At 46.0% G+C, this 141036-nt stretch overlaps 4 protein-coding genes across 7 annotated transcripts in view; 3 read left to right on the forward strand and 1 right to left on the reverse strand.

Annotated features, from left to right (window-relative positions):
* The first annotated feature begins 7817 nt into the window (after nt 1-7817).
* ITCH (itchy E3 ubiquitin protein ligase) lies at nt 7818-70307 on the forward strand. Of its 3 annotated transcripts, XM_064729778.1 has the most exons (25): nt 7818-7940; nt 36024-36114; nt 38609-38747; nt 40856-40980; nt 42148-42285; nt 44340-44382; nt 46363-46532; nt 47691-47925; nt 49138-49233; nt 50470-50644; nt 52142-52208; nt 53685-53769; nt 55234-55362; nt 56011-56083; nt 57456-57527; nt 58159-58247; nt 58880-59039; nt 59323-59456; nt 61616-61756; nt 63463-63583; nt 64519-64623; nt 64843-64939; nt 65312-65384; nt 66024-66162; nt 70289-70307. In XM_064729778.1, the coding sequence occupies exons 2-24, from the start codon at nt 36045-36047 to the stop codon at nt 66121-66123; spliced, it is 2637 nt and encodes an 878-aa protein (XP_064585848.1). In that variant the 5' UTR covers nt 7818-7940; nt 36024-36044; the 3' UTR covers nt 66124-66162; nt 70289-70307. The 3 variants fall into 3 exon arrangements, with proteins under 3 accessions (XP_064585848.1, XP_064585847.1, XP_064585849.1); XM_064729777.1 differs by lacking the exon at nt 70289-70307 and having other exon boundaries at nt 66024-69411; XM_064729779.1 differs by lacking the exons at nt 7818-7940; nt 70289-70307 and adding an exon at nt 23540-23561 and having other exon boundaries at nt 66024-69411.
* Nucleotides 70308-72224: 1917 nt separating this feature from the next.
* On the forward strand, nt 72225-77722 carry DYNLRB1 (dynein light chain roadblock-type 1). Its single transcript, XM_064730055.1, has 4 exons — nt 72225-72318; nt 74696-74771; nt 76020-76187; nt 77220-77722. The coding sequence occupies exons 1-4, from the start codon at nt 72316-72318 to the stop codon at nt 77261-77263; spliced, it is 291 nt and encodes a 96-aa protein (XP_064586125.1). The 5' UTR covers nt 72225-72315; the 3' UTR covers nt 77264-77722.
* Nucleotides 77723-83099: 5377 nt separating this feature from the next.
* MAP1LC3A (microtubule associated protein 1 light chain 3 alpha) lies at nt 83100-101358 on the forward strand. The gene is made up of 4 exons (XM_064729751.1): nt 83100-83219; nt 92914-92969; nt 99553-99659; nt 100155-101358. Exons 1-4 carry the CDS (start codon nt 83180-83182, stop codon nt 100315-100317), a joined length of 366 nt encoding a protein of 121 aa, XP_064585821.1. The 5' UTR covers nt 83100-83179; the 3' UTR covers nt 100318-101358.
* Nucleotides 101359-118756: 17398 nt separating this feature from the next.
* CEP250 (centrosomal protein 250) overlaps nt 118757-141036 on the reverse strand; it is a 29101-nt gene continuing 6821 nt past the window's right edge. Inside the window, exons 9-31 of one of the 2 annotated variants that reach the window (XM_064729803.1) lie at nt 140143-140301; nt 139664-139842; nt 139032-139214; nt 138761-138905; nt 138334-138480; nt 137930-138160; nt 136429-136622; nt 135942-136069; nt 135594-135763; nt 134674-134853; nt 133930-134064; nt 133510-133653; nt 132765-133045; nt 129598-129757; nt 128709-129021; nt 128191-128318; nt 127811-127931; nt 127043-127197; nt 123577-126093; nt 121769-121921; nt 121264-121377; nt 121052-121102; nt 118757-120043 (exon numbers count right to left, since the gene is read on the reverse strand). In XM_064729803.1, coding sequence (XP_064585873.1) covers nt 119753-120043; nt 121052-121102; nt 121264-121377; nt 121769-121921; nt 123577-126093; nt 127043-127197; nt 127811-127931; nt 128191-128318; nt 128709-129021; nt 129598-129757; nt 132765-133045; nt 133510-133653; nt 133930-134064; nt 134674-134853; nt 135594-135763; nt 135942-136069; nt 136429-136622; nt 137930-138160; nt 138334-138480; nt 138761-138905; nt 139032-139214; nt 139664-139842; nt 140143-140301 — 6279 coding nt within the window. In that variant the 3' untranslated portion in view covers nt 118757-119752. Of the gene's footprint in view, nt 120044-121051; nt 121103-121263; nt 121378-121768; nt 121925-123576; nt 126094-127042; nt 127198-127810; nt 127932-128190; nt 128319-128708; nt 129022-129597; nt 129758-132764; nt 133046-133509; nt 133654-133929; nt 134065-134673; nt 134854-135593; nt 135764-135941; nt 136070-136428; nt 136623-137929; nt 138161-138333; nt 138481-138760; nt 138906-139031; nt 139215-139663; nt 139843-140142; nt 140302-141036 lie in introns of both variants that reach the window. The other variant, XM_064729801.1, reaches the window with a different exon arrangement.

Here is a 141036-nt window from a genome sequence, read left to right on the forward strand (position 1 = left end):
GTGAAGAAGAATCCCCATGGTGAATGATGCAGATGAAAGAGGAGGTGTCTAACTGCTGTTCCAGCCAGCACAGCTGTCCTGTGCAGAGGGACACATGGAATGTTTGATGATCCAGTTAGATCACACCAGAGCAAATGTCACAAAGTGCCTAGTGAAGACACCAGTGATGTCTTCTCAGCAAAGTCTGTAGCCTCACACTTGTGAGGGCCCCAGCCAGCAGTACAGAATGGCTGGGATCCAGTTCAGGTCATACAGTCTCCATCCACAGAAATGTTTCTATTACAGTAGCACACATTTGCATCATGATGATTATACCACTTGGCCCAGTGATATTAATTTTTACACATTCCAGTTTTACTGTGGCAGACTTTCTCCCACCCTGTGCTCAGTAAAGGCTTCTGCACCAAGCCAGGTCCTAATGCTGTAATGGTACCATCCCCTCCTACCATGAACTGCCCAACAGAGGGCAGAGAGAGACTTCATTTTGCTTCCCTGGGAATGAGGATGAGCAACATTCAAAAGCTGGGTATGATTGAGCTGATGCCTTTTGGGAGGAGCATAGTTAGTCCCAGGGTTAAAAGGTGGCTGTGTTTTTGTTTCAAGAACACAGTTTACTCCTGAACATGCTGCATGTACACCAGTACAGGCAGAAACTGAAGCAAGACCCAGAAGACAACAAATGCACTGATGTGAAGGGAAGCTTTGACTAATGTTATTACCTCTTGCCTCTTATTTTCCTTATGCTGTCAACAAGAGGAAAACCAGAACATTTTGTTCCTTATGAGAATCCAGGGACCAGCCTATTACACAGAGGCTGGTTCAGTCCTTGAGAGCCCCAGGCTGTGGGTTGGTGGTAAGTCAAGTGCACCATCTTCTCGTCCCTTTCCAGTTGTAGCAAGCATGCGCAGGAACACCTGCCTGGGACCAAACCCTGGGCCTTGCAGAGCAAGTTTAACCGAGTAAATTCTCCCCTAATCCAGTCTGGAAAATCATGAGCACTGCACCTGGTATGTTAATGGCATGTGATGGGACTGGTAAAGCAACCTTCCTGCCCCTGCTGTTACTCACCCTCAGATTGCAATTCAGTGCCCAGTAACTCACTGCACACTGAGCAAAAGAAAGGCTAGATAAAAGAAATCGAGTGAATGAGAAAGATTTCTGCTCAGCCAGGGATCTCTTGAACCTGAACTGTCAGTCCAAGACCAGAGGCTTTGTTCAGAGCTCACAAGTGTAATGCCTCAGCTGCAAGGGACAGAGGGATGTAGTGAGATACATAACTCCACCTCTAACTCATCACAATTGATAGCTTGTGTGAGGATTCAATTTTTAGCAAAGGACATTCAGGTATCCTGTTACAAGGTGCTACATAAGGTAAGGAAGGTACAGACCCCTAAAGCTGATAAGGACTATTAAAGAGTTATTAATGGAAACCTGTTCATTAGCTTTATTTGGCTTTGGATCAAGCTCCAGGTATTTAAATCATACCTCCTCCCTTTGTATTTGTTTTGATGTTACCTGACTTTTTTTCAGCACCTGGTCTTCTCTGAAATACAAGCTGATTTATGCCAGAGCAATTTGCAAGGAGGCAAACCACTCAGGGGATGAGTCAGCCTTTCAGACGTAGATAAGTCACAATTGTATAACTGAGGGAGGTGATCAGGGTGGAACAAAATAAACCTGGGTCTAAACAAAAAGTTCTACAAACATCTGCATGTCAAAAACTCTTCTCAAAGAGCCTGGCAGAAGCAGGCATCCAACTCACACTGACACTGAGCATCTGCATCCTCAATGCACCATCCAGAGGGCAAAGCTGTAACTGGGATCCAAGTGGTGCCTGTGGACACCCTGCAGATCTGCTGTGGTGCCTCCCACGGGCCCAGCTGACCCTGCTTGCAAGGCCCCTGTGGAGACAAGAGCTGGACAGAGCAACCAGTTAAGCACTGCCTGGTGTATTTTACCTTTCCCAGCACCAACATCTCATGTTTGCTTCTGAAAACCCCACAGCACATTTACAGTGTCATGTTCTTCGCTCCCAGGGAAAAATAATCTTCAGTCTTTTGCGTGGGTAAGAGAGGTTCAATTTTCCCAGTGGCTTCTCCTTCCTTTAATACATCTACATCTCTTGGTTGTGTCATTTCCGTTCTCAAGACACCTAATCACTCCCTCCCACTTCTCTGATTATGCACTGTAGAGCAATTGAGTAATAAAACAATTAAATAGCCGCATGTCTTTTTTATACCCTTTAATTAGATTGCTTGGGAATAATAATAGTTTCTCACCAACCTGAAGGGTTCATTAATTCCCTCTGCAGATAACAGGAAGTAATCTGTCTTTTCCTACTGGTATTTTTTCTAAATCCTAAATCAAATTAATCAATTCTGATTTTAAAGTCAATTAGAAATAGATACACTCTGACACTACACCATTATCTTCCTGAGTGAAATGAATTCAGACTCTCCTTACAAGGCAGCTCAACAAAGTTTCTCCTTCTAGGGATGACAATTTCAAGACAAGAAGTCAGATTTTAAAATATAAATCACTTCCTGGAATAATTACCCAACTAACAAAATGCTCCAGAAGAATAAGATTGACGTTGCAGTACTTACAAAGTGCTTTAACAACAGTACAGAAAGAGGATGTGAAAACAAAGTACTCCTGCACTTATAAATCACCAACTTTACACAGCCTTAAGTCAGACAGCAGCATTAAGCCATAGTTAAGGACTGACAATTGCTTAGGCACTAATTGGCGCTGATGACACCCGATGACGGTTCCACAGTCATTGTGTGATACTTGCTCGGGGCTGTGTCTATCCCAAAACAGGTAAACATCCACACTGCCAAAACTGCCTCCATGGAGACATGGTCACCGTGGTCTCCCCAGCACCAGCTTCATGGTGTCAAGTTAATCAGCAATAGGGACTGAGTTCCTACAGGAAGGTGAAAAAAACCCTCAGGAAACTCAGCAAAGACAAATGCAGGTGGTCAAAGATTGTTCTGGGTCTGGGAGGGAGTAACTCAAATTCAACAAGACATGGGATGCTGCCTTGAAAGCAATTTGGTGGAAGAGGTGCTGTGGTCCCAATAAGTTGAGTAGGACCCCAACTGAGCGCCCTGTGACAAAGAAGTCCATTCAGGGCTGTGTCACCAAGAGTGCAGCCAGCGGGGTGAGGAACCTCACCTTTTACTCTGCAGTGATAAGAACTCACTGTGAGTGCTGGCACCAACCCAAGCTCCCTGGGGCCTGTCCTGTCTAGGCACTGATGAACCAGAGTCCAGAGGAGGCCACCAAGCTGTCAGGGACAGAGCACAGGACACGTGAGCAGCTGCTGAGAGAGCTGACCCTGTTCAGCCTGGAGGAGAGAAGGCGAAGGGGCACCTTGCTGCTGCCTGAAACTGCTTGCTGGGAAGGTGTGAGGAGGATGAGCTATATTCTTTGCAGAGCTGTGAAATCACAAATAAACATAAGGAAATAAAATGTACCAAGGGGCAGCAAACACTGGACTAGGGCAAGAAGGGGCTGTGCAATCTCCAGCCTTGAAGGTATTTATCTCTTACCTGTGCTGCATTATCTAAGCTGGCTCTGGTTCAAGCGTGGGGTGGACCTAGAGACTTCCAGAGGTTCCTTCCTACCTGAATTATTTTGTATTTAAGTGATTCTGTCAGGATTTTGTGTGCTTCACACAAAAACCAAACCAAAATAAATGCAAAATCAACAACAACAAAAATCCCAACACCACTAAACTAAAAAATCATTAAACTTGTCAAGGAGCTAAGAAATCCAGTCCTGATTCCAAGTTTGATAAGATATTTGGTGTGCAACCTTTAAGAAATTATGTAATGTTGGAAGGAAGAGGTTTGTCTTGTGTGAGGTCAAGGGAGCTGGTTGAGAGTGGGAAAACTGAGGGAATGAAGGCAGGGTCTATTTCAGGAGAGGGAATCCTGTACTCTAGGGATAGGAGAATAATAAGAGTGTTCAGTGCTTCTGTTACACAGTCTTGTCCCAGCCCTTTAGCTGGGGGAACCCAGAGCCCAGAGGTATCAGAGAGCAACGTCCATTTGCAGACTTATGCTCAAAAATCAAACAGAATCCCAATATTTTAATGATCTTGCAGGATTATTTTTATTAGCACATAAAAGGTTCAAATATGGGAGTCACTTACACCACTCTGCCACACAGACCCTTATCCTCAGTGGCTTCCCAGTCAGCTCTCAGCACCAACAGCACTCACTGTGTGTGGCAGTTCTGTTACAACAGGATAAGTTTCCATTAGGGATGTAAATATTGTTACTTACAATAGCCCAACCAAGAATAAATGCTACACCTATTTTGACACAAGCACAAATCCCACTGACCAGTCTGGACTGGACTGAGAAATAAAAGCAAAATGTTATGAAAATTATTAAATATTAATTCTCAGAAATTATCTCCCAGAAGAACAGCTTCACCCAGCAAATGTGGAAAGCTACTAAGCATTCAGTTTTCCTGAAAAGCCTTTGCACAAGATCATCCTGCACTGTTGAGGGAAGGTTTCCTATCTATTGGGGTTTGTACTTGTCAAAAGAAAGCTATGACAAGGAATAGCAAGAAAATTCCATCCTGCCTAAGTATCTTGTAGTTATAAAAAGCATAGGGGGAAAAAAAGACAATAATCAAGTATTCTACTCCTCTCCCCAAAGGTACAATCTTGGATACATAATTCTTCTGCCACTCAATTATATTCATCTTCACTCACCACATATTCTGTGTTAATTATTTATTTGTTTTTCCAGTTCACTGACAGGCCATGATTTTTACCAGGGCAAATGATATCTGAACGAGTGTGAATGTGAGGATTGCTCTGCATTCCTCTTGTCCTGGCAAGCACAAGCTGATCAGTAGTCTGCACCTGGAATCCATTCTTTTTCTCATGAGTTTTACAGAGCAGATGGAACAAATGGAACTAGACCGGAGGCATCAGAAGCTGGAAAACAAAGAGATTAGGGCTGCTGAGGTTGAAAAAAAGCACTTTGTCTGAAATGCCAGTTGGAAAAAGGAGGGGGAAGACATTAACTCAGAGGACACCTGATGTAATGTTCTTAAAAAGAGACACTGAGTGTTATTCACATCTGCTTTAGCAACCTTTACTTACCAAAACCCAGTACCACAAAAAGAGACTGCAAATGGCCACACTGCCCTAGGGATGGGTACATGCAAACCTACTGGATTCCACAGGGGCTACAGGGATGTGTCCTTGGGGCAGCATTCAGCTTCTTCCAGCAAACACCCAACTCTGCTAGAGGTAAAATGAACCCAGCTGGCTGGGGAGAAGGGTACAGTGCAATTTTCCCACCGTTGGGAATCAAACCACAGACAACACCAGTCTGCAAAACCAAACAGTTTTATGTTGTAGGAACAATGGGGGTAGGACGGTCAGGATGGACAGAGACGAGAGATCTCTGCAGCCAGGGCTGGAACTTGGGGTTCATTGCAAAGGGCCTGGGGGCAGGGCCCTGCTGGGAGCTGCCAGACACAGCCCAGAGCAGGCTGAGAGAGGAGCCCCAAAGAGGAGCCCGAAAGAGAGAGAGAGTGAAGAATGAAAGCAAGAGGGAAAGAGAGCGAAGTTCCCGTTACAATACCATAAATCTTCTTCTGTGCTGAATATTCTAATTTTCACTAGCCAATCTAGTACAAAATACAAATCCTAGAGCATTCACATACAGCCTATAAGAATCATTACATTACCATACTGTGTTACATTTTAAACCCTAAAAACTCCTCTTTGGGCCCCTTCTGCCAAGCTGTAGGGTCTGCTCTGACCCTTGGGCCTGTCTGCAAGCAGAGGGTGTTGTTCCATCAAAAGGGAATCACCTTCAGCTGGCCACACCATTGTTTTCCAGTTGTTCTGGAAAACAGAACAAAGGTTTGGTATCTCAAAGCTTGCTTTCATTTCAATCTCGCTTATAGTTTCCATATTCTCAAAATCTTTTGCCAGGCAATCATATTGATAAAGCTTTCCTGTTTCATCTTCCCCAACATTATGTGCCAGCTGGGAGACAACAAACCCACTGCAAAGGATGCCCAGCTGGGCAGATGTGGAACTCCAGGTGCAGTCAGCCAGAGCGTCACTGGCCAGGACAGGAACTGGACAAGAGACCACTGCTTATGCAGGTGATGCACGAGACAGGAATCTCTGTTAAGCAAGGCTTGTAGAACTCACTTTTATCATTATTAATTGGAATAGAACATTAACTATGGAAATATATGTACATGGTAAAATATCTCTAAAGGAACATAAAAACTTAAAGATGCATAGAAAATGTTTAGAGAAAATAAAAAACCCTCCAGACCTTATATCATCTGATCAATTTGCTTGTCCTTACACTGGGCTGTAACCTTGGCTCCAAATTTGCTTCCCATGAATTCCCACCTCTCTGACAAAGCCTCATGCTCCTGGTTTTTCCATACTCAGCCTCTAGCTGAGCAACACATGTTGTCCTGTGCTGGAATTAAAGTGATTTCTGTGCCTGAAGTGATGTGCACATGTACCTTGGTGAGTTGGAACCATAGATGGCAGATTGCCATCGAAATGTGTGTGTTGGTCTGTCAGGGAAACAGCAGGAGCTGTTTTCTTGCTTAGGCCTTGTCAACAGAAACAGTCACTTAATTGTGGCTGTGAGATCTTATTGGAGTTTATGTGTGGAAGACAAGAGGGATTTTCACATCCCTGCCAGTTGTAAGAAAATGCTAAACTTTGCACTTGTAAAGTATGTAATTTTTCTGAAGAATTATTGAGGATATTCTCCTACTCTCTGAATATTGAGTATTCTTTCCTCTGATTTCAGAGCCTAGACTGTCCCATTCCTCACTGTCAAAAGAAGTGTATTGTAATTTCTATGCATTCACTTATGCAATAGTGCATTCAGGTTAAGAAAAAATACACTTGAAACAAGAAAGATTTATGTAAAGGTTAAATATCAGTGGCTTAAGCACCTGCAACAGATAGGTTAAAATCACAAAAGTTATTTTATTTTCAAATTTTATTTTGTGTCCCAAAGCCCACAGTGACAGCAGTGATGTCCCAGCTCCTGTTAGCCAGGATTCCCTCTCTGCTCTCAGAGATTTTCCATTGCTGCTGTCACTGCAGTAACGTGGGCCAGGGGTGGTCGTGGCGTCCTCAAGGTGCTCTTGTACCAGCTGAGCCCTCAGGGCTGCTTTGATGATCCAAGATTTTTACTGTAGTGTATGTGTACACACACACACACATAGATATTCTCTGTTCACAGAATCATAGGGTTGATGATTTGGATGATGGAATGATTTGGGCTGGAAGGGACCTTAAAGATCTCATTCCACCCCTTGCCATGGGCAGGGACACTTTCCACTGTCCCAGACTGCTCCAAGCCCTGTCCAATCTTGTCTTGGACATTTCCAGGGATCCAGGGGCAGCCACAGTTTCTCTGGGCACCTATGCCAGGGCCTCAGCACCCTTATAGGGAAGAATTTCTTCTCAATATTCCATCTAATCCTGCCCTCTGGCAGCGGGAAGCCATTACCCCTTGTCCTGTCACTCCACGCCCTTGTTCAAAGTCCCTCTCCAGCTCCCTCGGAGCCCCTTTAGGCATTGCAAGGCGCTTTAAGTTGTCCCTGGAGCCTTCTCTTCCCCGGATGAGCACTCCCAGCCCCCAGGCTGGCTCCAGAGGATATACCCGTCACGCTGCACCTCACGCTCCCTCACGGCCCCTCACGGTCCCACCCCTCCCCGCCCTGCCTCTCCACCCCATGGCCCCGGCCGAGCATGCGCAGTGTTGGCGCGGTGCACGCTGGGAGCTGTGGTCCTTGCGCTGCAGCCGGGGGACTCGGCGCCTGCGCACGTCGCGCCCGACTTTGCTAAGTCGCTGCCGGAGGCCGGGCGGGCCGCGCTGCCATCTTGGACCTGAGGGACGGGGGAGCCGCGGCCGGTGAGCGGAGCGGGGCCGGGGGGTGGAGAGGGGGCACGGGGGTAGCGCTGGGGACGGGACCCTGCGGGGGGGCGCGGGAGCCCCGCGGTCGGGCCCGGATCCGGAGGGGCTCGCTGAGGGCGGACCCGCCGCTCTGTACCCCCGGGCCCCGCGGGGCAGCTCTAGGAGCGGGGCAGCACCGCTCCCTCCCCGGGACGCGGGCGGCGATCCCGGGACCCCCGCGCTGTCCGGCCCCGGCCCCTCCGCGGCTGCCGGGGGCGCCTGCCCGCACCCCGGTGCCTCCGGTTCCGAGTGTTTCCTCAGCCGTCCCCGGCAGTGTTGCGTCCCTGCCCGGCCGGACCCCGCCAACCTCTCCCTGTTCCTGGTCGCCAGGATCTGCCCCTAAACCTTCGCCCTCTCGCAGGCTCGCTCCCTTCAGGGCTGTGCTTTCCGCAGCCCTTCCAGCACAGCCTCCTTCCCCCGTGGGTGTCCCCCCTGTCCCGGGGCTCCTTCCAGGTGTGCGGGGCTTCGGTGTCTTTATCTCGGCCGGGTACAGCCGGACATTGAAGGAATGTGTCCTAGCGATAAAGCGTGACCGCGGCCAGAGGTTTATCCCGAACTGTTCCCTCTTGTAAACACGGCAGAATGGCATCGTTGGTGGCACCGCTCTATTTTGGAAACATGGACAAGTTCTGGCTGTTAACTCCTCCGCTCCCACGCCGGTTTTCTTTGACCTTGTGTGCCAGTGCTGTCGAGATAAAAGCAGACAAAGGTGTTCGAGGATGGGTTTCTCTAATTTGCTCTAATAATCGAGGATTCAGCTTGTTTTAATTGCCGTAATTTGTGATGTTAAATTGTCAGAAGACCTTCTGATCTGTGTGTGATGCATAGAAAGGATAAGGTGTAGCGTTTGGGATACCTGTGCTGTGGCAGCCTTTACCCTTTGTGCTTAAGGAAATACCCCCAGCAAAACTTACCTTTATAACTTAATTAGACTTGAAGAAGTCAGAAACCAGCCTATTTCAGACTGTCTTTACCCAATATATTGCTGCTTATTGTCGTGAGTTTCTCATTGTTTTGCTCAGTCTCTGCTATCCTGCCTGTCAACCTTTTTGAGGAGAAGTGGAGAGAAATCTGGACTGGTATTTGAAGGAAGGCATTCTGTGCTGAGGGAGTGCCAGTAGATCCAGCAGTTGCTTGTATTTACCTGAGAAAAGGCACAGGCGTTTAAGAATGAAACATGAATCACAGGCCATCTTTGGTTCTGGGGATTTAATGCTTAAAAATGTATTGTTTGGAAAAACAGTAAAATTCTTTTCTGTTTTTATGAAGTGAAAGTCCAAAGCAGTTGTAATTTAATTACAATTACCCTGCTATTCACTACAGCTGTTTAAATGTGGACTGTGCATTCTTAGTTGTGATTTAGCTGACATTCAATCACTGCACTGAATGCATTCACCTCCAAATGATCTTTGGAATAACATGTAGCATTCAGACCCAAAGTGAGTTTTCTTGTCTTTGAAACAACAACAGTAGATGTGAGAGATAATTTGAGAGTGGAAAATAACTGAGACTTCTGAGTGCTAACTTTGAAAGCTTCTTACAGATTAAAGTTATTTTAGGGCTTAAGAGAGATTGAGAGAAGATTATTTATATGAATTTATTAGTTAAGCAGCATCACCTCTTTTTCTTCCTTCAATTTTCTCTCCCTTCTTGAAGTGCTGTTTCTTCTGTTGCGAAACCGACCTGAAACATGAGTTATCTTATTTCTTGGTTTTTAATTTTCAAAATGGTTTGGGGAAAACTACAGCATAAGGTAATAGGAAGAAAGGCAGTAAAGTAGCATGGTGTTTGTCTTGAGGAGATTAAATTTATAATTTTTTTAAGAGAGCTTGTCATAGACTGCTTGAAAAATGTTTCATGAGAGATTTACAAAGTAATTTTATTCTATTTACAGCATGTGAAAGAGATAAGATGTTTGTCAGCAGCATTGTCAGTATCAGTCAATGATAGCATCTAAATAAACATCTTTTGTGAGTTTAAGCTGTTTAAACAAAGTGATAAATATATTCAGCCATAGTGAAGTACTTATCAAGCAATAAAACCAATTTGGTTTCTTCTTAAAAGCAAGGAAAAGAGTCTGCAGGGTGAGAGTAGAAGAAAAACCCCTTGCACATGGTAATGATGACACTTCTGGGAGTTTATTTTTAAGCTTTTCTGTTTGGGTGTCCAGTTATGCTCATGTAATGTTCTAGTTTTTGTCATTCTGCTGCACTCACATGTAATTGCAGGAATTTCTTTGTCCCCTCACAGCTGAGGAGAGTGAAGGTGTGTGCATCACCCTGAGGACTGCTGGCCACAGTTCCCTGCTGTGGCTGTACTTTGCCCAGCTGCAGAAGCATTTTGGAGTGAGCCCTTGCCTCAAAGGGGAAGTAGACAAGCCATGATTATAGTCTGGCTTGGGAGTATTCTAGATATTTCGTTTTACTGTCTTGTAACTTGAGTATTTTTAAAGACTGTAGGCAGTCCTTCTTGGGCCTGCTTGGACTGTTAGCTGAGCTAATTCTGTGTGCACATTTTGGTGAGAGAAAGGTTCTGCATCCTTCCCTTAGAAGACTAAAGCAATAGAGACTTGGTTGGTTTCTCTAAGTGACTGGCACTCAGGTTTTACTGTAGTGCAGAGTTGCTGGAGCTGAAAGATTGATATTTTTCTTCATAAGAATTGCAAATTACACATAATGGGAATGAAAGTATTGCAACAAACTGGGAAAGAGCGTTTTGAAGAAGCCAGGGCCCTGTTTCTTATGACCAGCTCTCAAGTTATGCCTGGAATTTCTGCTTTTACTATACCAAAGCACAGCAGGTTTTTTTCTCCACTCAGAGGAAACACGATACCACATCTTGTTGTGCTGGTTATTCCAATAGTTTTTCAAACTTGGCAGTATGTTGCTGTTCTTTCTTTTTTTTTTTTTTTTTAATAAAAAGTTTTATTTTAGTCCTCCTGTTTAGGAACCAATAATTCCTGCCTTCCACCCACCTGCCTGAGCAATTCTCAACTCTGCTGCTGGGAGAGGCCGATTGTTCCAGTCAGGCACAGAACTCCTGGCATGTTTGCATTTTTACACCATTGGTTCTGAAGCTGCAGCTCAGACTCAAATGGTGCTGTGGCTCAGCAGGAAAAGGCTCTTCAGGTGGATTGTTCCAATTTGATTGTGTGAAACCTTTCTAATCAGCACATGAAAGTTAGGTGACTTACCTTTCTTTACCTGAAATGTGCAGCTCTCACGTTCTGGATTTGTTAGCCCATGATATGGAAGCTGGAGCTTTCAAGAGGAGTGTTGCTATCAGCCTGTATGAAATCTTCATGTTCTCAGTTTTCTATTCTTTATAGGTCTAATTTTCTTTCAATGGTAGCCTTTACACATATTTTTTCTTTCCTAAGTATTAACTGGATACCTAGTAATCTTTTTGAAGTTTATTACTAAGGAAAAGAAAGATCAAGTGAAAGATTAAGGTGATCTTGAAACAGAAAAAGACATGGTAAGACAGGCCTGCAATCTGCTTCTGATTTATTCATTAATTCATCAAATAAATAGCCATTTACAGTGAAATATCCATTAGGAATATAAAATTTGTGACTGGAAGCATATTAATTTTCAGAAAAATAAAATAGGCTCTTTGATCCCTTCAGTATCATGTGATTGGGATGGAACTTTTGCCTGGGCAAGTCATTCATAACTTACTACCCTTTTTAGCTTTGCCTCATTCAGTGGAAAAAGTGAAGGAAAGCTCAGTGCTGAGCAAGCTGAAGAGATGGACTGAGACAGAAGAGTGGGTTGTGTGAATTTTTAACATGATTTTGGTCAGTATCCATGCTGGGTGCCTTCCCAGTCCCCAGTGCTAGCTAACTTTTAATTGTGTATTAACAATCACTAGTCTTGCTTAACAGTTAGAAAGCTCAGATATCCAGATTTTTATTTTATTCACTGCTGGCTTCATAAACACTTGAATGTATTAAGACTTGTTGCTCTGAATATTCCTCTTCTGCTTTTCTGACACCCTGAGCTTTTTGCTCTGTCAGTGTTGCTCTTTTCATCTATTTGTAAAGCAGATAGATGGAGCAAGTTTGTTCTGTATAAGGATTCCTCATCTTTAAAGTTTTTTCTTTTACTTTGGCTTATCAGAGCCTGAATTAAGTGATCTGTGGATCACTGTGATTAATTTCTCTCAAGGCTTGTCTCTACAAGTGTATGTGCCTTGTATATGTCCATGTGTATTTTGTGCTGCTGTAAGTGTATAATTTCAGAGGCTAGATAAGAAATGTACTGACCAATATATTAAAATGTTCATAAAATGGTAATGTATTTGGCCTAATCTTTAACCAGGCTTGCTCACTTCTGTGAAAGTGGTGAGCTGCACATTTTCACCAGATTTTACCTCAACACCCTTTCCTTTCTATTCAGATTAAAACTTCCTGGGCAATCCTGCATGTGAAGGGCACTTTTTATAAAGGAAATAAGAGAAAAGAGAATTTGTGAGCTTAGAAGATAAAAAATGAAACTTGTGTGACACTGACTTGCTTTTTGTATCAGGATCACAGCATGGTTTGGGTTGGAAGGAACATTAAAGACACCAGTTCAAAGATCACAAAGCTGCTTTGGTTCTTAAATGTCTGTGATTGACCCAGTGCCTGTGACATCTTCAATGATGAAGCTTCAGAGCAGTTTCTTTTTCCAGCTGTCTGAAGGGAAATAATGTGTATAATGGTAATGGTAAAGGGGAGGGAAATGCTGAAGGAAGACCCTTTGATCACCTCACTCTACCTGAAAGAAGTTTCCACACTGAACAGCTCTCACCTGTGTTTTCAGGTGGAATACTCACCACCTGTAACATTTCTAATTCCATTTGAGTGCTCATCACCTAAAGATACAGAGGAAAACTTGGGATCCCCAGGCAGTAATCCTGCATGTAATTGCCATGTTCCACTTTGTACACGTTAAATTGAGTTTACCAGGAAGATTTTAAAATGCCTTTTTTTTGCCTTATACCAATGAGGCATTTTGTGAATATTAAAAAGACCAATTTCCAGAGCAATGCTGCATTTATTCAACATGTGCCTGAACCAGATTGAGTTCAGGTCAATGAAAAAGCTGTTGTGAGGCAGTGGTGTTCTCATTGTTCTCCTGTGCACCCACTGAATCAGGGTGTTTAACTCCTGTGCTGAAATCTGGTTTGGGCAGGTGGGTTTGCTCTATGTGGAGACCTGTTGACATTGCTGGTGGTTTGTTTGATATTCTCCACGGTTTAAAGGTTTTAAACAGCCCTGGGAGGTGTGGCATGGCATATCATGACTTTTTTCTGCTTTCCCTTCCTTTCCACTCATCATGAGTCTCTCTGAACTACAAGATGTAAGGCACTGGTGAGAGTTTGCATTATTAAAGTAAAAAATAACATTTAAGCAACATCTTGCTTTCACATCTGCGATGTGAACAAAATAATACTGTCCTAGGGGTATTGCAATGTGAATAAAATAACACTGTCCTGAGGGGGATATTAGAGGTGGAAATATTTTCAGACTAATGCCTGTTTGTGTCAAGGCTGGAAGCTGCCCAGTGCACTTTGTGTTTGAGTGGAGAAGACACCAACAAAGTGAAATTCATAGTCAGGGGTGGCTGATGTGGGAGGTGACAGAGGAGGGGACTTAGACACAGTAATAATAGGGGTGAGATTTATTCTAAGAGTCTGTGTCACAGCTGGGATTTCTTTGCTGTTTGGAATTTCACTTCCTGTTTTAAAAATAGCAAACTCTATACTTCATATTCTATATTTCTGCCTTCATGACTTCTAATCTCACACACAGTAATGCAAACTACATAAAGTGCCTGAACAGAATTTAGAATAAAATTGTCAGTACTCCTCACATGGTTCAGCCTCAAGGTTTGTATCTGTAAGGATGTTTTGCTGATTAGTCACTGCACAGTGTTATAACCCTGTGAGCCTGTTCTTTTGCTCCAATGTGTTCCACATGATGTATGGCCAGGGCAGCCATGGAGGGGTGGATGGATGGTATAGTGTGTTCACAATAAATTATTCTCTTTGCATAGAATATTTTGCCAGGGCATGCAAAGCATGCCTATTTTGTTTTAAAAAAATACACAGTTTCAGTGAAGATTTCCTGGATGAAACAGGTCCTTGAATGTCAGTTTATGACTAGAATTGGCACGAAGATGGGGAAGGACTGTGAGACAGGGGAGGGTCAGGGGGAAGGGGGCCTTCCTTGGTGTCCTGGTTTAGGGCAAATTTGTTAAAGAGTCTGCAAAGGAGGGCCCCTCCAGAAAGCAAAACCCACACAGCCCCTCCCCCCAACCGGTTTGGGAAAAAATTCCTCGGAGAGAGGTGGAAAGAACCTGTTTATTTGACTGGCCCAGCACCCCCCAGCACAGAGAATGAACAATACCCGATGACACCGCTCTGAGAAAGATGACAAAATCAGAGAGTCTCTTTCGGGGGTGGTTGCTCTGTTCTCAGTCCCTCCGGCGCTGGGGCAGCTGCTGCAGCCAAACGGTGCAAACCCTCGGTGTTCCCAGGTCCCAGTCCGGAGCAGGTTCGAGATGGTCCCAGAAACAGGAGAGGAGAAACAGTCCAGGAAGGGATGTGGACTGTTTAGCTAGAATGTGCTAATAAGCAGAGGCCAAAGCAGAGCAGAAAAAGAGAGCAAGCAAAGCAGCAAGCTGAAGCTGGAAGTGAAAAAACAGCCCTATGTACTGCTCATCTCGGTGTCCCTGATAAGAGAAACCCAAACAAAACTTCCACTCTTCAGAGCCGGTCTTAAAGGCACAGAACAGATGAATGGGGATATACAAGCATCATAACGTCACCCCAGGACACCTGGGCAGCTCCAGCTGCAGGAGGAGAATTCCCCATCTTCCCTGCTCAGGAGCTCACTGCTGACATGTGGGTGGTGCAGTTACCTCTGGTTTACCTGCAGGTTTTGGTTTAGGTTTGGTTTAGTCCTGCGCTTCTTCACCAACCTGTGGGCTTCCAGCTGTATCCCAGCAGTAAGGCAAGTCCCTGGGAATTGAAGGATACAGTCAATGTTTGTTGTTAGAAGATGATCTTGTTTTTTGCTTTTATTTAATGTGCAATTGTCAGTTTTTCACATAGAAGATCTAGGACGCAAAGACTGAAACTTTTGTTTAAGGAACTTACTTATTACTTTAGTTGAATTAAGGTTTCTGACATCTGCTTTATCTTTTCATAAAGGTTAAAGGAGTCTTAGGGCAGCCTCAGAAAATTCAAGTTTAATGGAAGTGTTGAGAATATTGGAACAGTGGTACAATTCTAGGCCACCTCTCTCCTATAGTTTCTGTTCTGTTTTACAGAGAGGCATGAGCTGGAATTTAGCAAGCAGCCAGATTTTGGGATGGCTTTGTTGTCCACCCATGTCTGTACTTTGATGTTGCCATCTGGTCACTTGTAAAAAATTCCTAGGAGCAGGTATTGGACTTCTGTTGAAATTAGAAAACACGAAGATGACTCCTGGAATGAAGGGTTTTGCTTGCGGCAGTTTGCGGTTTTGGGAAAGACAATGACCCGTAGCAGACTTTCAGATACCTCAGGGCTGACTTAAATAATCTCAATACTTTCTCCCCTCCCTGAAATTGTAATTTCCATTGCATTTTTTTGGATTAACTTTAGTAATAAATAATTTAACTTGGAAAAATGCAACATTTCTTTTCAGCTGACACTGAATTTTGCACACAGCAATATTACTGCATTTTGTTCCAAGTACTGACTTTCCACTTCTGGTTTCTTTGATTCTACTGTTTAAGAATACTCAGAGAAGCAGCTTATTTTTCTTTGGGGGCAGTGCATGTGTAGTCATACCTTACCTGTCAGAATTTCAGTGAGTTGTCTACAGCAGTTCTTGTTCCCACAGCTGAGTCAATCAACAGGAACTGTCTCACACCATCTACTTTGCTGAAGCAGGTACAAGCAGCAAGCGACAAAGAGCTTTCTTTTTCAAGAGATTCGAAGTCATCAGCACATTTCAGATATGTGCTTGTTGCTGGTAGTAGGGAATGATTCATCATTTCTTTGATGAGCCTTTGCAGAGCTGTGCAGTCTGTTTCGATTTCGTTTATTGCTCAGGTACCTACAGTGATGATCTGTTTAGCAAGTTTTTATGGGCAATATCTCATGAAAGCTCCACAGGCCTTCTTATCTGTGTTCTTGGGAGCAGAGGAGGGGAGGTGTGTCTGGGGCTCTCTTCATTGCTATACCCACAGAGAGAGGTAATTTTGTGCTCATTAAACCTTCACTGGTGCTGTTGAACACTTCGAACAAGGTGCATTGTGTACTGGACAGTCCTGCACAGAACATCCTGAAAAATTGTGATAAGGTTCATGTAGACACCAGCACTGCACTTCTGGAAATTGCATCTGCTCCATTTGAGGCTTCCAGGTGAGATGGTCAGGGTTGGCATTTTGCTGCTAGACAACAGTCTTTCCAGAAGCTACTTTTAAAAACATGACAGCTGTCCAATTTTACAACCATATAAACATGTACAACAACTGTAGTGGCTGCTGAAGTTGTCATTCTTAGTAATGACTACAGGTAATTGGGTAATTGAATGGTCATGCTTTGGGATTTTTTTCATTCCCCAGAGTTAAAAGCTTTTTGCAGGTTTGTTTAGGTGTGTGTACAAGCCATTGATAATGAAATGTAGCTCTGAGAAAGGAATGGGGAAATAATGTGAAGCAAGCACTGAGCTGTAAATAAGAGGTAAAACTAATGGCCAGAGATTATGAAATCCTCTGTAGGTGCTGCCCTCTATTAATAACTGAATGTGTAACTGCTTCTGAAGGGACTTGTTCAAGAGCTGCAAGGTGGATGGTGAAACAGAAGGTGGTGGCCTCATATTTTGTTTTACTGTGTTATTTTACAGCAGAGAAAATGTTTCTTATTGACACTTTGATGTGCTTAGGCCTGAGCAGCAGCCTCAGCCAGAGTTGACTTAAAAGATGAACCCTGGGCATTATGTGACTAACACCATCAGTGTTATTTAGCTAAAAATAAATGACACAGATGCTTATGCTGGCTCTCTATAACCTTGTGAAGTTATCTGCAAGAAATGTATCATTTTAAGAAACTTTCCCAAGTGCCATGAATAGAGGTTTGTTTGTAGGGTATTTTAGGGGAAAACCCTCCCAGCCAAGGCCTGGGCTCTGGCCAAGCTCTGGCCCCTGCTGGTTGGGAATTGTGCCATCAGATCCAGGAGTTGCTGTGCTAAAAATATCATCAGGTCACTTGGACTTGCTGATTTGGGCTTATAAAAACTGGACCCATTTTCAGGGAATTTGGAGACCTCACTTGTGAGTGGATGCCACACATGGGATTTTTCCAGTTGCCAGGAAGAATTCTCCAGGTGCTTCCTGCAAAATGGGGCTCCCCAGTGACTGTGGGCTCTGGGTGATGCTGGAGTATTTAGGCAGTTGGTGATGTATCCTTCTCAATCATTATCCTGTCTCTCATGCAGCAATTATTAGCTGCATTACCTTGCTTCTTTTTGCTTCTTGCTGAAGCCAAGAGTGTAGTTTTATTGAATGTATTCTTTTACTTTTGTGTTGCCTTAATATTCATAGTCAAACAAGACTGTTGAAGTGAAGGGAGACGACCCTCCTTTGTTGGGTCAGCATCGACTCCGATTTATTGATCAACCAGGCACCTTTTATAACAGTGTTAATTCTCTTCATGCATATTGCAAATCTGAGCTCCTGACAGGCTGTAGAGAAAACTTCAGCTCCTCCTTTTGTTTACAATACCTGAAGTTTGTTTATTGAAACCAAGATCAGTGTTCCCACCATGATATGAAAGGTTCTCAAAACCTTCATATCTAATCCCAGCCTGGCCGTCTGTTCCCAGAGCAGCCAAGGACAGAATATTGCCTGTTTTTGAGGAAACGGTCTGAGAATCTTGTTGTTTATATGAAAGGTGGCTGAGAACCTAATTATTTACAGGATCAAGCCTGGGAACTGCTGCTTTACAGCGGCCTTTTATTTTTCCCTTAGCTGAATACCTTCATGGCCTCTTTCTTTAAGCCATGCTTGAACCAGGCTCTCCACACAAGACCACTCTTTCCATTGGTGTCTGTCCTTTAAATTGCCCCCATCAACTGGCAGAACACACTTCAAAAGTAATGCCTTTGAAGTACTTTTAAAAATAGCTGTAATACAAAAACCATGGATTTTTTTTTTTCTGATGACAAGTCACAAAATAATGTGTCAAATAAGTTAAAGTTCAAGTGGTTCTCTTAACATATCCAGTGATACCAGTCTTTTATCTCTTCCCATAAGCATCAAATTAAGTTCTGCAGTTTCTGAAATTTGCTCATGAAGGTTGACTATTTCCACCTTTTTAATTGGAAAATAACTTAAAGCAGTAGTGTAAGCTGTGATGCTGAGAGGGTGTGTCTGTACTAATGAGATAGGGAAGATAAATGTAGGCACTGGGAAATGAGGGAAATTCAGTGGATATGTGCAAATCATCCAGCTAAAGTGGTAGAAGAGCACATTGATGGGAAAGGCAGCTATGTTATACCTCCAAAATCAAGTTACCTGTGTAGACATTGTGGGGATTTTTGACAGCATCATGTTTGTTTAGTTTTAGTATCATAAGTGAAACTTCAGTGCCCATCTCTCCCACTGAGGTTTGGACTAATTTATATAGACACTTAGGAGAAGCTTTTAGAAACTGTTGAGGATCCTTTAAGCGACTCTCCTGCCTAAATTTGTCACAGATGGGTTATTTTTTAGGTAAAAGAGAGTAATTAGTCTGATTGAAAGTACCAGGACAGCAGTTTTAAAGAAGCATGGGAGAGATATGGAGCAGCATACAGGTACCTTCAGATTTGCTTGGTTAAATGATAGCCATATAGGTTAATATGAAGGAAATACATGAAAGCATGAACAAATTATGATATCTTTTTGAATAAACAGAGTATCACCCATGATATTTAATGACTTTCTCATCTCTGATGTTGTTTTTATAATGATGGGATAGCACAGGTTCCAAGGCAGTGATATGTGAATTTTTTGTGAGGTTTCTTATTAGGGCAAAAGAAAATAAACCAGGAAACCAGTGTGTATATAAAGTGTCCAGTAACAGCTTTATGTTGGGACAGTTGACTTTTGCATATTTTTCAGTTTTATGGAACCTGATTGTCATTCATTGGAGCTGGCTAGCACTGGGGTCTGCATAGTGCTGGACATGTCGGAAATTCACTCAGCTATTTTGCTCTGTTTGTTATAATACACAGCAGCAATAAGGGAAATGGAAGTAGTTGTTAAAAGTGAGAAGAAATACCTGGTGCAGACTTGTGCACTGAATTTTACTGTAGGACATAGGAAAAGCTGTAGAAACGAAAATCTTGATGTTCAAGATGAACATTACTGAACTTGAAGAAAGTGCAATGCTGATTTATGCAATCTGTGCCTTTCTATTCAAACCAGTAAAGCTGTGTTAATAACTGAGCACTGAAAGGGATCCTCAGTTTGGAAAGAAAATAGCCTACATGAGCTTGATAGATGTGACTTTAGAGGAGGAATCTGCTACAGGACAGAGACTCCAAAAGAAGAACAGGACAGGTACAACAGGAATTACTGAGGTTGTTCTAGGGAACTGAAAGAATCACAGAATACCTGAATTTGGAGGGGACTCCTGGACATGGCCTGACCCAAATTCATCTTCTCAGAGCGAGGCTGGTTAGGGCGGTCAGTGCTGTGCTCAGTCAGGTTTGGAATGGCTCTGAGAATGGTGATTTAACCTCTCCTGACAAGTTCTCTGCTCTTCAGCCACCCCACAGAAAAATAAATTACTCCATCCCCTGTTTTTAGGCTGAATTTCCTGCATTTTAATTTGTGCCTGCTGGCTGTTGTCCCATCCCTGAGTACTGCTAGGGAGAGTCTGCCTTCAGCCTTTTAACCCTTCCAGTATTTATACACGCTGTTAGATCCTCCTGATCATTCTGCTTTCCAGGCTTAACAATCCTGCCTTTCTCAGCCTCTTCCCAATCACTTTATTGTCTCTATACCCCTTTGCTGGTGTCACATCAGTCCATCTGTGTCACTCTTGATTTGGGGAACCTAAAGAGTGGTGCTCATTCTAGAATTAGAATGAAAGAGAATGATCACCTTTCTCATGCTGCAAGTTATTGAAGTTGGAGGGGAGACGACCCACCTTGCATTGGTCAGCATCAACTCCACTTTATTGATCAATCAGTCACCTTTTATAACAGTGTTAATCAAGTTCATGCATATTGCGAAATCTGAGCTCACAATAGGTCAGAGATAACATTCCAACCCCTCCTTATGTTTCCAATACCAAGATTTGGGTTCTCAAAATTATTCTTGCTTTCCCAAAACAGCCAAAGATAGAACATCCACTTGTTATGAGAAAGCTGCCTGAGAACTCTGGTGTGCAAGGCTCTCAAGGCCTTCATGTTTGTCACTTTTACCTGTAGTTAAAAATAACCTGAGAACCTCTGCTGTTCACAGAAACAGGCTGTGAGAATCTGCTCCTCACAGCTGCCTTCTAGGCCATCCCTGAAAAAAATCTCCAACAGCAAGTGATGCTTTTTCCTACTGCAGGATGCTGGCACCCCTTTTATTTGTTGTGACTGTGAGGAAGCATTGCTGCTTCATGTACAACAGCAGCAGTGTCTTCTGCAGAGTTGTTTTCTGTCCAGCTGCCCCCCCAACTGGTTCATGGGTTTATTCCTCCCCACAGACAGAACTTTGCACTTCCCATTGTGGAATTTTTGTTCCATCAGCATATTTGCTGAGGATGAGCTGGGTCCAGGTTATAAATGGGGAACTTAAGCAGTGCTGGTGCAGTCTGTCCCCAGTGCCTGGGTTCTAACTGGGCAGTGATCCCAGCCCCAGGAACCTTGCCCTTCATCCAGGCTTGCAGTTCCCCCTAGTCCTGCCTGGCCCCTGCTTCATCCCCTGGTGTGAGGGTGTTGCAGGACCTGGTGTTGTCCCAGCTGCCAAGTCATCTTCTCAAAGCAAGCCCTTGGGTCTGCCAGACATTATTTCCTCTTGATAGAACCATGCTGACTGACACAAATCACTTCCTTGTCCACTTGATGTTTGGAATGGCCCCTACAAGAGTTTGCTCCCTGACCTCCCTGGGGTTGAGATGACACTGATCAGTCTGTCTTGGATCATCCTTGTTGCTCTTTCAGAGAAAGGAGTGTCATTTGGTTTTTTCAGTTGCAGGAATGTGGCGAGTGAGAGTGAGCTTCACTGATCTTCTCTAATGCATAGAATGAACAGGAGAAGAAACTTCAGTTCTTCACCATCTTTCTAGATGCTTAATACTTCTGGAAATTGATACTCTTTGTGATAAAAAGCCATTTGTTTACACAGATAGTGGTACTCAGTGACTGCTCCTCCTTCCTCATGAAACAAGCAGTTCTGTAGTTTGGCTCATCACTTGGGCCTCAGGGAGACAATCTGTTACCCTGTTTGATGACACAAATATGTTGTGCTGTATGACAGACCTTCATCATTCATATTGAATAGACATACAGTCTAAATGTAATCTTAATCTATTTGACTAAATACTCTGGTTTTTCTTAGACCAGAGCACAGCAGTTAAAACTTCCTAGTAGTTTTGTAGAAGCAATTTTTCTAGCCTTGATTTTGCATAGAAGAAGGGAAAAAGCACACCTGTCCCACTGATGGAGAGTGAGAAACTTTGGGATTTCCTTTTTATAATTGTATAAAGGAAAATATTCTGAAAAAGAATCTCCTCTGAAACTGGAATGCAATTGAATGGACGGTGGCAGTTCAGAAACAAAGTGGCCCAGCAAGTTCAGTATGAAAATATTCATGTCCATGTGCAGGCAATTAAAGAAGAGCAGAAGTAATGCAAGAAGAGTGAACTTGAGTCAGTGAATGTGAGAGACCTGTGGAGGTTTCCCTCATGGCCAGAATGCATAGCAGAGAGAAGAGGAAAAGAAACAATCTTCATTAGTGGTTTAATTGTTTTCATTTGGACAAGGAGTGCGCTTTGGAAATGTTCTCACAGACTGCGCTTGATTTGATTTGTGAAATCAGCTTGGGTCAAGGAAGCTGGGTTGCTTTTGGGTGAAACTGAACTGGAAGCTGTGGTCCTGCTCGTGTTGGACGGTGGGATCCCACTGGAGCTGTAGAACTGCAGCTCCAAGAACTGAAAGCCGTGGGTGTTTCAGGTGAGCAGACCTTGCTGTTGTGCTGCACTGCTGGTGCCTGTGGGCACAGCAAATGCCCAGGAGGGAGTTCAGAGACCGTCACTGGCAAAGGCTGTGCCAGTGCCAAAGGGGCTGCAGAAAAAAGGTTGACTGCAGTAATTCTGAAAGCTGTAGGCACAGAGTTTTTAGGAATATCACCTTACAGGAGGTGAAAATGGGTCTGTAAGAAAACAGGAATCTGTTTTGGCCAGTAATTCTTGCAGTGATCTTAGAAGCCATATGACAATGCAATTAGCTGGGATAAGCTGAAATAGTCTTATTCTTAAATACAGGCTTTAGTATTCTTTTTATTTTAATTTTCTATGAATGTGTGCTATATGATCAAGTTGAAAATGAGGCAACAGTGAAAGTCTTCAAGAAGAAGCAAACAAACAAAAAAACCCACCCAAACTGAGAATAAATGAAGCATTTGTATGGGTTGTTATTAATAAAAGGTGCAGGGAAATACACATCCTAAGATGTTAAAGGAGTAGCTGAAAAACTGAGCAGGAGAATCCTTCCAAAGGAGTTAGCTTGGAAACTCCTCTCAGCCTTTCAGTTGAAAGCCATCTGAAATGAATATACAAGCAAACACTGAAAAAATTATTGCACTTCTAAGAATTAAATCATGTAGCAAAATAAATCTTGTCACATACAATGTTTGGGCTGGTTTTTTTAACTATTAGGTTTTTCCTGTGGTTTAGAGAAGCTGTTTGATTTCTGGTATGAAGTTTTGACAGAAGTAAGCAATCTTGATCATGAGCAATCTCTTAGCACCAATATCAAGAGGAATAAAATTTCTAAGGAATGCATCTTTTTGTAATTTCATTTTTAAGATGTTTTAGTTTCCTTGGTAGGTTTTAGCAGCAGTGTGGTGTGGAGATGTGAAAGCTGACATGTTAAGGATGGAAGGCATTTTGCACATTCATGCCCTGGTAAAATAGCATGTGTTTGTGTAAAGCCTCAGAGCTTTACACTCACTTCTCTGTCATTGTATCTGCAAGCAGGAATATCTATAAAGATGCCTTTATTATAACTTGTATTTTGCTCCTAGTTGAGTGTAGTGAACATTTCTACAAGTCAATTGAGCAGCTTGGGTTAACACTGCTGTTCCTTGTTTTGGAGGGTGTTGGACAGGATTAACCCCAGAGGCCCTTTCCAGCCCAAATTATTGCTTGCTTCTATTAAAAAAAAAAAAAAGGAAGAAATTGAAAGCAATTCTTAGAAATGTGTTCTTGTTTTAAGATATCCTTATGTGGTCCTTTAGTAACCCATTTTCATTTATGTTATTTTCAGGTCATTCTTAGATCATGTTTTGCTTAAGCGCACAACATAGGAAAGAGCAGGAAAACATGGAGAGGTTCTGAGAGGTAAAGATATAAATGTAGCTTGGCATTTGTTAAGACTGTTTTCAGAAATCTCCAAGAGTTAAACCAAGCATGCATTTCTCATCCTCAGTGAAAATTTTCACAGGATTAGATACCCTGACTTCAAAGTCAGTGCCTGTTCTATGTATTTTTTCTCCTTAATTATCTGGGTGCTTCATAACAGGCAAAATTTTGGGGTTTTTTTCTGGTGTCTTTTCATCTTTTCAAGTTTTGTTCATGTGTTTCATGGTTTTAATCCATGAATGCCTTTGTTTTAAATATGTAAGTGTTAATTTGTGTTTTTCATACTGCTTCTACTAACTTGTTGGATTGCAGGAAAACTGTTGAAATATGTCTTCCAGGCAGGCATCAGTTAATAGATTATAAGGAAGAAAATTGCCTAAAGGAGGAGAAATAATGTAAAATTTTGACTTAATGTTTTTCCTCTGAGTGATCACATTAAGATAATTTCATTGCCCTAATCAAAAATTAATTGAATAACATGAATAAGTAGCTTATAGCTTGTGGATTTATGTCTGTTCTCACTGCTGTGCCATGCAGCTGAAGCACTGATAAGCAGAGGCCTCCAGAAAAATTCTTTCCTTCCCCTTCCCATAGCAACAGGCAGGAAGGGACTTTGGGTAAAGTTTTTCAGAAGATTCCTTTGCCTGCTGTCATGGTAAGGTCTAAAATAACCTGTTGTGATCAGCACCATCAATATTTGACTGAGATGCTCAAGATTGGGATTTTTGCTTTGTGGGAGCCTCTCTGCCTCTGAGCCAACTGAAACTGAGTATGACTATAGGGCTAAATAAGCTTTTATAAGGCAGATGGAACAAAATATTATTGCTTTGGGTAACTGTTTTGTTAATTACCTCGTGGTCCTTCTCTTCAGTGCTGCTTTGGGCTCAAAGTCATCCTTTCTGATAAAATGTACTTGGGAAACCTGGTCTGGGAATTACAAAACAGATACATTTCTGTATTTCTACAGCCAGGGTTGGATGTTACCTGGGTGAGCCATAACTGAGGCTCTGTGCTGGAGGGTTTTGTGTTTATCAAGCAGCTGCAGTTTACAGAAAGCACTAAATGTTCTCAGGTACCTGCTCAGGTTCATGTCAGAGCAGTTTAACAGTGACTGCTTGGAAGTGTCTGGCCACACTGTGTGCTTTTCCCTGGAGAAAATTCTCTTTCTACCACTGAAAAAATACTCTTTGTACTTTCTAGGTACTCTCTTTATAGAAACCTCAAAATGTAACAGTTGTGTTTTTTTAAAAGTGAAATACAAAATGTTTTATTGCCTGTTAAGGAAATATATGCTGTTTATAACATTGCTTTAGTCTGTCTTATTTCTGAGGAAGGATATCCCTAAAGCTACAGCACAGAATATTTCTTTAACCTCTGTTTCCTCAAAAGTCCATGTAGGACATGGTTCACAGTGCAAGGAAGTGGAAGAATGAAGAGGGGAAGCTGTAATTTATTTCTACAATATATGAGACGTCCAATTGCTAGAACTTGATGCCTTTTTTTGTTAGAGATCTAGAATAACAATCTAACAGTCCTAGTAACAGGAATATTTAAGGTCAGAGGGATTTTGGAGGTGCTAAAAGGGTATTTCCCTATGGAAGAAGAGTATTGCTCATTCTGAGAAGTTGGTTCCCTACAGTGAAATCATTCCCAGTTCCAGGACTTGAACCTTTCAAGGGCATAAACTCTCTGCTCACAGTGCTGTCACCTGGTGGGTTGCAGATTGTGGGTTTAATTTGTGTTTTGCAAGCTGAACTTCATTGAAACCATTCTGTTGGGGTGGGTTAACCATGCCAGTTATGATCAGGTGTGTTTGGTAAGTAAATCTCCTGTGTGCTCACACCTTCAGGAGTGTCCATTGAGAAAAGGCAGTGAGTTAAAACTCTTGACCTTCCAGAAAAGGAGGCTTAGGAAAGAGTTCTGCCCATCATGTGCATAAAAGAGCACAAACCCCTATAAATGAGCTTTTACTCTGTGTGTTGCCAGGCCATGATAACACCTGGCAACTCTCATCTATAAAGGAACAGGCTTGAATATCTGGTTTCTTGACTGAAAAGCAATTTGTCTTGTTGTGCAGGTAGCAAGGTAATGACCAACCTTTCCACTCCATTGTGACTTTGTTCTGGTCCTGAACTCCCACTGGGAAATTTTCCTGAAACCTCATCACAGAAGCATTAGAATGAAACAGTTCTGAGTCAGTGCAGTATTGTGTTGTAACAATGTGATTGCCAAAGATTTTTTGCAAAGAATTTTAAAGGCCAAAATTAATTTCTAAAAGCAGTGGTTTGTAAAATGCAGGAGTTAATCCAGTTAATGTCCAGTTAATATGAGTAAATCCAGTAATTCAAAAATCTCTTTGAGTTTGTGGTAGTGATTTACAACTATTCCAGTTTCACTGCCTTATTTTCTGTCATCTTAATACAGTTTAATTCTCTGTACTGGGGGTTACCATGCATGCCAAGTTTCATAGGTGTTTTCCAGTGGCAGCCTTTAAGAACCAGCCAGTTGAAGTATTTTGAAGATTACAGCAGTGAACCAGTTTTAGCTTAGTGGTTTGCATATATGAATTGTTGTCCTCTTTGAAATGGATTGTACCATGAGAAGGAAATGGCTGAAACAAAAATAGACCATCTCTTTGTTTTTCCAAATGGTTTTAATTATCCTGTGCAGCTCTCTGCAGTGTCTGCTCTTGCCAGGCTTTTGCAAATGAAGCAGAAGGCATATGAGGTTCATGTACATTTTTCCTTTTTCCCTTCTTTGAGCATTTCTTAAGTTAGTAAAAGCTAACATCCTCCTAATTAGGAAGGAAATCCTTTGGGAAGTTGTCTGAGTTGGTGGCAATAGCAGTTTTATCCCTTTTGTCCTGCCTGCCACAGTTTTAGTCTAAGAACAGCTCGTGGTTGGGGAAATTCTGATGTACTGAAAGCGTGAAAAGCTGTCAAATCATGCTTGTCTTTCTTGGCATTTTTTTATATTGCAGTTCTGTTTCTTTACGCATTGTCTTTTCCCCATTCTTTTATTCAGAATCAAATGCTACATGTGTGTAGAAAAAAGTGGTGTGAACGATTTCTGCTGAGGAGGTTCAGGTTTCACAAGCAGGCTTCTTGTTCCAGAGAAATGCTAATGACTGAATTCTCTATGATTTTGCTGTAAGTCTCCAGTTTGGGAGGCCTGAAGACAGTTTAATTTGGACTGCAGTGTTGGAAGCGTTTTTCTCCTCAGGCTGAAGTTGATAGACCAGTTTTTCTAACCTGTGCCATTTGCACAAGGAGCCCTACCTGGTGATCCCAGGTATTCAGGGAAAAGTTAAAGTGAGTATCACTGGATGTCTGCCTACAACGTTATTCTGCCTTTCATTGGGCAATGTTTTTGCTTTGGTAGGCAGAAGGAATGTTTTTCAACATTTCCAACTTAAAAACTTCAGATTCAGAAAAGTTTCCCATGCTCAGTTCTCTCTTGAAGTGGTAGGTATTTAGGAACAAGGAATCAGCAATCAGCACTGATGATTACTTTTGCATAAGTAATTGTTTCTAGAAAATGTATTTAAGGTTGGTAGTATGTAATTTCTTAGTGTTTGCTGCTGTAATTTAAGATCTGTTTGTGACAATCATTTTTGATGCCATTGTTGTATATTAATATAGTGTCTGTTTGTCATTCATGTTGCACTGAGGTCAGTGGATGTTAGTTCAACAAAATTCACTGAGTTTGCAGGGTAGAGTCTCACTCTCTTTACCAGGGATAATGTGATATTAATCTTTAAAATCTCACACTACTTACACCCTGTGACAATTTGATGAACTCGTGCTCTCACTTGTGTGCTCAGACACCAGAACATTTCTGGCTGTTGAGGTGGGATAGTTGGTGTCTCTTTTGTGCCTGTGGGGGATGGAACTGATGGTGTCTGTCACTGCTCATTGTGCTCCAGGTTCCTGTTGGTGATAACAAACTACTTCACATATGGATATTTTACATCCTCTGGGAGTCAGGAGTTATTTTTTGCTATTCCTTTGCTCCAGAATCTGGCATACTTCAGCTTCCATAAATCTTCAGTGGACGCTAATGCTGCTTGTTTTTTCCTTATTTGGAATATCCATCTCTTTAAAGCTACAGTCTGTTTTCCTGTTGGGCTGACAGGAAATGGAATGACATATGTGATGTGACATAACCCTGTTGGCACTCTCCTCTTTGAAGCACAGGCTGTTTTGCTGGTCAGGCATCTGTGCTGGAGTCTTATCAGAGTGAAGGCATCCTGGCCTTGACACAAACATTCCTGTTTTATTCTTGTAAGGAGTGCCCTTTGTTATCAATCAAAGCCATTTTAACTCTTGTTTAGCTGATTGATGCATGTTTTCATCCCTACTTTGTTCATCTCAATTTAGCATCTTCATTACATTCTCTATAAGGTATGTTTGTTCATAGCAGTAAAAGAATCAGTAGAAAATTTCAGAATGGAGGCTCTGGAGAGCAGATTGAGATCATCTCACTTGTAGAATTAGACCTGTTGGTTTAGGGAATTTGTAACTTCTGACTCTTGATGTACCACTGTCCTTGGATGCAGAAATGATCATCTGTACAGAGCTGTAAGAATAAAGTGATTCCTGTGTTGAGCCAGGAGTACTGTAGATCATCTATATTGTATATATGGTTCAGATATGAAAAAAATATACAGTTTAAAGACAGGATAGTAGATTAAGCTTCTACTTCAGCATCAAGGATTTCTCATTAGTAAATCCACTGTAGGGCCAGGACAGAAGTTAAGCACCTCTTTTTCATTTGTTTTGTGGTTGATATATCTTGCTTGTCCCTCCTTGTAGCTTCTGAAGGTCATGTCACTTGGTTTGCTTCCCAAACTGATTAAACTCTATGTTGGAGATTTTTTCAGAGATGGCCTAGAAGGCAGCTGTGAGGAGCAGATTCTCACAGCCTGTTTCTGTGAACAGCAGAGGTTCTCAGGTTATTTTTAACTACAGGTAAAAGTGACAAACATGAAGGCCTTGAGAGCCTTGCACACCAGAGTTCTCAGGCAGCTTTCTCATAACAAGTGGATGTTCTATCTTTGGCTGTTTTGGGAAAGCAAGAATAATTTTGAGAACCCAAATCTTGGTATTGAAAACATAAGGAGGAGTTGGTGTGTTATCTCTGACCTATTGTGAGCTCAGATTTTGCAATATGCATGAAGTGAATTAACACTGTTATAAAAGGTGCCTGATTGATCAATAAAGTGGAGTCGATGCTGACCAACGCAAGGTGGGTCGTCTCCCCTCTAACTTCAATAACTCTATTCCCCACAAACATATTTTTAGTCTGTGTGTTGAATTGGCTCCAGCCTTATCTTTCAGTCAGGATCACTCTTGTTTCTCTCAGAGCAGCTGTGTGGGTGCTGGCTTTGTACCTGGATGCCCCGAGCCTGCAGGGAGCTGTGCCTGTGCTGGCCCTGCTGGCAGGGCAGACAGGACCACACAGCTCAGTAATCCAGCCCATGGCCTCTTCTCAGACCCCTCATCTGTCTGACTTCTGTACAAAAACCAATTTTGGGCATTTGAAATCCCAGCAGTTGTATGCTGGCACAGACTGCTTGGATTCTGCAGACTTCTTGGTGAAATAGATGTGGTGCTGCTCACAAAGTAATAATGACCAAAGGGAGCCAGGCTGCATTCTGTGCTAAACCTCTCTGATCCATTCCTTATATAAATATCCTGTGATGCAAACCTCATAATTGCTTCCCTTTCCAACGTGCACTCAACACTCTTCTAATCTGTGTCTATTCTTTTCTCTCTGGTTGATTACTCAGCAGTTTCTTCCTTTCTGTCTTTTGACTTGTTTGAGCAAACCTGACCACGTCCTTAAAACTTATTTTAGGGGAAAAAAAATGTGTAAACCACTAAAACCAGCTTTGTCAAACCACATTTTACTTTCAAGAGGAACAGCTAAAGTAACTGCAAATTTGCTAAGCAAGGAAGTTGCCAAACTGCCTGTCTGTGTCTGGGCTCACTGTGCAGTTATAGCTAACATTAAAGAGAAAAACCTTTTCCACAGTATGCATGCCTTCAGTTAAAGAGAGGCTTCAGTGTTTGGGAGGAAGGAGAGGAAGCATTTCTATAATTTCTCACACACAAAAAAGTGCGTGTATTTATCATGTACCTGTTGATAAAAGGGACAGGTTACATTTTACATGCAGTTTTCTGAACAAAATTTTGTATATTTTATGGTTTCTCCCAAAAGTCTGTATTCCTGTTGCGTAGTGAGGTTCTCAAAACCATTTTTAAAATTACTGGGTATGTTAATAAAATTTTTTCGTTATGCAGGTTTTTTTTCCTCCATTATTGAAATTGCAAATGCACTTTGAATAGGAACACCTGCAAAGAGCAGCTTAGCCTATTCTTAAAATTAATTACTAAACATAAGACTTAAAGCAGCCAACAATGTGTAGTTATTTCAGTATTTTTTAAATTATAAAGAGCATGTGCCAACATATTTCCAAAGCTATGCATGTGGAATGCAGTCACAGGGTTTCATTCTCACCTCAGTGTCTCCTTTCAAATAAATACAAAACAAAATTACCTTCTTCAGTAAGCTGGTTCCTTACCAGATAAATTCCAGTGCTGAATAAAGTCACCCAAGTTAAATTGCTGTGACCCTGAAAGTCTCTCAATCCATTGATAGCATTTTTTTTCTGTCTGTACTCCCTGATTTTTGTGGTTTGAGGAGCTCCTGCCCAGCTCTTCCCTTCCTTTGGTTTAACCACGTTGCACTAAAAAGAGTGGGGATAAAAGCAGCTTTCTTGTGATTTCTTAGAAAAATAACTGAGATCCTCCTTTGCTGCCTTCCTTTCTCCCAGTGTAGCATTTGGGTTGCACTCTCCTCCTTCCTTTACCCCTCACACTGGAAACTGTGGTGGGATTTTGTTGTCTTGGATGAAAATTCCCCAGCAGCACTGGGGGAAGCTGCTGGGAGGGCACTGCAGGTGGGATTCAGAGAACAGAACCCAAAGGATGCGTGGCCTGAGTTTCCTGCTGGGGGGCAGCTTTATTTTAAGCAGTGTTTGTTCAAACCTGCCTGAGTACCAACAATGGTGCATGCAATTGTGAAGCTGAGTATGATTTCTCTAATAATTTACATATTATGGTAGGATGTTATAGAAGCAAACCTCCCTTGGAGCAGGTATGTAGCCACCAAGGAAGTTCAGACAATTATTTCAATGGTTTATTTTTAGTTGCAAGAAGTTACTGTGTCTCTATTTGTCGAAGTGAGGGAGCGACCACCTTTGTTGATTTTGCATCTGACTCTGTTTAATCACTTTTTATAACAGTGTTAATTAAGTTCATGCATATTGCAAAATCTGAGCTCCTGACAGGCTGTAGAGAAAACTTCAGCTCCTCCTTTTGTTTACAATACCTGAAGTTTGTTTACTGAAACCAAGATCAGTGTTCCCACCATGATATGAAGAGTTCTCAAAACCTTCATATTTATTCCCAGACTGGCCGTCTGTTCCCAGTAGTAGCCATGGACAGAACGGTCTGAGAATCTTGTTGTTTATATGAAAGGTGGCTGAGAACCTTAATTATTTACAGGATCAAGCCTGGGAAAGGCTGCTTTACAGCAGGCTTCTATATTTCCCTCAGCTGAATACCTTCATGGCCTCTTTCTTTAAGCCATGCTTAAACCAGGCTCTCCACATCTATTCTATCTTTTTATATGCCAAATAATTTGTCTTGTTCATTTCTGAGAAAATCATACTTACCTTGTCATGCTCTGAGCATCCTTTACACTGCCCCAGTCGTTCTGTCACAGCTCTCAAACCTTTCAGCTGATGTTCCTGAATTTCAGATTCTGACAGTTTCTTGGAAGTGAGTTGCAGCATCTGGGAGAAAAATGGCAATAGGAGTTTTCTGTAATTTAAAACAAAACAATACCAGAACAACAAAACACCAACCAACAAAAAAACCCTCAAAACCCAGCCCAAACCACACAAAATCCCTAAATATCCATGAAGATGTGTTTGATTTTCTACTGCAGAAAAAAACCCTGAACATGCATTCTCAGCTTAGGAATGGCAGTTTCAACTTGTGAAAGTGCTTGTAGCATTACATTGAATTTATGAAGGCATTTGCTTTTCACATTCCTAAGTACTATTTCTATTATAATAAAATTAGATGGAAGTATTTTAATAATGATTGAGGAGTGGTTTTTAATTTTGTGATTAAGCTTACAAGTAGCCCTAGGCTGATTCTGAGTTGAAATCATCTGCAGCTTTTAATAGAGTAGCTTTTTACATAAAAACAAAATCTGTTTGGTGTATTTGTTACATAAATCAAGACAAGTAAAATGTTAAAATTTAAATGTAAATAGGCAATAGCTGAATTTGTGTGACTGATGGCATTAATGCCTTTTGCACTCTTTTGCTTCTTTCTAAGTCTAGTTCATTAATCACCACAGATTCTTCTTTGGCTAATCAGTATATTTTAGCTTGGTTTCCTAACAGAATTAGGTGTACATAATTCCACCTGCTCTCTTCCCATTTTCCTGTGTGCTGCACTACAAACTTTCTAAATTACTAATCCATTCCAGCTAGAAAGTGATGGAGATGGAGGTAGAGAAATTGATGAAATTTCTTTGAGTTGTGAAAAATCCAGGTAAAGTACATACATGCATGGTAGGGAAGGGACTTTAATTAGTGCCCAGCTGAGAGAAAAGCTGCAGTGTGTTTTCTGTGATTATTCCTTGCTGGAAGCTTGGCATGGAACCAGCTGTTCTGCTTGTGGAGTCTTTCTCAGCAGGCACTTAGGGATAGTGGAACTGGAGTCAAGGAATTGGAAAACATGGAAAGAGAGAGAGGTGAGGATGTTGAAGTGCAGGGCAGAGGTAAATTGTTGCTTCCTCCTTCTTCTTCCTCTGGAACTCTGCTTTTCCTGGTTAATTAATGGAGCTTTCCATAGGTGTACAGCCTCTAGGTTTTTGCAAGAGTACAATAAAATAAGTCTCTTCAGTTTTATTGTTCAAAAATAATTAGAAACTTTCTAGCAGCTGAGAGAACTAAACAGTGTGTAGTACAGTTTCTTTTCTTTAGAAGTTTTGGCAGGCAGTGTATTCCTGGAATTTTCCTGAAGCTGGTTGTTGGTAAGGCTGTGTCTCTCATCATTTCCACATGTGTTAGCTCAATGGGTATTTGCAGGACTCTCATTTCAGATGTGGTTAAGCTGCTAGATTTTCTTTGCATATTCTCAATGAAAATGATCAAATGTTACTAAAATCATTTTAATGAGTGTATTTGCTGGGTTAGAAGTCACAGTTGGCTTTAACACGTGCTTCTGAATGAGTGTTGTGTGGTGTAAATGCACAGTGTGGCAGTTCAGGGAAGAGGGATCTCCTTCAGGGATCCCAGGTGTGTTCTGTGCAGCTCTTCTGTCAATCCAAACTCCTTCAGACTGTGCAGTGTGTCTGTGCTGCTCGAGGTGTGATCTGATTGCTTCATACAGCATGAAGTGTTGTAGTGTGTTGTTAAGTTTCTTGTGTTATTCCCCCAATTTATGTATTGTTCTCCCCTATTATGTGTAAAATGGTTTCGTTCCCCCAGTTTTTCCCGCCACTGCTAGCCTGTCAGCTAAGTTGCTATAGTAACCGCTATTCATAGTTGCCGATATGTAATTGCTCCTCCCCTGGTTTCCCTTATAAGTGAAAGTTGTTTCCTCCCTGTCCAGTCAATCACTCCCTTTCTCCTCCCAGGTTTCGAGAACCTTCTCCTCTCTGGAGATGGTGGCTGGCTGGGGTCCCAGGACACCTCCTTTACCTTTTGATTATTGGTCTCCATGGAGTGTCAGTTCTGTGAAGTTCATCCCCTCACCTTTCCCGATTGGTTCCGCCTGTACCCACCCCCCTCCTTTATAATCCTGTTTCACCCCCTATGGAAAAACTTTTTCCCGGTTGGTTTCCCGGTGTTTGGATCCCGCAACACCTTCAATAAACCGATGTTTAACCCCCGGGAAATGGTCAGCTCCGTTCCTCCCCTATCCCAGCGGTGTGAGCCAGTCCGCAGCCAGCACAGCCCGAGGCCCTCAGACGCCGAAGGGCGCTGGCCAGGAATGGCAGAGGGGCGTCGGCCTTTCGCCCTCAGCAGTCGGACTCTAAACTTCGGGCCACATATGCCCCCCTCCGCAATGAAGGATACCCAGGGAGGCTGGTACAACCAGTCACAGGAGCAGAATTCAAAATTGCCCTCTAAATCATTTCAATTTAGGCTACTTTTAAAAAACTTGGATTAAAATCTTTTTCACTCTAGCATGATTTAAATTTGCGTGATTCACATCTGAAATTCAGTAACAGCATTGAACTCTACCAATAACACCAAATACCATTTGAGCAAGTCATTAGTACTTTTTTTTGGAGGTGTCACATTTTGCTATAGGAACCACTGGCATCAGCAAGCTGCAGGATGCAAGAATAACCCATTTCACAACTTTCAAACACCTGTGGGGTTACAATTCCCACAGTCACTGTCACAGACATTTGCTTCAAATCACAGCCTCCAAAAAGAAAGTTGCCATATCAAGACCTGATCCCCTTGCACAAATTCTGGTTTCCTTGGTGTGAAAAATGCATATTATATGATAGGCTCTTCACAAATACTAAAATGAATACTATATGTGTTATATTGGGAAGTTATGCTGTATTAATCTCTTTTAACTAGTGCTGTATTAATCTCTTTTAAAGTAATGTGGTAGCTATAGTTTTTAGGCTGTAACATAATATTAAAATAGAAACTATGTGGTGTAAGGTGCATTTTGTAACTAGCTCAAGGAGTGGATAAGATAATCAAGAAGTTCTTCACACAGAGATAACAGCAACAAGACCCCAAAAATCCCAAGAGAATTATTGCCTCCTTATCAGGACAACCCAGACTTCTCCCAGACTTTGAGGAACCTCAGTGACTGATTTACAAGATGGGGGGGAGTTGAAGTTAAGCAGAAATACCCTTAGCTTGAAAGGAATGTTTGTATCATGTATGAGATAGATGAATATGCAATAGCCTATTGCTTTTAAGGGTTAATCCTTTGTTAGCAAGGTGTTCTTTTGTGGCAGAATGCAAAAGCACCCAAATGTCCATAATTCTTTGCTTTTTTGTTGTCTTTTATTGTCCTAACTTTGATTGTCCAAATTCTTGTTGTTCTAATTTTTATTACTATTAAACGTCTAAAAGTTTAACACAGGTGAATGGCGTTTTTCACACTTGGTGTGGCTGAACATGTTTGGGGTAGATAAACTGCCTGTGGTGTTATCAGCTGTGGGTTCATAAATGGAGTCTTTTGACTGACGTACAGATAGCAGCAGCCTAAGCTGACACTTTTCTTTCTTGCTGGGAGTTGTGTGTGCACAAAAGTGCTCGAGGGCTGGCAGGGGGTGTTTGCTCTGCACTGGGCTCCTGTCTGGTGCTGCCCAAAGCAGAGCAGCAGGGGGGGCTCAGGGCACCAGGGAGGGGCACAGAGGGTTTGCAGTGGGTGCTGAGCAGGGAGATGGTGTGGGAGGAAGGAAAGGGCACGGCAGGGATCAGGGATGCTCTGGAAGTTGTATCCAGCAGGATGTTCATTCTGCAGTGGAGTTCAGTTGGTAAGAGATGCTGAGGTGAAATGTGTTGTAAAACCAAATAGGTGATGGGGTACCCGGGTATTTCAGAGTGATGACTGTGTTTAATGTAACAGTACACTATTTAATTTCTCTGGAAGCTCTATGATGCACATTGTCCACTTTGTCTGTCCCCTAAAACCAAACACTGCAAGGAGGAGCCTGTGCTGCCTTGGGCTGGGAGGATCAGACCAGCCTTGGTGTGAGTGTTGGGCTGTGCCAAGAAGAGTTGTGCAGTGACTGAAAGTTGTCTTGTTCTCTTTCAAAAATGATGTATTTCCTTTTTTATTTAAGTGCTTTGTAGTGTTACAGCCTCTGTCTGTAGACTTGCTCTGGCCAGGTAAAATCAAAAAAGATAGAAAAGTGGATTTCTCTAAATTTGAAATTCCCTTTTTAATTTAATAATTTATTTTCAGTCTTTTTGCTGTGCTTGTGGATTGTGGTGTTTGTTTATTTTTAAAAAAGAAGTAGTATTTGACACAGAAAGATAAACCTACCCAGGATTTATGACACCAAGTCAAGCAGATGTTTTAGACATTAGAGATACAGCAAACTTTGGAATTAGAACATTATTCACTCATTAATTCACAGATTGAAGTGACAAAAATCAAAAGACCTCTTTTGCCTAGAACCTGAATAGTTACAGGTCATGTAACAGAGACTGAGCCCTTTGTAAAGGATTTTCTGTATTTGGGAAATGGAAAGGAACTAGACAAAAACCAGGTATGGTGGGTTTGCTTGCACTATAATGTATCCACATGTCAAAAGCCAGATGAATTTTTGAGCTTCTGAATATTGAAATGTTTGCATTCTCTCTTCATGCAGATTGAAGATCCAGCCCATATTATGGCTGGCAGTGGGTCCAGATCAGGACCAGCCAGTGGTTTGTCCATGAAATCACAGCTTCAGATCACTGGTGAGCTTTCTGAAATTATCTCTCTTTTCTGCTTAGAAATGTGACAATGTTTTCCCACAATTAAACAGAGTTTACTGTGTTGCATTTCAGGAAGTTTTGCATTTTAAAACACCCAAGAGAAGTCAGGATTGATGTTAGGCCATCATTACTTAGCAACTACTTTATTCTGGGTTTTATCTAAAATGCATTTTGAAATGATACATATTGGTGTAAAAGAAAAAAGAAAGGAATCATTCTTTTTGGTTGCTGTTAATTGTACAGACAGTCCTCCTGGAAATGTAATAGTGCATTATGGCACTGCTTGCACTTACTGCAGCTTGGCATAATATCAAATCTAAAAATCTAACACTTTTTCCTGATACTGCTGTTCATTGAAGTTGACTTATGGCTTCTCCCATGTGACATGTTTTTATGGCTACCATTGAAATGCATTAAAAAGGGGATAAAATATTTAATGAAAGTGTTGGTGAGAATATCACTGTCATTGAACACCTCTGCATTGTTTGGAGATGGATTTACATTACAGCCTTTGCTTTTTTTAGTGCGTTACCAACAGCGCAGCAGTTGAAACTTAATTATCAAAGTTTCCTCACTTCTGCTTTCTGGAAATTTAAATGCATGTAAGGCATCTGGGGCATCAAAACTGAATGGGAGATTCAGGGCTGTGTGCAGGTCTCTGTTTAGAAGCATCAAGAGTAAATTTTGCACCCTCAGTGTGAAGAGCTGTGGGCATATGCAGTAGTTTCAGAAAAGGGAGATTGTGGGGATGGAAAGAATGGTCAAAAATAGATAAAAAGCTTTAGACTAGGAAGGAGGTTGGATCTCACTGTTGCACAGGCTGTAGCTGTCCCTCTGAGCTCACAAGCTTGTGTTCCCTCAGTTGGCTGTGAGGCTGTAGAGAAATCTTGTCCCTGCAAGTTGATATTGGAGAGAATTTGGAAGAGGTTTTCACAAAGGTACCTCCAACAACACAGGGCTGGAGAGCAGAGCCAAGGATTGAAGTGGTGATCCTGTCCAAGGCCTGACACTCACACAAGAACAGTGAATAAATGCCTCAGTGTTTAGAATTGAGATTACTGAGGTATTTGGATTTCAGGTCTGAATTTCTGTAGGTGTTCAGCCATGATTTGCAGCAAGCTGTTGCTGGTGTTACCTCCCTCCTGCCCTACCCTCAGATCTCCATTCTGCTGCCCTCATGAGTTTTAAATGAAGTTTCAGGGTGTCTGGGTAAGATCAAACTTGGAAAGTTGGTACAAATCTGTTGATTTCTGCTGCTCCAAGGCAGGTCTTTGGGGTAAATAGAGATGTTTAGGTGTGAGGTGCTATAGCTTGGAAGTACTGGAGACAGGAGGGGAAGGATGGGGAGCTGTTTGTGAAAATTCATGAGTTAAATTCTGTGAGATGTCTGTAATACACAGAGGAAGAGTTTTCCTTGGGAGCATTTCAGAGCAGTTTATACTAAGCTACTTCTCTAAATCTCTAAAGGAGCATAGGCTATAAAGGGAATCTGGGGAGATTAGCCAGATGGGCCTGAATTAGTCATTTCTTTTTAAGGATGTAGTGAGGCTGTGGTGGGTAACAAACACACAGAAGAGCAAATTGGTTTTTGTCAGAACAGTGAATTCAGGGGCCAACTGGCAATGATAATATCTTTGTCTTCAGTACTGTTTTGTGAGTTCAGTGTTGCCAGTGAATCCAAGACACCTGGGACTCAAATATCAGGGTAGACACTCATCATAAAGGAGGCAGCATAGCAGTGGTGTTTGCAAAGATGGGAATGCTGCAGTCAGTAATACTGAATGCTTAAAAAAAATCCAAATACCAAAAAAACACCCACTCACCACACCCCCTCCCCACCAAAATTAAAGCTCTAGAGCTGCAAGTCTTGCCCAGATTTGTTGTTGCTAGAAGAGGAGGTAGCTACTGGAACCCAGGGCTTGGATTCAGCTTTTCAGTAAATTTGCTCAGCTGCAGAAAGCTTTACACAAAATTCATTTTGTCAGTGATTTTGTCCATGAGAAGTTGTGGCAATTTTCCACAGTGCCTTGATGAGAGGCAGATCATGTTTTGAGCTTTTTAACAAGCAGTGTAATAAACTCCAGGAATTCTCTTGGCTGGTGATAGACAGGAGATGCTTGTGGAGGATATTTTCTCTTTCAACACCTAAGCACTTCTGTGGATCTTGTACTAGTTATGATTCATAAGAGTGTCTGATGTTGCAAAAGTAGTGTTGCATGTTTTAGGTGTTTGTGTGAGCTGTGGCATTGTAAATGAGCTGGAATGCAAGAGGGGTTTTATTCATGTAATGTGGATTTATTCTTGAGCCTACTATACAGTACAAGGGTTTTATTCATGTAATGTGGTTTTATTCTTGAGCCTACTATCAGACATCAGTGATGTGACACTTGAATACTGAAGCACCCAAATGAAAAATACTCTTTGTAATTGAAATCTTCCTGAGTAAATTACTGATTTTTTTTCTCTTTCTTAACAGTTATTTCAGCAAAACTAAAAGAAAAGAATAAATGGTTTGGACCTAGCCCTTATGTGGAAGTCTCAGTAGATGGACAGTCAAAGAAGACAGAAAAATGCAACAATACAAATAGTCCAAAGTGGAAACAGCATCTTACAGTGTAGGTTTGATTTTATTTTCCAATTTATTTGAGTTAAATTAAAGCAAATGACAGTGGGCTTGAAGATTGTTTTTATTTTAAGCAAGGCATCAAATGTTGCATGACATGGTGGTGACATTTGTATAATTTTTAGAGTAAATATAGTACAGTCTGAAATAGATATTTACAAACTATTACACTACTTGTGCTTATATTTTGTATTGCTGTGTGTGACATATTAAAGGAGCTCTAATTCTGTGAGTAGTAAGCACAGTAATGTGATATTAAAATTGATGGTCCCATGCCCATTTTTGTTGTTATATTTAAAGTTACATCTTTCAGAAGTTCTGTTGCTGAAAGTGTTGCTGTTCTTTGTGTCCCACTGTCGTGTACCATGTCATAACACAGGTAGTTGGCTGTCTCATGTGCACCTCTAAATTCAAGCACAAATCCAAAATTCCCAATCAATTTCTGCAAATTGTTAGTACAAAACTAACATCAGATTCAAGATGAATACAGCTGTTGATATTTGCTTGGCCCAGTATTTGTGTTGTGAATAAAGAAGATACACAAGTTCTATAAAATTTAATTCTCTCTTAACATCACATGGAACTCTGGGATAAAGATCAGTCTGTGCTTGCACATTGGGCAGGGACTTTTCACAAGGGCGTGTTGGGTGGGATATTAGGATTAGGAAGAAATTCTTCCCTGGGAGGGTGCTGAGCCCTGGCACAGCTTGCCCAGAGAAGCTGTGGCTGCCCCTGGATCCCTGGGAGTGTTCAGGGCCAGCCTGGATGGGGCTTGGAGCAATCTGAGGTAGCAGAAAGAGGGCTGGAATCAGACAGGCTGTAATGTCCCTTCAGTGCAAACCATTCAGGGGTTCTGTGATTTGCTTGTACTTAAATTGTAAATTATTCTTCTTGAAGCATCTGGAAAACCATTTTTATATCTGTACTTTTATTTGTACTTTAGATTGTTGTGAAGTTTTAGTTACTACTATTTACTACCTTACTTTGCAGTGAGATATATTAAGAAAAAGAAAATCTTGCACTTTATATAAATATAGAAGAGTAGAATTTTCTTTTACCTTTTAAAGCTTTCCTTTTTCTCTTTTGTTTTTTAATGGGAATGTTGGTTGTTTGTGCTGTGCAAATCCACACAATAATGCATTTGCCATTTTTACTCTTGTTGAGTAAGAGCTGAGCACAGGCACCCCCTGTGTATCAGCTGCATTGGAAATTACACTAAAGCTGCATGGAGCTTAGTGAAGTAAATTGGTTTTTGTGAAATGTATTGGCACAGCTGCCTATATCCAGATTCAGGATAAAAAGGAAAAGTATAGTCCCTTCTGCAAATGAGGGTAGGCCCTCTTGGGGTTCCTCTCTGTGGAGTTTGTTAGGTGGATCTTCTCAAGGGATTGGCTGACTGTGAAAGTGTGGACTTATCAACCATATACAGCTGAAATTATCCACTGAGAAAATAAGCAGTCATTTGTACCCATTACTCACAATGAAAATAATTTAAAACTATGTAAATGTTAGAGTATTCCTTATAGAAAAAGAATATCAGCATTAAAAATTACTTTGAAGTTGTTGTCACAGAACTTACTGTGTTGTATATGCTGGTAGTTTTTCTATGTTTCCCTTAAAATAAAATAATAAAATAGTAATAATAAAAAATGTATTTGTAAAATAGTAATAGTAAAATAGTAATAATAAAATATGTAAAATAGTAATAATAAAATAGTTATAATAGTAATAATAGTAATAATAAAATAGTAATAATAGTAATAATAGTAATAATAAAATAGTAATAATAAAAAATGTATTTGTAAAATAGTAATAGTAAAATAGTAATAATAAAATATGTAAAATAGTAATAATAAAATAGTTATAATAGTAATAATAGTAATAATAAAATAGTAATAATAAAAAATGTATTTGGTCTGTGTCTTGATTGACATGACATATCCAGGTGACATGACAATGTGATAATTGGAAATGATTTGGTGTTACCACCATCATTTCTTTGTTTTTAAATTACTTCTAGTGACAGTAGAAGTAGATGCCTCAGTTCACCCCCTTCCCCACCAACAAATGCCCTTACAGTGCTCAACTTTTTCTTTTCAGAATTGTCACTCCTGTAAGTAAATTAAACTTTCGAGTCTGGAGCCATCAAACATTAAAGTCTGACGTGCTGCTGGGAAGTGCTGCTCTGGATATTCAGGAGACACTGAAATCCAACAGTATGAAATGTAAGTCTGACATGCAGGGGGCTCTGGACTGTGTGTTAGTGAACATGAGTGCTGTGTGCACCTCTGCAAAAGGCCCTTGAGGGTTCCTTTGGGTGCTCCTGGTTGCTTTTAGGAGCTTTCTATTACTTTTTCAGTTTCATCTTTTTTGGTTATACACAAGCTGCCATGGTGTCCCAAAAAATGTTTTTTCTTTGCTAGTGTGTGCAAGACTGAGTGAAAGAAAAGAGTTTCTTTCATATAGCTTAAAAATTCAAACTATGGTTGGGATTCTGGTGCTAGACAGTAAAGGTGTAAAGTTATTTTTGTTCTAAATAGTGCTCCAGGGGTATGTTGTATTATTAATCTTGGATTTAGTTAGGCTTTGGGCAGTATGTGCATCCTGGACAGCTTGAAGGAGAAATACAGAGTTCTAGAGACCCATTCCAGCTCTCAGGGGCTGCAGCACAGAGCTCTGTGCTGTCCTGCTTTGGTTCTCTCCTTTAAGGGAGTGTTGGCTTCCCAGCTGTCACACATGGGTGTTGCAGATGGAGAATGCTGACAGCAGTGAGAGCTGCTCTCCTGGCAGTCTGCCCTGCTGAATCTGGGTGAAAATCCCTGTGGATCAGTGTATTTGCTGTCTGACACCAGGCACCTGTTGGAGCTGACTGGGGTTTGTTTCAAACATTTCAGCAGGAATGTTTATTTACAGTTCTGTTTCACTGAAAACTCTGAATATTCCATTGGTCTGGGGATATGATGGAAAATGTTCACATTCTGAATGTGAATCTGGATGTCATTAGGTAAAAGTGAAGCTTTTTAGTTAGAAGACAAAAATTGTATCTGCTCTGAAAGGGAATTCCACTTCCTAACTCCATATAAAGGGCAGGTGCATTAATTGCTGTGGAAATGTGAGAGTCAATCTCTGCTGTCATGATAATCCTTTCTAGGCAGCAACAAGATTATGCTCCAATTTTGCCCTTTTTGTAGAAACAATAACTTTCTAATGATGTATGAAAATTCTCAGTTTTACCATGCAAAAAAATAACAGAGAGGTAGAGATGTGGCTCTGGGGGGTGTTGGGGCTTTTTTCCCCCCTTGATCCCTGAGGTTTGCAATGGCTTCTTGAATAAAAGGCCCTTTTTTGCCATGCAGTAAGATGAGCTCCCTTTGTTCTTTGTTCCTTTCCAGTGGAGCAGGTGGTGGTGACGTTGCACCTCGTCGGTGACAGGGAGCCAGCAGAGGTGGTGGGAGATCTGTCAGTCTGTCTGGATGGGATGCAGGTCGACCCCGAGCTCCTGACCAATGGGGAAGCCTCAAGTACAAGAAGTAAGTAACTTTAAGTCCAAATCAACATTTATCTGCTATGCAAAGCCATTTTTTTTGAGAAGCTTTAACACAATCTTGAAATAAGTACAATAACAGCAATTTCTGTAACTCTCTGTTTATAGAGATCAGAAATCTCATGCATTTTTGAGGTGGAGTCATAGTTCACAAGGCAGACCTTCAGCCTCATTGCAACAAAAACCAGATCATCATCTTTATTTTCTGAACTTTGCAAACTTTTATCCAGTGATCCCACATGTTAATGAAGGTCTCTAGCTTCCCTGAATTTTAATAATGTCATAAACAGAGAAATGCAAAGGTGGTTTGATCTCATCATCATCCTAGTAATAAGTATTCTGCTTACTAGGAGACATGAGTTTATATTATTTTTTCTTAAAATAGCTCATGTAAATGTACTCATAGATTTATTTCCCTGTGAAGAGCTGCAGAGAGGGATTCACTTTGTGTTTCATTGGTGTGTACAGCTTTTTAAACTGAAAACTGGAATACATGTAAAATATCTAATTGCAGTAAAATAAAAAGGTGATTTTAATTCCCTTGGAGCAGGACAGTGGAGCATTTCTGAAATACTGTACATTGAGAGGTAGAACTAGGTAAGAGTTGTTTTCCTAGAAAGCAGCAAGAGACATTGTCTGCAGTAGTGACCAGCTGGACATTTAATTGGCAAGTTCTAGGTTTCTGGGCTGGGGGGGTGTTAGAAGTTGCTTTGAAATTTCATCTTGAGTATCATAGAAAAATAGAATTAATACACAAATTCTGTAACCATATTTCTTAGAGTTTTTAGTCCGTTTTCTTTGCATTTTGTTAAAAGGATCAATTGCACAGACTGATTGTGTGGAATTTTGTGTGTAAATAAAAACCAGATGGTGGGATTTTGTGGGACTTACAGAGTGGGGCTGAGGTATAGGGATAGAAATATCTAGTGAAAGTACCAAATTTTCCTTTTATGCAATACTTGATTTTCATCTGTGCTTTCTTGCATTTCCCAAAGTTCAGCTACTGAGAAAAAGATGGGAAAAGCCATGCAGGTGGTGGAATTGAGTACAGGGCTGGGCACAACACAGCAAACCCCAAGCTCAGCAGAAGGTTCCCAGATAATCAGGGGACTGGAGCACATGAGGAAGGAGTAAATGTTAAAGTAGTCTAGCACATTGTACAGGCCAAAGGCACTTCAGGCAAACACAGTGTTTATGGAGTTGCTTTTAAGTTAAGATTTCTCTTGCTGAGATTTAATTCCTTCCATGCACAGTCCACTAACAGCTCATTATCCTAAACCTTTCTGTGACTACATCCTTGTCTTTGGCCTAGATCTGTCCACAGCTCCCATCAGAACTGAAAACTGATTGCTTTACTAATGACATTGTTTAACTCTATGGAAATAAAGTATTGGTGCTATCTACATGAATGAGCAGTTCTGTGCTGCATATCCAAGGTTTGCAAATGCTGGCACAAAAGGCAAATATTTCTAAGCTGGCTGAATAAGCAGTTGCAAAACATTTGCAAATCGAGGCTGAGCTGCTGCATTGCTTTTGGAGTACAGCCATATTTTGTACCTGCTTCAATGCCTTTATGTTCAATAATTTACTGAGAAGGGAAGGGTCTGGGCTAGAGAGCCCAGTAAACAAAGCCCCCAGCCAACCAGAGAGGAGATTCCAGTGAAGTTTTTGTCCTTTCTGCTCTGCCTGCCATCACTGAGAGACTATGAAAAGCCAGCTTTACTTTAAAGAATGAACATTGCTTTATACTGCTAGAAAGACAGTGTGTGTGTTTGGGAACATTCCCACAGTCAAATGATGTCCTGTTATGTCTTCCATAAGGTGGAAGTATTACAGTGACAGTGGTTAAAAAAATTTGTATTCACACACACAAATAGAGACATGCAAAATATGCACAGCTTTGAAATCCAGCAGATAAGCAGCACACAGTGTCTCACCTCCACACTTGAAAGAAGTGTGAGCATTAAAGGCTGTTCCTTTCCTTGGAAATGATTCAGTGTTGCTGATGCTTCTGTTGTCTTTTTCTTCCTGGTATTTAAGGTCCTACACAGAGTGAAAGCTCCAGAGTAAGGAGTGATACACGGTAAGACCTTTTTCCTCTCTCTTTTGCTTTTTTATTCTGTCTTTTAGTATTCACAGTTTTGAAAGAGAGGAATTGTGTTTTGTAAAGAAGACAATGAAAAATTTATGAATATGCCCTGCAGCAGTATCTGTTAAGATCTGAGCATGCCCTAAACAAAAATACTGAGCTGTTGCTCTGCTCCACTGTCTGGCTGCAGTTTTGCCTCCATACCTGACTGATCTTTTTGTGTTTTCCCTTTGTGCTCCTCATCCTTCTCCTAGTGATTACCCAAAGTAAAATATATATTTAAAAACCCCCAAAACAAATGGCACTGGTTGTTTTCACACTGGTTTGTTTTATAGTATGGAGATATCAGAATTATATTTAGCTTTGTTAAGAAGATCCCAAAATCTGTCTGGCACTTACAGTGTGCTAAGGCTGATAGCGGATTATGAATCTTGCTGCCTGGTAGGATAAGAGTGTGCCCAACCATGTTACTTTAATTAGTTCCATGTTACTTTAATTAGTTCCCAGTACTATGAGTATTTTAAGGATCTGTACAAGACATAGCACTCAGGATGACATCTGGAGTAACTAAACTGAATTTCACTTTTTTTCAGTAGTTTTGATTCTTGGCTATGTTGTCTGAAGTCTTCCCTTGAAAGTTTGGGGTTTTTCTGTTATCTTTTTGTGTTTGAATGAATTTTTAGATGCCTGGATGTTCAAAATACCTGAATATTCTAGAATAATAATAATAATAATAATAATGATTCAGTTTTGGTATCAACCAGGGGGCTTCTACTGGTCCTTGTGAGGATCATGTAAATGATCAGGAAAGTGACTTTCTACAAGGGCATGATGTGAAAGAACAAGGGGGAATGGTTGAAGAACTGGGGCTAAGCCTCCTACAGATTTGAGGTCACTAATGATTTGGGCCTATTTATTTTGCAGTTGGTGGAGCATGAATTACATGCACCATGCCTGGTATAGAGCAAAAGTGTGTTTGACCATGATACTGAGGTTAAATCAACAACTTGGTCCTTTACAACTTGGGATTTACTTAGCCTTACCTACTGGGTTTTAGTTTGTGTGCATTTGAAGGAATGTAATTTTCAAGGTACTGGTTTGAAACTTCCTTCATTTGTGATGTCTTATGTGCTTGACCTGTAAACCCTCTAGAATTTTAGTTGACTACCTTTTTGTTTTGCCCAACATATTCTGAAAATGCTTTTAACTAAAGATGTAGGTACTTCTAACTCTGCCTAAGGAGATACAAATGTATCAGATTAATATTCTGCTAGGTGGAAGTGAACAGCACAGTGTGAGTCAGTACTGCTCTGTGGTTTCTTAAGTCTTGTGAGGTTGAGCAGTTTATATTCCTAGCTGCTAGTCAAAACTTTATTGCTAAATTCTCCAACCTGTTCCAGAATTGAGTTTAGAGGGAAAAATATGCATGCATTAGTAAGATTTCTAAAAATTTGTAACATTTTGTGTGTTCTGAGCATATGCCAGCCCTGTGGAGTAAAGGCACACAGGCTGTTCTCAGGTGTTAGCTTCTCATCTCATTAGGGACTCATGGGCAGAAATAGCTGAGCAGCAAAATCCAGAGCCTGGACCTAAGGGCAAGTGTATCAAATTGGGAAATGAAAGAGGAGATTGATGACAGATGTTATATACATCTATTTCACCCCCTTTCCATCAACTGAGGTTTCAGGTACCTCAGGAGATAAACCCAGTGTGTTTATACTGATGTATAGATACTTGGAATTATTGTGAGTATTACAAATCTTACCTAGTCTTTCACGTGTCTTTTCAACCCCCCTGAAAGTATCCCAGGCCAGGCTGGATGGAGCTTGGAGCAACCTGATCTAGTGGAAGGGGGCTGGAACAAGATGATCTTTAAGGCCTGTGCTAACCCAAACTCTTCTGTGATTCTGTGATTTGCAAAGTTTCATGTCACCATGCACTACTAGAACACTTCTCTGTCTTTTCCTGCAAAAGGACTAACTCAAATGGCCTTGAAAACTGTGAGGATGCTGCTTCCAGTGAAAACAAGACTGTTAATGGCAGTGACTCTCCGTTGCTCACAAATGGGACCTGCAAACCTGCCAGACCCCCCAGGCCTGCCAGGCCCCCGCCCCCCACTCCCCGCAGACCCCCGTCGGTCGCCGGTACGTCCTTGGGCTGGGCACTCCTCGAGTGAACATAACTCTTTCTGCTCCTGCTGTTTAACTGCACTTTGGGATGGGAAATTCTTTGGCAGGTCACTTCTGAAGGAGTATTTTTTAGCTTGCATTTGGTACAAGTTGTTTTAGTCATTGTTCCCGTTACTGGAAATTTCTTGTTTCCGCGTCTGCTCAGGGGTGGTGGCAGTCAGTGATGGTGCCACAGAGAGTGGAGCTGGGACCAGGAGAACACAAGTGAGTGCTGCTGCTGCACTGAGCATCCACTGAGGGTGACATGAAATCCACTGAAGGCTCACAGAATTGCCTCAAGTTGATAATACTGCATTCTGAGATACAAGTTACAAGTTAACTGGTGAACTGTTAACAACAAGTTAATTGGTTTCTACAATTGCAGTTAGATTCTGTGAAGTTGCAGCACTTAAAACATTCATTATCTGCTGAAATGCATAGATTTTTTTTTTTTAAATCTAGCTATTTAAAAGCTACCTGAAGGCCACTAATTCTGAAAAGAAAAGTTACTTGATATTTTTGAGGTAATTCCTTTACCCCCATACAATGCAGTGTTTCTGTAGTCTCATTATTACAATTGATAAATGCTGGATCTGGATGGGCCCTGCAATACAGTAATTACTTTAAAAGATTAATCCAGTGCAGTTAATTAATGAGACTTGACCTGTGTTCAACTTCTAACCCCACCCACCAAATGGTATTAAGATAAAACTGAAAGCATTTAAACAATGTCTGTGTTCCCTTCCCATTGTGATAGTTACTATCCATGCAATATCAAATCTCCTCTTGAAAATTTTATGCTTATCATCACTTAAATTATTATTCCAAATAATAAATGGAAAATAATTAATTCATTAGTACAAAGAAGTAGTTTTTTATCATCATTTAATGTTTACAGAATGCAGACCAGGTAAATATTTATCAGAAATACCACAATGCTGTTTATGGCAGTTTTTGGATTAAAGCATTTTTATAGTGAGATAGAATTGCTGTTCAGTTTGTGTTTGAGCTACAAAATGTGGCTGTGGAAACAGCAGTTCTGGCAGGTTTGCTGTTGTGTAATGTGTAACTTCTCCAATAGATTGGTGATAAATGTCAGTTAAAGGCTTTTTCTCTTTCTCTCTCTCATCATAGCAAGTGCAAATGGTCCTTCATCCACATCCACAGAGAGCGATGGGGCCAGTGCAGGCTCACTGGCAGGCACAGCCTCAAACACACCTTCAGAGCAGAGCCCTGAGGGAGCAGCAGCCGCCAGCACAGCTCCTGCCACTCCTGCCCTCACCACTCCTCCAGTGTCCAGACAAGTGCAGCCAGTAAATCCTTCACCTCAGGCTCTTACTACAGTCAGCCAAGGGCCTCTTCCACCTGGGTATGGGTTTCATGACTTCTTTCTCCCCATGTGTGCTGACTTCTCTGGTTTTACTTTATTTTACTTACAGTAGGTGTAAGAAACCATAGATAACATCTGCCTTCTGCTACCTGACAAAAATCCCCCAATATGAATTTGGAGGGTTTATAACTGTTTTGTATGGTTGATCTTCAAACATTCAAAGGAAGAATTCTGATACTTATCATATGTTCCCATGTCAGTGGAACATAGGTTTAAAATAGTGTTGCAGCTTATTGTCTTCAAATTAAAATAAACTCAGGTAGGAAAATATTGGTACAGATAAGTAGAAGAAAAGCTGCTATTGCAGTCCTGAAGGTTTGGATTTCATACTGCAGCTCCTGAGAGTAGTGTGGACATGCTGCTGTACTTTGGGTACCTATGGAATTTGTCAGATGGTTGACCTCTTGCCTCAAAGCTCTCAACTTTAAAGAAACAGCAGCAAAAACATTTCTAGACTCTCTGAGGGAGGGAAATCAAAAGCTTCCCAATGTGAATGGTGAAGTTGGTGAATTACCTGCCTTGATTTCCAGGTAGTGGAAGCACAAGGTAGGAGAGGTCTGAATTATCTCACAGGACAATGGGAATAAAGAAGTGGTCTTGAAAACAGCATTGTTCCTTTATCATTTTGATTTCAACAGAAATGGCAAATAGCTTTTTTTTTTTTTTTTTCCCCATGATGTTACAATTGATGCAAATGTAATTGATACAGGGGTAAGTCATTATCCCAAATACTGCATGTGCAGAAAATGTGACCAATGCCCTTATGGTGATCTCTGCATATCCTTGATCACTGAAAAATGTGCATATATTGGATTAATGCTACTCTAAAAGGGGATTATTTTCTGTAGTTGGTTCTGTTCAATAGGTTATTGATACACTTGATATTGGATACAAAATTTTGCTAAAATTTTACACCTAGGCATGAATTTGAGCTTCTGTTTCCCAGAAGGGTGGCCATGTACAATGGTTTTTTATTTTAATTGGCATAGAATCACTGTTAATATGAATGGTACCATTGTATGCTGCACACAGTTCGGGTGCATCTCATGAGCCAAGGGTTAGTTTGAAGCATTTTGTTTAGAAATAAGCATTTTATGAAAACAGACATTTCTCATCTTTAAGCTGTAGATGAGATGCATGGTTGGAGTAGTTTGATCTGGAGGAAGATTAAACTTTTGGATCTATTTTCAGTTGGGAGCAAAGAGTAGACCAGCATGGTCGAGTGTACTACGTGGATCATGTTGAAAAAAGAACAACGTGGGATCGGCCAGAGCCCCTTCCTCCAAGGTGAGCCATGCAATCATCTCACAGGTCTGGGGTTTTCAGGAATTAATTGCCTGACAGTTTGCTAAAGCTGGAACAAATATTTGAGAACAGAAATGTGAACCCAGTTGCTCTGGGTTGTCTCCCAAGGAATGCATAAGGAAAAGAGTTGAATGTCAAAATGAGGAAAATCTGAATTTCCTGTCAAAGTCAAATGCATCTTTACTGTCTGAGAAACAGATTTCAGTTAAAGACAGTAGACACCCCCAGAGTAAAAGGGAACAAAAACCACAGAAAAGTATTTTGGCATTGAGGTAGCTATCAGCTTGAGCAGCAATGCTCTTGGTTACCTCTTATCTTGAGGTTACTGTTTGCAGGCCTTTGATCTTGTCTCAGGGCTCCCAGCTGCCAATTTATTATGCACATAGAAACCAACTTTCGTTATTAAACTTGTCCAGCTCTTGGCATCAGAACAGCTGGTGATGTTAGCTCACAGTTGCTGCTTCTTATTTTTTAACAATATAAGAAAAGCACAAGAGTTGTTCTGTTGCAAATTTCTTCATCCTCAAAGGGTTTCTTGCACACTATAAAGAATTACAAAGTGAAAACATGGGATGGTACAGAGAACTTGCTATTGAAGAACAAAAACTGGCAGTCTCATAAATGGAGCCCACCTGTCATGTTTCAAGTTATTTTGAACTTTTTCAGCAGATGAATTTTTATATTGCTTAAGCTTATTTAGAATAGCAGTGCTTTCTTTCAAGTTTTGTAAGTAGTACTGATCTCATATGAACTGAAAATTAGAAAAAAAAAAACCCAAAGAAAATCAAAACAAAACACCAAACCCCATGCCCACCTTTCTTTTCTGCCAGATCAGAGTGTGAGGAAGTCTTGTGTTGAATAGCTGAAAATGTCAGAGGGTTTACTGTGTTTTAGGAGAAACCAGCTGGGTGGGATAACTGCAGTGATGCCAGCACAGTATGGACAGTGGTCTAGACAGCTCTTGGCAACTATTTCAAAAAACCCTGAAAATACAATAAATTGAATGGGTCTGACTTTGTATAGAATGCAACAAATAAAAGTGATTCTCATAAAAAAAGTCTCCTAAAATTAGGCAAGAGCTAGAGGGTACAAGGAGAAAAAAGCTGCTGGTGAGCCCATGTTTTCTGCTCCCTTCCACCACACTGGCCTCCAGGTGCCTCTGAGCCTTAAATTAAATTGCCAGCTCTTGACAGCTGTGGCTTCTCTTTTCCCCCACAGCTGGGAGCGCCGGGTTGACAACATGGGCAGGATTTATTACGTTGACCACTTCACCAGAACCACGACGTGGCAGCGGCCGACGCTGGAGTCCGTCCGCAATTACGAGCAGTGGCAGCTGCAGCGCAGCCAGCTCCAGGGAGCCATGCAGCAGTTCAACCAGAGGTTCATTTATGGGGTAAGGAGGACCTGGGTGACTGAGGGTTAGGGTGGTTTCAGGGTTTGGGCATGCCTGTGGGTCACCTGTCCCCACAAAGGCAGCAGACTCTGTTATGGTTTATGATAATGTCTCTGTGTGTAGCACGGCAGGGAGGGCTCATTGTAATGTTAGTTCATCTCCTTCCAGTCAGCACATGGGGTTTAGTTGTCACCTCATGTCCTGGTTTAGGGCAAATTTGTTAAAGAGTCTGCAAAGGAGGGCCCCTCCAGAAAGCAAAACCCACACAGCCCCTCCCCCCAACTGGTTTGGGAAAAAATTCCTCGGAGAGAGGTGGAAAGAACCTGTTTATTTGACAGACACAGCACCCCCCAGCACAGAGAATGAACAATACCCGATGACACCGCTCTGAGAAAGATGACAAAATCAGAGAGTCTCTTTCGGGGGTGGTTGCTCTGTTCTCAGTCCCTCCGGCGCTGGGGCAGCTGCTGCAGCCAAACGGTGCAAACCCTCGGTGTTCCCAGGTCCCAGTCCGGAGCAGGTTCGAGATGGTCCCAGAAACAGGAGAGGAGAAACAGTCCAGGAAGGGATGTGGACTGTTTAGCTAGAACGTGCTAATAAGCAGAGGCCAAAGCAGAGCAGAAAAAGAGAGCAAGCAAAGCAGCAAGCTGAAAGCAAGAAGAGAAAAACAGCCCTATGTACTGCTCATCTCTGTGTCCCTGATAAGAGAAACCCAAACAAAACTTCCACTCTTCAGAGCCGGTCTTAAAGGCACAGAACAGATGACTGGGGATACAAGCATCATAACGTCACCCCAGGACACCTCAATATAGGGCTTCTTGGATAAAATTGATGTACAATATTGATAAAGCCTGGATAAAATTGATGTACAATATTGATAAAGCCTTTGGCTCAAACTACAGCTTAGTAATAAGCTGGTGCATTTGTATTGTATCTTGTATTACCCTGGCCAAACACACGGGAGGTAAGCAATGCATTTCTGCTCTAGGTTAAAATAAATTATGCACAATGAATGTTAGGAGAGCAGGGAAATTGAAAAGAATCCTTCCAGCATTTTTACTCCATTATTTGTTTCTGATGAATAGCACATATTAGATCACTCCAACTCATGCTACTCATGCTCATTAAGAATGATGGAGGTTCTGATTTGCTGTACATGTGAGAAGAAAATGGAGCCTGTAAGTGGTGGTAGGGAGAACTGTAGTGAGTGCAGGAATGAAGGTTCTGATTGCTTTGGGTGCTGCTGTACTGATTTCCTCCTGCCTAGGCAGGGGTACTGAACAAAGAATAATTATTTCTTGGCACTGTAGTTAATTAAGCATGCCAAGGTCAGTAAAATGGGCCTTCTCTGTGGAGGAAAAGAAGGAGTTGGCATCCTTGCTTATGTGTAACATTAACAGAAATGCATTTACTTCAATAATTCAGGATGGCTATGGTAGAACATCTGGAAAGCAAATGACTAGTCATTAATGCCTCATTTGTTCATGTGACTTGCAGAACCAGGATTTTTCATCCACACAGAACAAAGAGTTTGATCCTCTTGGCCCTCTGCCACACGGATGGGGTAAGACTAACTTGAATGTGTTTTGTAATGCAATGTAGTTAAACATTAAAGCATACTTCTGCCAAATTATTTGTCAGCTCTTCTAAGCTAGTTTTTGAAAATTAAAATCTACATTTAGAATAGTTTAAAATCAGATCTAATCAAATGTGCTATTAAAACAGAAACCTGACTAGGCTATGCCATTTCTAAGTGGTTTAGAAGCTATAAAGTTTTCTGGTTTACTCCACTGGTAACAAGTGTAATAGCTGCTTTAACACTGCCATCCTTTTGAGACTTTTTCCTTCCCCCCACCATCCTGTTCCTGCTAAATCAGGCTCCAAATCCTCTCTAAATCAAACTGCTAAAGTCTCTCTCCAAGACAACTCTTGAAGAGTTTTGCTGGTCTCAAAATGTTTTTTATAGTGACAACTGCTTCCTTATTTGGCCCCCTCCCTGGAATAAATTTGTTCTTGTACTTTACAGGGTTGAGAATTTACAATTAATACAAATTTTGGCAGGGTGTAATAAAAATAGAAGTGTAAAACTGCTTTCTGGTGTGGACTATGAAGCAGATATGAAAATTCAAGTTTTATGATACGTAGGCAAAGCTCTCAGAATTCTCTTGTGGAATTTGGAGCAAGTAATTACTTGGCAGAGTTGGACCTGAATTTTTGGGTTCATCTGCTTTTCAAACAGAACTATTTGGATTTTTAGTTCTGGTATTGCTGCAACTTTGTGCCATGAAATTTTTCCCCACTCTTGTGCTTAGATACATTATATATAACATTTCACAGAAAGGTCTTTAGGCTGGCAGTGCCCAGGAGATGGCAAACTGAGTCTCCACATCATGTGGAATTCTGCTGTCAGGCTCACAGGCAAATGCCTACTTACAGGCTTCTCTTGGAAACTGAAGCTTTTGAGCTGTGGTTGTCAGATTTTGATCCATTTTTGTAATTTGTTTCTCTTGCAACACTAAATAAAAATGGTATGAAGAGCTGCAGAATGGTACAGAGGAACAAGTCATGGCATTTCTCATAGGCAGCGTGTGCCCATGGTTCATCTGAGAGAAAATATAAATGGGTTTTCTTGGAAACTGCATTTGACTGTGTTTTATTCCCTGCTATAAATTGAACTTGAAGCCCCTTTGTACCTTCTGGATACTTCTGTGTATATCTGTTCCCTCCTCTGTGTTTGCTTTCTGTGTTGCTTGTCAGGCACATCACAACACTTGACACAGCTGAAGTTTCCTGTGGACAAAACAGCTCACAGTTTTCAGTTTCCAATTAATTTCTCCTGCAATTGAAAAATAAATTACATAGTAAGGAGTAACGTCAATGAAAGTGAAAATATGTTGGATCAGAGGAGGTACAGAGAAACCTGAGAGCAGGAGAGGCTGAGTCTGGTGATTTATATTGTGTAGTATTTTGTGTATTTGATGTAGTCTCAGCAATAAATTAAAGAGGGAATTGAATTTGTTCTCCTTTTACGTCTTTTCAGAAAAAAGAACTGACAGCAATGGCAGAGTGTATTTTGTCAATCACAACACACGAATCACTCAGTGGGAAGACCCCAGGAGTCAGGGGTAAGAAATCAGCTGAAGCTGCATGTATGATGAAAATGTAAATTAAATTAAAATGTAGCCAAGTAACTGAGAGTAGAGTGAGCCAAGAATTGCTGCCCACAGGTGAGGCATGGATTGTGCTATGCAAACATCAGAGAGCTCGATAAAAAGTGGAGACATTGGCCAAATGGGAACTGTTGCAATATTACTGTGTCATCCCACAGCTACCAGGAAAGCCTTGGTCAACAGTAAGCAATGAGCTCATTCTCCAATAGAAAAGCCTCTGCTTTTCATAAGTAATCAATTACATTTGTCTAAACATTTGTGTCATTAGAGGAAGAAAATATTTCCTTTGTATGCTGATGGGATGGTGCAGAGTCTGGAGTTAGACTCTGGTTGTTTCCCACACAGTCACAGAGTCCCAGAATGGTTTGGGTTGGAAGGGACTTTAAAGCCCATCTCGTCCCACCCTCCTGCCATGGGCAGGGACACTTTCCACTATCCCAGGGTGCTCCAAGCCCCATCCAGCTTGGCCTTGGACACATCTGGGGATGGGTAGGAGACAGAAAGAAGATGACCCAAAAAACTGTAGCACCTTTCCTCACACCTCTTTAAAAAAGGAGGAATAAAGGAGACAGAGGCACTACTAGAAGCACAGGAGTTCTGTTTATTTTGAGCTCTGTCACTGCAAAGCCTTTGAGGTAAGGAATGGAGGCAGGAAGTTGAGGGTGAAGTGTGTTCAGTCCCATGTGCTGTTTGAGCTGAAGATGTGTTTGGTGAAGCAGCTTCACCTGTCCTCCATGAAGGAGGGGAAGGGGCACAGCCAGGGCTGTGTGAGAGGGGTCACAGCTGTAGCCACTCCCCTCTGCAGCTGTGGAGAGAAATTCCTCTTGGAGCAGCCCAGCAGCAGAATGCTTGGGCTGCACAGTCAGGACATGGCATTGATGGAGGGAAGCCACTGGGGAGCACTTCACAGTGATACCACTCAGATCTTCCAGATATATTGAGATCTACTTTTATATACAGCAAAACTGAGTTGGAAAACATTGGCAAAAAATTTTACATGATCAGGATTGGCATTTTCTTTTAATTTGGCATTCTGAAACATTTTTGGCTGCTGTGATTATTCATGAGGTACCAAAAACTGCTTATTAAAATTATATCAGTTTTTGAGTAAAATCCTCATAGTTAGAAGATAAAATTCTGTTGTTTGTGAAGGAAACAATAAACCTTGCTTACACTTTTCCCTTCAGGTTTTTTCTTGCCTTTATTTAAGGTATTGCAAGCAAATGAGATAATACTTTTGGCCTAATTGAGAGATTACTGCAAATTTTGGTGGGGGAGGGAAGCTAAAATAAATCCAAAGAGAAACTTTCTCAACCTTAGACTCTCTAGATTTTCCAAGATGTTTACTGTCTCAGGTATTACTCCATTGACATCATGGATTCTGTTGATCAGTTACCATGTATTTTCTTGTATCCACAGTCAGTTAAATGAGAAGCCTTTGCCAGAGGGCTGGGAAATGCGATTTACTGTGGATGGAATTCCCTATTTTGTGGATCACAATAGAAGAACCACTACATACATCGATCCCCGCACGGGCAAGTCTGCTCTGTAAGTGTTCTTAACATTTCACTAAGGTTTCAAAAGTCAAGTTTAGCACACATCATTTTAAAAATATTTTTTAAATATTTATTTTTTGCTTCTTGCTACATTATTAGGCAGGAAGGTTTACATGCAGCAATGCTTCTTAATTACCTGTGACTTTTTAATTCTGAAAATGAAAGTCCCTGAAGAAGCCAGAGTTCTAAACACTGCAGAATCTTTCTTGCCATGTAATGTGTGAGATTTGAGAGTAGTGGAGGAGCTGCATCTGTTCTGTTGATGACCAAATCCCTTCCTTCTCTCTTTAAAAGAGACCCAACCCTTTCTTTTTCTGATTTTTTTTTTTTAGGAACCAGAATGAAGTTGAAACCAGAATTTACCTCCCAAGTTAACTGAATGTCGTCCCTTCTTTATTGTTAGAATCTTTTTTTACAGTTAATGTTCAGGTAGTGTTTTAAATGTACTGTTAAGCATTCTACAGTTTACAAAGGAAGATTTTTCTTTTTAGTTTAAAAACAAGAAATTACACCCCAAAATCAAAAAATGTGACTAGATAGCCAGCTAGACCATACAGCTGTATAACTAATACATCTGCAGGCTTTTGCTTCAGTTACAAAAACACTTGGAAATTCATTCTTTTCCTCCTTTTGGTTGCAGAGACAATGGACCTCAGATAGCTTATGTGCGTGATTTCAAGGCCAAGGTCCATTATTTCAGATTCTGGTGTCAGGTATGGATTCATTTTTTTGCAAGATTTTTTTGCATTTTTGGTTTTGCTTACACACTTTCAATGCCTTCTTCAGTGCCTTCCAGTAAAGGGAATCAAACTACTCTAAAGTTAAAAGTGAGTTAAGTTAAGAGGGAGTAAATGCAGGAAATGTGTAATCTCATGTAAGCTTTAAAGTGATGTAACTTTTGGCTTTAAAATGTTTTAGAATAAGGGAAAACATCAATTTCCCTACTTTTTTTTTAAGTGGTGGATTTCTGAATAGCGTTGTCTTGCTGCTGTTAAGAATATATGGAGGCACCATTTTTTTAGAGTTAATACAACATCTGATTTCTGTGTGAATACCCACTTCTGGCAGAAAATGCAGGGCATTTGCAACACAACAGATATGTCTTAGCACTGAGGAGTTTGCTGTGGTGCACATAGGGTGCTCTAACATAATATCAAATTCAGTGTGTCAGTCTTGGGCCTCTAAGCTCCTTAAATCAAGAGATGAAGTAACTTGATGTTTAGAGAAAAACTTTTTGGTTTGAATGTTCCAGTTTTCAAGAGTCACTGAATTGTCCTTTGAAAATAGTGCAGAGACTAGCCTCGTTTTTCACTTGGAATTTTGTGCAGTAGAGCCTGAATATTTTAATTTTTATTAAATTAATAGAATCCCAGAATGGTTTGAGTTTTAAAGAACCTTAAAGATCATCAATTCCAGCCCCCTTTCACTACCCCAAATTGCTCCAAGCCCTGTCCAACCTGGCCTTGAACACTTCCAGGGATCCAGGGGCAGCCCCAGCTGCTCTGGGCACCTGTGCCAGGGCCTGCCCACCCTCCCAGGTGCTGGGAATTCCTTCCCAACATCCAATATCCCTCCTAACCCTGCCTCTGGCAGTGGGAGCCATTCCCTGTGTCCTGTCCAGGCCTTTGTCAATAATCTCTCTCCATCTTTCTTGTTGGTGCCTTCCAGGTACTGAAGGCCACAATTGGGTCACCCTGAAGTTTCTCCAGGCTGAACAATCCCAATTGTTTCAGCCTTTTATTACAGGAGAGGTTCTTCATGTGTCTCATCAATTCTGGGGTAGAAAGGCTCCCTCAGCTGGGACATGTTGTTGATCTTCATGTTCCCCAGTGTCTTTAGGAGTGCAATCTTTAACCTGTTCTGAGCAGCATCTGGAGGTGTGTTCATGTCACTGTAGACAGCAGTATTGGAACAAATTTATTCTTGGATTAAATGACAATTCAGATACCTTGATTGCGGGATTTGTTTTATATTGATTGATGAAATTCAACTGTGCTTTTTAATATATACAGCAGCTAGCAGTCCAAACTGAGTTGTTGAAACTTTAAGTGATTGTACCCTTCACATCTAAAAATTTCCTTTCAGCAACTTGCAATGCCACAGCATATAAAGATCACAGTGAGCAGGAAAACGTTATTTGAGGACTCATTTCAGCAGGTATTGTGTTAAAACATGGGAGTAATGGGTATGAAAAGTAGTGTTAGTGAATTTATTCTCACTTGTCATTTTTGAACCTTTGGTATCTTGCTAATGTTACTTTAAGTTAGGCTAACTAAAAAATATTAATTTAATAGGCTGCATTCACACTTACAAGATCATGCCAATATCTGTCGTTCTGGCACTGATTTATCTGACAAAGGTGATTTTGGGGTTTTTTTTTCCCCCTCAGAATGATTTAAAATCTGAGTTGATTTTGAGGAGACTGCTGGGGCAGAGCAGCACCCCATTTTCAGGAGGTTTTTTTGGTTGTGCTTATGTTTATGCATTTTTCCTCACAATGTGTTGCACTAGCATGGTCTACATACAAACAATATATTAAGTTGATCTTAGTCTGGTTGTCTTGAAATGAGCATTTTTTTTTTAACAAAAATTATTAATTCTATTTGCATTATTAGGAGTTACTAATCTCTGTAGACCTAAGGTTAAAATATTAAGGTTTTGTTAAGGTCTGTAGACCCTGATTAAAATTTTTCCAAATTATTAAATGCTCATTAGAAAATAGCAGTAATTCTAACCAGTGCTTATAGCTGTTTCCTTAAAAATAATTGATTGTTTTTCTTTCACTAAGATAATGAGCTTCAGCCCTCAGGATCTCCGGAGACGTTTATGGGTTATTTTCCCTGGTGAAGAAGGTTTAGATTATGGAGGTGTGGCAAGGTAAACTACACTGAAATGGCAGATAATAACTTGTTCTGCTGGTGGTGATGTGAAGGCTTCCCCAAAGTACTGCAGTGCTTTCACAATAGGAATGAAGTTTATTCCTTAGCTTGGAACATCTGAGGAAGACAGTTTTGCAAGATGTTTGCATGTCTTAAAACTGTGTAAAATGATTTTCAGTTTGCATTAGGAGTTACTTAATCATCTCCATGATTAAAGAGATGCAATTTACTGAATTAAAGTGACCCTTTGACCCAGCTGTTAATGTCAAAGTAGAGTTTATTGAAAAAGTGAACAGAAATCTACATTTAAATACAAAGTCTTGACTGGAATGTAACTGAGAAGTGCATATGTTAATTGGCATTCCCCAGCCCTGGATGTTTAGATCAGGGGTACACTTGTAATGTGCTCATTTAGATAAGAGTGGGTTTTCTCCAAGCCACTGACAGTGGTATCATTGCAACTTTGCATTTTAATTTGTGATTTGCTGTAGTTTCCCTTTGGTGCCCGTGTAGGTCAGCTGCTCTCTGGGAAAGGAGGCCCAACAAGGGCCTGAGTCAACATGAGTTAGCTACAGTAATTTCTGCTGTGATTTATTCTGAAATGTGTTTTTATTGTTTGTGTGATTTCAGGGAGTGGTTCTTTCTGTTGTCACACGAAGTCTTGAACCCCATGTACTGCCTGTTTGAATATGCAGGGAAAGATAACTACTGCTTACAGATAAACCCAGCCTCTTACATCAACCCAGACCACCTGAAATACTTCAGATTCATCGGGAGGTTCATTGCCATGGTACGTCCTAAAGCAGGAAACAGATCTGTCCTGTAATTTTCCTGTAAGTAAATACTGTGCCATCAGATGGGTAATGATAAAAATCCATTTTTGAGCTGACAGTATCAGGTGTTTTGGCTATAAATCCTGTTGGTACAAGCTACTTCAGCATATTGGCAGTGATGGTACTCAGGTTGGTTTAATTCTTTGGCTGTCAGATTTCATGGGCACAGAGAACAGAATGTTGTCATAGTAAGTACTGAAGCATCCTTTGCATTATTTTGTCTGTTTTTGTGTTCCTCAGGCTTTGTTCCATGGGAAGTTCATTGACACTGGTTTCTCTCTGCCATTCTATAAACGTATCCTAAACAAGGCAGTAGGACTCAAGGATTTAGAATCTGTTGACCCAGAGTTTTACAACTCTCTCATCTGGGTAAAGTGAGTTTGACTTTGTTTTGTTCTTGAAATAGCAATACAATGTTTTTGGTTTTCACTTCTGCCAGGAAGTAGATGTAAATCTCTTACTAACAACCCCACAGAAGAACATAATCTAACATTGCAGAGCAGTATGGAATTTTTGCAGTGACTTTAGATACACGAAGAATGATTTGTTCATGCAGAGCCTTTCTGGTTCATTGAATATTCCGTGCAGCATCTTGAGTTGTGTTATTATTGGCTGTTACTAATTCCAGTTGGACATACAGATCTGGCCGTGTTGAACATGGTTACAGATAAAATGGCTTGAGTAAATTTGACTGAGACTTCTCAGATAACTGATTAAAAGAAATCAGGAAATACCCATTTAATGTTTCTCTAGTACTGGTTTAGTTAGAAAACAGAATGTTTAGTGCTACAAGAACATGAAGTTAACAAATGTAGTTTATTATTTACTACCACACAATTCTTCTGTTGCAAGTCGCAATTTGACCTCAAGGTTGGTATTGAAGATTTAATGCTTTGAAAAAGTTCTAGCTGTCCTGGTATTTTTGCCCCAAGCTTAATGATCCAGACCATTCCTACCTGCAGCTTCCATGTCTGCATGCCCAGGCACCTCTCTGTCCCTGCTCTTGTGGAGTCCTCCTCTTCCACTCTTTTGCAAATTCCTCTCCAGAGACTAGCAAGTAAAAAGGATGTGGAGTATCTAGACCACAATTATTTTGGAATTATGTATTACAGATATTTTAAGAAATAATTTTTAAAGCCCCTTCGATCTATAGCATTGTAATTTTGTACTGATTTTGTCATAGGAGGATGTCACATGTTTTAATCTGTGGTTGATATGCACCATTTGTTTCAGGAACACAGATTTTTTTCTTTCAGCTAAAAATATTAACGAATATATTAGAAGAAAAAGGCAAACTGAGTAAACTTTTTTCTTCAGCTATAATAAAAACAATTTTGCAGAAAAATTAGTCTTTCTTGTGACTACAGACAAAACATTTCACTTAGGAATCACACTAAGAATAGCTCTAAACATGGTTTGAAAGCTTCATAGAAGGTGTGAGAATAGATTGGGTTTTGAAATGCAAAACTAAATATAAAAGCCAAGATTTTCCTCTGTAGTGGTGATTCTTGGAAGGTTCATATTAAATACTGAGGAGCAGAGAAAGCAGCATGAGATATTGAAGAATTGAGATGGGAATTGTGTTGGTTTTTCAGAGTAGTATGTTCTGTACTCCATGGATGTGCTGCTAATGTGCCTTCATTTTAATTCAAAGCCATTTCTGTAGTGATAGAGATCTAGGCTGGAGTGCAGAAAAGGCTTTGCCCCTTTGAAAAATCACTTAAGGATGTGAAAATTGGAGAAAAGGCTTCAGAACTCCAAGGGCTGCAGAGTCCTCTCAGTCCAGAGCCAAACTTCAGTGTACTGGGCCTGCTTTTCTGTAGTGCTGCTGGAGGTACCCCTGAGGAAAGGACTGCACATTTCCAGGGGAGAAGAGCCATGGCTGTCAGGACTGGCATAATTTTGTTCCTCACAAAAAAGCAAATTTTATAACTTTGCAGGAAGCATTCCTTGGCATTTGTATCAGAGGGCTCTTTTTCTCATTCCCACAAGTTTGAGGATTTCAGAGATTGGCTGAGTTTGGAACGAGACTTTCAGAGGTCACCTGCCAAACCTCAGTGCCCAAACTGAGCTAGAGCATGTGGCTTTCACTTTAAGAGGGATGGATGATGAAATAAAATCAGCCTTTCATCTGAAGCCTTCCCTCCTCACCCAAGGTTTCATGCAGTTTTGGAAAGATGAAGTTCAGAAGTGCAGTTGCATCATGGGGCTCAATAAACCACAGCCATGTTTTCAAGACTGGCATTGCTGTGTTATGGGTCAGGATAAATATCTGGATTTTGCACTTGATTTTGGAGGAAAACCATCATCAAAACCTCTGTATATACAGGCAGTTCTTCACTTTCCAAAAGCATAAATCAACATATGAACTCCAGGACTTCTGGCAAGGCTATCATTACTGTGTAAAGAACATTTCCTTATCTTGACTATTTAACTCCAAACCTTCTAAATTCAGGTTCTTCATACTCATCTCCTCTGCTGTGTGCAAGTTCTCAACACAGTTATTTAAAACTGTGGGTTTTTTTCCTTCCAGAGAGAATGATATTGAAGAATGTGGCTTGGAAATGTTTTTTTCTGTTGATAAAGAAATACTAGGTGAAATCAAAAGCCATGATTTGAAGCCAAATGGTAGCAACATTCTGGTCACAGAAGAAAATAAAGAAGACTACATCAGGTAAGAATAAGTGAAGACTTTAAAATACTCAGTCATTTTCTTTTTTTGAGTTCTAGCAACAAAAGACTGTCTGTGTCTTCTAAAGCATTGCTGAGAAATTCCTGATGCTGGCAACAAGTGGCAAGTGTTTGGATCCCATATTTGAAAGAGGAATATTGATAGAAATAAGTTTGTAAAATCCACTTTTCCTTAAGATCATGGTTAGAAGAAAGTCCACTTTTTTTCCTAGAGTTATCTCAGTTTAGCAGAGTACCATGACAAGAGTTGTGGCTGTCATATATTTAATGAAATGTTACATCTGTTTATTACTGTAATTATATTGCTTTATATCCTGCTGATGTTCCAGCCAGCCATTTCTGTTTCATGTCATGTTTTGAGAGGTTGTTTTTTGTTGGGGTTTTTTTGAGAACATTTTTGGGTTTATTGTGAAGATTCTTATTTTTCAAAGATACTTGGAATTGCTATTAGTTTTATCTGAACTGGTCTTGTAGTTGTAACAGTGTTTTGAATGTTGTCATAGGTTGTACTGTCATAAAGTAAAGATGATATTTGCAGCACCAAAATGTTTTAAAGCAATAGATTAAGAGTGAAGGAGCATAAGAGTGATTAAGGAATAAACATGTGAACAGAGACCTGCTTTGTCCTGAAATATCCCCTTTTTCCTCAGTGTGCAGCAGTACAGCAGCTCTGATTTAAGGTGTGAACTTCAACATAAAAGCTTGGAGGATGTGCTTGCAAGAAATGCTGTCACACATTGCAGGCACAAACTAAACTGAATCACAGAGAATTTTCCTCTTTGTTACAGTGTGTTCTGTGAAGGCTTTTCCATGGGCAGGGGAGGGGGTTGGGAATGGGCTCTGTTTTCATCTGCATGAGAAATCTGCAGACATTTCAGGGATTCACAAAAGAGGTGGTGTTTGCACCAGAAACATACTGGCATTTGGCAGGAGGGAGGATCTGCAGGAAATCATTCTTCTCCAGTTCCTAGGAACCCAGGGAGAGCTTGGATTGCAGTTTCATTCGGATTCTTTTGCCTTACTCCAAGTCCTGCTTTAAGTCCCCCAAGTTTCTAGGTCAGAAATGAGAAATAGCCACCTCTCCTTTAGAATCCAGTGCTCCTGACAGGTTAGGCTTGAATTCAGCATAATATCTGCTTCTCCCTGGGTTCAGGTTCTCCGGGTCTCCTGCCTGCTTTTCACCCTTTTATTAATGGAGAGTGGAGTTTCTGCCACAGAGCAAAGTTTCATGATTAACAGAAACAAATATGGAACTTTCCAAATGGACATAGTCACTGCTTGGTAAGCTGGCAGTCCTGCTGCTCTTCACCAGTACAACTTGACTTGTTTTTTACCTTGTCATGGATAACAACTGAGATTTCTGGGGAGAATATCAGACAAAACCTTCAAACACCTCAGGACTGCTGTGCTCTCATTAATGTAATCAGTGAAGAGATGCTGACTCCTCTTCGAGTCCAAAATACTTCTGTAGCAGAACAGTTGAACACTTAGGGTAATTTAGAGAAAAAATGCAATCATTTGCAAAGAGTAAAGGCTGCTGATAAAATTATGTGGTGCTCTATCCCCAGAACTTTCCAGACTTTCCATGTTTTTTTTAACTTAGCTTACAGTTCATCTCAAAATAGGTAAAGATGTGGACTTGGGTTAGCATGAGCCATTTAAATGATCTTGGTGTGTCCTCTTTTCCAGGCTGGTGGCAGAATGGAGACTGTCCCGAGGTGTTGAGGAGCAGACACAGGCTTTCTTTGAAGGCTTCAATGAAATACTGCCACAACAGTATTTGCAGTATTTTGATGCAAAGGAACTGGAGGTAAAGGATTGCTTGGCTATTGCTGGATCCAGGTCATTACACATAAAATAAACTCCAGTCAGTACATCTGAAGAGCAGAACTCATTGAGGCTGACAACTGTTTTATAAGGAATATATGGGGGAAACTTCATGGAATAGTATTAGATTAGTGTGTTTTCCTTAACTTTGCTCTTTGCAGCCAACTTAGATGTTTCTAAATGCCAAGATTCTGTCAGCAGAAATTTCTTACTTTGTTTTTGTGATTCTTTGATTTTCCTGTGTTCAAAGAATGAGTAAGTTGACAGACTGAGAGATAAAGCCAGATATGCAATGGATGGTTGCATATAGATTGAGCCAAGTTCTTGGTTTGGGTTTGATCACTCAAAATTACACTTTCTGAATCATCTGTTCAGTTTGAAAAGTAAAGCCATCAAAACAAAATATCCCATCCCTAGTGAAGAATTGTATGGCTGGGCAAAGATAAACTGGCTTGAATAGAATCCCAGAATGGTTTGGATTGGGATCTTAAATAATCTTGTTCCAGCCCCCTTCCATATGCAGAGACACCTTCCACTGTCCCAGGGTGCTCCCAGCCCTGTCCAGCCTGGCCTGGGGCACTGCCAGGGATCCAGGGGCACCCTGTGCCAGCCCTGCCCACCCTCACAGGGGAGAATTTATTCCTAAAATTGCAAACAATTACTCCATTTTTCACAACAGAGATGCTCTCTAATTTGTCACCTCTCCAAATACACTTCAAGAACCAGTCTTTGAACCACTTCATCATCAGTTGTTGTTTACAGACATTTTGGATGAAGTTTAAAATTAAAACCTAGTGCACTATTTTTGCAGATGCTGCTAAGGGGGGGTCCAGTTGTTCTCTTTTGCTGTGTGCGAGGTCACAGAAGGAAAGTGGAAATTTGTACTCCTCTGCTTATTTCCCTTTTTCTGCCCCAAAGGTGCTTCTCTGTGGAATGCAAGAAATTGACCTGAATGACTGGCAGAGACACACCATCTACAGGCACTACACCAGGACCAGCAGGCAGATTGTGTGGTTCTGGCAGGTTTGCAGATTTTGCTTTATTCTCAGACCAGCAGAAGTTACAGAGCACAGCTCATTGAGCAGTGGTCAGAACACTGAGCACACCTGCAGAGTGCAGATAGAAACTGTTACTGCTAACCCAGCTGTTCCCAGCATTACTGTTCATCTGTGGATGGTGATGATGTAAAGATCTGAAGATTGAATCTATCCCTAAATGTTTATTTCCATTACTGTTTTTCAGTTTGTGAAAGAAATAGATAATGAGAAGAGGATGAGACTCTTGCAGTTTGTGACTGGAACTTGCAGATTGCCAGTGGGAGGATTTGCTGACCTCATGGGTATGTATTAATAACCCTTCTAATGCAGGAGACATACTTCTAAAAAGAACCTAATTACATATTTATGGCATTTTTAATGAGTGTTATATTAATATTAAATGCTGTTTTGTAAGCCATGCATATACTTGAGCTATGATAGAAAGAGATGGAAGGAATGTTTACACCTATTTATTGCACTTTAAAATCACTTCAGACTGATGCATTTCTCCACATGTAGACTTTGATCCAGGCAGAGCTGTAGAGTGAGACAGATGTCCCTTCTGTGTGCAAATAAGTGTAATCCTGTCTTTATTTAAGCCTTGCATGCTTCAGGTGTGTTACAGTGATAGAAAGGTAGCTGGACTATGCCTTGTCTATTGGAATTTGTTACAGGGAGCAATGGACCCCAAAAATTCTGTATCGAAAAAGTTGGGAAGGAAAACTGGTTACCCAGAAGTCATACCTGGTGAGTACATAACAAATCAGAATATTGCTATTGCTCTGGTTTTGGTGACCACAGTCTGCTGTAACGTTTTAGTAAATGGGTAATATGCTGAAATGGTTGAGACTCTGTGAAAGCAAACACAAATTACACCAGTGAACTCTGTTGTTAAATGATAGCTGAACTTCTGAAAAGCTCTTGTGGCATGGAATAGATTCCACTGGGAATTCCATGGATTTGTGTTATATATTACTGAACAATTAATGTCATTGCCAGTAGTGTCTAACAAGGTTGGGACTATCTTTTGTTATCACTGCACTCCTTAGTAAAATAGCCACATTCACACACTTTCAGAGAAAAGGTCACTTCTCCACTTTTCTTTGGGTAGGCAAAACCACACAAATTGAAAATGATGACTCTAATTAACCACCTAGAGGTTGGTTTTCCTCCAACTAGGAAAAGTTAATGAAAACTATCACTGTATCAGCACTTGAATACTAACCTCTGCCCTCACAAATACATTTATATCAGTAGTCAGCTTTTCTCAGGGTATAAATCCCAGTCTCAATCTCCACAGCAAAAATTCGAATCACCTATATTCATAATGGATTTTTTGGTCCTATTGAATTCTTCCTCAGTACATAATTTTTTTTTGTTTTGCAGTTTCAATCGCTTAGACCTTCCACCATATAAAAATTATGAGCAGTTGAAGGAAAAGCTGCTATTTGCAATTGAAGAAACAGAAGGATTTGGGCAAGAGTAGCTGAAATTTGCACCTTGAAGAATGTGAACCCAACACGATGTATGTGCTTCACTTCTTCTGCTTGTTGCACACTTCATTGTAAAGTAGACATGACTTGGATTTATTTAACAGTACTAATGTGTAAATAAATGGATGTTATCCTGAGGTTATCCACCTTAACTCTGGATTTCTACTGAGCACTTTCAGAAATCAAATGCGCAATCCGATATGGCTACAAGCGACTGATGGCCGAAGTAGAGGTTTAATACAGCTTTGGGCTCTGCTTTGTTTTACCATTCATTAATTAGAATGTGTCCTTAATGACTGACAGATTTTTAACAATAGTTTTGTCTTTCCTTTTTAGTAGCATTTTTGCTACTGATGCACTGGGAAGTTCATTGGTAGCTGCAATGCTGCAGCAGCATCCTAAGCCTCCTAACAGCAGTGTCAGGGCCAGCCTGGATCCCCCTCCGTGCCGTGAGCAGCTCCAATCCTTAAGCTCCTTTTTCTAACTCAAGTGTGGCCAGACTGTTTTTCCTTGCCTGGAGTCTGCTCACGGGCCAGCTGGACTGAAGCTGCTGTTAAGGGGATGTCAAACTGTGGCACAAATCCAGGGCATAGCTTCGCTTTGGTTTATCCCAATCCTGCTCCTGTCAGCAAAAGAGACACCTGCCCAAAGTTGTTGGAACACTGCTCTGTGCCCTCTGAAGGGTTCTAAGCTTTTGCTGTGTAACATGTTTTAACTTTGAAATCAATATTAACACTGTGGTACTTCATTTGTTTTGCAAAAGACAAGCCCAGCTGGGATTGCACTGATTCCACTGAGGTTGGTGTTTGCAGGCTGTTTGTCAGCAGTGTTCATGGACATTGCCCTCGGTGTTTTTCCTACGCGTTGCCGTCACTTTGCTCCGAAGGGTTCGCTTGGCTCTCAGGAAGAAGCACAAAACAACTGGATTGAAAAAATGATCCTACTCATCATTTCTGTGAATGAACTGATGTGTGAGACTGGCTGAGGCCAAGAGGATTAGAAAGTTCAGACATGGATTACAGGTTTTTGGGAAGCTGGAGTGTCAGTAAATAGTTCTATAAAGTTTGAAACTGAAGTTTTTGGGGAGGTTTCTAAGCTAATTCACCCTAAGCTTCTTACAGCTAGTAATTTTTGTAGCAAGGTCCTGTTGAATTAACATCTGTTATTTCCTTTTAGAATCTGTTAATTCTTTTCTGGTTTACAATAACATTTTGCATTTTACTGCTCCTTTAGACTGAATGCACTTTTTGGGTCTGGTCAGCCCTTTCCCTTCCCCCGAAGGGAGGAAGTCAGACACCAGTGAAATGAGCTGTAGCCACAGTGAGAGATGTGACACTTGAAATAACATGTAGCACATACTGAAGCAAACCTGCAGCTCAGAGCACTGGGGCAGGAGCTGCGTTTGAGCCTCTTTCAGAAGACAGAGCTGAAACAGGAGAGTGGGAAAGCGAAACACGGAACATTCAGTCTGGAAAAGTCTTTCTTTCCTGCTGTCTTATCCATCTAAACTGCAAGAGGGAAAAACGGATTCAGGCCTAAGAACCAAGACACTACAGGTTTTAGCTGACTTCACAAGTGTGTCAGGGCTCAGTGATAAATGCTTTGGGAAGGCAGGGGGGTGGGACTTACCAGGCTTAATTGAAGGAAAGCCTGGGGAGAGGTGCTGATGATACAGAAATGCCCCTTATTATAAAGTTCCATTGATGGTGAGAATTCACCTTCAGGTGTAACTGGGAGGAGAATTGCCAACTTCCACAATATTTGGATCTATGACAGTATACAGCTCATGAGAAAAAATAAAAGCCTTATATATATTTTCTGTTTATATTAATTCTTACAGTGAAATGTAGTTATCTAACATATTTACAAGAGAGATTAAATTAAGCAAGATAATGCAAGGTTAAGCTATGAAAAATAGTCTATGTTCTGCATATTGCTTTACAATTCGTGTAGGGAACCTAGAACTATTGTTCATGTATAAATATCACCCAAAAGGCTGTCAGCCCTATATTTTTAAAATAAAGAGTAGTTATAATTGAAATAGCCTTAGCCCTAGTTCTATAGGGTTTGGCTGTTGAATATTTTTATGGTTGAAATGTTTAGTTCAGGAAAAAACATACCTGCTTGTATATATTTTTGATGTCCAGGATTCCACTTATTCCATTGTTTCTTTAATTTAAATGGCATGTTTATATGTCTTTTCTGCTGTACCAGGATGGGAGAAAGGGGGCTGGATATTCCAAGCACCAGATATGATTTTAAAATATTGCAAATAAAGAATTCATTGAGGGGGAAAAATAATCAGTGAAACATTGGATTTGGCCAAATAGAAAAAAATTTAAAGAAACTTTACAGCATTACATTGACAATATTTCTGAAGGCACAAGTTTAGATTCCTTAGGCATTTGACTTGTGAATACTAACAAATCTGTTAAATTTTTACAGCATGTTGTGTATAAGTTAAAAGGAATTATACAAGCCACTGGTGCACTTTTCAGTTCTTTCTGGGGATCTGGTGAAGCAATACAGGGATGAGCCCAGAGCAGCTGCTATCCCAGATAACAGGTTTTTGTGGATTGGATTTACAAGTGAGATTTTCAGCAGAGATTAATTAATTTGTCTCCCATTGCTTCAACTGTTTTAGCTACCTGAGCTGCATAAATTCATAGTGTGTCACAGATGTACATTCATATGCAACTGTCAGTTGATCCTAATTACCAAGTATTAAAAGAAATTTTATTTAGAATTTTCCTTCATGAGAATGCCATGAGAAAATTAAATACTGAGAATTATCAAAGCCTTATTGCTACAAGTAGCTCAGGAACTGTTCATTTACTAATGACATGCACAGTAAATACATTCTTTATCTGATCTAGTATGAAAGTTTGGAGTTTTTTTAATCCAGTTGCTTGTCTTTAAGAAAAACAACCTTTTTTATTATTTTGAGAAAAATAAAAAATTGTTTGGGGGTTAGGGGTTTTTTTTGGGTTTTTTAAAAATTTTATTTTACTACATGCTGCACTGGGTTTGTAATCTCAACTCTGTTATATTGGTATCTCCAGCCCCCTTTTTGTGGTGTCTTTTAATTTTCTCCAAGAATCACTGTTTGTGTATATGTGCTCTAGTGAACTCATGTAGAAACTGGGATCAGCAGCACTGGATTGTAAAATACTGTACTGAAATTCATTGTCGATATTTCCTTGCATTGTAATTTCAAATACTCAGGTAACTGTAACAGTATCTCAGTAAGTCAAATACTTTTATAAAACTACTTAAAGAGCTGGTGGTCTGGTCCTTATTCCTTATGTGTGACAGAATATCCAGGTGGGAATGAATTGTCTGTGTGCTCCTGGGGGTGAGGGTCACGCTGCCTGGACTTGTCCTTCCACTTGGATTCTTCAGGAACAGTTCTTCCCTAGACCTCATCCACCCTGGTTAATTGGATTGGATATTGAAGAGAAGATTTTGGACACAATTTGTGGATTTTTAGTGCTTGTGGATGCTGCCCTGAGGAGCCAGTGAGGGCTGTGAGGCTGCTGAGGCCTGAGGGAGGTTCTGCAGGAGGCACAGCTGTAACATCCATTGCAGCACTGGTGCAGGGATACCAGCAGTGAGCAATGACACTGCCAGGGCTTTGGAGTGGCAGAATGCCACAAAGGAGGGGGGAAGCTCCAGTGAGACCAACCAGCCTTGTGGTGTCCCTGATCCTCCTTCAAGGGGCAGGTGGCACTGAGATTATTCCTGTCATGAGGATCTCTCCTGACGGCCACAGGCTTTGCCAGGTGATTGAGATGGGCTTTGCAGCGAGGTTCCAGTTCCCTCAGTGCTCACAGGGATGTCCCAGCAGGTCTTAGGGTCATACAATACTGGACTTGATAATCTCAGAGGTCTCTTCCAACCAAAATTACCCTAGTTAATTTTGTGATGCTGTCTCAGGGACTTGGTTCTGTCCAGTTTGGTTGGATGATCCCTAAAGTGGTCATCCTTCCCTGAGGGTGAGACTCCCTGCTGCAGACCTTCCCACTGGGTTCTCCTCTGCTGACTTTCCCAGCTGTTCCCACTGGCTCAGTTAACTCAATTTTGTCAGGGGCAGCAAATCCCAAGGATGATTTTCTGTGCCAGGCAAGTACATGCAATAACAACTGCCTTTTTCTGCAGCAGGGAGGTTGGTGTGGAGTTGCTTCCTCCAAGCTTTGAATGGAACCACTTAAAAGCATCCTAGTAAGTTGTGTAAGCCCAAACTTTGATACTGCTTTGAGCAGCTTTATATGTATACAGCTACAAGGGTATTTAACATACATCTGATGTTTATTTTAAAAAGGCAAAAATTCATCACAGTGCAGTGTATGAAAAATGTACATCTCAGCTGCACTGCTTTTTTTTCCTATTTGCTGTAATGATGAGGGTGCTAATATCAGCACCAGCCCTGGGTGGGAGTGTTGAAGGTTTTGTTCATGGCAGGATGGGAATGGTTGTTTAAGCAAACCCATGTTTGGTTGGGTTTCTAATGGCAGCTATGTGCTGCTTATTATTGCCCAAATTATCCACCACACCCTTACTATTGCCCAAATCTTACCATTGCACAGACCAGAAATTAAATCCATCCACGGCCAAATGACTTCTTGTAGCCAAGCTGTAAAACTCGCTGCTGGACTGGTCAGAGATATTAGAATTTAACCGAATTAGGTGGCAGAGCTGTGAACAGCCACTGGAAGAAGAAACAGCCATATCTCTTGGATCCTAAAGAAGGATTTTTTCCTGATCTCTGGCAATGCCTGATCCAATTTCGATTCTCAGCCTGTCAGCCCAGCAGTGCACAAATGACACGACTCATTGGAGAAATCTTGTTTTCTTTAAGGAGAATACAGACTCTGACAGATTGGAGAGGCCAGTGAGCTTACCTGCTGTGTCAAATCCTGGCTTTCAGAGGGGAAAAAAAATCTAAAAACATTTTATGAGGACATGTTTTATATTTCACCCAATACCATCTCTCTGTGATCGCTGTGGGAGCTCAGTGTGAGCCCTGTGTCTGTTTGCTGATTCCAGGGTTGTGGTCCCAAAAGAAGGAGCATTCAAACTGATAGGGAGTAGGTTTAAATTGGATATTGGGAAGAAATTCTTCCCTGTAAGGGTCATGAGGCTCTGGCACAAATCACCCAGAGAAACTATGGCTGCCCCTGGATCCCTGGAAGTGTCCAAGGCCAGCTTGGATGGGGCTTGGAGCAACCTGGAATTGTGGGTGTCCCTGCCCCTGGCATGAGATGGCTTTTAAAGGTCCCAAACCATTCTGGAACTCTGTTTTACTTCTAGCAGAGCCTGAGGTCAGAGGGAAAGTCCCAGCTGCTGCTGTTGTGTGTGTAGAACAGAGCAGGGGCTATGGGGATGCAGTTCTTGGATGTGTTACTTTGTTTTGCCATCAGACTCTGGGTCATCCTCAAGGGAGCAGAGAGCTCTCCCCTTCTCATGGCAGGGGCAGCACCCACCTTTACCCTCGGGACACGGATGCCGGGGCTGTGGCAGGGAGGTCCCCGGGCTTTAAGGGTGCACCGTGCCTTGGAGTGGCTCTGCCCCTGTCCCGGGGGGCTCCAGCAGCAGCTGAGGGGTTGCGGCCATTTGGGGGAAGGGAGAAGAACTCCGCACACCGGTTATCATGGAGTCACAGAATGGTTTGGGTGAAAGGGACCTTTAAAGGCCATCTCATTTCACTCCTGCCATGGGCACCTCCCCCTGCCCCGGGTGGCTCCAAGCCCCAGTGTCCAACCCGGCCCTGGACACTCTCAGCGATCCAGGGGCAGCCACAGCTTCTCTGGGCACCCTGTGCCAGGGCCTGCCCACCCTCTCAGGGAAGGATTTCTTCTTAATCTCTAATCTAAACCTCCTCTCTTTCAACGTGAACCAAACCCAACTTGTCCTGTCACTTCAGGCTCTTGTAAACAGACTCGCCCCACCTTTCCTGTAAGTCTCTTTCAGCTACTGGAAGGGTTTCACGCTGATGTCCCTAAAGCGGGATCAGGGACCATCGCGTCCCCGGGCGCGGCCTCGGGAGCTCGGCGGGGATTTGTGCGGGCTCCGAGGGCTCGGAGGGCTCGGGGCGGTGTCTCGGAGCGGGCCCGCCCCGCGCTCCAAGCGCTTCCGGAGCAGCGCCGGGGCCGATACGGGGCGGAGGCGGCGGCGGCGGCTCCATCATGGTGGGTGAGGCCGGTCCGGAGTCCGGGCGGGGCCCCTGTGCCGCCCTCGGGGGTCTCTGTGCCTCCCCGGGCCTCGGGGGCTCCTGCGGCCGGCGCAGGGCGGGGCGGCCCCGGTGCCGGTCCCGGCTCCCCTCAGGCACAGGCGCTGCCCCGCGGGCGGGGCCCGGGTGAAGGCGAGACCCCGCTGCGGGGGCTGCGAGCGCCCGGCCCCGTTCGCTTCGGTTCGGTTCGTGTCGGGCTCTGTGTCAGGCTCCCGGGCGGGGCCGTGTTTGTGCGGGGCCGGCCCGGCGGTCCCGCCCGTTCCCCCCAGCCCCGGGCCGGGAGCGCTGCGGGTCCCGGCGCTGCCCCCGCGGGGCTGCCCCGGCTCTGCCCGGCCCTGAGTCACCGCGGGGAGAGGCCGAGCCCAGCCCGGCCCCGTGCCGGGGAACGCTCACTGCGAAACCTGCATTTCCTCCGGCTGCCAGGGCACTGCCCTAAAGCTGGGAGCAGTCAGGAAAAAGAGACTGGGTTTGGATGTTTAATAACCGGGGCTGTATTGTTGTGATTGTATTGGAGGCTTCTCCCTGCTCAGACGTGTTGCTGGCTTTTGCATGTTGATGAAATCGGGGATCAAATGTATATCAAAATTTGTAAAGGAATAAATGCTGACCAAAGTTCCAGAGGGAAAATTGAATTTATCTAATAAGATGTATTTTCTTACGCAAACCTAGCAGTTCAGTTATTCCAGATGAAAGCAGGAAGATACAGGCTGCTGTTGTACATATAGCAAAGGATATTTAGCAGCAAAATGGTGTTGAGGGAGTGTTTATTCTCCTTTTCTAGAGTGCATCTCTCCTCCTCCATGTGCTGTCTCTTGCAGTCATCCAGCCCTTCATTAAAGTGGGGTTTGTGTGTTTCATGAATTAAATATGTGATTTTGTTCTCAGTACTATTTTTGTTGGTCTGGTGAGCTGCACTGGCTTGAGGAGGAATTGGAGGAGCAGGACCCTCCCTCATCAGCAGCAGTGAACTGTCAGAGCAGATCACCCACCTGTGAGTTAGATCAGCTGAAGGTGTTAAGAGGAAATTAAGAACTGTTATCCTTCTTTATGGATGCTGCTTTGCATCTGAAAAGGTTTGTTAAGGTCCTGTGAAGGAAAGTATTTAATCAGGACTTAAATAGTGCTAGTAAGAAGGCAGGAAATCAGATCTTAATTTCTTAATAGATTTAACATTTTTCCACTATATTTTCCCAGCATTTGTACACCCTTTTGTTTCATTCTTTGTTTAATTTCCCTTGTCTTCCATTTGAGAACAGTCCAGCATTCAGAAATAATCAAGAGTTCTGTTGAAAATACTTGAATTTTTCTGTGCTGGGTCACGCAGAAACACTTCTGCTTCATAAAGACCAGCCTGGGGGCTCCCATCTCTTATGAGCCACGGGCTGTGTTACCAACAGCGCCCTGAGCAAAGTGCTGGGGCTGAGCTGGTGTTTGCTGTGTTGTGTTGGTTGTTGGATGAGGTTTGTTCCCAGGGAACAGGGGTGTGAGATCCTTGTGCCCGTTTGCTGTGCAGGAAGTGGAGAGGGCTCAGGGTGTGCAGGGAACAGAGCCTTGGCCAAATGCCCCTTGTGGGTCTCACCTGTCCTGGTTCAGGTGATCCTGGTCTCGCTTCCTAAACCAGTTCTGTTTCCTTTGATGGGAATAAAAAATGCCAAATACTCATCCAGCTGTGGAAATCAGCTCAGGTGTGAGGGTTTCTCACCCTACTACAGACACCACAGTTACATTTAGGTGGGTGTCTTGTGGCAGGAAAGTTGTACAGAAGGTACTGAAACCTCCTTTGATGGTTTTTATAGAGCAGACTAAGGACTATTGCCTTGGCCTGTGTTTACATTTTTCCTTTTTTAAGGTGTAAATCATTGGCAGTGGTTACAGCCTTGCAGCCATCCCAGCACAAATCAGAATTACAAACCAGGAGTGTTCATCCATTGTTTTTCTCCTCACTTCTCTTATTTGTAATTGCTTTTGGCATTCAGTTGCTAAAAGGGAAGGTCATCTTGCACCCACAATTTATCTTTTTCCTACTTTTTTCATAAATTCCACGTCCATTTCCAGCTGCACGCCTTCAGCAGGAGGCTTGGGGAGGAGGAGAGAGGGGAGTTCCAGGATGATAATCACAAATGAGTGAAAAGGCAGATGGAAAATAGCTGGAAAGGTCATGCAGAAAAGGTGGCACCCAAGCACAGACACTTGGCTGTATAAACCAGTGCAGGCAGTGGCTTTTTAATCATCCCTGTGCAGCTTTGTGTTCAGCCACGTTATCCCAAAGCGTTGGTGGGAGGCAGGGAGCAGCTGTAACTCTGTAACCCTGCCTTGATTTGTGCTTTGTCTTGCAGGCTGAGGTGGAGGAGACACTGAAGCGAATCCAGAGCCAGAAGGGAGTGCAGGGAATCATCGTGGTGAATTCAGAAGGTGCCGTGTCAGCCTCACTTTCCTGACCTATCTCTCACTCCAGCCACCCCCTTTGAGGGAGCTGCTTGTACCACTTGCACTTAGCTTAGAGTTTGGCTTTGGGAGAGGTTTTCCTGCAGTCTAAGGAGGCAGACAGTAGTCAGGCTGCAAAAGAAAATTGGTTTCCAATTTCTGGAAGCTCACATTATTATTTTAGGAAATAAAATAATTTGCAAAAGCGTTGTAACATTTGAATTATGGCAGTGTTTGAAACTGAGTCTGTAAAAACTTTTATCAGTAGCACTGAGGCTCTCACAAGATGGAAATCTTGCTGCTGGGCCTGTCCAGAACCCTGCTGGCCTGGCAGGCTCCAGATCTTCAGCACTGTCTAGTGCTTGTGGAACTCATCAGCAAGTTGTCTCTTTGTGGAGTCTCTTCAGAGTTCAACAGACCCAACTTCTTCAGAGCATCCTCAATACACTGTGAGCAGCCCAAAAATTGAATATTTCCTAGAAGTAATCCTTAGAAAAGATGACAGCAGCTACATGTGAATATACTGAGGATCACATCATGCAGCCTGGCTCCTGCTCACTGCTTTTCTATGATGGTTGAGTGGTTTGTGCTCTCTGTGCTGCAGCTGCAGGTACTGGAACAGACACCTGGTTCTGCCCTGCAGAATTTGGTACTTGGCTGCTGTGTTCTGACCCAGGAGCTGGGGTTTGACTGGCTTTTGGAGGGAAAACACATCTAATGGGTGGCTGAAGTGTAAGGGAGCTCTGTAAAGCTCTGGCTGAACAGTGTGTCTGCCCTCCAGGCTGGTTATCACTGAACCAGGGACCTGCCAGGACTGCACCCCTGTTAGGGCTGAATGCTGGAGCTGTGTGATGCAGCTGCTGATGTCCTCCATAATCACTGATCCCAACCTGGTGTAGCTCAATATCATTTAACTGGTGTAGGGGATCCTTTCTGTAGTAAAAAACGTGTCCCCAGTCAGGAGAAGAAACTGCCAACATTGGTATTTCTTCTCTCCTTTACAGATGTTTATTTTATTTCTATTTTTAACTCTCAAAATTAAAAAGTAAAGCACTGGTGCTACTTGAGGTAAACAGTTCCCACCTACACCTGTGGTCCCACATTTCAGCTTTTTCCTATTTTGTTTTTCTTCACGTTTTCCTCTTGCCTTCAAAGAGGACACTCCTGACCGCTGGTGCCCAGCGCAGGGCTGGTTCTGGAGGTTTGTCCCTGAGCCTTGCTGTCCCTGTGCTGCAGGTATTCCCATCAAGAGCACCATAGACAACGCCACCACCATCCAGTACGCCGGGCTCATGCACAGCTTCATCATGAAGGCCCGGAGCACCGTGCGCGACATCGACCCCCAGAACGACCTCACCTTCCTGCGCATCCGCTCCAAGAAAAACGAAATCATGGTTGCTCCAGGTAGGAGAGGGCAGGGGGAGAGCAGCGCTCTGGGAATCCAGCAGGATGGTTCTCACTTAAAACTGACACTGTCAGCCTGCAAGGAGTCTGCCTGCTGCTTGTGTTCACATTGGATAATCCCTTCTCTCCAAGAAGCTGCTCTGCTTTCTGGAGAGTTGAAAGCTTTATCGTTGACCTAAGTTTCCTTTGTCGTGTTTGAATGTGGCAAATCCCTTCCCTCTTTTTGTGTAGATCAAAGTAGAAAGTATTAGATAATGCTTGAGCGGGTGCTGCGCCCTCTCATGCTTTATTTTTCAGTAGAAAACCCTAGGATTTGGAAAGAAATACATTCTGGGAGGTATTTCCATTCAGAACTGTGGACTGAGTGATAAAACAAGACAGTCCTGACTTTCCAGTTCTGGGAAAAATATTAGGGCACACTGTAGCTGCAGTCAGAGTCATGGTATATAGCAGCAGCAACCTGCTTTTCAGGAAACATCCTCAGTGTTGGGTTGAATTCCAAGCTGGGAAGCAGCAGGATGAGTGCAGGTCGCTCATGTGGCAGGAATTCAGCCCTGTCCCTGCGTGCCAAGCAGAGGATGGCAGCTCCCCATGGCAGGCTTGGGTCAGGGCAGATCTTAACACAGGCTCTGGTTCGTGCTGAGGCAGCCTCAGATTTCCACAGGAAGGATGGAAAGAGGAATGAGCATTGCTCCAGCAAAAACAGCTGCAGCCCCAGTGTGCCTGTGAGAGAAGGGCAGTGGCCACCATGCACCAGTGTGGCACATGCCAGTTACTGAGTTTCCTGGCACAAACTGGGTTAAATTCAGCTGCCTTGGGAATGTGGAGTTTATAAAGCTGAGAGTTTTTCTCAGTAAAACCCATAAAATAAATGACCTGACACTTGGAGCCTGTTTTGCTCATTGAGAATGAATGTCAGGGCTCTGGAGTTCCCACAGCACATCAGAGAGATGTGAAAAATGTTGGAATTTACTGTTTCTGTGAACAAATACCAGCAGTGAAAGAATAATTTTCTTTTTTTTTCCTCTCCAGATAAAGACTATTTCCTGATTGTCATCCAGAATCCAACTGAATGATTACACTGACTCAGTCTGGTTTATTCTCTTTGCCTGTTTTATTTTCCCTGTTTTATTTTTTATTTAATGGTAAAAGATAGAGCATTAGTGTTAACTGTGCTGTGACTCTTCAGTAAGGTTTGGGGAAATTAAAGCAGGTGGTTTTGTTGTCTACAAACAGAAAAAATGTTGCTTTTTGTATCACAAGTCGTTTTGAGTGGGAGCTGGTGAGTTGGAATTGGGCAGCAAAAAATGCAACAGATTCTTTTAATAGCTAAGATAATATAATAAAATTCTAATAATTACCAAAAATCCCTTTCTTTGTATGCTTCTGTGCTTCTTTCACCACTGAGCTCTGCTTTTACACTCTTAGTTTTGAGTGGCTGTAAATATGACTGCCTGTCCTCTAGTTCTGTCTTACTCTGTTGGTTTTACTTCAAAAAAATCTGACCAAAAGAAATTAAAAAGTGTCACCAGTAACTGGTTTTGTCTTCTGTGTTTTTCTTCTCTGATTGATTGAGTTTTTCTTCAAAAACCAGAACCTTCCTAGGACTGTTTTTGTTTGTTGCTTTCTCTGAACAAGGATTTGGCACAAGGGCATGTGCTCACAATTGGCTCTTGTGTTGAAGTGTTTTCCTGCCACTTTCTCTCTGCTCCAGACAGAATTTTCATGGCTCAGGAAGGCCATTGAGCCCACCCACAGGAGGTCTCCCACTGTCACAGCTCTGCAGCCAGTTTGATCTGCTGTTTTCCTTTAGTAGTTTTTTATTGATGCCATTAATGACAAAAACCCCCACATGATTACTCCAGAATGCTCAAGGGGTTATTTTGATGGTTATTTTTTCTTCAGGAAAAAAAGCAAACAAACACAAACAACAACAGAAATGTAGTTGTTGACTTGGGCGCTTGTGGCTTTCAGAGCCCCAGCAAGGGTGGTTGTGTGGGGACTCAGCCAGGGTAAGCTGCATGTTTGGGGTTTTCTCTGTGCATTTTCAGACCTGGACATGCATTTTCAGGCTGTGTCTGATTTTCCAGGCGGTGGCCATGACCCTGAAGGTCAGAAATGCCTGCTGGGCTCTGCAGCCCTGGATGTCCCAGCTGCCCCTGTGACTCAGTGCTGGCTGCTGCTGTGCATGAGCTGCTGCTCCCTTTACACCAGGTCTGCTTTGAGCCATTCCATCAAAACAGGGAACAGGGTCTGGATCCTGCCTGGCCTTTGGAGCAGCTCCTGGTACACAGCAGTTTACATAATGCCTGTGATCTGCAATAACTGAATGCTGCCTCCCAAAGAAATTACCTCCAGCAAGCTGAAGTCTGGGTAAAAACTGAACACTGAGGCAAGGCAGGGAAAAAAGTGACCTCAGTGATCTCTCTCTGTTCTTTGTAACCCAGAGAAATATTTCCTTGGAAGTGGTGACCTGCTTATGGATTTTGGCTTTCCCAAGTAGGTGGCAGTGCTACTTCTCTGAACAGGAAAATCTGCAGTGTCCTGCATTCCTCTGGACACTTCCTTAAGGGCAGCTGTCCTACCAGTAGCTTGGGACAGAGAGTGCTGAGTGTTGGTTTTAGTTAAAACAAGCTGTAATAGATAACCTATTGCAAAACAAAAGATCATGGCCCTTTTCTGTCCTGTTGAGATCATAAACCTGCAGTAAAATGACTGAGCTCCTGCTGTGTGCTGGTTGGTTGGAGGGTTGGGGGTTGGTTTGGGGATTTTTTCTCAAGGATTGAGAGCAGCCTGGCATGAAATATACCTGTGGATTTGAATGAAAGGCTCTTCAGCTGGGTTTGGAGTCAAGGAGTTTGTCAGATCCATCTGGGCAGGGCCTTACTTGGGCCATGTAGTGCCACCTTTACACCAGCACCCAAAATTAATTCAGATTTATTTTTTAAAACTGGCAAGAGGTGAAGGAAGCTGTAGAGCAACAACTGCCATTTAGTTACTATGGAAAAAAGTAACTAAACTAAATAGTAACTAAACTAATAAACTAAACTGAAGTTTATTTGGATCAGGACCATTAGAGGGTCACAGAGCTGGCAGCAATTTCCATGTATGAAAGTTAGGGGAGGGTTTCACTGTCCTACTTTATCATAAACAGGGTCAAAAGAAAGGATGGATGGAGCTCAGTTTTTGGTCCTGTACTTTGTGACTCTGAGCCTGGTTACTTGTATGGTAAAACTACTGCCAAACTGAGGAAGAGCAGAAAAATGAGCATTTTGGTTCTGCTCCTTTTTTGTAGCCAGGATCACAGGAGGCCTGGGCAGCCTGTGCCACCTGCACCTTGGAGCTGCTCTGTGCTGGGGCTGGACACTGGCCTGGTTTGCTGTCCTGGAAAAGTCAGTTTTGGTTTGGGGGATCCCTGTTGGAGGCTGGGGAAACATCTGCTGCTGGGAAAACAAACCCTGATGGATTAACCAGGCAATGAAAGGGAGTTTGGGGATGGCCCTGGCTGGGAAGGGCAGCACTGGAGGCCCCAGGATGAGCTGCCTCTGCTGAGATAAGGCTCTGACAGAGGAGTGGAGGTAACCCTGTAAAAGCTGAGCTTGTGGACACCTTGTGTGGATTTGTGTTGGCTCCAGAGCCCTCCCAGGAAACTCCTTCCCTGCCTAAGGGGACTGTTGAGTGTCCTCCACATGCAGGACACAGAGGAGCTGTGGCTGCCCCATCCCTGGAAGTGTCCAAGGCCAGGCTGGACAGGGCTTGGAGCAACCTGGGACAGTGGAAAGTGTGGGCAGGCGTTGCCCTGATTTTTTAAGATTTTCTAAACCTTCTGATGTTTACATTCTTGTAGCAAACTTTCTCCCACACTTTCTGTAAATAACTTATTGTTTTGCATTCTTTTATGGAAGAAGAGAAATTTCATAGACTGTTGGTTTGTCCAGTGTCATTGGAGAGGTGGCACTGTCACCCTCCAATCCATTGTCACTTTTGAAAAACTGTAAATGTTGGAGTTAGAAAATAAACTTCCCTTTTCTTTCCCTTGAGAGCAGTGGTGTGTGTTGTGTTGTTCGTGTCCTATAGCAACAGGCAGGGGTGGGACTGGAAGAGTTTACAGAATTCACAGAATTAAAGAATGCCCAGGTTGGGAGAGACCTTCAAGACCATCGAGTCCAACCCAGCCCCAACCCCTCACCCAAACCCTGGCACCCAGTGCCACATCCAGGCTTTGTTAAACACACCCAGGGATGGGGACTCCACCACCTCCCTGGGCAGCCATCCCAGAACTTTCTCACCCTTGCTGGAAAAACCTTTTCCCTGCTCTCCAGCCTGTATTTCCCTTGGTGCAGCCTGAGGCTGTGTGCTCTGGCTGTGTCAGTGCTGCTGCAGACAGAGCCCAGCCCCAGCTGAGCACAGGCACCTTTCAGGGGCTGTGAGAGTGATGGGGGCAGCCCTGAGTCTCCTTTTCTCCAGGCCGAGCACCCCCAGCTCCCTCAGGGCTTCCTCAGGGTTTGTGCTCCCAGCCCCTCTCCAACCTCACTGCCCCCTCTGGACACACTTGGGTGTCTCATTGTCCTTCCCAAACTGATTTAAGGTCCCTTCCAATCAAACCAGTCTGTGATTTATGTTTGATCTTGTCTTACTACTTCTCTAGGGGACAAAGATCTCACACCAGGAGAGGCTGGGCTAAGGTGAGCAGAGCTACACAAATCCTGGGACCCAGCAGCTGCAGAAGCAGAAGCACGGGGGCTGCAGGGGCACGAGCTCGAACACTGCCCTGGCCAGCAGGAGCCTGAGCATCAGCACAGTTCTGCTGGCAAAAATGCACTTCCTTTGCCAGGATCACAGGATTCCTCCAGGGAGATTTCCCTCACTGCTGTGGTTTCACAAGATCCAGGAGTGCCCCTTATCAGTGGTGCTACCCTGTGGAATGCTGGCATGTGGGAAGCTCCTTGATGATTCCAGGTCATGTTAGGACAGCTCGCTGATGCCTTAAACCTTTGACTGACTGGGGGAGAGGGGGGCTTGGATCTGCAATGCACCTCCTTAAATGAGGAGTTTTGCCAGTGACATCAGTAAGACCAGACAAGAGAGGCATTTATGTGTGCAGAATTGTTCAGGAAGCTGAGGGCTGAAGGAAGAAGTGGATAAATTAAATCAAACTTGATCCACATCCCACTTCTGGAAGCACACTAACATGCTGAGAAGCTCCAGAGCTCCTATGAAATGGAGTTTTTTTCTCCTTTTTCAGGTGCCTGAATAATATTCTGTGGAATTATGGCCCCAGTCCTGTAATGAGGTCTGCATGGATAAAACCAGGGGCCCCATCACTAAATTGGGAAGACTTTCACATTTCTGTCATGGAATAGAGGTTCACACTTTATAGCAACAGTAACAAGTCCCTTTGCTGAGGATGAAGTCTGTAAGGGTCATCACTTGCCATGTCTGATTCAACATTCCTGCTTTCCCTTCAGTATTCTCTGATTAACAGGACCTATATCAGAGATTAATATCTCTACTTGTATCTTAATTATGAAAGTGAATCTGAAGAGTTTATACTTCCTTACCAGTGTGTGATTGTTTAACTACTGCTTGGTCAAGGAAAATCCATTATATTGGCCATGAAAGTGTTTTCTTTCTTGAGTAAACTCAACAGGGAAACAAGAATATTTTCAGTTCTTGTTAAACATATATTTGTTTAAATTGGTGAGACAATAATTGTAGCAGTTCTTTCAAAACTGCATCTTTCATGTTTTGGGTTTTTTTTTTTTTTAACCGAGGTTATACTTAATCCTTTAACATTTTGTGTTCACTCCTGCTTTGTGCCAGTTCACTGAAACAACGAGACACTGCTCAAAACGACACAGCTCCTGTTGTGGTGTGCAGTGAGGAGGGATATTGGACCTGGTGAAACACTGACGCTCTGTTTGCAGTTGTTTTTGATTCATTTACCAGCTCCAGAAATAGCTGCCCTATTTGTAGTTGTGCTGCAGGCTTTAATATATTCAGCATAGCCATGGCTGTGAATGCAGCAGGGAGAACAAGGGGCTCGTTAGCGGGAGATGATTGGGGTAGATGTGGGAATCACCAATGCTGGAGCACCTGTGAGAGAGCAGTTTCTGTCCAGGTCTGTTGGCTGGAATCTGTGCTCCGAGCTGTTGTGGCTTCATTCCCACCCAATCCTTCCTTCTCCACCCTTCCCTCAGCAGCCACATTTGCTGCCCAGAGCTGGCAGTGACACTCGGAAGGTGTTTGAGTCAAGATGTGCAGAAGGTGCCACTGCAGGCCAGAGCCACGGACACCTCTGTGCTTTGAGCACCTCTGGAAACCCAGCCCAGGGGTACTGCTGCTGCCTTAAGCAGGGCCCTCAGGTGCTCTGCTCCATCAGAACTGGAAAAAATGCTCGTGTTTGGGGTCAACTCTGAATAAACCATCATGTCCCATTGGGAAATGGGGATGCTCTGCCATGGTGTTCCTATGGCACAGCCGTCCTCGTGTCACCAGCTGCTCTCTGCCATGTTGGGGCTTACAAAAAAGAGAGGGGCAGATAATAATAGGACAAGAGAGAATGGTTTTAGACTAAAAGAGATGAGATTTTGATTGGATTAGGGGAGGAATTCTTGAATTCTTCCCTGTGAGGGTGGCGAGGCTTGGCACAGGGTGCCCAGAGAAGCTGCTGCTGTCCCATCCTTGGGAGTGTGCAAGGCCGGGCGGGACAGGGCTTGGAGCACCCTCGGGCAGTGGAAGGTGTCCGTGCCCATGGCAGGGGTGGCACGGGCTGGGCAGTACGGCCCCAACCCGGCGGTGGCTCCGTGCTGTCCGTGGCCCGGCCGTGGCTCGGGGCTCTCCGTGGCCCCCTGGGTCGCTGCGGTGGGCGGGGGCCCGGTCGGGCAAAGCCCCGCCCCCTATGGGCGGTGCCCGGTGACGTCACCGCCGCTCCGCCGCAGCCCCAGCGCAGACGGAGCCGCCCGGTCCCGGTGCCGCCCGGTCCCGCCGCGATGCCCTCGGACCGGCCCTTCAAGCAGCGCCGCACCTTCGGTGAGCCGGGACTGGCCGGCAGCGGCCGCGCGGGAGGGAGGGACAGAGAGACAGACAGACGGACGGACGGATCTGCCCTGCGCCGCCCCCGCCGTGCTGCCCTGCGGGCCGGCCCCGCCCGGGCCGGGCTCGGTCGCCGCGGGTCCCGGCGGGCGCGGCCGCGGGAGCAGCAGGGCCCGGGCCGGGGGCGGCGGATCCGCAGCCGCCGCGCGGTGATGTCATTGTCATCCCGGCCGGGCCCGCTCCGGGGGGGCCGCGCCCGCCCGCCCCATCCCCGCCGTGTCCCCCTCGGGCCATCCCCGCCGTGTCCCATCCCCGCCGTGTCCCCGCTGCTCCCGGGCACCGCCGTTACCGGGGCGCGGTGGCGGCCGCAAGGGGCCGTGCAATGCCCGGGACGAGGGGGTGGCCGGGGGTCCCTTTTGGCTGTCAGAGCACAAAGACCTCCCCAAAAATCGCCCCCCGCGCTCCCCATCCCGGCGGCCTCGGGCGGGCGTTGTTGCAGGGTGCCGCACGGAGTCAGGGATGGTTGTGGAGGCTCAGTGCTCACACCCTCCCCACCCCTTTGTCAGAGGTGCGTCCTGGGGACGCTCAGAAGGTGAGGAGGTGACTGTAGAAAGTCCCAGATTTTTATCTCCAGACCCGGTAGCGGAATCCGAGGAAACACCAACTGCTCTCTGCCTTGACCTTTGCCAGCTGGCGCGGGGAGAGGTGTGTGTTTCTGGCAGGTTAAATTCCTGGGGAAGGGGTAGCATTTGAGCTTTACTCGCTGTATATTGCTGAAATCAGTGTTTTCATGCCATAAAACCCCCTCATATTATACCAGAGACTGACTGAATGTAGGTGAGGGCGTTTCCTACATGAGATTTAAAATTGGAGCTTTTGCCTGCTGTAAACTGCTGATCCAGGCCCTTGCTGCTCTCCTGGAAACTGTAAATATTTGGTATTTTATTGGCACAACCCTTCTGGCCTTGAATGCTTACCCAGCCCTCCCCTGCCACAGGACCGAGCCAAGGGAACACGCACAAACAAGAACCAGCCCAAGCCTGGGAGCTTGGGATCCTTGCTGGGAGCCTGCTGTGTTCTCCTAAGCTCTGTCTTAAAACCAGCAAAGTCTTAAATCACCCCTTTAGTAACTACCTACTGTTAAACTGGTGAGAATCAGCTTATTATGGTTAAAAGGAGACGGGTTTGCCTTCGTGAATTGCTCAGACTTTCTTTGAGCCAGGAGGAAAACAAAATCTGAGGCTCGGAGCAGTTGAAAGCAAGCAGGATTAAAATAGCCCAGGAGGGACAGAGGGGGTGAGGGAGTTTGGTGCCGGCAACTGCAAGTGCTCCTTGTTTCTCTGTACTTTCCTCTGCCCTTTTGCTCTCTCAGCTGACTGGGCTGCAGAGCTGAGCCAGGAGGAGGAGGAGGCCTGGCAGCCCCCGCAGCTGCTCTGGGTCAGGGCTGGAATTACTCTGTTGGAGAAAGTAAATACGGCTTGTTTTTGTCTTTGAATCATTACACAACAGGAGCAGGAAGCGATTGTTTACAATGCAGTTGGAGAGGGCTGGTGGAAAACATCTCCAGCGATTCTGTACCCTCAGAATGGCTTGATTTTTAAGGCTTCAAAACTTTACAGAAATGGAAGGGTTCCAAAAAATCAGTGAAAAGGCAGAGTCAGGGCTATGGCTGTTTACAAAGGCACCCAGGCTCCAGTTTCATGGCAAGTGGCTGCCTTAGGTCTTGGGCAAGACCTCAGCAAAGATTCTGCTTTCCTCAATGCTTGTGGAATTTTTGTATTTTTGGAATTTTTCTGTGAATTCCTTATGTTTGTTCATCTGCTTGGTCTTGGGTCTCTCCTGAGTAAAATTTCCTGATTTCTTTTCATCATTGTGAGGACTTGAGAAGGGGACTGGCTGGGAAGCAGCAGGGCTTTGACCTGAGGTGTGTGGAGGGCACGGAGCAGTGACTCTGCCGTGGCCTCAGTGCTGTCCCTGGTGTCAGGTGAGCTCTGTGGGCCGGCCCTGGGCAGCAGAACCTCCTTGCTGTGGGTGCAGGGGGAAAATGTGGCAGCACCCTCTGCATCCATGTGCTGAACCCACAGGCTGAGGCGTGTTCAGATCTGTTGCAGGAGTCCAAAACAATTCCCAGAACAAAGCTGTGGTCTGTCAGAGGAACAGGCTGTCCTGGCAGTGCTGGGAGCGTGCAGCAGCCTGACGGCACCACTGCGCTTCCCGAAAGGAACACGAGTCCTTGGGAGCCTTGTCCCACTGCTCCTGAGCAGGGTTTGCACTGGGCTGGCAGCAGCTGCCAGCTGTGTCCTCAGTGCAGCACAAACCAGCTGGTGATGGACACAGGCCTGGGTCCTGGGCTGGCTGGTGACCCAGAGCCCCTCGGTCCCGTGTCCGGCAGGAACAGAGGCTGGAACACACCCACATGTGTCTGCTGGCTCAGCTGGAGCCCCTGGCTTGGGGACAAACACAGAGGTTTGACCTCAGCCTCTGTGGACAGAGTGTTCCCATCCCAGGTTCCATCCTCTGGCAGATCTGCCCTTGGTTGGGGGAGCCACTCCTCCTCAGAGGAAAGGCAGGGTGGGTGTGGAGCAAATCCCCTCTTGGCTCTGGGGAAAGGAGTCCCTGGGGGCTCACCCAGTGCCTGGACCCACTGAGAGACCAGCCGGGCCTGAACTGTGCCTCACACACCATCCTGGGCTTATCACAACAGTTCTGCTCGTTGTTGGCTTGGGAAAACATCTGGATATTGATGTGAGGTCGGTCTGTGAGCCCTCCCTGGGCTGGTCCTTGGGTGTCTGTGCTCTGGCAGCTGTGCTCTGAGAGCTGGGGTTCCCTGAGAGGAGGATGCTGCTCCAAGCTGCTGCTTAGCTGCCTGTGTCTTGGATTAATTACTGAGGACATTCTGTGACTTGACTGGATGTGGCGGTCATTATCAGCATTGAAGAACTGAACAGGCTTCCAGAATAAAAGCCATGTAGACCACAAATTTTGATTTTTTTATTATTATTCTTTTATATAACACAAGGTCCTGACTAGCAGCCAGGAATAATATAATCTGTGTGTTTTGTTCATTACTTAATTTTTTTTTCCACTATAAAAGCTTCACATCTTCCTTTGAGCCAGAAGGGTGGAGACTGGTGAATGCAGGGTGGTGAGCCCTCGCCACCTCTGCCAGTGAGCAGCCATGAGCCATGGATAAGTCATGTCCCTTGCTTTGGTGTTCCTTCTGTGGTCAGTCCCAGCGGGATCACAGCCAGGAGAGTCACCTGGGAGGTCTCACAGTGTGTCACCTGCTCGGGTGACATTCTGTGCCTGGCTGGCAGTGTGTAAACACCACCAGCTCTGTCATGCTGTTGTTTGCTGCCTTTTGTCCTCAGAAGGTGCTTTAAGGCTGTGAGAGAAAATGCAGGAATGCATCCAAGACTCTGGTGTCTGGCACGTGTCCCCAGAGCAGCTGTGCATGTCCAGGCCTGTCTGTGCACAAACAGCAGGGAGCTGTGCTGGGCAGAGGCTCCTGGTGCACGGGGGGCTGCCCCAAAACACAGCCCTGCCAGCAGGGCCAGGGCTTTCTTTGAGCAGTCTGAAGTGTCCTGAGCAGCCCTGAGAAATGTGAGAGTGTTCCTGCTGTCATGGGGATGGATGGGGATGGATGGGAAGGTTGTGCAGGTGGAAGGTCACACAGCAGGCAGAGGGAAACCCTGGCACAGCCTCCCCAGGGTACAGAGGGAACTTGCTGTTCCTTTACCAAGGATAGTGAAATGTGATTAAATGTTGAGCAAAAAAGCAGCTCCTTATCTGAGACTGTGATGTAAATCCTCTGTTTGCCATCCTGACATGACACAGAAGGTGCTGCCCATTTCCCCCTCAGGCTCAGAGGGTGCAGTGAATTTTAAGCTGTTTGGATGATTGGAGATCCAGTGCTCATCCTACACAGCCCATGGTAGGGGTGGATTACAGAATCCCAGAATGGTTTTGTTTGGAAGGGGCCTTATAGCCCATCCCATCCCACCCCTGCCATGGCAGGGACACCTTCCACCATCCCAGGCTGCTCCCAGCCCCATCCAGCCTGGCCTTGGCACTGCCAGGGATCCAGGGGCAGCCACAGCTGCTCTGGGCACCCTGTGCCAGGGCCCCACACCCTCACAGGGAGGAATTCCTTCCCAATATCCCTTCTAACCCTGCTCTCTGTCAGTTTAATGCTAATCTGCCTTGTCCTGTCACAGTGGTACTGTACAGAGGACAAGTGTCTTGACATGCATTTAGAGTTCACAGTTGTGGTGTGGCTCTGCTTGATCATGAGCTGAGCCCTTATCATGATTTGCCAGATGTAAATGCTATTCCTGGAGCCAGGCTCAAAATCATACTCCTGTTACACTTTTAAACTGCTAAGAAAAATGAAGGTGTTTCCTCTTTGTGTCTTAAAACCCATTTTCAAGCTCTGTTCTGGAGCCAGGAAGATTGGGAATTTTTGCAAATGAATGCTGAGATGCTTCTGCAGTGACAGGGCCCAAGAACCTGGCACTCCAAAATCCTCCCAGACACTGCACATGTGGTATTATTGCAGCTGTAGTGATGGGATGGAGAGCCATGAAGACAGAGCATCCACTGCTCCATGTTCATGCTGGTAATAACTTCAGGGACAGTGGAGCTTCAGGCTCCACCTATTCTGTCATGCAGAGATATGTTTTTATCAGTTCAAAGCTTTTAGGTTCAGGTTCATTTCTTCTGTCTGGAGCACCCAGCTTTGCAGACAGACAAATAAAATAAACCTGACAGTCAGAATCCCTGTCAGGTCTGCAGTGCTGCTTGTCCTGGGACAGGCACCCTCTGGGGTGCTGAGGAACCTGCCCTGGGCACAGCCTCCTTCCTTGCTGCATGTGGGATCTCCTTTCACTCCTCCCACAGCACCACTGGCCTCAAAAGGAGCACTGGGCAAGGACAGGTCAGGTCAGGTGCTGGGTGAACCATACACACTCACAATTTGGGTGTTTCCTGGTGGTTAGAGGTGTCTGGCCTTAGGGTGGTGTGATATTACAGAAATAGTCATTGATGTTCATCTGGAATGACCTGCATAACTGGCCTGTGTCTGCAGCCCTTGCCAGCTCATCCCACACCCATCCTGATGTCAAACCATCCAATTCCTGTAGCAGCACTCTGCCCTGGGACTGACCACAGCAGCTTCTTGAAGAACCAGGTTCATTTTTGCATCTCCTCAAATCTCAGGCAGATCCCTCTCCGGGCTGGCTGGCAGGGTGTTGTGGGGATGGCAGGGAGAAGCCACAGGGCTGGAGGTGCCAGGGATGTGTCTGTGCCCTCTGGAGCTGTGGGACTCAGGGAGGGGCAGCAGCTCCTGGCTGATTTCTGCTCTCAGCCCTGCCCAGCTCAGGAGCTGTTGATCTGCACACTGCTGGCGTTTCCAGGTGGGATTTGCTCTTAGTGGTGTTTTCCTGACAGCATTCCTGCTGGTCACAGGCAGCAGGGCCTCTCCCTGCCATCCATCTGCTGCCTTGGGGCAGCACCAGTGCCTGAGCACTGCTTGTCCAGAATCCCTGGAAAATGGTGCCCCTTATGCAACAGCGCTGTTGGAGGACTTGCCATGTGTTTTCCTTCTGTCCCACCATCTGTATCTTTTGTCTGCCGAGGCTCTTTTGCATCCAGGACCGTCCTTTCATCCCGTGCCTGCACAGCACCCAGCACAGCAGGGACCTGGCTCCCGTGGCCAGGGCTCCTGGGCACAGCTGATAACAAAGGTTAATGTTTGCAAAGTGTGCCTCAAAATTTTCCACTGTTCTCCTCAAGCGCCGTAACGATCTCACCCTGCATTGCCATGGGATACACTGTGTGCTCGCATCTTTTGGAGCACAGCTTGGGAAGGACCTCAGTCAAGAAAACAGCCAAGATTCTGGTGTTTTGGGCAATTTGCAAGCTTTGCTGTTGGTACTTAACAGTTGAAACAGCACTTGGAGGAGAAATAGGCAATTTCCCGGCATATGCAATGCTACAAAAATACTCCTGGCTTTTAATAGGCCCTAGCAGAGAAGTTTCCCTGGGAAAAACCAATAAAATTGTGTGGTTTTTATCGTGCTGCCATGTTGAGATCTGCCATCCTGGCACTGGGGACAAGGCTGGCTTCCTTCAGGGCAGAGATGTGGTGCCCACAGCTGGAGCAGGGATGGATGGGGCTGTTCCCTCTTGTGCAGGTCAGTGGGAGCAGCAGGAGCCTGGAGCCCTGAGATGCTGCACCCAGGGCTGGTGTTGTGCTGCACCCAGGGCTGGTTCTGCTGCACCCAGGGCTGGTGTTGTGCTGCCCTGGCAGCCAGGAGGGACCAGAGGAGAGCATGGATGGGGACAGGGCTGTGCAAACAGCTCTGGTTTGCTCTGCACATTGGCTAGGGATTAACTGTGGCCAGGTGCTGCAGGGATGGGGAAAGTCTCAACTTCAGCACAGTTTGGGAGAGCTGCAGGAGGAGAGCAAAGCTTGTAAGATCAGGTCTGTTGTGTGTGAATGTGAGTGCTAACACTGCAGGTGCTGGGGTGGGGGGATCCTGCCTGTCCTCAGCACTGTGGGGGCTTCAGTGCTGGGCTGGCACCTCCAGCCAGGTTTCTTTAAATGCCCTTTAACCATTTTCTCTGTGTTCCTGTGACTTAGGTTACACTGCACAGACACTGAATTAAGGCTGGTATTTATAGCTGCTCCTGCTGTGTGATGTTGATGCTTCCATGAGTCACAGGCTCCACCCGTGGCTCCCACCCCAGGCTGAGGAGGGTGTGGGTGACCATCAGACCATCACTGTCTCCTGCTGGAGATCCCTTGGGCCTGAACTCCTGTGTGCACAGGAATCACCCAGGGATTGATGCAGCTTTTCCTGAGTGCCAAGCCTGCTTCCTTGGCTCTCCAAGGCTAGGATGGGACAGAGTGTGTCTTTAGCAGTGCTTCAGGTGTCCTGGACACTTCTGCCTGTAGATTCAGGAACCTGAGCACCTGAGGTAGGATTGCTCCGAGCTGCATTCCCAATGGAGTTTCTGAAGTGAGCAATTCCAGAGGAAGAAGTGCAGTGCTTGAGGTGTTTGTAGGGATGCAGCAGCCCCTGGAGTAAAGCAGCACCTGCTGCCATTGCCCTGTGTCACCTGCAGATCAGCCTCCTGCCACAGGCTCCCTGAGGTCAGGGAGGTGTGAATGCCCTGGGCCTGCAGCCAAAGGGAGCAGCTCCTGGGCATGGGGCAGGTTTTAAAGGTTTGGACAGGGGAGCTCCCACTGTGGCCCAGCAGCCTTGAGGGCAGCTGAGAGCTGTCACTGGTGTCTTGTGCCCTTATTCCTCCTGAGCACGGAGTCAGCAGGAGCTGGAAGGATCTTTCTGCAGCAGCCACCCTCTGCCCAGGGCACCCCATCTGCACCCCATCTGCTCTCCGTGGGGACAGAGGACTGCACCCCATCTGCTCCCCATGTGCTCCCAGGGCTGGGATCCTGAGGCACTGATGAGCAGCTGGAGTGATGATGGACCCTCTTCCTCTCCGTGTGGCGCCATTTTCAGTGCAATGGGCAGGAGGCACCTCTGTTCCCACTGTGTAAATGGACGTGCTGATGGCTTCTGTCACCTTGTGCTGCAGCTGGTGATGCCTCCAGGGAGCAGGGAGAGTGTCTGCCATGTGGCTGCCCTTTGGCACATGCAGCCTGGGCCAGCTGGATGCTCCAAGATTACCTTCATTTACTAGCCATGATAACATGCCTTCAGCAAATTCCTTCTCTGACCCTTCTCACAATTACCTGCCTTGTTGGGGCTTCTGTGCACACAGCCCTGAGACCTTGCAGGGCAGCTCGTGGTGTTTAGGAAGCTCATGCACATGATAGCACGGAGAGAGAAGCAGGCTAGGGTGACACTGAAGCCAGCATGACTGGCCAGATGTGAGGACACAGCTCTGCAGGCTGTTAACACCCACAAGTCTGAGCTGGCTGCAGTCAAGCTGCTGCAATTTCCATGGTGATCAGTGCTGTCCAGCTGAGCTCTGGATCTGTGCAGCCTTTTGGATGCTCCATCCTGGACACAAGTGACAAGTGGGAATGGGCTCTGTGGGCTGGGTGCTGTGGGCTGGGTGCTGCTGGCACCGTGCCCTTCAGCACTGCCAGGGAGGTGTCTCTGTGCCAGTGTCACGTTGCTGCTGATGTCTCTGTCACTCCCCGGCTGTTTGGTACCTCAGGAGAAAATTGTCTGTACCACAAAGTTGACTCTGGATCCCTGGAGCACTGGATTGGATGAAAAGGAAACATGGGAATCTGCATCTTCAGTCTGCATCTTCAGTCATAAACCCCAAAATAAATATGCCTGAATTTTTCATGAAATCTAAATAGTCTTGCTCTGTGTTGCTTGCCTATGAAGCCCTACAGAATAAAAGATCTAACAGCTCCTAGCAGAGTGGTATTTTCTTCTCAGAGGAGGCAGAAATGGTGCTCAAAACTTTCTATGATCTGGTGATTTTGTAGTCTTGTGGCTTTTAAAGAAACTCCAGCTTCTTCCCAAGGTCATATCTAGCCAAATTCAACATATAAGCAATAAAGTTTTACTGAGTGCTCAGAGGAGAAATTATCAATATTTCTGAGGAGAAAACACTCATGCATTTACCCAGCCCTCCATTCTCCCAGTGGGCCATGGGCAGCTGGGGCTGGGTGAGCTGCTCAGGGGAGCTGGGCTGGGGCTGGGGCCGTGGCAGGATGGTTCTGTGGCAGATCCTGCAATACCCAGATCTCCTTCCCAGGCAGTGCTCAGTCACTGACCTTCACCCCTGGCTTGGTTTCTGGGCATTTCAGTGCAGGCTGTGAAGCACCTCCCAGAGCAGTGGCAGTTCAGGAGCAGGACAGGTCTGTGGTGTCCCAGGAGGAGCAAGCACAGAGAGAACATACCCTGGTCTGGCTCTGCTTCTTCTCTGCTTCCTGCTGCTCTGGGGTGGGGGAAGAGGAGAGCCCTCTGGTAAAGCAGTGAGGGCTGTGGGAATTCTCCTGTCAACTGGAAGAGTGCACAAGTTTTGCTGCCTGTTGTGTGTGTCAATAAACTCTGGAGGAAAATTGAATAGAAATAAAAAGTGTGAGAACAACTGCAGGAAAAGTCTTTTTGCATGTGGGTCATCTCCTTGCTTCAGGTTTTCCTCCTGCCTCCAGGCCTGGCAATGTCAGGCCAAGAGCTGTTGTAGCTGCTGCACAGCTCTGTGCTAGGGCAGGAGTCCTCCTTGGCTTGGTGCAGCTCTTGTGGAGCCAGGCTCTGTGCCAGGGAGTGCTTGGAAGTGAGCAGCAGGCAGGAGGAAATGGCTAAAACCCATCCCCAGCTGGAGAACTGTCCCCCTGGGGGAGGCATCCGGGAGACACAATGAGCACAGTCCCCAAAGCTGTGCTCTGCCCTGCACCCACTGCCAGCAGCTGCACGTGCCTAGGGTGGATTTAAGTGAATTTTGTTGGCTTTATGGTGTCCTTTCACTCTCCTGATTGCAGGTGTGCTGCCCAGATTTAGCAGGCAGTGTCCCAGGGTTGGTCACTGGAGCTGACACCTGGCACAGCGTGCTCACAAAAGGCCTGGGCAGCAGGATGTGCATTCCTTAGGAAATGTCCCTCTCTGGGTCAGGCTGTGGCTGGCAGGGTGGGTGCCTCAGTTCTGCCTGCCCTACACACACAGGGGTTTCTAACTCAATTTCTTCACTTCTCTCCCTCCAGCGGATCGTTGTAAAGAAGTGCAGCAGATCCGAGAGCAGCATCCTAACAAGATCCCAGTAAGTGAATTGTTCTCACTCTTGTGTCAGGCTTTGTTCTCAGGACCTTCTGTGCTCCTGGGTGGCCTCCATGGAGCTTGCAAAGCTTTGCTGCCTGGAATCAGCACAGGATGGTCCCCACGAGCCTGCAGTGCCCCGTGTGTGCCAGCTGCCCAACAGCAGCCGTGTTCTCTGCATGCAAAGCACAGCTCCAAAGCTCCATGCTGCCCTGGAGGCAGGGGGCTGATTTCATCTCAAATCTATTTCCAGGCAAGTGCAGTAGGAGAAGACTCTGAAATGGCTTTTGTTTTGGCTGTAGTAGCTACCTGATTTGTTCTGGATAGCCTGGTAAGGATTTCTCTGCCCAGAGAAAGATGTGTGGGCTGATCTTCACTGCTCTGAAAGCACAGGGTCTCTTTTAGGATCATTCAGAGCCATTCTGTGCTGTCCCAGCACCTGTGGTTGACAGGCAGAGGTGAGACACCATGAGCTTGCAGTTCTTCCTGCCCATGTCACACGTGATGTGCTGAGTTGTTCTTTGGCTGAGTCTGCTTTTGAGTTCCTACCTGAGTATTTGCTTCTCTTCCTGAGAAGATGGAGGACTTAGAGGAACATCCTGTTCCTAGAAGTGTCCAGCACCAGGTTGGACAGGGCTTAGAGCAGCCTGGTCTAGTGGCAGGTGTCCCTGCTCACCTTTAAGGTCCCTTCCAACCCAAATGATTCCATGATTCAATGAAATTATGTACTTGGGGCTTGCTCAGCTTACTATTTGCTATATCACAGCATCTCTGACCAAAAAGACAGGATTCCTAGTTCAGCTTCCTGCCAGTGCTGGATGAACATCAACCTTGTCTTAAAATTGTAGATTATCAGCATTTGGCCTTCAAGACTGAATGTCTCAAACTGCTCTTGGCCCATCTCAGTCCTCTTCTGCCTCACTCTTGTTTTGTTTTTAGCACAGTGTTTTCTAGCCAGAAGAATTCTTTCTTCTCCTCTCCTCTCTCCTCCCACCAGCACTGTGGTGTTCATGTGATGTTCACGTGTTTCCAGCTCAGCAGGGCAGGGCTGTCCCTCACAGCACCCTGGGCCAGTGCTCCAGGTTGTCAGCACATTGATTACCTCTGCTTTTAACATGGTTTCAATGGCATTAGACTGGCTCTGCATTTCTCCAGAGCTGTGGCAGAGCTGACTGCAGTGCATTCAGGCTCTGGCTGCAAGGCCAGGCTAGAAATGAGTTGTACACGAAATGCACCCATGTGCACGTATCAGGTGCCTGCATACAAATGTGTATTGCATGGGGAATGGACAGAAAGAGCCAGAGCTGTGCATCCACAGGCAGAGTTCTATGGCATTACTGGGACATGGTGGGAGAGCTCCCATGGCTGGAGGGCTCTTTGTGTTGGGGTCAACACCAGAATGCAAGTTTTGCTGGAGGGGTGGAAAGAATCAGGTGGTGAGAAGAGTCATGAAGGCTTGTGGGGCCCAGCTGTGTTTGTGTCACTGCTTCTCTAAAGGCCTGGTCCCTGTTAGAGCCCAGCACAGCTTGGAGCTGTCTCCTCTCTCCCAGGGCAGGTTTCAGGGCAGTGGTCAGAGCCTGGTGCAGCAGGGTGGTGTGGGCACTGCCATGGTCCAAGCACTGCAGGCTCATCACCGTGGGAAGGTCTTGGTGATCTGTGAGAGACAGGAGCTGTGTTCTCCAAGTGCTTGGCTTCCCTGGAGAGGCCCTTGGAATCAGCAGAGGGGTCTGAGCCCCCAGCCAGGGCAGTTAGGGAGATCCAAGGTCACACCCTTAGTGCTGACAGAAACCACAGCAAAGCTGTGCAGCACCTGCTGCCCTCCTGCATCTCCAGTTTCCAGCCAGAGTCCTTGGGCAAGTCCCTTTGGCTTTGAGAGAGGCCAGGAGGGTTTGAGAGGGCATGGCCTGGCCATGTGCCCAGGGAAGAGCTCATCTCTCCTGTTTCCATGAGGGAACTTGCAGGGAAAGCTGAGGAAGGGACTGACGTGGAGTTCTTTGCTTCTGTTTCACGGAAGGCTCATGCCAGGCTGCCCCTGGCACGTGCAGTGAGGACAGCAGGAGCCAGGTCCCCTGTCCATGCCAGGGGCTCCTGTGCTGTCCCTGCAGGCCCAGAGCTGCCTGCTCTGGCAGGAGCTGCTGACCACAGGCACACCTGCAGGCAAGGTGAGATGGTTGTGTTGGCAGCAGGGGCTGCTCACGCTCTGCTCTGCTGGGAGGAAATCTCCATCTGCTCCTCCCTGGGAGTCAGAGCAAGTAGAGAACTTCAGCTTTTCCACTGGGACCCCCATCCGCAGCTTCAGTATGTTTCCAAAATCATTTCTGTCCTATTAGAGGACAGGGAGCCTGTGCCCCTGCACTGTCCCTGCCTCTCTCAGCCCCAGGGACCTTTCTGGAGATGATTGAACCCTCAGAGAGTCTGACATTGCTGGGGAGCAGCTGGTGCTGGGCAGCAACGGGAGCAAAGCCCTTCCCAAAGCCCTGCAGGGCTAAATCCAGGCAGGCCTGGTGAGGGCAGGGAGGGCTGAAGGAGAATTTGGGCTCTTTTGGGTTCATCTGGGCACCCACAGAGGAGCATGGAGGGACAGTGGCAGCTGGGATATCCCACATGATGCCCTGCCCTGGCACAGGGGTGGATGGAAACCCAAATCATGGACTCAGAGGAAGGACCAACCTTCTCTGGGCTCCTGGGAGTGCTTCTCTGGGGAGCTGCAGATCGTGTCCAGCACTGACACTGACATGACTCTGGATGGATCAACACCAGAGCACCTTTTTGTCTGAGGGCTGCTGTGTCTGGTGCCACTGAAGCACCTGCACCCTGCTCTGCCAGAGGGGATCAGGGTGAGGCTGGTGCTGGCTGTGCTGGTGTGAGCTCTGTGTGTCTGTGTCAGTCTGTGCCTGGCTCTGTGGATGTCAGGGAGGTGTTGCATGCACACATTTGAGCCTCTGTGCCTGCTGGGAATACGTTCCCAGCCTCACTCCTGCTTGGATCTTGCCTCTGTTGACCCTCACATCTGGCCATATTCCCTACCAGACTCCCTTGCCATCTCCCCAGAACAAAGGCTGTATTCTGTATTCATCAACACTGTCCAAGCCCCTCTGCAGCAGGACAGGACTTCAGGCTCTGCCCTGAGTGTTTCCCCTCCCCATCTGTGCCCATTCATGGTTTCTGCAGAGATCTGTGGTCGTTCCCTCTGCAAGAGCAGATGTCCCATGCTGAGGAAGGCCTGGCTGGAGGCAGCAGCTTGGAAGAGGATATGGGCTGGGAGGTGGCTGTGCACGCCCTCCCTGGGGCCACAGGGGTGTAACTTTAGCATCTGATCATGCTTTTCCCTCCAGGGCTAGACAAGAACGTTTTGTCCGTTGGCCACCTGTTCTCATAGCTGGGTTTCCCAAATAGCAGCTCATGTTCTGGTAACAGAAACTCTTGGAGTTGTTCTACATGAGAGGTTCTGTGTCTGCTCGGGGCACAGGGCAGCTGCTGCTCCAGGAGCCAGGACAGCCACTGCATCCCATTCTTGGATTAATCTAAAGGTGGTTCCTCTTGGGATGGAACTGGCTGGTGATGAGAGACACCAGCCTCTGGTCTGCTCCTGTGAGAGCTGAGGCACCATCCAGGTGTGCAGGGCCCTCTCTGCAGGTGAAGGTGGATGCACAAACAGCTGCTGTGCAGCTGCTTCTCCATGCAAACCAAAAAGCTGAGGGGCCTCTGCTTGCCTGTGTTTCCCAGCAGATCCCTGTCTGTGGGGCTGGGAGTGCTCAGCCCCTCAGGACTCCTCTCCCCACAGACAAAACACTCACCTGTCACAGATATCTTTTATGGAAAATCCTTTCCTTAGGATTTTTTCCTCCTGAGAAGCTGAGAGGCCTCAGGAACAAAATGTAAACAATGATTATCTGCTGCTGTGGAATGCAACAGGTGCATCTGTGATTTGCCCATGTTGGATGTTTCTAATTAATGGCCAATCACAGCCCAGCTGGCTTGGACAGAGAGTCTGAGCCACAAACCTTTGTTATCATTCCTTCCTATTCTATTCTTAGCTAGCCTTCTGATGAAATCCTTTCTTCTATTCTTTTAGTATAGTTTTAATGTAATATATATCATAAAATAATAACTCAAGCCTTCTGAAACATGGAATCAGATGCTCGTCTCTTCCCTCATCCAAAAACCCCTGTGAACACTGTCACACTCACCTGTGCTTGTAAGATTCAAGTTAAATGCAGTAGGATGGTTCTGCTCATCTTGTCCTCTCTGTGCCCTCCTTGCAGGGATGGAGGACCATTAAGAGCTTGGTGGGGGATGTCCCAATGCCTGATTTACTCTGTTGCAGAAAGGGGTTCTTTAATCAGATCCTCTTTGCTGACGAGGGCTGCCTGGTGTTCGTTCACATGCTGCTGGCCCGGGTGTTGGGCTCCTCTTGGGTGAGATTTGTCCAGGGTGTGTGGGAACCGAGAACATCCCTCTGGCTGTCCAGGACACCAGGACCCTGCCAGGGGGCTCAGAAGCCCTGGCACAGAGCCCAAAACACCTGTGGGTTTGATTATGACCCATGGAGCAAATTACCAACCTTGTATGAAGATCAGCAAGCCTCAACGGTTTAAGAATAATAGTGAAGTTATGGGGTGAAAAAGTAGATATTGGGGTTTCTGGTATGGGGGTTCAGGAGGCAAGATGGAGGGATCTGGGTGTGTCCATCCTTTCTTCTTCTTCTTCTTGGCCTCCATCTTCTGCTCTGATGGTGGCACTTTTAGATTGGTTTAGAGTAGAAGTACACTGTCTAACACAGGTGATAGGTATTGGGAAGTAATTGTAAACATTGTACATGTAGTTTTTAGTATAAAGACATAACACTGCCCTGGGGCAGGCAGAGTGCCTGGAACTGTCCTGCTGGATGCACCTCAGCAGGGCAGGAGAAAACTTTTTATAGATAAGATACAATAAACAACCTTGAAACCGAGAAATGAAGAGCCCCGACTCTTCTTTCAAGCGCCGGGCTGGGAAAAGAGACTTTGGAACTTTTCTCGGGGTCACTGTGACCAGCGAGAGATCCTGACAAGGGCGGGCTCTGCAGAGGCTGTTTTGGTGCAGAGCCCCAGCAGGGCCCCTTGCCCCCTCTGTGGTTGGTGCCTGCAGCCCAGCCTGTCCCACCAGCCTCAGCCATCAGCCCATCATCAGCCTGCAGCCCAGCCTGTCCCACCAGCCTGGGGCTCCTCAGCCATCCCCAGCTCCGGGGCTCCGCTCTGTCCAAGCCGGGAGCTCTGATCCACCTCGGGGGGAGCCTGGCACGGGTTCCACTGCTGCTGCTGCTGCTGCTGCAGAGGCTGAGGTGCCAACAGGGATCAGAGGGAAGGGAAATCCGTGTTCCAGGGGTTCCCTGGTCCTTCTGGCTCTGCAGAGCCATCTCCTGGGGATCCTCCTCTCTGCACCCTGCTCCGTCCCTCTGCTGCCAAAAGCCATTGGCAGCTCTTGAGTACTTTTGGAAACGACCTGGGAAAATAAATTCTGGCAATTCCTTGCCTTATAGTGAAAAATAATGTTCAGTCTCAGGTGAGAGAGGATAATGGGCTGATGAATATCCAAGAGTCTCTCTGTGGGGAAATCAGCAGGTTGCTGGAAAGATGTGAGAGAGCAGCACTGCAATGGGAACATACCAAGCTGTACATTGTTCACTTATTTTAATTTTTCTTAAAAGTACATTCCCTATTTTAACTTCCTGCCACTTTTTTTTTCCTCAGAATACAAAGGTACCTTTCCAGGCTGGTTTAGAACAGCAATTGTAGCTGTCAGCAAACAGCTTCACAGAAGAAAATCATTAACTATAATAGCAGGAAAATATCATCATTCAGCCATTTCAGAATGTAGGGATGGTTAGAACTGTTCCAAGCAAGATGTCTGGCAGAGGAGGATGGGCTGGGTTGTCCCTGTGGTGACACCATGCAGGAGTGCCTGGGAAGCTCAGTGCACAGCTGGGGTGGCCCTGGTTTCTGATTCTTCTCAGAGTCAGTGTGTCTGGCTGTTAACGTAAGGAGTGGGGACTGGTGAGATCCAAACCCCCCTTTCTGAAGGAATGCCTGAGTGGCTTCACTGGGACTTGTGAGAACTGCTTGCTTGGGAATATCCACAGCTGTTCCAGAGCAGGCAGGGGCATGCTGAATGGCAGCAGGAAGGAAACTGCATCATGAGCTGTCTGTAGCTCAAGCCAGCAAAACCTGTGGGTTTGGTCAGTCAGAAAGTGATGTTAAAATATTTCACTCCTCTTCAGATGTCCTGCATGCCAGAGTACAGAATCTGTATCAGTCCAGTGGTGCCCACTGTTTCTCAGCCAGGCAGAGCACTTGGTGCTTTAGTTCATTGTTCTGGACACTGTTCACTGCCTGCCTCAGGCACAGGTGATGGATGAAGAGCCTCCTGCAGAGCCAGCCTGGTGCTCACTGCTCATGTCTTTTTTTTTGTTTTGTTTCCTGTGAGAGTGAAGCAAAGTGAGGCTGTACCTCAGCTTTTCTACCGATGCTACTTGGATTTGTATCTGACCTTGGGACCAGTGTGGGGCACTATGAACATGACTAATCCTGCCCTTGACTTTCCCCCAGGTCATCATTGAACGCTACAAAGGGGAGAAACAGCTGCCAGTGCTGGATAAGACCAAGTTCCTTGTCCCAGACCATGTCAACATGAGTGAATTGGTCAAAATAATCCGGTGAGTGGGGTTAGTGAGCCTGTCCTCGCCCACAGGCCACTCGCTGCAGGGTGCTGGGGTGAGGGTGAGGCAGCTGCTGAGGGCAGGGATGGGGACGTGGCAGCCCCAGCATCCTTGGGTGTGGTACAGGCTGTTGTGGGGGGCAGGGAGGGCAGGTTCTGAGCACCTTGGGAAGGGTGGGGGTCTCTCCCTCAAGGGGACACTCATGAGCAATGAAGGGGTCCCATCCCCTCTTTTTATTCTTCAGCTCAGAGGGAAGAGGCCCCTCTGCTTTGCCCTTGCTAGCCCTTGGAGTAGGAGGGCTTTGCAGAATCCTGGCTCAGGAGGCCTTGGAGCCTCGGGTAGCTCAGATTCATGGACACCATGTCCTGAGGGGTGGGAGCAGGTCCAGAGGAGGCCCTGGCTGTGCAGGCCTGGCCCCAAGGGAACAGCATTGCTGGGGAGGAGGAGGAGGCAGTGAGGGCACCCACCCTGACCCTGCCCTTGCCCCCACAGGCGCCGCTTGCAGCTGAACCCCACCCAGGCCTTCTTCCTGCTGGTGAACCAGCACAGCATGGTCAGCGTGTCCACCCCCATCTCGGAGATCTACGAGCAGGAGAAGGACGAGGATGGCTTCCTCTACATGGTCTATGCTTCCCAGGAGACCTTTGGCTTCTGAGGGCTGCTGAGCGTTGGCATGTGGAGACAGATGAACTGTGGCACAGAGGCCCCTGGCCTCGGAGGACAACGCAGCCAGAGGCTCACGAGAGGGGGGCTGTGCTGACCCCCCTCCCCTCCCTCCCTCCCTGTCACCCTCCCTGTCACCAAAGAGGCTCGTGGCGCGTGTTGGACTCGCACAACCCCTCCCCTGTGTAGCTCAGTCCCGCTCCCCCAGGCGCCCGCCCAGGTGTGTGACACCCCCAGCCAGCCCCACAGACCCCGCTGGGGCCTGTCCCTCTGTCCCTCTGTCCCCGTGTCCCCGCGCTGCTCTCGCTGTGCTGTGTGTGCTCTGCTGCTGCCAGACCCGCTGGGCTGCTGTCACCCAGCACAGGGGAGCCTCCTCTCCCCAGGCACTCACAAAGGGCAGGAGGTCTGCAGAAGCAGCTAACAGATGTTACCATTGCTCCCGAGTTTTAATTGATTTTAATTACACCCATATCAGATTCTTGGTGCTACTGAGTAGATGTAGGCGTCTCTATAGGACTGTGGATAATGTATATCCTTTAGATTTATTTTATTGGTTTGTTTGTTTGGGTTTGTTTGTTTGGTTTTTTTTTTTTTTAGGGATAGATTGGAATGGGGAGAGGGGGAAACTTTCCTGTATTCTGTAGGTAAATAAATCAGGCTTCATTGCACTTTAAAGCATAGTAGATGTCAGAGTGGAATTTTCTTTTAATTTATACAGGTTTGCCATCTATAGTGCTGCTCCTCTGTTGACAGTTGTACCTAGATTATCTTGTTTCTCTGTTTTTTCTAATAAAATTGATTTCCCTTCTCTCTGTCTCCCCATTGCATGCAATTTTTCACTCTCACTGTGTCAAGGAGTTCACTGAAGGAATGTACTGATTTATATTTGCTATGTTCCTGTCCCTGTTTCTCATGTATTATACCAAAAAAATGTATATGACAAAATCCCCCCCAGTTTAATCTATACAAAGGTATATATATATATATATAAATATATATATAAAATAAACATAAATTCAAGTTGTGTCTTGTAGGAATGTTCTGTTCCCATCTCATTTGTCTGTGTTAATGTCTCTGGTATATCAAATGTGATGTGTGTTCCCCATGTTCACTGGTGTCTGTGTGTACCTGGCCAGGCTTCTGAGCTGGTTAAAAGAGCAGCTGGTTGGAATGAGGGGCTGGGACAAAGGGGAAAGATTGGTTTGGAGAACAGAGCACTGGATAGTGACAGGAAACATGGTTGTCCTTGCCCTACCTGTGTAGAGTCTCTTGTCCTTTGATTAAACTTCCTTATCTGGGAACAAAAACTTGAGGTGGAGGCATTTGTAAAGTTTGTTTTTAAGGGAAGCTTTGAGCAGCGCAGGAAACTGTGGCTTATCCTGAACCCTCCGTCAGACTTTTCTCCAGGCTAAGGCAGGGGCTGATGGACCTTGGGCTAGTCAGTGTCTACCTGCTCCTCAGCTCACTCTCCTTCCTTTACCCTGCCCAGCAGAAAAGGGTTTGGGCACTGAAAAGACTTAGGGCTTGCCTGAGTTGCAGCCCACTGGTTAAGGGTTTCTGCCTGTTGCCGCTTGTCCCATTGCTGGGCACTGCCGAGCAGGGCCTGGCTCCAGCCTCTGCCTCTTTAGATATTTGCACACGTTGATGAGGTGAATGTGGGACACGCGTGCCTTGAGGGACCCCGGGCTGCAGCCAGGGACAGGCGAGGCAGCCTCGGCAGGAGCGGGACCCGTGCGAGGCCCTGCCCGGCCCTGAGGGGAGCAGCGCCCGCAAAGCCACTTCGGCCTCTCCGCCCTGGAGCTGTGGCACGGCCGGGGCTGCTGCGACTGCCACGGGCCCTGCCCGCAGCCTGAGGCCGGAGATGGAACGAGCCCTGCCGGGCCAGACCGGGGCTGCTGGGCGGGCTCCAAGCCCTTCCTGCGGGGCAGGCCGAGCCCCAGCGGCGGGGGAGGCGGCGGGAGCTGCTGCCTTCCCCAGGTTCTCAGCTGTTCCCTATCTCATGCCTGGGGAGAGGACAGGCCCTGGATGGCAGCTGTGCTCTGGCATCCCGGCTTCCAGCCCGTTTCACCCCCCTGCAATGGCACCGTTCAACCAGCCGTGCCAGAACAGCCCTCACTCACAGACCACCACTGCTGAGTAGCTGTGTTACACTACCCCACGGGGATGTGGGTTGGCCATTCCAATCCAGGACAGGGTGTGAAAAAAAGGAGAAAACTCAGAACTAGCTTCGGGCCACCACCTTTTCCCTGCCTCCCTCCTTGGGGCAGGTGAGACCCAAAGGTGGCAGAGCAATCCCAGATGCAGCTGCTGCTGTCGATCTGCAGCACAGTGACAGCAAGTGCTTGTGCAGAGCTTCTGGGGCAGCTTGGTCTGAGCATAAAGGGCCCTACAAAAAGGATTGCAAGGCAAAGACGTCATTGTCCCTCACACAAGGTGAAAGCCAGGCTGTGTCCAATGGGATGCATCCCTCCACGCACCCGACAGCAAAGCTTGCTGTACAAGACAAAAATGCTGGCTACTCCTCGCCTCCCTAGCTCAGTAAAATTGGCTTGCAGTGTGGCTGAGCCTGTAGAAGGGAAGAGGATGGGACAGGTTACAGCAGGGAAGATGAGCAGATGCACTTTGGCCTGGTTTGGAGGAAGCACAAGCAAGGCCTTAGGAGTAAGCTCTTTATTGACAGAACAAGGGTATCAAGTTGGCTGACTAGAGGCCCTTCAGCTCTCCTGCCACACGCGTCACTCGCCTCCGGCGAACTTCATGTGCACTGGTCTGCGCCGTGCTCCGGCCTGGGCAGGGGGCTTCGGACCCTCCGGAGGGGTGGGCTGTCGGGAAAACTGTGGGTCCACGGAGGGTAGGCTGTCCTCAGCAGCAGAGCTTTCCTCTCCACCTTGGGATGTGGCTGGGCTTGGGACAGGTCCTTGAAAATTCTGTCTGGCCTGGGCAGGGGGCTTCGGACCCTCCGGAGGGGTGGGCTGTCGGGAAAACTGTGGGTCCACGGAGGGTAGGCTGTCCTCAGCAGCAGAGCTTTCCTCTCCACCTTGGGATGTGGCTGGGCTTGGGACAGGTCCTTGAAAATTCTGTCTGGCCTGGGCAGGGGGCTTAGGACCCTCTGGAGGGGTGGGCTGTCGGGAAAACTGTGGGTCCACGAAGGGGAGGTTGTCCTCAGCAGCAGAGCTTTCCTCTCCACCTTGGGATGTGGCTGGGCTTGGGACAGGTCCTTGAAAATTCTGTCTGGCCTGGGCAGGGAGCCTCGGACCCTCCGGAGGGGTGGGCTGTCGGGAAAACTGTGGGTCCATGGAGGGGAGGCTGTCCTCAGCAGCAGAGCTTTCCTCTCCACCTTGGGATGTGGCTGGGCTTGGGACAGGTCCTTGAAAATTCTGTCTGGGGGTTGGTGCAGGCCAGTGCTGACCAATCTGGTCCAAGAGAGAGTGAACAATCCGATTTGCAATTGTCCTTATGTCCAAAGTGTTGCCTGAAATTGCTGGATTCCTTTCTCTCACCGAGCTCTCCTTCACCATTGCAGAATCCTCAGGCTCCATGGTTTTGGCATAGCCACTCCCTTCTGCATGGAGCTGTGGTCCCAAGGCAGGCAGCTTTACTCCTGTGCTTTCTTCCTTGCTCTGTTCTTTGGATGATCCAGAGATTGCTGGTTCCATATGTCTGTTGGACACCTTACCCTTGGGAAGCTTTAGGATTTCGGTGTACTCAGAGCTGGAGTCTTCTCCAAACTGAGAAGCTATCAAGGATTTTAAGAGGCAGCGAACATTCTTAACAACTTGTGTAGTGAGTTCGTCAAGGCAAGCGTGTAGCCGTGCTCTGCCTGTTTCAGCGTCTTTGGATGTGTCTGCTTGGGTGGCTCCTCCATCAACAGGCTGCTCCTTCTGCCTGGCTGCTCTCCCTGGCTCAGAAGCTTTGGTCTCCAGATAGTTCCCCAAGGTCTCCAACGCTGTCGCTATAAGCTCCTTGGCCACTAGTTCTAGTTCCTGTTCGTGGTCTAGAGGTGCCTCTGTTCTCACACAGCCACCAAAAACTACTCCTCTGATCCTCCGGGCAGCCCTCCTTAAAAAGTTGGCATAGTGATCCCAAGGAATCCTGAGCCTCCCAAAGACTTCGTGCACAACAGTCTCAACCAACCCTTGGAGCTTCAGGGCTTCTGCTGCAGTCAGCTGCTCAAAGACAGCTTTAAAGAGGCTGTCAGCAGTGTTGTCCGACTTCTGCTGGGAGTCAGTGGCTCTGCTGGCATCTTCCTGACCCAGCTCAGCTGTGGAGTGGGTTTGGCCTTTGTTTAAAGCTCCTTTCCCTCTTCTGAGTTTCCGTGATTTCCGGGAGGCGTCTTTGCTCTTCTGTGGAGGTGGGCAAGAAGGTTTCTGAGGCTGCAGCTGCCACTCTGCCCAGCAGGAAGTTTCAGTGGTTCCTGGCAGTTGGGGCCATCCTTTAATGTGGCCAAAAGTGGCAGAAACCCTTCTTGAAAGGTGACACCAGGCTGTGGGTCATGGTGCCTGGACAAGCACTCAGCCCCTGCATGCTGAGGATTCCCGCAGGCCCAGACCAGCACTCTGCTTCAGCCAGGCACGAGGGCAGGGGAGAAGGGCTTCCCTCAGCACGGTGTGTGCCTGCACATGGCCCTGCTGCTCGTGCCCAGCTCAGTGCCCTGTGCTGGCTCAGCTCCCAGCCCTGGAGTCCTTTCCCCACACAGCGCCCGGCCCAGCAGCACCGCCCTGCACAGTCCCATGCCCCTGAACACAACGCTTTGCCTACCTCTTCCCTCAACATCTGCTCTAACTCCATCTTGATCCTGCTCAGGTACTGCCTGTACTCATTGAACTCCTTCACAGTGCAAATCACCTATGGAGGGACGAGGGCAGAATCCCCCAAAAACTGTCAAGCCATGCAGTCAGCCTTCCCCAAAACAGCCCGAGCCCAGTGGGAGAGGAGCTGCCCCCAAGCCCTCTCCCCATACCCTGGTGTTGGGGCCACTGCTGTCCCCCCAACCAGGGCTGAACAGGCAGCGTGGGGCAGGCTGAGAAGGGCAGGACTGGGCTTGGCAGGAGGGTGTTGGTGCTGCTCCTGCTCCCAGGGACACCAACGCACAGCCCTGTCCTCTGGCAGCAGCAGCAGCTGCAGCAAGGGCTGTGGGAGCCCTGCTTGAAGTGGGCTGTTCTTGATCAGCCTGATGTCCAAACCTACCTTGTTTTCACTGGTGACACAGCCCTGTTTCTTCAGCATCCGCAGGATGTCCTTGCGCTTGTGGTAGTCCTGAAGGTGGGGGTCATGCAGGCAGTTGTATTGCAGGTCCAGCTGGTGCATGTAGGGATCGTCCAGATTGAAAGAAGGAGATAGCCCATATAGCTGTAAGAGATATTTGCCAAAGCATGAAGGAGGCAGGAGAGCAGCAAAGAGGTGCCATGCGGTACTTGTGAGAAGAGCAAGGTACTTTGAAGACCAACACTCTTCGCTGTCCTTCTGAAGACGCAGAGACCCTCACAGAAAGGCTGCAGGGCTGTGTGAGGCTGTGGTGGGATGGGCTGAGGGTCAGAAGAGAAACCCCAGCAGCAAATAGACACCTTAGGCCATCAGGAAGAATTGCTGACCCACCCACAATTAAGAAGGTCAGGCCCAGTGCTTCAAATGCAGCCAGTGGAGAGTGGATGAAACCAATCTCCTCGGGTTAGGCAGGCTCAAGGGCTGTGTCAGCTGCCTCTGCCTTGGCCCCTGGCAAGTCTCTGCCGTGGGAAGGTGCAGTGCAAGCTGGAGGAGGAGGACAGTGTGTGCATTCCCCAACCAGGAAAACCCAAGCTCTTCCAAAAATGCCAACAGAATAAGCAAGAGAAGGTGGAAGTGTCCCTCAAAGGTGCACCAGAGCCTGACTGGACATGGCAGGATCAGCTGGAGGGACTCACTGCCCTGGCACCAGGACAAACACAGCTGCCTACTGCAGGCAGGGGCCCAGCCACATACATGCACAGTGCCAGAAATCAGTGAGGAGACTGACAAGTGCTTCTTCTCTGTGTTCCAGGAGAAGAACACAGAGAACCTGGAGCTTCACTCTTCTGCCCAGCCCTGCCTGACTGTAGGGCTGCAATCTCTGCTGTAGAGGAGGTGGCCACAAGTACTCTGTGCATGATGGGGACCCCATGAAAGAGGCGAGCTTTTCTGCACTCTTTTACTTCCTTTACCTTTTCCCCCAGCTTTCCCCTGCAGAGAACAAGCTTGGACTTGGGCTTCACATAGATCTTGACTCCAAGTGGAAGGTCCAGAAGACAATCCATCAGCCTGGTGGCTCAGTCTCCCAGGTGTGGAGTTCTGGGGCCAGTCTGGGAAGACACAGTAGCTCAATAAGCCTCCTGCACAGCAGGTGCAAGAGAAGGAGCTGAGATTCTTGAGGGTCCTGAGATCCTAGAGCAGGCCCCCAAGCCCCAGGCTCACCGGCCCACTGCTCTCCTCCCCGTAATTGCCAGGGCACTCAGCAGTGCCTCTGCCTTTTGGCAGGACACCAGCAGTGAGATGGAGCCCCACAGCTCCTTCCAAGAGCTCTCGTGGTGCTGTGATGCTGAGCAGTGCCCCTTCTAAGAGCTCTCGTGGTGTTGTAATCCCACGCTGACTCCTCGTGCTCCAGAGGTTTCCCAGCGATGGGCATTGTTACATCATGGCGATGTCACATCCCCGCATTGTCACATCATGTGCTGACACTGTGTCCCACGGAAGCTGCCCACCACGCCTCGGGGGAGGGGGGGCCACCTGGAGGCTCCTTTGGGCAGCCCTGTGGGCCACCCCCTCTGTGTGACCCAGCTGTGAGAGCTCCTGTCCACAGGCCCCTTCCCCCTCCCCTGTCGTGTCATTCTGTCAGGCACAGCCTCCTCACCAACTGGAAGGAATGGCCGGAATTGCCTCTCCAAAGATGCCCAGTTTGGGGGCTGCTTTTCCCCCTTTCCCTTTTTAGACCTTCTTCCTTGTCATGGCCAAGCAGCCACAACTGGGGAAATTGCAGCACACTGGATATTTGGCCCATCCCTGGCAACATGAGATTCCTTGGTCATGTTTTGAGAAACAGAAGAGAAGCATGGGCTGAGGGAAAGCCCTCTCCCCCGCCCCTTCCCTCAGGATCCCCTTCAGCCCACAGATCTCTCTGCCGCCTTCCTGATCTCCCCTGCCCTGGCTTCTGCTGCTCCTGTCTGCTCTTGTTATGAATGCTTTGATCAAATAATATAAAAGGGTTAACTATTATTATAAGTAGATAATTGTGAAATATAAGGTATAGAAATATCAGGAGTCATGCTTACAAGTAACATTGCTCGGAAACCCACTATCCTTCCCATCTTGATTTCAATATTAAGGATTCCAGTCTGTAGACCTCAGGAGAGATGGCAAATAATTGTTTTATAATAAGAATATTGATGAAGTTATTAACTATTAGAACCAATCAATGTAAAGGTTAAATTTAAGAGTGAGCATAGTACGTGCAATACGTAAAAGACCGCACGTAATGATGATTCAGCAGAAAAAGTATATAATATGGATGGGTTTTGTTGGTTAAGTGGAACACATTTCCAGAGGAGTTACCCCTGTGTTCCCAGCACCTGCATAAAGAAGTGTCTGCTTATTCACATTAAATTGGTATTGGTTAAGTTTCTTTTTTCCTGTTTGGTGACACTCTCACTTCCTACCCTTTCTTGGCTGGATTTGGTGAGATCTCTGGTGCCCGTTCCTCCAGCCTGTCTGGTTCCTTGGGGCAGCTTTTACACTGCAGAACCCTGCCAGCCTCATTCTTTGCACAAGGCAAGAGACAGGCATGAAATAAACAGGGCAGGAGACTTTTTCTCCTTTTAATGCCTTTATTAAAAGTGATCAGCTCAAGGTTGGGAGGCTCGACAGGTCCGCGGCTTCTCTGTCGTCGCTTCCAGGGTGACTCGGAGGAGGAGGAAAGCACAGCTTTGTCCCCTAGGGAGCAGAGCTGGGGGGTCCCGTCCTCACGAGAGCAGTGGGGGTAAACCCCATGTTAGAACTTTCGGGTTTTGCCGTCCTGGGGTCTTGGCTCCAGCTGAGGGGCAACAAAGGGTCTCAGCATCTCTGCAGGCTTGGTACTTTGTTCCTCACGTCCAGACATCATTGTGATCTCTTAATTCTGTGTTGGCTCGTTGTTTTTGGGAATCTTTTGGTAAGGTTGGTTGGGTGGCTTTCCCATGGCGTGCTGGTTCTGAAGTTATTTTGCATGCCCTCTGATGTCCCTTCCTCATGTCCCCTCCTTTCACTGTCCAAGCAGAAGGGCTATCAACTTAGCTTTAGGCAGGGCCTACTGATACAAAAGGGGTAGTTAAGTAAAACGACTGGTGATTACAATAACAAATGGGTAGAACTCCACCTAGGCAGCAAATGGTTTAACCTGTTCACTCTGAAACCTTTTTCAAAAATTGGCAGCTTTTTTTTTTACTTATAACAGTCCCTCCTCTTCTTCTTTGATCAAGCTTAAACTTAAGTGATGAAAGTGAAGGGAGACTTACACGTCTGATCAATGATCATCGGTCTCAGATTTATTGATCCAGCTTACATACTTTTATAGTAGTGTTAATTAAGCTCATACATATTGCAAAAACTGAGCTCATCATTGGTTACAGATTACATGCCAACCCCTCCTTTGTTGCTAATACCTGTGGTTTCTTGTTGAGGCTAATACTTGTTTTCCTCATCCTGCTGTTGACTTGTTGTTGACCATCCTCAAGGACTCCATGTTTTCCACCATGTTTTTCTCATCACTTAACCAAGGACACAGTGTTTATTGTTTTTCTTGTAAGGAAAAAGGAACTTACTACTTACAGCTGCTTTTTACTGCTTAACCAGCTGTATATGATCATGGCCTTTTTCTATAAGCCATGTCTGAAAAAAGCTCTCCACACTTAAGCTCGCATCAACTTGCAATTTCTGACTTGTTATATGTCATGTAGTTAGTTCATGCTGTATAAATAGATACATGTAGGTATAAAATATAGTAGAAATAATGTTTTAACCTCCCAGCCAGGAATAAAGCTCTATTCAAATTTTAACTAATTCCTGGCAATGTCAAGATAGCATCAGACCTGTTTAATGTCTGAATGGAGCCTTCCTGGACCATCAGTGATGATTTCCTCGTCTCCTGCACCTGGGAGATAACATCAGGAACCTCCCTGGCCCATGATTAACTGCTGTGTCCCAGGAATCTCACAAGATTCAGTCCCTTCCTGATTGCATCTGGATACTCAGGGACCGATACCAACTTATTACATTTGAAAGCAAACTTCCCCTGTGTACCTAAACTTCTGTCTGCAAACTGGGGCCCGTCTTTGTCTATTTCAACATATGTATAGAAGTGGATTTACATTCGAAGAAGTGAATAGAAAGATGTGGTCATCTTTCCCTCAGGCAGAATAAACTGTAGATAAGCTGGATGCTGGAAACACTCAGTGTGAACCTTAGAGGGTATTGGAATATGAATCCCAATATTACCAGTTAGATTGTGCCTGGGCCAGTCTGACCCTCGCTGCTGAGCCAAAGGCAGCAGCTGTGGTGTATCACCCCAGAGACACCTTTGGCTTGCTGGTGATTGCAGCTGGGCACTAAACAAGTCCAGGCTCGTTAGGAACTCAGTTTACCTCAGGAAGAAGGCTTCAGATGATGGTGAAGAGAAAAAGGAGAGGATTCTGCTGGAGGGTTATATCCAGTGGTTTATTCCGTGGTTACAGGGGTCTGAATCTTGGGAAGAGCTCCAACAGAATTCCCGACCGCATGGCCGGACTCACCTTTTAAGCTCAGGGGGAGGGGAGGGGAGGGGACAGGTGAGCCACCAACCAGGTGGGAGGGGCGGGGTCTCAAGGGACGAGGGACACCTAGACAGGCCAATGACCTCTGGGCTTGAGGGGCATCCTTTGAACTCGACCAACCACACGACACCTTTGCTGGATTGTTAAGCCTGATTGACAGGACTCACTCGGCAAGGGACGGCGGGGGGAGGGGAAGAGGGTATTGGTACACCTGGGGAAGGGACCTGAAAGTTTGAAACACACTGCAACAAGAGGGGACGCCGTCACTCTGTCGGAGAACATCTGGTCTCACCCAGCGCCCGGTACCCGGGACTGACGCTGTCTTGATTGTGGTGGTTGCTTGAAATACTATTTTTTTTTTGTAATTGACCTAATAAATCGTGGTTAAATTTTTAATAATTTGGCTATAGATTTGATCATTTATAACATGATTCATGAGTATCATATTTCTTTAATTTTTTGTATTGATTATAAATTTCTTGAGCAATCTGGTAATCATGGTTACTTGACTTTGTTACTTTTTTTGGTTTGTTCAGGTTAAAATTTTTTGAGATCTTTAGGTTGGTCTGCATGGCCAATACTACTATTTTAATGAAGCAGGGAAGTAAGAATAGTAAAAAGAGCAAACCAGCAAGTGTGCACACAGTGAAGAAAGCTACTTTTTCCCATTAATCCTTTTTGAAAGTCCATAGGTTATCCCACCATCTGGAATCAAGTGTAGGAGTTTGTTCTTGGTTATTTACATATGCTAGTTTTTTTATTCAGTTTGAGATGTTTCTAATGATTGCATTCTTTATCTCTAATACTTCCTGGCACTTGATGATTCTGTTTAACATAGATATCGGGGTCCGAACTTACAATTCTGGATTCTCTTACAATTTTGGATTCTCCCAATTTCTATTGTACTTTGCCTCTTCTGTTTGGTTTCTCTTAAATCATTGTATATAGGAACTCCTAAACTTGATCCAGTTTCTTTGGGTAATAAGAAGAAAGCTGGTCTTATCATTGCAGTGGTGCAACTGCCAGGCCAGTCTCCTGACAATTTAGTGTATGCTCTAGTACCAGAGATCAAAACCAGGCGTTTAGGGCTCTCCCGAAATGTGTTATTAGTTTCTGTGGGGCATGCCCAATATATACACAGTTTTTTCATTTTCCAGAAGGAGTTTATCCCTTTTTCAGTACACTCATAAAGTTCATATACTTCATGGTGGGTACACTTGTCTCTTTCTTTTTTCTCAACAGACTCTAATTTATTTGGATCTCTTGGGATCCACCAGGTAGCAGAATTCTTTACTGCTGAATACCTTTTACAAACCATCTTTCTTACTGCTTTTACTATCTCTTTTCTTTTGACTAGATCTACTAAGCTTGCTTCAGCAGCATCATATTATAGGTGGCCATTGAATCTTAGTATGTATTGTATAGGTGGCCTTTGAGCCATAGTGAAACATATGCATTGTATAAGTGGCCTTGCCCCAATCCTAGTTGTTCTTGATGGGTTGCAGCTGTGATGTCCTTAATTGGGTGGCAGCTGTGGCTAGTGAAGATAACTGGGATAAAAGGGGGTGGGCTGGTTCGTCAGGGAGAGCCTTGGAGGAGCCCTGATGAAGAGACAGGAACAACACTGCTGTGAAGAGATGCTTGTGAGAAAACCACCCAGAAGGTATGGGACTCTAGAAATATAACAACAATATAATAACAACAAGTGGTGACCCCAATGTGATGGAGATATGCAGCCTGAGAGCTGTGGAGAAATATGCAGCCTGAAGAGCTGTGAAAGATAGGACAGCCGAGAGCTGTGGCAGCCTGAGAGCTGTGGAGGTTAAGACAGCCAAGGGCTGTGAAAAAACATGGCCTTTGAGTCAAGGAGCTCTGGAGGTATGTGGCCGTTGAGTAATGGTGGGTTATATGTATTGTAATTGTATAATTGTTAAAAGAAAAGGGGGAAATATACGTGGCCATTGAATCTTAGTATGTATTGTATAGGTGGCCTTTGAGCCATAGTGAAATATATGTATTGTATAAGTGGCCTATGTGTCTCAGTAAAATATATGTATTGTATAAGTGGCCTTGCCCCAATCCTAGTTGTTCTTGATGGGTTGCAGCTGTGATGTCCTTAATTGGGTGGCAGCTGTGGCTAATGAAGATAACTGGAATAAAAGGGAGTGGGTTGGCCAGTCAGGAAGAGCCTTGGAGGAGCCCTGATGAAGAGACAGGAACAACACTGCTGTGAAGAGCTGTTTGTGAGAAAACCACCCAGAAGATATGGGACTCTAGAAATATAACAACAATATACTAACAACATCATATTCAAAGCACAACCAGGCTTCTCCTAATGGGCGCTCTCCCAGGAGTTGCTGCCTAAAAGTGGCGGTATTCTGAGCTATCCAATACATTCTCTTATCTTCTTGACAAAGGACCAATTGGGAGAGGTTAACACAATTAGGGTTAGAATTCATGTGGACTCTCGACAAGGAGCTCACTTCCTCCTCATAGAGGGGTTGGTAGCATTCACTGTACGGCTCTCCTGGGCTCCCCAGAGCACCACCAGCAATCAGAGCCATCAGTACTACCCTTCTCAAGAGTCCGGTATGGGTCATCTTGCACAGCCTGCCCACCCGGCCTTGCCTCTTGGGAAACTTTACTGAGAAGAAGCTTCCAAGCTCTTTAGAGTTTCTTCTGCCCGCTTCTCTGGTTAAACCCCTCTTGGTCTGTTCCTCACTAATTTTGGTTTCTCCTAGGGGAGTGCTCTGTAGAAAATTAACCTGGAGTCTTTGGAACTAAATTGTGGGAACTTAACCAGAATTACTTATTAACAATCTTTAACTTTTTACAAACTTATTTTTAACACAGAACTGTCTTATAACACTTTAAGATATGGTATGGTTCTGATACCAAACTCTTTTCCCTATACAGTTCATTGGTCTTTTTGACTCTTCCTTCTGAGAGTCAACTTTAAGTCTTTTTGGTCCTTTTATAATAGTATATTCAGGTGAATTAACTTGTGATGTGGTTGAATCCTGTCCTGAGTTAGGGGGTGAGAGTGGTGTGGACTCTGGTCCAATGCCAGAGGGAGAGTGGGGTGGAATCTGGTGATGTGGGTCTGACCCTTTCCTCTGGTCCACACAGTCGAATCAGCAATAAGGAGTACCTGAAAGGGGCTTTCAAATATAGGCATTAATGGTCATACTATTTTATGATTCTATCAAAACCCAGTTTCTTGGGTTAATGTTATGTATAATTGGTTAATTTCCCTTTTTCCATAGCTTGCATGTTTCTCTCATCAACTTCTGCATACACTGTAGTTTGCAAGGAGTTGTATTTCTGTTAGCTAACTTAACTCCCAAAGGGCTGTTTTGGGGGTATCTCTTCTAGTATGCTTTTATTCTCCCATTTTTCTCTGTATCTAACTTAATGGTTTTCTGTTCCATTTTCAAGATCTTATCTATTCATCTCTGGCCTCTGTTTCTCACTTTCACTAACAGCTTAAATACCACTTTTCTTTCAACCCCTTACACCTAAAACAAATGTTTTTCTCATGCTACTTTTTAACACAATGCACCTCCCTCCAAGGAGATGTGGTAAAACTTAAAATGCGCAATCTACATTACCTATACTTTCATTCTTCTACATTCATTCACTTTTATTTCTCCTTCACCTTCACACATTCCTTCACACCCTCAAGACACAAAGTGGATCCTTATTGCCAGAAAATCATGGCTCCCTGTGGCTTCCCTCACCTTGGGGTTGGCCCACAGGTCTCAGTATCTCTGAGGCTCTTGGAAGGGCCCTGACTCTGGTTGCCTCTGGTGCACATTCACCTGTGAGATGGTCTGTGTGTCGCTCATGCTCTTCAGCTATGGCCCCCTCACACATCTGGGGAACAATAGCCTGGTGTGCAGGTCACTCACAGCCTTCAGTGAAAGTCCCACCTGCCCGGGGACAATATCCTGGTTTGCAGGTCACGCACACCCTTTGGCTAAAGCCCTGACATGCCTGGGGAACCATAGCCTGGTGTGCAGGTCACACACACTCCTCTTTCCACTGCCCCCCTTCCCAGCCGCCTGGGAAGTTGAGGCTGACTTTGTGTGTGACTCACTCTCACACACACAACAAGACAACAATAAGGTACCTTTTACTTTCACATCACTTATTACAAGTTTAGGTGTTACTGGCCAGTCCCAGTGCTATTGGAGATCTTTCCACCTGGGTGTTTCTCCACAATAATAGCAGTGTCATTCACTCAAAGGGACTTGAAGTCTCTCCATCCCTCTTGTACCTGACAATACTGGCCTATCCTGGCCTCCTCCTGGTGGTGGATCTGCCCATTCTTTTGTTACCTTGCTTGCCCCCAACACTTTCTCTAGCTCCCACAACCATGACCTTGGCCTTTGCTTTTTCTTCTTCCCTCCTTAAATACAGTTTCAATGCTTATCTCAATAACTCATTATTGTCCTTCTCCTGCCAATCTTCAATCTTTTTTAGTTTTCTCTGTGTATCAGGCCAAGATTTGGTAACAAATTGGACCTTTAGTAGCACTTGACCTTCTGGGGTGTCTGGGTCTATTCTGGAGTACAGCTGGAAGTTCTGCATTAGCCCAAGTAGCAGGAGTTTCATCACAAAGCCAACACCTCCTGCTACTCTTCCCATAGGAACTTCTCTGAAGGGAAAAAGTCTCTCTGCCTTGGAGTTCTTGGATCTGGTACTGCAGTATGGCCCATCTTCAGATGCCAAATTTGAGAGATATCAGGATTACCCTGAACTTTCTGCAGATCAGCAGGTGTATTTGGTGATAACTGTTTACCCCTCTTCTTCCTCCGCACCTTACAAATTCGTACCCCTTCATCCCCAATAGCGTTCTTTACCCAGCAAGCTACATAGAGTAATTGCTCAGGCTCAGTATCTCCTTGAGCTGTCAGATAATGATTTAGTTGTTGGCACATCCACTTGTCCCTTGTCCCACACCAAAGCCATCCTCCTTGCACCTCTAATTCTGGTCAGACTTCTACACAGTAGTGGATCATCTTTAACTTATCTAATCCGTCCATGGCCTCTACAGAATCCCATCTCTCTAACAGTTCCCCTAAGGGACTATTGGGAGGTATATTCCTTAATCTCTTGCCTGTCTTCTTACTATTACACCCTCCCATTTCTCAGGTCTCAACAGAAAAAAATCCCAAAGGTGCCTCTACTGACAGGTAATCTCAAGAAAAATCTTGTTTGAGGGGCTTCAGCCTCCTCCACTGAACTTCAAATTTGCCTGACGCTCACGACTTTACACTAAAACAACTGCCTGATCTCTTGATTGCCCAACTTTACCAATGCTAGGTCTTATATCTATCAGGACTTAAAACCACGAAACCTCAGCGTAAGAGCCCGATTCGTGCCTGACTCCCCTCTGTCAGGAAAAACAGCTGCCTGATTTCTAGTTTGCCTAACTTTCCAAAGGTGTAATTATTGGCAGTTCCCACTGGATGGCTCCCGAACCCAGCGGGGACGGCGATGCCGAGCACAGCCGGCAGCTTTGATCCAGCCGTCCTCTCGTACCACAGCCCCGTGTTATCAACCACAACAGTGATAACCTTAGCCCAGAGCCAGGGAGGATGAACATTCCCATGGGACCACGCACACCAGGAAGGGTTTTATAAAATGCACCTGTGAGCGCACGGGCAGGAACTACGAGAGCAAACTGTGACCCACAGCTATTAAATAAATATGAGAAATGCTTACAACTGTGTTTTAACATGGTCTCCTCAGATCTGTTGTTATCTCAACTCTTTGTGCCCCAGTTGAGCACCAAGATGGACTGTCGTGGTTTAACCCCAGCCAGGAACTCAGTCCCACACAGCCACTCTCTGCTCTGGTGAGATTGGGGAAATTAGGAAGAGGTAAAACCCACAGATTGACACAAAAAGTGTAATAATTGAAACAAAACTAAACATATTTTTATTACTTCTATTACCACTTCTGCTTTGACCAGTGAAAAGGAGAGAGAATGCAATAGAAGCCAGCAGTGCCCAGTAGCTGCTCATCACCCACTGACCAATGCCCAGCCCGTTCCCCAGTAGCAATCACTGGCTCCCAACCCCCTCCCAGTTTCTGTACTGGGCAGGAGGTTCTGGGGTCCGGAATATCCCCCTGGCCAGTTGGGGTCGGGTCTCCTGGCCATGCTCCCCTTGCTGGCAGAGCATGGGACCCTGAAAAGTCCTTGCTTTGGAGTGAGCTCAACAGGGCTCCGATTCAGCATGTCACCAGCATTGTTCTCACTTTGAATACCAAAAACAGCGCTGGAGCAGCTTCTGGGAGATAATTCTCTCTCTCAGTCAAAACCAAGACATCCAGCACCCCTGAAAACCCCTCCCTGTGAGCCCTGACCGCTGCAGTCCCCACCTCCCCCAGTCACCCTTCAGTTCTCCCCAGCACCCCCCGAGCCCCTGCCCCACCAACAGCCCCCCGTGACCCCCAGAGCGCTCCAGCCATGCCCTGTGTGCCCCCACAAACCCCCAGTGATGCCCCCAGACCCACTCACGCCTTCGGCTGCTTGAGGGCCATGGTGGGCACTGCGGGGGACCCCTGCCCACTCCTGGAGATGCTGCTGCTGCCCAGTGCCTGGCACCCAGCGCTCTGCTCTGCCCCCTGCACTGTGAAGCCCTGGCACCTCCTCTTGGCCCAACAGTTTCAATTCTCTGCTGCCCACACAGGAATGTGGCTTTTTATCTCAGAAATAGCAGCTGCAGAGGAGCAGGAAGACATTCATGGGTGGTGAGAGGACCATGGCTTTGGGGCAGGGACAAGGGGAAACAGTTACAGGCCCAGGAGCATTAGGCCATAGCCACAGGGATGCAGCTGTGGGAGCTACCTGGCAATAGGAGTATGGCAGGTGAGGGATGTGCTGTTTCCCCCCTTATGGGGTCACACACCCCAGGGGCACACGAGGATGCACACAGCCACTTGGCTTCTGTGTCCATATGATGGGCAGGGTTCTTCCTCCTCTTCCCTGGCTTGGGGAGGTGGGGACCATCTTCACCTCTGCCTGAGGCAGTTGGTGGCTTCACAGAGATCCTGGTGCTCCTGGCACCACGTCAAAGCCCTCTGCACCTTCTCATTCCCTCTCCTGTGCCCCCAGAGCTCCGTCTGCCCCGACCCGACCTCTCTGTCCTCCCTGGGCACGAGGTGGATGTGGGAGCTGAGGTGATGTTCCGCTGCACCACCACACAGCCCAGCACCAGCTGTTACCTGTACCTGGAGGGCCAGATGGAAGTGCTGCTGTTCCTCAGGGAACAAGGGAACCACAACTTCTCCCTCGTGCAGAAAGGTCACAGCGGCCGCTACAGCTGCCAGTGCATGAAGGGTTGGAAAGAATGGTCTGCTGTCAGCAACACCCTGGACTTGGTGGTGAGAGGTGAGACATCGCCCCAGCCACATCCTGCTCCACTCTTCCTCCCTGCAATCTGTCACATCCTGGGGGAACTAGAAAGAGTTTAGGGCAGGAAAGCAGCTGAATGAGGGCACCAAGCAGGGGGTTCCAGCTTCCCTCATCTGTGTTTGAGCCTGGCCAGCTCCTCAGAGACCCTATAGATGACCTAGAGACCCTGTAGATACAGGGTTGCTGGGCTGACAAGTAAGCTAAGAGCATAAGATAAGACTCTGACAGGATAAGAGTCAGAGGACACCTCTCCCTGCACTGGCCCAGAAAGTACCCATGTCCTGGGCTGCATTCCCAGCAGTGCGGGCAGCACAGGAAAGAGGAGATTCAGCCACTGTGGAGAGCAGCTCCCCCTGCCCAGTGAATCATGATTTTAAAGGGTTAAGATTTTAGCTGAGGGTTAGAACCAATTCATATTAAGTTAGATACACCAACAATAAGTTAATGATTATTAGATGCTAAAGCTAATTGTTATATTATGAGCTATGGTAGAAAGGCAAGCCCCTGGCAAGGAGTAATGTGCTCTGACTCCATGATTCAGAATGCTGAACAATTGCTTTATTAAGCTATACTATATTACACTAATACTACATTAAATTACATACTAAAAAGATACTGTACTATACTATACTATAATTGTTACTATACTATTACTATTACTATACTAGTAAAGAAAAACCCGTGACTGTTTGAGACAGCCAGGACAGAGCTTTGACTGATTGGCTTTGCCAACTGACTGACTGATTCGCCAGCTTTCACTGGCATCCAATTAACCAAATCACTTTTGGTAAACAATGTCCATAACACATTCCACATGTGCAAAAACAAGAGGAGCAGTGACTAGAAATAAGAATTGTTTTCTCTTCTTCTCTGAGGTTCTCACTGCCTTCCTCAGGAAAAATCCTTGGGAAGTTGTGCCTGCTGCTCTCTGTGAAGAGAGCTGCGGCCACAGTGAACTAATTTGTAGAAGGAAGTGGAGCAGGGGAACCATTGTAGGAACCATTATTGAAACCAGTAGGACAATGCTCATCACCTGGACTCTTTGTCAATCCATCATGAAGCAGAGGGGCTTGGATTGTGTCAGAGGGTCCCAGAGACCTGACTGGGCTTTCCTGACTTCATCCCTGGGACCACTGACCCAGTTTGAGATCACCCACCCAATTCAAGGGAAGAATTGCCCAGGCATGAAGGACTAATAAACTCATTTTAATACAAAACGGGGATGGGAGGTGCTGGGGGTACACATATGTATTATTTTGGGAAATAAATGGAAGGCAAGAATCCTCATGCAGCACGGTCACGCATTTTGGGGACGATCCCCATGGTGCCGGCCATCAGTGTGATAAACATAACACTTTCTAACTTTGATGAGTTAGAGAGTCTTTGTCTGTGATTTTCAGTTTAACCATTGACCAGGACACCCTCCCCACGCATCTGTGGCCTCGGGCTGTGGCAGGGCTGGAGCTGGGCACTGACAGCCTGTGGAGAGCAGCTGAGCTGTCCCTGGGGTTGCTGTTGGGGCAAAGCCATCAGTGCTTTGGAGGGAAAAAGGGAAGAAAAGGGAGAAGGGAAGGGCAGCCTCATTTCTCACTGAACTTTGATCCCTGCTGTGCACTCTTCACTCCTTTGTTTTTTAACACCTCAAATTCTCGTTACTTGTTGCAGGGAACACCTCTGCCCTCAAGAAGGGAAATTGTGTAAGAGCTTGCAGTAGCCGCACTGTGACAGTGAAAATGAGTATAATTTTCTTCTGAAAAACATTTTATTAAAAAAAATGAAATCATCCCTAGGAGATGCTTGCAAATGCAAACACCACCAACTGTTATGTTACTTTAATTGTTTGTAGCACACTCTTTGTGTCTTTTTATTTTAAGTAGCTGCCCTCAGACAGATGTCACCCATAAGTCTTACTGTTCAAGGATTATTTTTTTTTGTTCCAGCTTCATTCTCCATGCATCATTCCTTCTCCTTACCTATGTTGTTCTCACATATTCACATTTTGGTCCCAGAAATCATCTACTTCATGAAATAATGTTTCGTAGATTCTAATCCTCAACATGAGGGGAGGTTTGACACCAGCCGAATGCGAGACCAACGGATGTTTAAGGCAGGGAGTAGCCCTGTTCTGAGGAGCTGACCCCCTTTCTCACATCCATGAGCTCTTTGTCTTAGGAGAAATTGTTCCATTCAAATGGAGACCAGAGGTGCTGTTACCTCAGGTCATCATTGCTTCTGGCAGGTCTGGCTCTTGGATGCTCCAGCTGTCTCTCCAGAGACTGATGGTCCAGGGATGTCAGTGCAGAGTTAAGGTTCAGAGACAGATCCAGCTTCCGCGTCTCTTCTTCCAGAACAGCAACTTCGGGCTCCTTGAGCACAGCTGCAAAGGAGCAGCACAGCTCCTGGTGAAGGTCTGTCAGCTCCTGGCTGGTCCTTGCACAGCTCTCAATGTAATTCTGACAGTGCTGTCGCTCTTGGGCCAGCTGTGACTGCAGCAGGGACACCTGAAAGAGGCACAAGGCCCCGCTCAGACAAGCCCACGCTGGCAGGAGCACCTGCAGCCCCACGGTACCGGCTCTCGGGGCACACACAGCCTCCAGCTCCAGCCCTCACCAACACTCTGCCCTTGGGCAAGGGGAAAGGAACAGGCTCCCACACACAACAGAGCTCAGAGCATCAACAAGTCCAGCTCAAGGCTGCCAAACCCTTCCCACCTACATCCCTCAGCCACCACAGGTCCATTACTGAGACTTCCAATGGGATTTAGGAACCCAGCTCTGATTTCCAAAGCACACATTTGGGCCACTGACCCCTTTCTCCACAGGCTGTGCCTCAACACGAGGGCTGCTGCTCCCCTGAGCTACTGGAGGACTCTTCTACTTGAGCTGCTGGACAGGGCACAAACTCTCCCTCTCCCCAACTTCAGAGCTCTCCATACAGGAGCAGAGCACAATGTGGACAACTAAGCCCGGTGGAATAATAAACCTCTGGCATTGTCTCATGTCCCTGGATTTCTGCTAAAATGCAAGCTCCACTGTTACAGAGTCAAGGGAAAATGGAAACAGGCAACAAAGGAGAACATCCTGGTCCAGACTGCCCATGGGAGTAGTGGAATCACTGTCTCTGGAAGTGTTCAGAAAACATGTGGCTGTGGCACTTCGGGCCATGGTTTAGTGCTGGGATTGACAATCTGGCTTAATAGCTGGATTAGATTATCTAAGAGGGCTTTTCCAACCTTAAGCATTTTATGATTCTATGATTCTGATATTTTCAGATAACTTCCAGTGCTCTGAATTTCATCCTATCTCTCTCCCCCACTGCCTGATATAGACAAGTCAGAGACAAGACCAAGGAAAAGGATGTGCACCTGTTGCCAACAGGTGCACAACTGACAACATCTGCTGTACTCACTTCCTGAGAGCCAAACACAACTCAGGCTGTAGCAGCAGGCACAGCTGTGCCCATGAGTAGAGCCACAGCAGCCTTTGGAGGAAAGTTTTCCTACTCCTCACCTGGTTCTGTAACTCAGCTAAGCGCTGACTGCAGTGAGCATGAGACTCCTCCTGTGAAGAAAAGGAAAGGATGCTCTTTCAGTCTGTTTGGTCACAACCACAGGGAATATTTGACTTCTGTTAGGTCTCTACTGGAGGGCTGCTGCCACTGGGATTTTTCATCATTCCTCTGTATGACCAAAGCCTCCTCGTACCAAAGAAAATGTTCTCACCTGTCTGGAAGTGGGCGACTTGCACTGGTCAGACTCAGAGAGGGAAAATCCAGAGGCATCTGGGAGTAACCGACCCCTAAAACATCTCTTCAGTCTCCTCCGTTCGTGTTCCACCTGCACAGTGGATGGGAGAGAGGGTCACAGAAACCTGTCAGCAAACATGGAGCAAAAGCACCTCTGGACATCAAGGCAAGGAGAGCCCTACTCTGAGACCCTGAACTGCACCAGACCACACTGGGGGCAAAAAGCTCTCGCTGGAGGCTGTGCAAGAGAGGCCAGTGTGTGTGTGCAGGGACACGGGGCCAGGGAGGGAGGCAGCGCAGTGAAGGTGCCCTTGTGAAAGCCATGGGCTGCCACAAGAGAGAGAACAAACAAAGGGCTGGGCCACAGCAGGGACAGGGACAGGCAAGGGAACAAGCAGAGGTCTCCAAAGCACTGCCAGGCCTAAGGCGCCAAGTTCCAGATGAGCCTGAGGCTGTGCAGAGGCAGTCAAAGCCCAATTTACCTGCTCAAGAGTCCTCCTGAGTTCAGTGTTTTGTTGGTTGAGCTCCACCTTTTCATCTTCCAGCTTTGCAACTGCTCGCTGCAGACATTCCAGGCTCTGCAACATGAGTCTCTTCTCTGACAGCCACGACAGCTGCTCCCCTTCAGCAAGAGCCTGCTGGGCATTCAGAAAGGAGATGCCATGAGCTGGTGCCACATAAAGGTTAGAAGGGTATCAGAATTGATACAGTGGGGAGAGTGACCACAGCAGGAATGCACAGTGCTAAGGGCCTTCTTCTTCTCCTTGTCCATAGGCCAAAACAACACACCCTCTCTCTAGGGACCCTCCTCCAAATCCCCTTGGAGAATTGAGTACTTTGCTCTGGATCTGCTTCCTGCTAGTTTTTTTTCAGTGTTCCCCATTCTGGTTTTCAGACACTGGAAGCATTAATTTCCTATCCAGCCATTTCATGGTTTTACAAAGCTCTGTAGTAACTCCACCTCTGTCTCTCTCAGCCATTTCCTCTCAGTTGGGAATACTTAAACATTTACTCCCCTTGGGGAAGTTAATTACCATGTTTGGTCATCCTTTTTGATCATCACTGTAAATTCTCTTACCTACAGTTCTGCTCTCTGTCCTTAGACAACCAAATGTGCAAGATGTGGGTGAAGCATGCATTTCTGCAGTGATAAAACAGTGCAGTTTTTTTTCTCTATTCTCTTTACCTGTCACATCCTCATACAGAACTGCTCTTTGAAAATACCACATTATCAATCAGGCCATAAGCATTGCTTGGAACTTAGTCAGGAGCCACCTCCTCCTTCTCCTTTGTGCCTTTCTTCACGAACTGCTCCTTGGAGCACCTATAAATGCAGTCTTGGTATCAGCAGTAAAAAATTATATGTGTGGATGCCACTGCATTACCTGACTGAATGTTCTTGCATAGCTGACCTACATGGATGTAACTGAAATCTCATGCTCTTTTCACATTTCTTGCCCTTGTCACATCTTTACTTCCCATCAACAGATCTCAATACTTGTCAGCATCCCGGATCAGGCTGCAAGTAATATTTCCTAAGTCATAAGTAAATATATATAATGCATAAATACAGTGTTTTCTTAGTAGCACTTTTTACATGCCAATATACTAATGGACACCAGAATACAGGCAAATTCTTGGCAAAGCTGCAGCACAGGCTATTGCAACTGTTCCACTAGCAGGATCTGACTAAGTCCACTTTGGAAAAATACACACAAGTTTGCCTCTGTGATTTTTGAATTGCAGTACAAACATTTCCTGAATGCAAAATAAAGCATTTAATCTGACCAGGCAATAAAAGAAATCCCATTCTTTTAACACACAGGAAAAACTGCCCCTCAGAAATCTCCATCTCGGGAAGCAGCCTCAAAGCACCAGCAGTGCAGCTGCTGTTCAGCTCTCTCAGTATACAAAACTCTGCTCACTTTAGTCCACTGTTCTGCTCACCTGCTCCATTCCTTCCCACACCAATTCCAAACCCCTACGTGTTGCCTCCCCTTTTGTGGGCACAGGAGAAGCAGCTCCCCATGCCCAGCTTTTGGTCTGGAGCTGGTTTGAACAGCAAGCTCCAGAGCTGGATCAGTCATTCTGGGTGGGCCAGGAAACAATCTGGCAGTCAATGGCCTCTGGCTGGAGCCAGCCAGACAGACAAGGCTGCCTGCTGCTGCCCAGGCTGCTTTACCCAAGCAGGCCTGCACTGACAGGGATAGAGACCCACCTCTTCATAGGAAACATCTCTGGAATAATTCAGGGACACTGGAGTGGACTGAAGGTCAATGCCAGTGCCTACCTGTTGATGAAATCGGTCTGTGTCTCTCTCTGAAATCATTCTCTGCAGGATGGTTATCTCCTTCTTCAGATTCCCATTGGCCATTTCACTCTTGCTCAGTGCAGCACTCAGGACTTGAGCGTTCTCTCTCCATTCATGTTCTCTGCTTTCCCTCTGCTTCAAAGCAGCAGCCACACACTCCAGGTCTTTGCCATTGGCTTCCCTCTCAACTTCTAACTGTTGGGTAATTTCCTTCTGCCTTTGCAAGAGATAGTCCCTCTCCTGGAGAATTTTCCTCTTCTCTGCTTCCTCTTCCTCCCATTTTTGGAGTTTTTGGATTTGTTTCTTCAGGGTTTCCCCTTCATCTTTCCATCGCAAAGCCAATGTTAATTCTTTCAGGAGTTCACTCTGCCTCCTAAGCTCTTGTTCTCTCTCTATTAGAGTCTTCTTTAAATACTTGACTTTGTCTGTCTGGTACTTGACCTCTTTATCCTTCTTTGTCAGAGTCTGCTGAACATGCTGGAGATCTTCCCGAAGAGCTCTTATTTCCACTTCTATCTGCTTCCGCTCACTTTGAGCCCTGATCTCTCCTTCTCTCTCAGGGAAGGTTTCTTTCAGGAACTCTTGCTCTCCATCATGTCTAACCCCTTCATTCTTCTCAGTTAGCCTAAGCTGGAGATTCTGCAAAGTCTTCAGTTCTTCTTCTACATGCTGTAGATTTTGCCTAAGAGTGTCATTGTCCTCATCTTTCTTCCTCACCACTTCCTCAAGTAGAGTCACTTGTTTCTGGCATGATGTTAGTGCTACTTTCATGCTTTCTTCACGAAGCTGGAACGTGTTCATTTGCTCTGTCTGCTTGAGGAACTCCAAATGGTTCTTCTTCAACATCTGGCTTGCTTTGTCTAGATCCTGCTCTAGACTTTTGGCCTGCTTGCCTGCCACCTCCTTCTGCTCTTGAAGCTCCTGGACATGCTCTTGCAAAGACACTATCTCTTGATGTTTAGCTTCAAGACAAGACTCAGCATATTCTAGTTTTTGCAGTATGGCTTTAGCCTGCACTGCTGTCTCTTCCTTCTGCTGTTGAAGCTTTGTGATGGTGTCCTCCAGAACACAAATCTTGTCTTCTTTTTCTTTCAGACTCAGTGTTGTTGCATGGAAATTTCTATGCTCAGCTTCATGCTTTTCCTCCTTTTCCTTGCATGCCTCACATTGCTTTCTAAGGCACAAAATTTCCTGCTCTTTTTCCTTTAGTTCCACTTGAAGACAATGCAGAATTTGCTTCTGCTGTTCAGAGTCTTGCTTTTGCTTTTGGAAGGTCTCAATCAGTTCCTTCTGAGATTCAATCATTAAATCCTTTTCTTTCAATATTGTTCGAGAGTATTCTAAGTCTCTGTGCAAGACATTAATCTGTTCCTCTTTTTTTTCCTCATAGCTCCTTGTTTGTTGCTTTTGGATGTCCATAAGTCTGTCTTTTTCTTTTAAGGTTGCTAAGGTCTGCTCCAGTTGGTCACGGACAGTCTTTAACTGCATTTCCATCACTTCTTCAATTTCTTGCATTTGCTTTTGCTGTGACTCAAGCTCTTGCTCTTTTTTAGATAAAGAAAGTGTCATGATTTCTACTTTATCAAGAAGCTCTTGCAGATGCCTGTCTTGCTGTTCCTTGTGCTGCTGCAAGAGCCTTAACTCTTCCCTTTGAGCATCACACTCACTCTCTCTGTCCTTAAGAACAATTCTCAGGTGCTCAAGGCTAGCATTTAGAGATTTCACATCTTCTCTCTCCTTTTCCAGTTCTTGAATCTGCTGAGTCAGAGAAAGAAGCTCCAACCCTTTCTCCTTCAGGTTTCCTTTCATATCATCAAGATCCACAAGCAGATTTCTGACTTGTACTGCACCATGCTGTTCTAGAATCATTATTTTCTCCTCCTGGAATTTGATCTCCAGGTGTCTGTCCTCCAGCTCTTTGCTCACCCTGCTGACAGCAGAGTTCTGCAATTCTAACTGCTTCTCCAGCTCCCTTATCAGCTCTTGCTGGGACCTGATCTCTTGGTCCTTCTCTTCCAGCTCTTGGCTCATTTTGCTTAAAACAATCCTTTGCTTTTCTTGCTGCTTCTCCAGCTCCTGTATCTGTTCCTGTTGGGATTCTGTCTTCTGTTCTTTCTCTGTTATGTCCTTAATAACCTGATTAAGAGCAGTTTTATGCATTTCTTTCTGCTTTTCCAACATTCTCATCTGCTCTTGGTACAACTTCATTTCTCCCTCCCTCTCTGACAGGATAGCAGTCACATGAGTGAGATGCTCCTGCAAAGCTTTGGTCTCTGCTGCCTCTTTCTGAAGGATCTCCATTTTCTTCCCCTGGTTTTGCACTTCCTCATTTTTAATTTTTAACATGGACAGGGCAGTTTGGAGTTCTTGTTCAAGAGAGTGATTCTTGTCTATTGCTGTATTTGCTCGAGTTTCAGAGGCTGTGATTGATTCCTCCAGAAGTTTTATCTCACACTCTAGTTTTTCTTTATCTGCCTGCAGCCTGTCCTGTTCATGCTGCCAAAACAAGGAGAAAAAGGGTCACTCATTCCCTCTCTCCCTTTGCTTTTCATACCAGATCTGGACTCCTGCTGCAGGGGCAGGCACAGGCTGCCCCTCTCTCTCTGCCCCTCGGGATGCTGCAGAGCTTTGCTGGGCCCCCCTTGATGCTGCATCTTTCCCAGCTCACTCAGCCCATCCCAGCTTCCCTTCTGCCCTTCCCTGGCCTCCTGCAGCTCCACTCCAGTGCTCCTTTGGGCAGGAGCTGCCAGAACTGCAGCCAGGATTGCAAATGCACACTAAGCAGGATTCAGGCAGTGCCATGAGGATGTGCTCTCCATCAGGGAGGAAGGGAAGAGCAAACAGCCCCAGCCTTTCATTCCCTGCCCTTGGGCTGACAGCAGTGGTTTCCCACCTCTCCTGTGTAGAGTTTCCATGGCTCCATCCCCAGAGCCCCACTGCCCTCTCTGGCAGCAGCAATGGCCACATCAGTCTGTCATTCTCTGCTGCCACTCAGGACGAGTTCTCCCCTTGCAGGCACACGTCCTGCTGGGGATCAGCACTTGCCTTTCCTCTCCTCTCTCCCCACTGGCTGCTCTCCCATGGCCAAGGCCAAACACCTTTCTATTAACAGCAAACTTGGGACTCTCCCCCTCTTTCCAGATCCAGATATTCAGAAATCTGAACATGAGATTGGACACCAGGAATTCCCCAAACCATGCAATGTCAGTGGGGACACTGAGGACATTGAGAACTAAAGGTTCTAGGGCACAGAAGCCCAGCATGGAGGAAAATCAGCAGCAGCCTCAGCATTAACTGGCTTTGCCATGACTACATCATCTTCTCCTCCTTATTCAGAAAAATGCAATTAGAAAAGTTAAACTGGAAAAAAGTTCTCCTTAGAAGTATGAACATGAAGTCCAAACATAGGTAGGAAACGGCACTTGGTGGCATCTGCCAATCTCACCAGCACATCTTTCCTTTCCATCTCCAGCTTTTCCAATTTCTTTTTCAGAGATGCCACCTCCTGACGAAGAGTCACAGCATCTTCCTTCAGGGTAATAGTCTCTTCCTTCAAGGCAGTTTCTAGAGAGGTCTTCTGGTGTTCTGCCCTCAACATTGCTAGAGGAGAGAAGGGGAAGGAGAAGAGGAAAAGAAAATTCAAGTTAAGCTGATGTGCATCCTGCAGAGACAACCGCACTGTCTTCTCTACCTGCTTGTGTTTTCCAGGCCCTAAGCCCACAAAGACTCCAAAGCTGACAGAAATGAAGGAAAATTCCAGGCAGAGAACAAGGCGGGAATCAAGGGGTCAAGGTTCAGAGGAACAGGAACCTGTGTTTGCTCTTGGCCTTGTGCAGAGTGAGCAATTCAAGAGAGACAAAGGAGAGGGATGCCTGTGCAGGCCTGCTCCAGAGAGGCCAATAGCCTGGAGGCTCTGGCAGGGCCTGGAGTTTGGGGGAATGGAGCTGAGGCATCCAGCTACAGCTCCTTAGCACAGACACAGCACCTGAGTGGCACCAGCTGTGCACGGGAGCAGCCCTAGCAGAGCCAGATGGCACTGCCAGCCACAGCATGTTTCTCAGGAGAATGCTTTCACTGGCACTTGGATGGAGAAATCTCCTGCTGGTTGTTTTTCTCCTCAGCCATCTCTGGGCACTTTTCCTCTGCGATGCAACAGTGAAATCCCCACGGGTGAGACAGCATGGGACAGTGGGTGGGAGAGGAGAGGCTGTACCTGCCCGACTTTCATTCAACTGTATCTGCAGCTCCTGATTGCTGGCTCTAAGATTGTCCATCTGATCCTGCCCCGTGCCCAGCTCCAGCTCCAAGGCCTGTATCCTGTTCCTTGCATCATTCTGGAAGAGACAAGCAGAGCAGAATCACCTGTCATTGCCACTGCTGGCAGGAGACAAAGGGCTACAAACACTAAAGCAGAAATAGCCCATGTGGGAGAGGGCAAGCTAGGCAGTACTGCTGGATGTGATTGTGATCCTCTTTGCTCCCCATGGCAGTGAACCAACCCCCCTACAAGGACTGACACCCATCCTTGGCACAGTGCTTGTGCAGCAGCCCAACAGCAAGACAGGATTTCTGGGTACACTGGGCACACATTACCAGATCTTTCTGGGAATGCTCCAGGTGCTGCTGCAGGTCTTGCAGAGCTGCTGCCACTCTGTCCACTGTGAGCTCTGTGGAGATATCCCCAGCCTGAGAGGCAGTTAGGCCCATGACATGATCCTCTTCTGAAAAGAGAAGATATTCTATTTCAAGATTTAATCCAGTGGTGCGCAACAAACAAGGCCTCTCTACCTAGGAGGAGGTGCCTTTGTCATTGTCCTAGAGCTCGCCTTGCAGCAGGATGTCACAGGCTGACATTATTCTGACAACCACTGATGTCAGCACTGCCCCAGAGACAAGTGCATGGGCCCTGGGCTTGACAGGATTTGGTCCCTTCTCCCTTCTGACTCAGTCATTTCTCTACATACAAACATGGACTCATGTCTCTGCAGGGAAGTCAAGCTGTCAAGACTTCCCAAGGCCTGAGTCAGCCTAAACTGACAGGGTGAGTGTGTGATATGAGGGTGACCAGGAACACCCCTGACTCCACTGCTCACCCAGCCTTCCACACTTACCTGAGCTCCAAGTGACCAAGTCCCTGCTGTCCCTGATCATGTGGTGGACAGCTAAAAGCAGTTTGTCCAGCTGGGACTGAGTTTCCTGGTGGGCACCACTGGCCTGTTGACACTGTGTGGCCAAGGCCTCTGCTCTGTCATCAGAGCTCTGGAGCTTCACACGCAGCTCAGACACCTCAGCCTCCAGCACGTGCACAGAGTCCCTCAAAGAGCGTTCTCCTGCTTGGGACTCCTGCAGCTCCTTCAGCAGCTGCTTCTGCCGAGTTGCCTGGGAAGCCTCCATCTGCAGCACTGTGTCCTGCAGGGCCTGGATCTGAAAGATGGATGCACAGAGCCTCAGGGACAGGGCTGTTCCTGAGGCAGCAGAGTGGGCCGCAGGAAGAGCAACAAAGGAGAAATCATTTCAGGCCAAAAACATGCCAAACCCAGAAGGCACAGAAACAAGGATTGCAATGGAGACAAATGGAGAGAAAACAGGGAAAGGGAGGCAATGGGCATCCTTGGGCTGCAGCTCTGAACAGCGGCTGAACTGGCTGTGCTGGAAGTGTCCTGCCCAGGCTGCCACAGCCACCTCTGTGTCCCCACATTGCTCAGAGCCTGGCACAGGCACCAACTCTGTCTGGGACAACACTGCTAACAGAGGGACAGAGAAGCTCCAGAGGAGTCTGCTGCTGCTTCTCCTCCCACATTTCCTGCTGGGACCCGGGAGAGGATGGGGGAAAACTTCTGCAGCAGACACCAGATCCAGCCTCAGGCTCAGGGTGCAGCAGCAGCCCCGGGCAGAACACGGCAGCTGTGGATGCTGCTGGGAGGGAAAAGAGGTTGGGACCTCCAAGGCAAAGGTGCTGTTGTGTGTCCCTGGAGAAGAGGATGCCACTGCACAGCTTACCTGTGTGTTGAGCTCCTGCACTTCTCTTCTGTGCTCTGAGTGGAGCTCCTCGGCCTGGGTAAGGGCAGAACGAAGCTGAGACACCTGACTGATCTGGGCCAAGTTGTTTTCTTCCAGGGTTCTGAGGCTCAGATCCTTTTCTTCCAGAGACAGAGTCAGCCTGTAGAACAAGGCAACAGATGGCCATGAGAGACATTCATATACTTGGGTGCCTCAGAGGGGGTGGTGGAGTTGACCATTGTGTGAGGCAACACTTGGAAAGTGTCAAGCTTTGTCTGGGGTAGATGATGAGTGAGTCCAGAGCTTATGGGTCAGAATAAAAGGACAGACAAGTAAGGGTGACATTGTTGTGGGTGTTTGCTAGAGGTCACCTGAACAGGAAGAGAAGTAGATGAGGCTTTCTACAGGGAACATAAAGCAATCTCAAAGTCACAGGCCCTGGTTCTTGTGGGGGACTTTAGCTTCCCTGCCATCAGCTGGAGAAGGCACACAGTGCAGGATGTTCCTGGAAAGCACTGATGACAACTTGCTGCCACAGGCAGTGGAGGATCCCACAAGGAACAGCATGCTGCTCAACCTTACCCTAAGCATCAGGGAAGGCCTTGCTGGAGATAGGAAGCCTGAGGTCAGCCTTGGCTGCACTGCCTATGAGTGAGACTGTGAAGTTCAGCTGCGGGTGAGGAAAAAGCAGAGCAGCAAGATTACAACCACAGACCTCATGAGAGCTAACTTTAGCCTCTTCAGGGACCTTCTTGAAAGAAGCACATGGGAACAGGCCCTGAAGGGTAAAGGAGTCCAAGCTGATATTCAAGGATCACTTCCTCCAGGCTCAACTACAATGCATCCTAGTGAGCAAGAAACTGGGCAAAGGGAGCAAGCGACCTGAGTGGATAAGCAAAGAACTTCTGTCGTTCCTCAAGTGGAAGCAGGAAATACACAGGAGATGGAAGCAGGCTCAGGCCACTTGGAATGAACATAGAGACAGTGTTGGAGTAAGTAGAAATGAGACAAAGAAGACCAAGGACCACCTTGGAATTAAATCTTGATGTCCTTATCAGGAAGGGCTTTTGAAAATACATCAGCAACAAAAGGAAAACCAAGGATGATGGGTCTCTGTCTGTTCCTAAATGGAAAGGAGACCCTGGTAACAGAGGATGCAGAGAAGGCAGAGTTCCTGAGTGCCTTTATTTGCATCGGTCTGTACTGGACAAGACCAGCCCTCAGGGATCTCTGGCCCAGGAGACCAGGCTGAAGGAATGCTGGAAGGAAGCCTATCCCTTAGCAAGACTTTGCTTTCAAGGAGAACTGGGTTACTGAATGCCTGGGCAAACTTGACATCCACCAGTCCTCAGGCCCTGACAGATGTGACCATGAGTGCTGAGGGAGCTCATGGACACCAGAGTGAGGCCACTCCCCATTATCTTGGAAAGGTCATGGAGATCAGGAGAGGTGCCTGGGGGCTGGAAGAGAGCAAATACCATTCTGGTCTTCAGAAAGGGCATGGAGGAGGACCCAGGCAATTATGGGCCTGTCAGAATCACCTCAATCCCTGGAAAGGTGATGGAATACCTCATGCTGGAGGTCTCCTCTTCCCCACATGGAAGGACAAGAAGATCAGGAATGGTCAGCACTGGATTCACTAAAGATAAATCATGACTGACCAACCTGATTGCCTTCTGTCTGCCTGGGTGGACAAAGGGAGAGCAGTGGATATTGCTTATGCTGGTGTCAGCAAGGCTTTTGACACAGTCACTCACACCATCCTCTTTGGGAACTCATGCAGCAGGGCCTGGAGGAGTGGACAATGGGCTGGACTGAGTGCTGGCTGAACAGCAGAAGCCAGAGGGGTGTAATTAGTGGCACAGGGTCTCACTGAAGGCCTGTCATTAGTGGTGTCTCTCAGGGTTCACTCCTGGGCCCAAAGTTGTAGAACTTGCCCATCAATGGCTTGGAGGAGGCGATGATGCCTTCCCATGAGGGTCACTGTGCATCCCCTCAGAGGGATCTCAGCAGGCAGACAGGAACCTTCTTAAATCCAGCAAGGTCCTGCACCTGGGCAGGAACAGCCCCAGGCACCTGCACAGGCTGGGGCCAACCTGCTGGGAAGCAGCTTTGTGGAGAAGGACCTGGGGGTTCCTGGTGGACAAGGAACTCTCCACAAGCCAGCAGTGGGTCCTTGTGGCCAAGGGGGCCACTGGGATCCTGGAAAGCACCGGGAACAGCATTGGCAGCAGGTCAGGGAGGGGACTCAGCCCCTCTGCTCAGCCCTGGGAGGCACATCTGCAGTGCGGGGTCCAGCTCTGGCTCCTCAGCACTGCAGGGGCAGGAGCTCCTGGAGCCGAGCAAGGGCCTGGAGCATCTGGGTGCCCAGGAAAGGCTGAGGGAGCTGGGGCTGCTCAGCCTGGAGAGGAGCCCCAGCTGAGAGGGGCCTCAGGCCTGGCTGTCCCCGTGTGCAGGAGGGGCAGAGCAGGGCCCAGGCTCTGCTCCCTGGGGCCCAGCGACGGCACCAGAGCCACGGGCAGGGACCGATGCCCAGGAAGTTCCACCTGGACAGGAGGAAGAAATTCTTCCCTGTGCAGTGACCGTGAACAGGATGCCCAGGGAGGGCATGGAGTGTCCCTCACTGGAGACATTCCAGAACCATCTGGATGCAACCCTGTTCCATGTGCTCTGGGATGGCCCTGTGTGAGCAGGGAGGTGGGACCAGATGAGCCACTGTGGTGCCTCCCACCTTACCCTTTCTGTGATTGCCTTCATGGGGCTTAGACAAAAAATCATGGGTATAACATGTCTTATGTCAACAAAAAGCATCAGATGCCAGGCTGATCCAGACCCCAAAGGCTTCAAGTTACAGGCCCCAAGGTGGAGCTGATGGATGGATCCAGCTCCTTACAGTGCAGCTGGGGCAGTGTCAACACACCCACTTAACAACACAATACCCCCTAGAGGGAAAGGGCTACCACAAAAGCCTTTGTCTACAGAAAAACTCTATCTGAAGGCCTAAAAGAAAAGAAAATGAAAGAGAACATCCAGACAATGAGACCTGTCTGCACGGAGAGTTCAGAATCTGCCACTTAGGGAATGCTGCCAGAGCCCCTGGCAGGTGCAAAGATGGCAAAGAGGGAATCCATTCACCACAATGCAGAGTGTCACAGACTTTCATTTACCTGGTTTTTTCCTTCTCTAAGGCATTCACTGAAGCCTGCAATTCTGAATTGTGCTGAGCCACTTCTTCCAATCGACTCCTTTCCCTCTCCAAATACTCCAGATGCACTTGCAGCTCTTCGTTCTGATGTTCTGCCTCCTCCAGCATCTTCTGCATCTGCTCAATCTCCAGCAGCTTCTGCCTGGACTCCTCCTGGGCCTCCCTCACATCTTGCTGGGCTCTCTGCACAGTCCTTTCCTGGCACTCTCGGGAGGCTGCCAGCTGAGATGTCAACTCTCCCACCTCCAATCAAACAGAACAAAGCAGTCAGAGGCTACAGCCACAGCTACAGTCACAGTCAGCCACAGCACAGGCTGTGAGCAGAGGTAAAAGAGAATTTTCCTCTACTCCCTGTCGTGAGAGCACCAGATTCACAAAGAATATGGACAAATTGTTTCAGTCTCTAAGTGGCCCACCACCAAGGGCACCTGAGAAAGCACCTGCCAAAGCAAGGCTAGCAAGAAGAGGCCAGCAGGAATCCATGCTGCTGCTTGCTGGCCAACAGCACAGAGGACTAGCCCAGCTGTCCAGAGCAGCAGCTGACATTCAGCAGAGCACTGAGTGTCCTTCAGAGCAGCTGCCATGGAGCCCCCAGAGCATGAGACAGCCCCAGGGCTCAGCCCAGCAGCTGCTGCTCTGCCATGGAAAAGCAAGAAGGCCACAGACCCCTCGCTGCATGACTGCAGTGCCACTGCTCTCTCACTCACCTGCTTTTGTAGAGCCTCCCTCTGCTCAAGGAGGAGATTCATTTCCTCTTTGAGGCTGTGTAGCTCCTCCTCGTGCCTCCTCTGAGCTGCCTGGGCTTCACTGTGAGCTTCCTCCAGCTCAGCTTGCAGATTTGCCTTGATGGTCTGGCAACACAATGCAGAGTCACTTCCTGGGACCTGCCCTGAGGCTCAGCTTTTTCCACTTGCTGCCTCAAAATCCCATTCCCTCGGCTGCTTCTTTTGGCTTCTGTACCCAGCTCTGCTTCCACTGCAAGCCTTCCTTCCTGGGGCTGAGCTCTGGAGCTTACCAGGCTCTGTGCTCCCAGGGCCTGAAGCAGCCCTTGCTTCCTCAGTCCCAGGAGCTGCCTTTTGTGCCCTTGTCACTGCCCTGCCCTCTGTTGCCTGCCTACTCACACTTACCTGCCCCTTCTCTTGCTGCTCTGTCACCTCCTGCCTGAGCTGCTGGACCTGCTGGCGGGCTCGGCTGAGCTCTCCCTCAGTTTGGAGCAGTGCCTCTGATAAAGCACTCTTCTCCTTCTGCTCTTCCAGCAGGACCTGCACAGGAGGAAAGAGCAGAGGGCTTCACACTCCTCCTGCAACATCCCCGTGGCAAGGGCCAAAGGCTGATGGGCTCCCGTGCTCTCAGAGCACTTGGCTGCTGCTGCCCTGGGCCACTGCCTGCCCTGGGGGAGACACAGCTTCCCAGGAAGTGACTTAAAACCCAGCCCAGAAGACATCTCTGCATTGCTGTTCAGAAATACTCCAGGCAAGCCTTTAAAAAGATTTTTCTCTTGTCAGCATTCTTGCTGCACCCTCCACATGCCCACAAAAGAAAAGTCCTACAAACTCACCTTGGCCATGAACATCTACCAGTACACACCAAAAGGGCAGCAGAAGGAGAACAGTGAAGATACCCTGAGGTACATCTTTGAACAACAGAGCTCAAGAGCAGCACAAAACTCTCAGCTGACAGCTGATGTTTCTGCCTGGCTTCCTATGAGAGGGCTCATTCCTGGTGCCAAAGACAGCCCCGTTCAGCTTTCACCTCCCCTAATTCCGTGCAGAAGACACGGAGGGCATGCTCCACACAGCCCCATATCCTGCCATCTCCCACAGCTCCAGCCTTGCAAAAAATCACACCAGTTCTCCTCTCACAATCATTACCTCTTGCTTGGCATTTTCAAATCTAGTTTGTTCCTCTTCTTGTTGTGCCAGCAGGGTGGCAACTTTCTGCCTCATCTCAGACAGCACCTTCTTGTGCTCCTGCTCTCTCTCTGCCTTCTCTTTTTCCCATTGCTCCAGTGTCTCCTGCATCTCTGCACGGTGCCTTTCACGCTCACTTGCCTGAGGAGGGGAGGAAAACTTTGCAAGATGACGTCCCAGGGAAGCTCGTGCTGAAAGATGTGAAGCTCCATCCCTCCCACAACCCCCAACTGGAAAAGACAACAGTACTGGCTTTCTGCACAGCAGAAACTGTGTCCTGTCAGGGAATTCAAAAGGAGGCTCAGCAGGTGCAGGAATCACAGACTTGTGGAACCTCTTCTGCTGGCAAAGACCTTCCCAAGCACCAAGTCCAAGCACTCAGAAGAGGAGGTGTCACCTTCCCCTCTCTGCTGCCCCAGTCACAAGGACTGAAGGACCAGGGACAAGGGGCCTGTTCCATTTGCTTCCAGCCCAAAGCTAATCCCTCTGTCCACCATGGAAGCACAGCAAGAAAGGAAACGAGTTCCCAAGGCTGCAGCCACCAGCACTGTTGGCATCTGCTCCACGTTGGCATCTGCTCTGTGGCTGGTGGGACTCGGGGATGATCCTGCCCTGGGCTGCCACGCTTTGGGTGGGCCCTGCCCAACCTGCTCTGGAACTCCTCTTACACCCTCCCTGAAGCCATGGCTGCATTTACTGTCCCAGCACCATCCTGGGGCCCTTCATGCTCCTCCAAGTCTCAGCTGCTGGCTCTGCTGCCCAGCCCAGCAGCGGGAGGCCTCTGGCAGAGAATTGCTGCCCTTTCACACCCTCAGCCTCTGCTTGTGCTACACCAACCCACAGGGCTGGCTTGGACAATTCAGAAGCATATTGTCCCCTACCAGGTCTTGCAGGAGCTTCTTTATTTCCAGTTGCTGAGCAGTTCCCTGAAGCCTGAGGCTTTCCTGATGCTGCTGCTCTGCCTGCAGGAGCTGTTGAGCTGTGTCTTCCTGTTCCTGCCTCCTGAGAGCTCTCTCTGCTTCCAGCTCACCTTGCAGGCACTTCACTTCTCCTGCAAACATGACCAAGAGCAAGAGTCAGGGTCTTTACTGACTTTACTGACCTCAGGCCCTTTCAGTGCCTCCAGCCCCACCACTCCTCAGAAGCTCTGTGGACAGAGACAGCTTTGCAGGGTGCTCAGCTTCTCTAGGCAGGGGCAGCACCACAAACAAAGCACACGAGGTTCTCACCTTCAATCACCTCCTTGGCCTGTGTGATTATGAGCACTTGAGCTTCCAGATGGTTCCTGGTGATCTCCAGCTGTGATATCTGCTGCTGAGCAGCACACAGCCTGGATTGCAGGCTCTCCTTTGCTGACCTACAAGTTGCAAATATGGACAGACATGAGTTGCTTGCTCCAGACACCCACAGCCGCTTATTCCAGGGTGATGTGGCTCAAGATCCCCACGCCTGAGGATGGAAAATGGGTCACCTGGAAACTTGTCCACAGAAGGCACATCTGGGCCATTTCCAGAGCAGAGCAGGGCCTCTGAGGGACTGCCCAGGCCTTCCTTATGGCCTGGCCTAGCACAGACTGCCCAGCCCAACTTGGACTCAACAGCCAAATCTACATCTAAAAAGCACAGAGGATACAATAAACCTCTGTGTAGTGTTTATCACTTTTATCATTACAGCTCTTCAGCCCTGTCCTGTCCAGGGCCTGCTCCCTGCCACTACCTGGTCTCTGCCAGCTGCTTGGAAAGGTCATGTTGGTGGCGCTCCACGGCTGCCAGTCGGCCCTCAAGGGCAGCCTTCTCCCGGCCCAGCAGCTCCTTCTCTCTGCCCACCTGGGCCAGTTCATGCCCTTGGTCAGAGGATTCCTGGCTCAGCTGCTCCAGAGCTTTGCTCAATGATTCTTGCTTCTGGGAAACCTGCAAGTGGGACAAGGTACAGCTGGAGCCCTTCCTGGGCAGCCCTGTGCAGAGCCAGCCAGTGCCACCTGACAGGCAGCCAGAGGACAAGGAGCACCTGTGCTCTGGCCTCCAAGTTTCACAGCATCTGCCCCATGCAGCTCTGATAGCCTGGCCTGCCAGAAGCCTCTGGCACTGTTACCTTGGGAGTGCTGTGGCAGGCCCCTGCTTCTGACAGACAGCTCTTCCCAACAAACATCCACTCAACTCTGTGTTTTCATCCAAAACACTGCATCTTCCATAAGTGCCACTTGGCTGCAAATTTGCTCTCTGGATCTATTTCAGTGCTGGACATTTTCAGGAAGATTGGGGAAAACAAATTTGCTTGCTGAATCAAGGGAAAATATACAGGATTTCTCTTTAAAAAAAAAAAACACATCGAAGTGTCACCTCCTCACATATTCCAAGGAACTCTCTGCAAGGAGAGGATGCTTGGCTGGGAAATGGCTCTTGTGCAGAGCAGACATTTAGGGACTGATGGATGTCTGTCTGATGTGGCCAAAACAAATCCTCTGCTGTGCATTTGCCAAACCTACCACATTCCCCAGAACTGAGACTGTCTGACAGAGGCCCTCTGAAACACAGCCTTAACTTGCAGCTATCCTGTAACACCCAATGCAAACCTCCCCTGCCACAGCTTGGGGCTGTTTCCTCTTCTCCTGTCCCTTGTTCCCTGGGAGCAGAGCCTGACCCTCACCTGGCTGCAGCTTCCTGTCACAGTGAATTGTAGAGAGCAAGAAGGTGCCCCCTGAGCCTCCTTTCATCCAGGCTGAGCCCCCCCAGCTCCCTCAGACGCTCCTGGTCTCACCTGTGCTCCAGAGCCTTCCCCAGCCCCCTTCCCTTCAATCAATATGCTCCAACTTCATGACAAAAAGCATCAACACAAATGTGCAGACCTGGGGTGTTTTTTTTTCAGAAAAAAGATTCAGAGCTACACAATTTGATCCTTTTGCCACAGTTTGATTCTTTTGCCACCCACTCAGATTCATGGACAACACAATTATCTCTTTGCAACTTATCAAGAGCCAAAAAAGAGGCCAACAAACACAGGTGGACTGAAAGAGTCTGTACAAGCAGAGAACAACTCCGAGAACTGTGGAACAGCTCTGGAAGCCACCCACACATTTCCAAAAAGGAGCAAGCAAAGCCTTGTGACCTCGAGCACTACCACATGTTCCCTTGACAAAACCACTGCAGAATCCACCAAGTGAAGCTTCCCTCATCCAAGCAGCCCAGTGCCCACGTGGATGCACCATACTTTTGGTCACCTGATGGAATTTCTCCTGGGTTTCTGCTTTCTCCTCTCCCAGTGTCCTAAGCTCCAGGCACAGCTCCTCCCGTTGCTCCTCTGCTTCCTTCAGTAGCTGCTCTAGCCGGGCTTTCTCTGCACAGAGCTCTTTGTTTGCTCTTTCATAGAAGTTCAGCTTCTCCTGCTCACAGATCTTTGCTCTCTCCATCTCATCCACTTTAGCAGACAAAGCTTCCTTCTCTTGCTCCAGCTAGAGTCACAGAAACAGAGGAAATAAAGTACAGGAAGAATTACTATGAAAGATTGTCTCAGACACAGAAGGAACACTGCCACAGTCAGCTGGCCAGACTATGCCAAGAGAAGAAGGCTGAGAAGCAGCAGCTGGAGACAAACATCTGGCACATCTCTGGCAACTCTGCTCACCTGCCACACGTATTTGTTCAGCTGCACTTTGTCCAGTGCAAGAGCTTCATTGATGCTGCTCATCTTTGCTGCTGCAGCCTGCAGATCAGCTCTTTCAGCATTCAGCTTGTTCTGAGCCCCTGTCAGCTCTGCCACTGACCGCTCTGCCTGGAGAGGAAAAAGAACAATGGGACAACAAAGGCAGAAAAATCCCAGACTGCAGGCAGACACTCCACCTCTCCTGTGTGTCTCTGACTTATTCCCAGGGCAGAGCTCTCAATAAGATCATGGGGACCAATGACCCCAAAGAGCCTGCCTGGTTGGATCATCATTTTCCAAGAAGAACAACATTGTCCCTCTCTTCTACTGCTGGAAACAGCATCTCAGGTGACCTTGGTGGCACAGCTCCTGCTCCCACAAGTGCTGCCTAGGAATAAGGTGTCCATACCTTCTCCAGAGCCATGGCAATCTCATCCTTCTCTTGCTCCAGCAGATCCTTCTGAAGCTGCAATTTCTCCAGTGTCTGTCTCTGGACTACCAACTCACTCTGCAGTAATGAGTGTTTTTCCTCAAGTGCAGCCAGGTCCTTCACTCTATGAGGAGGGGAAAGAGGTTTTTACAGAAAAAGTCTATGCCACAAGAGAGGAGCAGGCACCATTTGTTCCTTCACACTGGGCCTCCTCAAGCCCAGCACTGCCAGAGGAAGCTTTAACACTCACAGGAGCTCCTGCTCACGGCGTGCTCTCTCCATCCTGTCCTGCTGCTCTGCCTCTTTTGCCTGGGCTGACTCCTCCCTCATCTGCAGCTCAGCATTACTCTGACGCAGACATGAAGCTTCTTGCTCCATTAATCCAAGCTGTTCCTGCAGCTCTTCCCTGGTTTTCTCGAGGTTTGCACAGTCACTGCAGAGACAAGGCTCAGTCAGAAGAAGCAAGAGGCCTGAAGAGACAGCAATGCCATTTTCAGCACTCCAGGATGGAGCTGGGGGCAGTGGGCTAAGGAAGACCTTGCTCTTTTCCTCCCAAGGAAATCCTCCAGAGGCAAAGGGAAAGGAAGGCAGGATTTTGCCTTCCTTCAGCCACAAGCAGTGGCCGGGCAGGGGCACACAAAGAACAGAATTCAGGGAAGCAGCACGGCAAGAAGAAGGAGTCTTCTATTCCAACAAGGCTCTGCATTTCCCAGACAGTCTTGGGAGTCTCAGTAGAGCATGAAAAACCCAGACAGGACAATGCTCGAGAGCCACACTGAGGCCTACAGATGGTGGGCAGGTGATTTCTTCACCCAGGACACCTCTGACCTCCCAGACCGGGAAGCAGATTGCCTCTGGAATGCAGGAGGAGGAGACACTCACCTTCTGAGTGTTTCTACTAAAGACTGAAGATGCTGCTGGTGGCTGCTGGACTTCTTGCATTTCTCCTCCAGTTGCTCAAGCCTTTGCTGCACCTCCCTGCACTTCTCTTCCTGATGCCTCTGCTGCTGCAGCAGGAATTTGTTTGAGTCCTGCCTAGCAGAAAGCTCTTCTCTCAGGGCCTGCAGGAACAGGCAGGGAAGGAGCACAAATGAGCAGTAAGGAGCAGGGAAGGTGGCTCCAGAGAGCTGGAAGAAACAGCTAGCAGAGACAGCTCCCCTGATGGCAAAAGCTGTGCTGAGAGGGTGGGCATCAAGGAGAGAAAAGCAGCAGAACACAGAGCTGGGAAGAGCAGCAAAGCAGTGCAGGAGTATGAAGGTGCAAAGAAGTGCCTCAAGGGGCTGAGCAAATGGAAAGGTGTTGAGCTGAGCAAGGCCTCAGCACTGAGCCTGTGGCCACTGGGGAAGACACAAAGCTCTCACCCGTGTTGCCCCTCGCATCCTTGCCAGTGCTTCCAGAACCAGTCCAAAGGCACGTCCGGTATCAACAGACCTTGGAGCTGAGATGTGCCCAGAGTCTGCATGCTGGGAGCTGCCAGTGCAGATAATGCTGACCATGCTGTCACTGTCATCTAGCACCATCTGAAAGCCCACATCCAGCTGTTAGTCTTTCCTCATTTTACTTGGTTTTCTTTATCTTGTTCTCGTTTTCCTCCCACTTTACCCTGGAGTCATTAAAAACTCAATTTTCTTGTTTCTTCAGTCCACAAAGGTTTGTCCCTGTGGCTACATGTACTCCTGGGATTTCTGAATACAGCTACTCTTCACAAGTGTGATGTGGCTGGAGGCTGCCTGAACACTCACTTTCTTGCAGCTGTGTAGAAGAGATGACAACTAAACCTTTCACTATTATGAGAACTTTAAGGCTAAGTTAAGGCTACCCCTGAAAGTTGTCATTCTGGGGAGATTATAATGGTCAGTGAACACTGAGGGAAGGAGCAGAGCTGGCAAGTGCATCAACTGAGTCAGTGACCTTTCATAAAGATCTGAAGAACAACAGAGTCATTGCTCAAAGAGGGTGAGGGAATTGCCCAAGAAACACAGGAACACAAATGTCAAGTAGCACACTCCAAAAACACAGTCCAAGAGAGACTTAGTGGGGTGGTGAAGCCAAAGGTACTGAAACTTCTAATGGCTCACTGAATTGTCACAGCACAGCAACTCACAAGTTAGAACAGGTTCTGTGTCAGAAAAGAGGTCTAAAAATTAAACAGGCAATGGCAGTTATCACAGATAGTACACAACATGTATAATCCTCAGGCCAGTCTGTTGCCTTCCTCAAATACTTCAAAATCAAATTTACAGGGATGTGGTCCC

The sequence above is a fragment of the Zonotrichia leucophrys genome, chromosome 20 (assembly GCF_028769735.1).
Source record: "Zonotrichia leucophrys gambelii isolate GWCS_2022_RI chromosome 20, RI_Zleu_2.0, whole genome shotgun sequence".
NCBI lineage: Eukaryota > Metazoa > Chordata > Aves > Passeriformes > Passerellidae > Zonotrichia > Zonotrichia leucophrys.

Coding starts and splice junctions, on each gene's coding strand:
- ITCH (XM_064729778.1), top strand. CDS start 36,045: ATGGCTGGCAGTGGGTCCAGATCAGGACCAGCCAGTGGTTTGTCCATG. Junction 36,115..38,608: donor ATCACAGCTTCAGATCACTG/GTGAGCTTTCTG, acceptor CTTTCTTAACAG/TTATTTCAGCAAAACTAAAA. Junction 56,084..57,455: donor ATTTCAGATTCTGGTGTCAG/GTATGGATTCAT, acceptor ATTTCCTTTCAG/CAACTTGCAATGCCACAGCA.
- DYNLRB1 (XM_064730055.1), top strand. Junction 74,772..76,019: donor CATCGTGGTGAATTCAGAAG/GTGCCGTGTCAG, acceptor CCTGTGCTGCAG/GTATTCCCATCAAGAGCACC. Junction 76,188..77,219: donor CGAAATCATGGTTGCTCCAG/GTAGGAGAGGGC, acceptor TTTCCTCTCCAG/ATAAAGACTATTTCCTGATT.
- MAP1LC3A (XM_064729751.1), top strand. CDS start 83,180: ATGCCCTCGGACCGGCCCTTCAAGCAGCGCCGCACCTTCG. Junction 92,970..99,552: donor AGCATCCTAACAAGATCCCA/GTAAGTGAATTG, acceptor ACTTTCCCCCAG/GTCATCATTGAACGCTACAA. Junction 99,660..100,154: donor GAATTGGTCAAAATAATCCG/GTGAGTGGGGTT, acceptor TTGCCCCCACAG/GCGCCGCTTGCAGCTGAACC.